Genomic DNA, 144179 nt, shown 5'->3' on the forward strand with positions numbered 1-144179 from the left:
GGAGTGTTATCTTTGCCACTAAGCTCGGCTTTCAACCGGCTTAGTAGCAAAGAGGGGCATTTGTGAACACCCCAAATTTTTCAAAGTTTTGTAAAAATGACCCTTTTGTCCCTAACTCCATTTTCTGAGAAAATCAAAGCAATTTCAAAGCTAAATTTCAGTCATTCTTCAGATTTTCGAGATTTGATTTCCATATTGATATACTCAAATTCAATTCTGAATCTGAACCCAGTGTTTTAAATCCAAATCTGAGCCTCGTCGTCCAATTTCTGAATTAAAATTACAAAAATACCAAAAAATGGTTTTGAATAGCTCGGACAGTCCATCCAGCATCCATTTGGATTCATTACCCTATATTTCTCAAATACGAGGTCAAAAACTCGAAAATCTTCTCAAGTTTTGAATCCAAACTCATTTTCTGAAGAAATTAAACTCAAATTTTTAGAAAACCTCTTCTTATAAAATATTTCTCAAAATACCAAAAATCCTTTCGTTTTCGCCCAGATCTTTAAAATTTTATAAAAAAAAATAGAAACAAAAAAATGGTTTTTGAAAAAAAAAACTTCTTTTTTGAAAAATAAAGCCTTTTTACTAAAACCAGTTTTTCGCAAAAGCTTTTGGAAAAGGATCAGCTTTTTAAAAAAATCTTTTTATAAAAAGCTTTTTAACAAAAAACCGAGGGCACCAGGGGTTCAGTGAAAGAGTGACTGAGGCGGTTCTCACTTTTCTCCTCTCCTCTCCCTGGCTAGAGTTTTTGTCATGCCTCTCTCACTCATCCCTCCATCGGCAACAAACTTTCCTCCTCTGTCCATCCATCTTCAACAACTCATTTCCCTTCCCGAACCTTCATCCCCCTCCTTAAGAGGGGCACGATGAAAAAACCCCATACCATCGCTTTCATCCCTCCATCCTCCTGTGTATACGACTCTTCTTCATTCCCTCTTCTCCTCTCTCTTATTTCCCCTTCTTGCTTTATTTTCTCCACCATGTATTTGTTCAGCCGCAGCAATACAGGTTAGTCCTGCAATGAAGGGCCAAGGTAAGTGTCGTCTCCTTCATTTTTTTTTTATGTTTCCTTCACCTTAACGCAACCATCGTGGTGTCGTTTTGTTTATTGCAAAACTGACCTACGTATATGCAAGATTAACAGGAACGAATGTGTTTCAACAAATTTTTCTTTCTTTCTTCTTTCTTTTTTCATTTCAATTTCTGTTGGTGTTACGATCTGTTCTTTTTTTTTTTTACCTTGATTCCTGTTTTATTTCCAGTTGCTCTGATTCTTGCTTGATTTCTCGATTTTAATTTCGTTTTGATTCCCTGTTTTAACCCCCCCCCCCCCCCCCATTGCTACAACAAAAGGAATACTTACGTTCCCACAGTTTTATGTTTTATTCGTTTCATTGATCTACATTTTTATTCAGTTTCTGCTTACGTTGTCAAATTCGATCACCTTATGTGTTTTATTTTATCCCATCTTATTCCTTTGTTGATTCATGATTATTGCTTTCATTTCAGTTTTTTTCTCAAGATTTTTTTTAGTTCCCTGATTCATGTTATTATCCTTGCTCTCAGAATTTGATTTCCCATTTTTTTTCGTTTTCTTTCTAATGTTGTGATTTTCTATTTCATAGCATTTGGGTGTTTTTATTCCATCACATGACATTGATCATGTTTTAGATTAGTTCTGATCTATCAGAACATTGTTAAAGTTTGATCTGATTGTTTATTTGGGTATCGAGTGATTACAATTGGGTTTCGGGCGAGCGTTGGTTGGATAATCTGATCGTCAGGTCTATCTTGAACACTGGACTATCCACCCTAGGACCATTTGCATTGATCACCTTGCCATTGAGTTTCTGCAACTTCAACGAATTTTCGGTGGTTAAGAGTTATCTAAAGTTGACAGGTAGGAATACGTTTTAGTTGGTCTTTGAGATATCTTATCGCAGGAAGCGCTTATCAATGATGGATATCTCTTTCCTCAAGAGATTTCATCAAAAGAATCCAGCAACCAAAAGCCTCCAATATGTTCAATGGGCTGTCTGGGAGTGATCTATCGGAAGTCTGGATTGATTTCGATCTTATGATTCCTGTTTTGCATAGATCGAAATCTGGTAAGCAATTCTTTGTTTCCTGATCGGATGAATTCAGAACAATTAATTGTTTGGATTCCAAAACCATGGTCGAAATTAGACTTATATAACCATTTTGTTCCTGTTTTGCAATGTTGATTCAACGTTTCCTTTTCTTTTTTTTTCTCTTTCTTTCCTGCCTTTCAGCATAGCTTCACTGTCACGATTCACTACTGCCATTGCTCATTCTACTTATACTGCACAAATCATGAATTCCATTATGAATAGGCTCAAAATCATTTTGTTTTTTTTTTTCCGTTACGTACATTAGTCTTCCAATTCTTATGCTTTGTATCTACCATTCCTCTATTTGTCTGGAATATCACAATTTTTATTTGGTTTACAAGATTTTAGATGACAATTGGGGATTTAAGTTGATTGTTTTGTTTTACAGAAAAAATTGGGTAAGAGTCCATTTAATGGTGAGGGCTTTAGTTACATTATCTTGATGATAAACAAAAGAACTTTGAGCATTGACGTTAGAACTGGATTTGGATTTGATTGGGAATGAATCAGCTTGAAAATATAACTTCCTGGAGACCTGGTAATATTCAGTTCAGAAAACCGTGATCTCATATACAATTGTCCCTGATGTGGGTTTTGTTTCCTGTTTCATTCCTCATTTGTATCTTTAGCTCTTAGTTTGTATCTGCTATATCTGTAATGTACCTCCATCATGTGACATAAACAGTTACTACAAGTTCAAGAAACTACAAACGTTTGGACAATTGTTAGAAGAAACAATGACGAGGCAGTTGGTACCTCGTGAGGTGGTTTATGGAGCCCTGATCAAACGACCACCGAAAATCAAGCAATATATGCTATACCTATATTGAAGCATTTGTCTTTCTGTTAGACCTCCTGGGTGGTCACACTGCTGTTTTACAATTTTGGTTTGTAGCTTGCATACCATTTTCACACACACAGGCATGGAGACACAAGCACATATTGTTGTTTTACAAAATGCATTTGATCTGCTTTCTTTTTGTTGTCTATGAGGAAGCCTACCAAATTTGACTGAGATCATCTGTTGTTTGTTCTTTGATGGGCTTTGTAGCCTAGCATGTCTAAATTTTGTGAATGTTCTTAAAATGATTTGTTGGATTTATACATAGTGATATGCAAGTGAGAAATAAGATTCTAGTACTGCTTGGGTCATGACAAGAAGCATTTGGTTCTTCTCAAGGAAAATATCCTCAATATTACTGGGCATGTGATGAACGAAGGGTATGTACACAAAACTTGGGCAAATGTTTGGTAATTTCAACTTTCTTTTATTTCTGACGGTTTAAGTGCATCTTGTTTGTTTTTGGAATGGACCTGTTTCATGTAAGAAATTAAGTCGTGATCTTTCCTCATTTAGATCACATGCTCGACAGTGGAAAAAATTAAGTACATTATGTATATGAGTTGCTGAACTCTTGGTGTCTGCAATTGAGGGGCTAGAGTGCATCCGTACAAATTAATATCTTAGTCCCTTGTGTGCACATTCAGAAATCCATTTGACATATTACCTGGTCTAGTTTGGAAATGACAATAAATCTATGGGTTTGCATTTGTGTAAATTCGTTCGCTTAGAGAAAGGTAGGGGAAGAAAAATTTTGGTTCTTAACCGCAGGATACAGAGGATTATGTTGTATATAAGTGCATATTGCAGGAATTAACCTATTGCCAGCAACTCACCTGCATATCCCCTATCACTCACATTTGTCTCCCTCTTGACTCATATTTCAGGTCCTTCATACTTTATAAATTATTGACTGAGGTTGGTAGCTGGAAGAAACAAAGGTACGTGAATATGTTGCATGCTAGCAAAGAAAATGAAAAATTGGGTTTCAGAGACTGATAGACATAGGCTCGTGACTCAGATTACTGGCTATCATGAGTCCTTGTAAATTTATTTCTTTTAACACTTCTCTTGTCATGGCTTATTTTCCTTAACCTTATTGCTCCATTTACTGCAACTTTTTAACATTGTTTTGTTTATAAACTCTGATTTCAACAATTATCACATTTCATATCACTATTGCACTGGCGCTGCACCTTTGCATCCATACCCAGCAGTATCTATGCATTTTTTTTACATATTGTGCAATGCCTGTTACCTCTATGCGTTACTTGTATCTACATGTCAGCATCCATCTCTGCATACACCCACAGCCTGTCACCCATTTGCATAAATGGGTATCATCTATATATATCATTTCTGAGCAGCACCTTGACATCATGTGCACATTCACTACAATGTATCATTAGCCACATCCTACATTTTGCATTCACATACATTATGCTACACCTGCACTCAGTTACATTTACACTCCACTGCAATTTTCATTTTCAATATTTTGCATGCCCTTGCCTCTGTACATAAGTCTCCTCCTGCTGACCATTGTGGAAGTAACAACCCTTCGATTGGTTATGCTCCTATGCTATTCAACATATTGATGGCAATCTGTGAGATGTTTTTGGACCCTGCATGCCAAACATCACACGAAAACTTCCAAACTGGGTAAGGGATTTCTGTATATTTGGTGTTTTCAACAGTGTTTATTCTTCTTGTGAGGCTTTGGAGATTCAACTGTCCACCTCTTGAACATTGTGTTGGAAAAGGTGTTCTCTGTTAGTTCCTGACTAACTCCTGAGTATCTTCTGTGGCTTAGAAATTCACAAGTAGCATCCTCTGACAGCAAGCATAGAGATAAAAAAACTAGCTCGTATAAGGATCCAAACCTCGAAAGTGTCTCAACGTCGTCTCTATGGAAACATTCACAAGGCTTTCAAAACTGATATCGACAGCATGAAGTTTGTCTAGCATTTCCTTTTTCAGGTGTAGTGCGTGATATACCTATTCACCAGATTGTAGATGGGTTTTTGAGCATGATGTTTAAGAAGCTGAACAAAGGAGGAGGTCAATCCTTGACACCTAGAATATCTACTAGTTGTAGCCTCTGCAATTCTTCTGGTAATGTAAGTAATGATAACTCTCAAAGACCCATGCTACCAGCCCGAGAAATTATGGAATTTGTCCCCTTTTGATGTTGTTCATATTGCATGTTCACATATGAGGCTGTACCCTCGTGAGCTGGCTACAGGGTAAATCCATATTGTCAGTCCCAGACAGCATTTCACAAACCTCTATTTGAACTCATTTCTAAGTTACTTCCCCTACCTGTACACATTCAGTAGATAGCTCCATCCACGTTATGTTCCATTCCCAGCCATATGGCACCCACTGTGCATCAACTCTACATACTTCCAACAACAACCCTTTGTAGTAGTTGCTGCCACATTAGTTGCACCCCTGCATTGACACCTTCTATCTGTGTGCACAGTTGTAACACTCATACCAACCCCAATTCTCATCTTTCTTATTTCCCAAGGCATTATATATGTACATGCTTATATATATAATATATATGTGCATATATACATAGGCATGTATATAAGTATATATATCATTTTTTTTGTCTTTTCCATCATTTATATCTTTGACATATGAGCAAATTTTCCATTGACATCCATATGATATGTGCAAATCTCTTCTATTTTTCATACTAACCAAGTGTTTTTGCATGGAACATATGGAAAATATCATTACTTGGAATTGTAAATTCAATTTTATATGTTGTAATAAGTTAGGACTTAATGAGAATTTACATTTCCCGCTTTTAGATAGAATGAATGAGCATTATAAATATCATGAATTACTTGTTCTCATATTTTCTCCTTTATTTTAAAAAAAAATCACAATGGTAAAACATGAATGGTACGTGCACCATTTCGTAAGAGGTAATTAATCCTAAGTTGACGATTTACATCAATGGCCATAGTTAGGATGTAAACAAAATTTAGGATTTTTATCTTTTATAAAATAACACTGGATTCACACTGGATCATTTTCAAAATTCATCATATTTTCTCTAAATATTTTCCTATTTTATCAAGAGTTTTATTTAAAATTAATTCAATATATATACCAATGGCCATAGTTAAGGTATATTGAGAGTTAATTTCATTTTAAACTCTATAAAAGCACCAAAATATGTTTTATTCTTCACTTGAATTTAAATTTAGATTATTATATAATACGTTTAATGACCATAGTCAAGCATGTATTATATTTTTAATGTTATTTTAATTCATTTAAAGAATAAGATATGCTTTTTCCAATTTCAAGATTCTTTAAATTCATTCATCATTTAGGATAGAATTGCATCATATTTTAAAAATTCTTTTTTAAACAACCTAAGTAATCTGGATTTGCTATTTCAAATCATCAGCTCTATCTCACTTTCAAAGTCCAATTTGACTTTGAACTTTCAAATTCGTTTTATATTTCAACACTCCAATCAAAATTCAAAGTTCAATTTAACTTTGAAATTTCTGATTCATCTTCTGATTCCCAATTCAAATTTTAAATTCAAAGTCCAATTTGACTTTGAAATTCATTTGTATATAAAAAAAATTCAAATTCTAAATCAAACTTCAAAGTTCAAATTAACTTTGAAGTCATCTTCTGTTTCAAAATCAAGTTTAATTTTATCATCTTCAAAATTCAAAATCGAAGTTTGAGATTGATTCTGAATATCAAAACTTGATCCTTCTTCTGATTTAAATTCAATCTGGGTTTTCAAAACCCAGATCCATCTTTTGGACTTTCAGAACCCAAATCCAAAGTTAGATCCAGATCATATCTTGGATACCAGATTTTGGATCCAATTCCCATTTAGGATTCTAGATCCAGAATCCAACTTCACCTTGGATCTCAGACTTCAGATCCAAATCTATTTTAGGATCCAGAACCCAATTTTACTTTGGATCTCAGACTTCAGATCTAAATCCATTTTAGGATCCGGAATCCAATTTCATCTTGGATCTCAAACTTCAGATCCACTCCATTTTTAGGATCTAGATTCCAATTCTACATTGGATCTCAGACTTCAAGATCCAAATCCATTTTAGGTTCCAGAACCCAATTCCACTTTTGGATCTCAGACTTCAGATCCAAAATCCATATTAGGATCCAGAGTCCAGCTCTATTTTGGATCTCAGATTTCTGATCCTAAATCCATTTTAAGATCCAGAACCCATTTTAGGATTCAGAATTCAAAATCCATCTTGGACTCCAGATCTTGGATTCAATTCTATTCAGGATCCAAAATCCAATTATAGATTTCAAATCCAATTCCATTTTCAGATCTCATATGAACTTCCTAAATCTATTTCTATTTTTTATACCATTTGGATTTCTCAAATCCATCCTGATTTCAAATTTTAAATTCAATTCCATTTCAAATTTTATCTCTTCTCCTAAATCTAAGTTCAAAGTCCATCTTCTCACATTGAAATTTCCTTCCTTTTCCCTTTTATCTCAGCTTCCAAACATTCTTTCCAAGTTTAAAGATTTATTTTTTTCCCAACTCTGACCATTTCAAAAACTTAGAATTTCTCTGATATATCTCGAATTCTAAGTTAGATTTTACCATTCAAAAACCGTTTCTTCACTCCATCATCAAGTTCATCTCAGAATACTTGGAAATTTTCAAAACATTTTCTTCAAAGAAAAGAGCATACATCCTTGCATTGCACAAGCATGATTCTTTGTGCATTTAGATCTTAGGATAAATTCTTAGATAATATTTAGGCAAATCAAAAGGCATAAATTTGATTCTTGGTTTGATTACCCCTGGTAAAGGCATCAGGAACGGTCGAACCTCGTACCGACGAGCGAATCCCGTCTCTCCATTTTCCCGTAAATTTTCAAAATGAAGGCGAGTTAAATTTCTAAATATTTTCAAATTAAGGTCAAGTGAGACCCCACAAAAGGATTCTTCTCTCTTCTCTTTCTTTCTTTTCTCTTCTCTCTTCTTTTCTCTCTTTTATTTTTCTCCCTTCAAAAAAGAGGAAAATAAAAGTTAGAAAGGAAAAGAGAAGGAAGAGAGAGAAACCACAAGAGGAAAAATTTTGCGATGATCACAAGTGGATCCAAACAGACACCGGATGGACTATCTGAGCCTTTCTGAAATTATTTTGGTATTTTTGTAATTTTAATTTGAATTTGGACAACAAGGCTCAGATTTGGGTTTTGATATTGGATCCGGATCCAAAATCGAGTCAGATATAGAAAGTTGATTTGATTCCAGTAATTTTGAGAAATAAACTAGAATTTTGCCTGAGAACGACTTGATTTACTCAAAAAATGGGGGCCAAGGAAAAAAGAGGGAATATTTACAAGATTTTGAAAAATTTGGGGTGTTCACAGATGCCCGTCTTTACTACTAAGTCAGTTGAAGGCCGAGCTTAGTAGCAAAGAAAACACTCCAAATTTTGAAAAATGCCCCAGTTAGCAGGTCTGTACTGGGTGTGAAAGATTTTGCTTTTGAAAAGACATAGTTTGTTAGGCTTAATACCTTATCCTGAATGGTTTTGGGGAGACGAAATCCTCGAAAATGATATGACTGAATAACAAAAGTGAGGAAATTGTGATGGGACTTTGGGTAAAGGTCCCAAAATAGTGGAAAATCAGAATTTTGATCCAGTCTTATGGGTGAGACAAGATCAACTTTTTGGAACGAGTCAGGTTTAGCCCTTAACCTGGATGGGACGAAGATATATCAAGATGAATTTCAGGTTCTACGCTTACCTGAATGGGAAAGGAATATACGAAGACCTTGATGGGACATTTTTGAGAAAAATGCCTCGTGAGATGAATGCTTAAGTATGATCCTTTCCTAGATGGATGAATGAAGCATGGATTCCTTTGTGGGGAAAACCATGATGGGCCTGGGATGATTGCCTTGTCAAAATGAGGCCCAGGTTTAACCCAAACCTGAACGGAAGATATCTCGTGGAGCGAGGTTCAGGCTCAAACCTTAACCTGAAAGGGGCGACCATATGGAATCCTTGAACGAAGAAACTGTGATGGGACAAAAAGAAATACATTGCCAAAACGAGATTCAGGTTTAACCCTTGACCTGAGTGGGGGGACCGTACGGAATCCTCGGATGAAGAAACCGTGATGGGACTAGAAAGGATATCCAGTCGAAACGAGATTCAAGTTTAACCCTAACCTGAATGGAGAAAATACCTCATGGGGCGAGGTTCAGGCTTAACCCTTAACCTGAAAGGGGCAACCATACGGATTCCTCGGATGAAGAAACCATAATGGGACCTTCGGAGTCTAGACGAATAAATCCGAAAGGGGTTTGCGAGAAGAGAAAAATGGGGTTCCCTAAAGGTTGGAAAATGGATGATCTTGGGTGCCTCATTGCTGAGACTAAAATCAGCTTTTAAAAATAGATGACCTCTCGCATAAGGTTTGGGTGATACCTCGAGGAGCGAGATAACAGGTTTAATCCTTAGCCTGAATGGATACAAAATCCTTGAAGAGCGAGAAAACTGTGATGGGACCTCTAGACTTTGCACAACAAATCCAAGAGGGGTTTGCAAAATGATGAAAATGGGGGTCCCTAAAGCTTAAAAAGGGGTTGATCTTGGGCGCCTCATTGCTGAGACTAAAATAGCTTTTGACGATAACAGACCTTTTTGCAGAAAGTTCAGGTTTAACCCTTATCCTAAGCGGGAACTGTCTATGGCGGGACAGTGGGGAACACAGGGAAGCATGCGAATCTGAGAGCACTCAGATCAGACGGAAGGAAATGACTTTTCAGTCCTAAGAAGGGACGACGTCAGGATACGTCAAAGATAAACATCAAGTTCTTACTTCATGTTGGGATAATGAGAAAATATTGCCAATAAGATGCCAAAAATTGTAATTGATTCAGAATGATTGAATTGTGCATATATATGTGAGAATATCACCTCTTTCTACCTAGAGTATTAACTCCAAAGGGGCTAACTCTGTAGAATCAAGAATCAAATTCAAATTTGTTGTTGTTGAGTTTCTTCAAGGAAGATATCAATTTCCTTGATATGAAAAGAGAGGAATTTATTCTCAGTATCATAAAAGCAACTGAGTGAAAAGATATTGGTAAAAGAATTTCACATAGATAAAGATGATTCCTGGCAGTTTCGTGCAGTTTGATATCCTGGGCTTTTCCCATGATGATCTTTTTGCACTCTTTTGAGTCATGGAGCTTTCTTGGGATTTTACATCATCCTTCATTTTGGAGATGTCCTGACTTTTCTCTCTCTCTTTTTTTTCTTTGGGGGAAGGATACGTCATAAACTCCTTCATCTTAAAGATGCTTCGCTCCTTCTTTTTCTCAGGCATTATACTGATGATATTGGCTCATTGGTCAAAATTTTCTAGATGATAGCAGAAATCAAATATCTTTTAGGGTTTGTTGGGAGGTTTGTCGCAGTCGCCTTCATTTTGGCGGTGATCTGAACGTTCCTTGAATAGATCCATCACAAACTCCTTCATCTCGGAGATGATCCAAATTTTCTTTGGCCCTAGGGTTCTAGCTTGCATATTCATCTTCATCTTGACGATAATTGAGAGATCCCTTTTGCAGATATTCGATTGCAGCTCAGATGACTGAGGATATACGGATTGGGTAGGTTCTTTTTACTGCCCAGGATATTTCCACTGTCTTACTGCTAAAAGAATGATCTTTTAGAATGTGCCATAGCTATGATCAATATCAGTTCACTTATGGCTTTTCAACATCATTGAATTCTTCCTTTGCTGGTCATATCAAAGATTTTTCTTCATCCTCTTGGTTGACTAACAGAAAAAGCTTGAATTCAGTTCTTATTTTGCAAAAGTCTTGCTCTTTTGGAGATAATACTGAAGGTAGTTTGAGGAAATTCTTTATGTGATGAAAGCTTTGAGAAATGACTTTTGATAGCAAATTGGCAAAGTTTTCTAGAAATCTTTGATAAAAGGAATCGCTTGACATCGAGTCGACACATCCATGACAAAATTCTCCTCTCTTTTTCCCCAAAAAGAGAGACTCAGGCTTAGCCCTTACCTGAATGGGAAGTTGGAAATACTCCTCTCTTCCCCGAAGAGGAGGTGTTTGCAAAATGGAACTTTTGAAGAGAAATTAAGTTTTCGTTAAAACTCTCTATCTCTAGGCTTCTCTTATGGAAAGGCGGCCAAAAACAAAGTTTGAGAAAGTATCACAGAGGAACGAACCCATCACACTCTCCCTAGAAGAGGGTCTTCTGTGAGAGGATTGGCCAAAGATGAGAAAAATAGGGGCCACAAAAAGAAACGAGCTTCCGTCGAAGCTCTCTCTGAAAAAAAATGGTTCTTTTGTGCAAAGTTGGTTGTTGTTTTGCAAACTGTTCGCGAAAAAAATGAGTCCCTTCAAACTCTCCCTGGAAAAGGGTTCTTGCGAACGAAAGATGGTTGCATGCGAAAGGAACGAGCTCCCTCAAACTCTCCCTGAAGAGGGTCCTTCGCAAGAGAAAAAGATTGATTTTTGATAGATTGGTAACCCGAAGGTTGAGATTGAGAATTTAGAGCTTGAACTGTTGATGATTGGTTAGTACAAAGACTAAACCTGGAGGGCTAACTGATCAGTCAGCCAGACACTAGCACGAGCGCTAGATGAACCAGTGTGAGTATGGATTTTGAAGATGTACCAGTACGAGCACTGGGTTTTGAAAAACACACCACTACGAGCACTGAATTTTGAAAATGCCCCAGTACGAGCATCGGGTTCTTGAAAATGCACACCAGTATGGGCACTAGATTTTGGAAAAGCAACAGTACGAGCACTGGATTTTGAAAATGCCCCAGTACGAGCATCGGGTTCTTGAAAATGCACACCAGTATGAGCACTGGTTTTTGAAAAACACACCAGTATGAGCACTGGTTTTTGAAAAACACACCAGTACGAGCATTGGGTTTTGAAAAATGCACCAGTACAAGCACTGGATTTTGAAGAAGAGACCGACATTCCTAAGATATTTGGAAATTGAAGCGGGAATGATTGCTGGTGTTTCAGGATTATCCCTTATCCTGAAGGGAAAGTTCATGTTTGTCCCTTAACCTGAAAGGGAATGAAAACCCAAGTCAGAACCCGTATTTTTCAAAATAAAAGATAAAAGAGAAAATCGAGTTTTTGAAAACTCAATTTTTTCAAAGGAATGATTGGTTCCAACATGAGTGTTGAATCCGATAGGAAGTCCGAGTCGGAACTCGTAACTTTGGAAAAAAGAATATATACAAAAGGGAAAACCCGAGTCGGAACCCAGTTTTTCAAAATAAAAGACAAAAGAGAAAATCAAATTTTTGAAAACTCAAATTTTCAAAGGAACGATCGGCTCCAACACGAGCGTTGAATCCGATAGGAAGTTCGAGTCGAAACTCGTAACTTCAGAAATAAGAATATATAAAAAAGGGAAAACCCAAGTCGGAACCCGTTTTTTCAAAATAAAAGGACAAAAGAGAAAATCGAGTTTTTTGAAAACTCGAATTTTCAAAGGAACGATCGGTTCCAACACGAGTGTTGAATCTGATAGGAAGTCTGAGTCAGAACTCGTAACTCCGAAAATAAGAATATATACAAAAGGAAAAACCCGAGTCGGAACCCGATTTTTCAAAATAAAAGACAAAAGAGAAAATCGAGTTTTTGAAAACTCAAATTTTCAAAGGAACGATCGGCTCCAACACGAGCGTTGAATCCGATAGGAAGTCCAAGTCGGAACTCGTAACTCCAAAAATAAGAATATATACAAAAGGGAAAAACCCGAGTCGGAACCCGTTTTTTCAAAATAAAAGAATGAATGAGAAAATCGAGTTTGAGAACTCGAATTCTCGACATAACAATTGGTCCAATGCGAACATAGGATCCAAAAGGAAACCCGAGTCAGAACTCGCAACTCTGAAAATAAGAATATATACAAAAGGGAAAACCCGAGTCGGAACCCAGTTTTTCAAAATAAAAGAATGAATGAGAAAATCGAGTTTGAGAACTCGAATTCTTGACGTAACAATTGGTCCAATGCGTACATAGGATCCAAAAGGAAGCCCGAGTCGGAACTCGGAACTCGGAACTCCGAAAATAAGAATATATACAAAAGGGAAAACCCGAGTCGAAACCCGTTTTTTCAAAATAAAAGAATGAATGAGAAAATTGAGTTTGAGAACTCGAATTCTCGACGTAACAATTGGTCCAATGCAAACATCGGATCCAAAAGAAAGCCCGAGTCAGAACTCGCAACTCCGGAAATAAGAATATATATGAGACCCGAGTCAGAACTCAGACCTTTAAAAAGAAAAATAAAAAGAAAATAAAAACCTGAGTCGGAACTCAGATGGAAAGGAAATAACTCCAACCCGGGAGTCAGATTCTGGAAGAATTGACAAAAGGCATGAATAGATTTCGACAATTATGATGAAGATGAGAAAGTGATTCAAGATCCTTGACCCAAGATGGCCTAAGATTTGAATTTTATTTATGATGGTTTCGAGGACTATCCCTTATCTTGAAGAGAATTTGACAAAATAAAAAAAAATGATAGAGATTGGTAAAGGATAAAAAGAATTGGTAAAAGGAAAGAATCAATAAAGTTGGTGAAATGGACAATAAAATTAAAAAGGATTGGTAGAAATTTGAAAAAAATTTGATGATAAAGACTTCAGGATTATCCCCTGTCCTGAAAAGAAAAAGGACCTCACGGGACGAGGTTCAGGTTTATCCCTTAACCTGAAAGGGGAAAAGGACAAAAGAGTACCTCATTGAGAAGAGGCATCAGGTTTATCCCTTAACCTGAAAGGGCTAGAGAATAAGGATTGGATAAAAAATAAAATTTGATGAAAAATTGATAAAATTTGATAAAATTGAATAAAATTTGATAAAAATAATGACTGATAAAAAATTTAATGAAAATTTGACAAAGTTAAAGCAAAGAGTTTGTCTGATCCTGCTTGCACATGACGAAGGAAGACGAGTATAGATCAAAATAAAATGCCCCAGTATCATGGAGAAAAAAAATATGAGAATTGATGGAAGATCATTATTTTATTAAAAGGCTCTTTGAAGAGTACAAAAGGCTAGAACAAGCTTTTTAAGTATAAAATATCTTCAAGTGCAGAGCATTGATAGGATTTGGTAGTTCCACCCCATCTGCGTTGATCAGACAGTATGAATTGCGAGGCAGTGCTTCCTTAACCACATAAGGGCCTTCCCAATTGGGTGACTACTTGCCCCGTGGTCGATGCTTGAGGTGAGCTGTCAATCTAAGCACCAAATCATTAACTCGGAACCTTCTCTCAATGACGGATTTGGAATAGTGCCTAGCTATTATCTGCCGATAAGCTTGAGCATGTTCTGCTGCCTTGAGCCTTCTCTCGTCTAGCAGATCTAGTTGTACCAAACTTTGCTAGTGATACTGATCAAGTGGGAGTTCAATGAGTGATGCAAACTTGAGTGCGGGTTTTTGAACATGAAGAGGTAGTACTACTTCAGTTCCATAAACAAGCTCCAAAGGAGTAGCATTGGTTGGAGTCCGAATGGTGGTTCGGTACGCCCAAAGTGCATCGTACATCTTCTCGTGCCAATCACGACCTGTTTCCACAATTCTTTCCAGAATGCGGATCAAAATCTTGTTGGTGGCCTCTGCCTGGCCATTCCCTTGAGGATAATAAGGAGCTGAGAAGTGGTGATGAATCCTAAACTTCGAACAGAAGGTCTTCATCCTTTCATTCTTGAAGTGGCTGCCATTATCCGACACAATATCGTGCGGGACGCCGAAGCGGCAAAGAAGATTCTTATGAATAAAAGAAACCACATGTCGACCTTCTATTGTTCGCAGAGTTACAACCTCGACCCATTTGGTGAAGTATTCTGTAGTGATTGGACCCACCACGTCGAAGGCCCACATCGAAAAAAGCCAAGGAGACACAACGAACTGCAAATATGCGGCTGGCACATGAATGGAAGGTGCGTGCATCTGACATATCGATGGCAATCCTGCTGCATGGTTTTCCAGTAATACCCTGCCCGGATAATCTGCTTGACGAGTGTTTGGTAGCCAACGTGACCACTACAAATTCCCTGTGTGCCTCTTGGACAACTTCCATGGTTTCGTCTTTGTCTAAGCACCTGGCGTACTCAGAACTAAACCCGCGACGGTAGAGAGTGTCAGCAAGGATGAAATAATGGGTTGACATGCGTTGGATCGCACGTTGCTCCTTTCTTGGCATTTCCAATGGGAAATTACCAGTTTCAATAAAGTTTTTGATGTCTTGGTACCAAGGTTTCTCTTTCTGAGTGGCTTGCTTTACTTGCTCAGCTGGAATGAAGGCAGGTTGATCAAGTCTGCCGATCTCGAAGGAACGACAGGATTCACTGTCTTTGAACGACAAAATGGAGCCCAGACAGGCCTAACCATTGGCTATATGGTTCTATTCCCTCTTGACATAATTGAGTTGAAATTCTTCAAAGTTGCCTATGAGAGCTAAAGCAATCTTCTGATAGAGAATCAATTTTGAATCCTTGACTTGCCATTCCGCATTAACTTGGCTAACAACAAGCAAGGAATCGCCAAAGGCATGTACTCTTCTGACATTGAAATCTTGCAAAATTTTGAGGCTTTGTATTAGAGCTTCATACTCGGCCATGTTGTGAGTACATTAAAAGTTGAGTTTGAGGAAATAAGGGATCATCTCCTTTTCGGAAGTGATCAACAAGATCACAATCCCTATGCCGGACATATTTATGGCTCCATCAAAGAACAAGGTCCACACTGGAGATCCTTGAATACTACAGATGCGATCATCAGGAAAATCGTCTTCTGCCTTAATCTCTTCTGTCAACGGGAAATCTGCCAACTGATCTGCGATGGACTGGCCTTTGACTGACTTCTGAGATATGTACTCCAAGTCGTATTGCATCAGGAGGACTTGCCATTTCGCAATCCATCTAGTAAGGAAAGGCTGCTCAAGGATGTACTTGAGAGGATTGAGCCTTGACAGAATCTTGATTTCTGAGGCCAATAGATAATGTCTCAGCTTCTGACACATCCATACTAAGGCTAGACATGTCTTTTCCATCTAAGAATATTTTTTCTCATAGTCGATGAAAGTCTTGCTTACATAGTAGATGGCATACTCTATCCGGCTGCCTTCCTCATACTGTGCAAGAAATCCGCCACAAGCATTCTGGTTGACAAAAATATACAAGAGAAGTGGCTTTCCAAGTTTTGGTGGCTTCAAGACAGGCGGATTGAGGAGATACTGCTTGATGCGCTCAAATGAAAGCTGACATTCTGGTCCACACTCAAATTTCATTTTTTTTCTCAACAAGTGATTGAAGGGCTCGCATCTCATGGCCAAATTGGAGATGAAGCGCTGAATCGACTGAATGCGCCGTTGAAGGCTTCGCAGATCTCTGAGATTGGTGGGAGGCGGCATATCAATGATTGCTTTCGCCTTAGCCGGATCCACCTCTATGCCTTTCTTGTTGATCATAAAGCCAAGCAGTTTGCCCGACTCTACTCCGAAGACGCGTTTTTATGGATTGAGTCTTAATTTGTAGAGGATAAGTCTTTCGAAGACTTGGCCGAGAGCATCAAGATGATCCTCTCCTTCTTTCGATTTGACCAGGATGTCATCTATATAGTCATCCATGTTCTTGTGCATCTGGTCATGAAAATTAATTGTCATCGCTTTCTGATAGGTTGCCCCAGCGTTCTTGAGCCCAAACGGCATGACTGTGTAGCAAAAAGTATCCCATGGCATGGTAAAAGAAGTTTTTGACTGGTCACGAGCGGCTAGTTTAATTTGATTGTAGCCTGAGTATCCATCCATAAAGGAAAATATGGCATGGCCTGCCATGCTATCGATCAAAAGATCGATGTTGAGAAGTAGATAATCATCATTTGGGGTATCCTTGTTCAGATCCCTGAAATCGATGCAGATTCGGACTTTGTCATTCTTTTTGGGAACTGCTACGATGTTCGCCAACCAATCTGAATAGTCAATAGTCTGGATGAATCCTGCCTTTAGCAACTCCTCAAGTCCTTCTTTAACTTGATGTGCTATGCGGGGATCCATTTTCCTTAATTTCTGCTTGATTGGCTTGACATCTGGTTTTAGCACAAGACGATGCTCGACCAGCTTGGGATCTAAACCTGGCATATCTTCATAAGCCCAAGCAAAAACTTCTTGATGCTGTTTGAGAAAATGGATGAGCCTTTCCTTCTCATCTGAACTTAAGCTGGAACCAATTTTGAGGATTTTCGGATCATCTTTTGAACCAATATTGATATCCTCTGTCGGATCTTGAACCAACGGCGACGGTTCATCTTGCTTTTGAATACTGGTAAATTTTGGCAATTCTTGAATCGCTGAGTCGAACTCTACTAATTCTTCGATCTGCCATGTTACTTTGCTGACCTCTGCTTTGCCTTTGCCTTGCAGATTCTGGCCAGTTTGGATTTATTTTGAGAAAAATTGGGATTGATAACGAGCTTTTTGAGCAATTTAGGAGTCATGATTTTGGTGATCCTGAAAAAGCACAAAGAAGGTTTTTTTGAGAGAAATGAAAATTTGAAATAGCCTTTTGTAGAGAAGCAGAGAATGATCCCATAGATAAAGATATAAGCAAAGAATCATGTATGCCAAGATGTGAAGAGGAAATCAAAATTTCATTGATTGAGCAACTTTGACATTTACAGATGATTTTTTGATGAAGAAAGAGAAAACTGGGGCAGACTTGCCCCTACAAGATGACATAAAGAAAGAAAGCAGAAAAAACACTAGCATTATCCTCTTTACTTGGCTCCCTTGACAAAGGTAGTGCGCTTGCCGGATGACTGACCCGTGAAACCCAATCCCGCGCCAGTGACATGCTGACTGGAGGCGATTGGATCCAGGATGCCATCCTCATTTTTACTGAGGCCTCTGAAGGGCTGGTAGCCATGTTTTATCAAAAGATCAAACCCCTTCTTGGCTTTAGAGAACTGAGGAAAAAGAGGGTGATCTTTAAGAGAAGCGCAATTGAGATTCCCTCCGATCTTGTAGAAGTGATGTCCTTGCCACCGAACTACTGCTGTGACGTTCTCTGTTGGCTGGACTTCCTTCAACTTCAACATATTCAAACTGTCACTCAAATTAATCTCAACGACCTCCTGAATGCTTGGGATCTAGATCTTCTCCCAATACTGTGGTAATCATGCCTCCCTTCGACCATTTGATGCATTGGTGAAGGGTTGAAGGAACATCGTTGGCATTATGAATCCAGGTGCACCCTAGCAGAAGATTGTATGTGGGCGGCGTTAACCACATGGAATAACACAGTGTTCACCGAGTAGTTAATGAAGATTTCAAGGAAGACTTTCCCCTTGACTGTCTGCTCATGATTGTCGAATCCATAAATCGTTATCGGATCTGGGGTATATTCTTCTTCTTTCAGTCCCAAGGCCCTGGCTGTCATTTCTGGACAGATGTTGAGGCTGCTGCCTCCGTCTACAAGCACATGAGAGACAGTCATGCCCCTGTTCCGCACCACTATATACAAGGCATTGTTGTGGAATGAATGAGTCTTTGGCAAATCCTCATCTAAAAATGTTATTGGTGCATTCTTATTTGCTTGATTGACGATCAGAGCCATGTCTTGCAGAGTTGTGCTTGGTTTGACCTTGATTTTTTGCGGCAGATTATCTAGTACTTGTTGATGTTCTGGTGAAGCATGGGTCAAATCCAAAATGGAGATGTTTGATAGAGCAGTGATTGACTTCTGAACTGATTCTGATGCCTTACCCTTCTTTGAAGCTGCTTTGATGAAGCGCTTCGGGATCCTAGGAGTTTGCTTGGCAACCTCTGCTGTCACCTTTGCTGGCTCATTTACTAATTTTTTGTTGCTAAAAAATTAAGTAATATCCACCCTCTTGGCGGAAGACTGTGCCTGACGTAGGACTAGGACCTGATGTTGATCCTGAATGTCCTGGTTAGAACATGGTTGGATGTTGTTCTGGAGGAAGACTGTCTGCTCTAAAATCACTGAAGCTGAATGTTTGGGAAAAGGTTTGGACAAATTCTCGGGATGTTGTTATCCTCACAAAAATTTCTTTGTCTTCCCTTCCCTACGGGAGAGATGGGAAAATGATTTTTGCGAGTCAAACTTGACCAGAGTTTTGAAAATTGTTTTTTGAAATACTCGCATCTGTTTTTTAAAAATAGCGGGAAAATCCATAGGATGGGGCTCGACCTGTCGGTACGAGGTTTGATCGTTCCTGGAGCCTTTAACATGGGTAATCAAACTAATGGCCAAAAATGTGCTTGACTTAGTTAAATTATCAAAATCGTGTTCTATCCTAAATGCATAGAGAGTTCAGGCATGTGCTATGAAATTTTGTAAAAGGTGAGTTGGAAAAACGTGATGTATGCTTAGAAAATGCTTTGGAGTTGGAAAATATTTCTCAGAAAAAAGATGGAAATCAATCTCTCAGGAAAACTCCGATAAAAGGACTTGAAATCTCAAGAAAATTTATAAGGATTTGGGAAAATTATGAAGGGATGAAAATCCTGGGAAAATGGAAAGGATTCTTGAGAAAAGATGAACATTTGAAAGGGAAGATATGTGCCAGGAAAATTCCAGCTTTTTGAAAACTTCCTTTGGAAAATGATTGAAATTCATTGAAAAACTCTTTGGAGAAATCAAATCTTAGGAACTTGAAATTCAAAAAATCTTAGCCTTGAGAAATTGGAAATCGATTTTGACTCTGGAAAATGATGGAAAGTTTCCTTTGACAATTTGGAAATGAATTCTAAGATAAGAAATATTTTCTGGAAAAATCAGGGAAAACTTAGCTTGGGAAAATCACATCCTTGAAAACCTTTTCAGAGCATCTTGAGAAATCAAATTCCTTGAAATGAAATTTTTACAGAAATGCACATGATTTCATGATGTGAACTATCCTGAATGAATGAATGTCTTTTTATAAAAGCTTCTTTTCAGGAAAATATGTAATTTTAGAATTAAACTAAGGTAAGATTACCACATATTCCGACTATGGCTGTGAATATGTTTGTAATTTACTTAGTTAATTCTAAAAGATTTTGTAAACATTGAAAATATGCAGTGAATTTTGGAAGATAGCCTAAGAGTGTAGGCTCGGTATGACAGGTAGAAAGATGATGAATCTGGATCTCGTCCATATTCCGACTAGGGCCGTAAATATGGACTCCACCGAGTTCATCAACTCCCTAAGAGTTGGTGCACGTGCCATTCGTGTACATCCATAGTGCTTTTGAAATAAAATGCATGAATCACATAATCAGGATATTGCATGAATTCAATCTATATGATATGCATCCTAGTCTAAGCAGAAAATTAAACCTCTTATTCCAAAATTTACATTATTACATCACTAAATAAAAAGAAATAAAGATAATTGCAGACTTCAGCTCCTTCCTTTGAATATCCCTGCCAAACTTGAAATGGGGTTAGCTCAAATATGTGGGGTTTTCCAAGATTTTTCAATAATATTCTGAAATTATTGGACTTAGTTGGATATAAACCCTATTTTCACACTTTCTTGATATTTGAAATGATGTAAATGCAAGAAAATTCAGTGATAAAGAATTTAAAATTCGGAATTAGTGTCAAAATAACCAAAATACCCCTAATATTGAAGTTATACCTTAAAAATCAGGGTTATTTGAAGGAATTTTGGTAAAATTTGAAATTTTGAAATTTGAATTGAACCAAATGATGATGAAATACATGATGAGACATGATGACAAGCTTCTAAACACATTAAGACTGTAAAATCAGAATTTTACATTTTGCAATTTGGCCAAAATAATGAATTTCGCTTATTTTTCGCCCAGATTAGGGTCCCGCGGGGCCCTGTTTTGGTGATATGGCTAAACCGATCATCAAACGAATTCCAAATCATGCCAAATTCGGTAGAAAGCACCCCTCTATTCTTATGAACAGCTTAGAATTCTAAATTTCATGAAATGATATGGTTTAGATGTGAAAATTTAAAGAAAATCCTAAAATGGGCGAATTTCGCATACGGGCCCGAACCAACTATAGCATTTAATGCCATAATACAAAAATTCTACCATAAAAACATATGATATTTTGAAGACTGCTAAATGACATGAAAATGAACAATTTTGGATTTTACAGTCCTGGGATTTGAACTACGGTGAGCTCGGTAACGGGAATTTGGTTCTGACAGAGGTAAAATCAACCTGTTCTGATATAAAATTAAATAAAAATAGCAGCCTACCATAAAAACTCCTGATATTTAAATAGGGAACTAATGACATATTCCGAAACAACTTTCATTTTTACGGCTTTGGCATTTGGTCAACAGGAACAGGGATAAAAATGCGACATCATGTACATAAATCCAAAGAACAGATAAACATGCCAAAACAGAAGACTGAAAAGAAAAATCCGAAACTGATTTTAAGACTGTTCTAAAAATCATAAAATTTCAGAGTCAAACAGAGGACATTAGGAACATGACATTCACTTTTTGCATATCTGGATTTGGAGCTATATCCAGAGAGAACCTATCGACTTAAGTCAATCTAGAGTCTCAGAGACTCAAATCAATCTTTGACACGTGTCCCAAACTCTCAGATTTTTGTCAGACATAAAAAAATTCATAAAACTCTGAGAAACTCATGTAAAATACTAGACATCATCCTGAGTTCTGGTCATTTTTTGGATCGAAAATTGGATCTCATATGAGGGAGATCGCGATTTTATAAGTTGGAAATAAATCTTCAGAACGTTTCCCGGGTTACAAAACCCGACTGAGCATTTCGAACTTTAAATGCACTAAACAAATTCAAATCACTCCGATTTTCTTGCAGATTGTTAAGGACACCTAAGGGCGTATGCTGTGATTTTTTTAGCATTTGTAAAGAAAAATAAATACATGAATAATGAGTGGACTGACTGACAAAAACAGGGAATTACAGAAATGAAGCAGAATGCATGAAACATCAAATAAATTCATAGAACATGCTATTTTAATGAAACAAAATATAAATCTACCTTATTTTAATGCATGAACATGATGGAATGCGAAAAATTGAATCAAGGAAGCGTAAGAAAATTCTTTTGATATACGTCATTTTATGAGAATAGCTCGATCCATCCTTCGGATGAGCTCTTTTCTCAAAACGACAATACACATCAAGGAAATGGTATTGTTACGATAAAATTGATTGGAATAGAAGTGCACTTTGCGTTCTTCTGCAGTTTTGGAATTCCCAAAATGAGTGGATACGAACGACTTCTCTCGTCCTTCGACCCGGGTTTCTGAAGATTCATGAAAATCGACCCACGCTCCTAGGTCGAACTTGAAGTGATGTGAGCAAGGTTGGTGCTTCAATGCACTCTCTCAAATGAGCCCAGGGGGGGCGTGAATTCAGAAGAATGAAAGTAGAGTTCTAGAGAAAATTTTGGTTGAAATTCAAAATCCAAAGAAGCCCCCCCCCCCCTCAGCTGGGCGTGGGCTATGGTATTTGTAGAAATTTTGGAATTTTTTGAAATTCAAACAGAGTCAATCTGAGCCTTCCATGTGGCGCCATCTCAGGGCATGCCATTTGTATTTTTGGAAGAAATAAAATGTGAATTTTGTGGGTGAGACACCTCAGCAAGGGAGTTTGAAAATTTTCAAAAACTTTGCTTGATTTCTCTACAGAAATTCCCCCTATGTCGCCACCTTAGAGGGTGCTACCTGAGAGTTTGAAATTCAAACTTTGCTTTTTGCAGGGGCTCCTCATATGGCACCACCTCATGGTGGGCCACCTTTATTTTGAATAAAATAAAATAAAAAATAAAGACAAATGGGGGCTTTGGAATGGCGTCACCTCAAAAGAGGTTTGAGATTCAAAGCTGGAAGAAGGGGAGAGTGCCATGTGGAGCCACCTCAGAGTGGCTCCACACTGACATGTGTCAGAAGAACAGAGCAGTGGACTCAGATGGCGCCACCTCTGAGGAATTTGAATTTTTGAATTTCTGCTTTTTTCTGGAGGAAGCAGGGGCTGATATGTGGTGCCACCTCAGGGTGGCTCCACACTGCCATGTGGCAAGAGGACAGGAGCAGAGGAAGCAGAAGGCACCACCTCAGAGGAGAGTTGTTTCCACTTTTTCTGATGAAAGAATATTTGGACATGTTGCAGTTCAGGAAGGTTCTGCCTCTGACAAGTGTCAGCTAGCTGGAGGAGTCTCTTCAAATGGCGCCACCTCAGGGAAGAATTTGAAATTCAAATGAGGTTGGCTCTGAAAGAATGGAGGGTGGCCATGTGGCGTCACCTCAGAGAGATCTTGCAGTGACACGTGGCGGGAGGGTAGAGAAGGAGGACAGGGGCCATGTGGCGCCACCTCAATTTAAATAAAAAATGAATTTATGGAGAAAAAATCATAATTTGTGCCACCTAAGCCTGGGTTTGAACTTTTGAATTGTTGTTTTTTCTGAAGGAGGCAAAGAGTGACATGTGTCCTTTGCTTTTTCTGAGAAAAGCTAAGAATGACATGTGTCACTTACTTTTCTGAGAAAAGTAGGGAGAGACATGTGTCAGTCTGCTTTTTTTGAGGAAAGGAGAGAGTGACATGTGTCACTTGCAGAAGGAATACCTCAAGTGGCGCCACCTCAGGGGAGACAAAATCTACTTTTTCTAGACAAGGCAACATGACACGTGGCGTCTCAGGGTGGCATTGGAATGACACATGGCAAGGGATGAAGGTGGTAGACATTGACACGTGGCATAGAATAAAGAGGTAGCTAATGACATGTGGCACCATCTTAAAGTGGCCCCACAACTGACACATGTCAGAGGATGGCAGAAGAGAGAAGGTGACACATGGCGCCACCTCTGGGTGAACCCCACGTTGACACATGGCAGGAAAATGGGAGGAGAGAGAAAATGGTCCAGTAGCGTCATTCCAGGGACAGGGCTCCTACATTTTTGGGTTTTTTGAAATTCAGATTTTTTAAAAGGAAAGCCTATGTGGTACCACCTCGGGGTGGGCCCCACATTGCTTCTTTATTGAAATAAAGCAAGAAAGTAAAAACAACTTTTTGGAATTTTCATAAAAAATTAGACTAACTGGCAAATGAGAAATACTTGGCCTAATTGCAGAAATTTTGAAAAGAGGTGGCCCTATAGGGCGATTTTGTAAAAGAATGATATTTGAAATTGCTGACAAAAGGGTAAAATCTAGGACAGGATTTGCTACATTCAAAGCTTCGTCCCCTTCTTCAGGCAGAGCTGATCTAGTGGATAAAATTGGAAAATCCAAATTGAAAACTATCCAGATTGTTTTCCTGAGAAAATATTTCAAAATTCAGAGTCCTGGGGGTAAAATGGGAAGACTAGGCAATTTTGAAGACCCAGGGTTTTGAAATTCGAATCTGGATTGAAAATTTTGAAATCGAGAGTTCTGGACCTCGAAATGACATGCTGTGCAGTGCAGTGATATGAAATGCTCATACAATGCTATGCAATGACATGTCTTATGAAATGTAATCTTGAACCAGGATTTGGAGATTTCTGTCTCCTATCAGGGATAAAACTTTGAACATCTGAGCTAAAATAGGGAAATTTTGAGAGTTGTAGATGAAATTTGGGCTTTTGCAAGTTTCAGGCTCAGAAAAATGACCATTTTGCCCTCTAGTGATCTCAGAGGATGGATGATGATGCTTGGTAGAAATGTCGGGGAGGTGAGTAAAAATTTGGGGTGTTTACAGATGCCCTCTTTGCTACTAAGCTGGCTTGTGGCCGAGCTTAGTGGCAAAGAAAAACACACCAAATTTGGGCTATATAAAAAAAATGCCTCAGTTAGAAGGATCTGACTAGATATGGAGAAATTAGCCCGAGGAAGATGGTAGATATGAAATGGGGGATGAAGAGGAAAGATTCACTCTATGAGAGCGAAGTTCAGGTTTTTGCCCTTAACCTGGATGGGACAGAAAGTACCTCGTATGGAACGAAGCTCGGGTTTGGCCCTTAACCTGATTCGGGAAATGAATATCTCATAGAAATGAGACTCAGGTTTGTACCCTTAACCTGCTTGGGCAGAAAATGAAATACCTCTTCGAAATGAGGCTCAGGTTTGTATCCTTAACCTGATCGGGCGGAAAATGAAATACCTCTTTGAATGAGGCTCAGGTTTATACCCTTATCCTGATCGAGCGGAAAATGAAATACCTCTTTGAATGAGACTCATGTTTATACCCTTATCCTGATCTGGCGGAAAATGAAATACCTCTTTGAATGAGGCTCAGGTTTATACCCTTATCCTGATCGGGCGGAAAATGAAATACCTCTTTGAATGAGGCTCGGATTTATACCCTTATCCTGATCGGGCGGAAAATGAAATACCTCTTTCAATGAGGCTCAGGTTTATACCCTTATCCTGATCGGGCGGAAAATGAAATACCTCTTTGAATGAGGCTCAGGTTTATACCCTTATCCTGATCGGGCAGAAAATGAATGGAATCCTCGAAGGAAGAGACCATGATGGAACCTTCGGATTTTGCGCAATAAATCTGACAGAGGTTTTGTAAAAGGAAGGAAAGTGGGGTCCCGAAAGCTTGAAAATGGATTGATCTTGGGCGTCTCATTGCTGAGACTAAATTATCTTTTGAATTAGCCTTTTGCGAGAAAATGATTGGTGGTTCGATCTCGAACCGAAATGGGACTGTCTGTGGTTGGACAGTGGGGACACAGGGAAGTGTGCGAATTTGAGAGATCACGCTCTCAAAGAAGGGAAGGAATCAAGTCCTTAAAAGGGATTTAAAATTGGTGTCAGGATGTATCAAAGACGGACATCAAGCTCTCACTTCACGCCAGGATAGCTAGAAAATATTGCCAAAATGTTGAGAATTCTATTGTTGATTCAAAGTATTTGAAAATGATGCACAATGTTGCAAAATTATCCCGCCTTTTCTACCTGCAGCATTACCTCCAAATGAGATTCACTTCGTAGAATCAAGATTGGGAATCCAAATTACTTGTGATTGACCTTCTTCAAGGAAGCTATCAAGATCCTTGATATGAACAGGAAAGAGAATTTGATATTATGAAAGCAATTGATGAAAGGATATTGATAATAGAATTTCACAAGTTTAAAGAAGATTCTTGATAGATTTGACAGTTTGATATCCTGGGAGCTTCTCTCATGATAATCTTTCTGCACTCTTTTGGCTTTCTTGGGCTTCAGGAGAGTTTATTACATCATCCTTTATTTTGGATAGATGTCCTGACTTTTTCTCTCTTTCTTTTTCTTCTCTCTCTTTTTTTTGGAAGGGTACGTCACAAACTCCTTCAACTTGGAGATGTTTCGATCCTTCTTTGACGATATTGGCTCATGGGTTTAGAGATCTTTGGATGATAGCTGAAATTAAATATCTTTCAGGGATTGTCGGGAGGTTCATCGCATCTGCCTTCATCTCGACAGTGCTTTGGACTTTCCCTGGAAGGATCCGTCACAAACTCCGTCATCTTGGAGATGATTCAGATCTTCTTTGGCCCCGGGGGTCTACTCGCTTAATTCGCCTTCATCTTGACGACAATTGAGAGATCCCTTTTGCAGATATTTAATTGCAGCTTAGGTGATTTTAAGGAGACAGGGTTTAGGTAAATACTCTCTTTTTCTAGCGCTCGGGATATTTCCACTGCCTCATTTTCATAAGAATGATCTTTAAAGATGTGCCACTGACTGTGATCAATATCAATCGTCTATGGCTTTGCAATAACATTGAATTTTCTTTGTTGGTGTTATCATCGCAAAAATTTTTCCCCTCCCTTGCGAGAGAGAAACGAATTTCGCGAGTCAAACTCGACCAAAGTTTTGAAATTGCTTTTAAAAATTACTCGCCTCCGTTTTGAAAATTTGCGGGAAAATTCCGTAGAATGGGATCCGCCTGTCGGTACGAGGTTCAACCGTTCCTGGCGCCTTTACCAGGGGTAATTGAACCAAGGACCAATTACGTGCTTTAGTTTGACTCAAATAGCTAAATTATGCTCTATTTTTCCTAGAATGCACAAAGAATCAGGCTTGTGCTATGAAATTTTTTAAAAAATGCAAGTTTGAGAAACTATGATGTTTGCTTTGGAAAATTGAAATGCATTTGGAAAATGATAAGAAAAGTGCTTGAAATTGGAGTTTTTGGGAAAATCATTGAATTTCATGGGAAATCAGAAATTTGCATTGAAAAGTGATTTCTCAGGAAAACTTGAAAATCTGAGAAAATTGGTTTTGAGATTGGAAACTTGGAATTGCTTTTATGAGAAAATGGATTTGAGAATCTTGAGAAAATCTAAGAAATTTATTGGAAAATGACTTTTGAAATGGAAAATGAATTCTCAGGAAAACTGGAAAATATGAGAAAATCGATTTCTGAAAACTTGGGATTTTGAAATTTGAGAATTTGAAAACATAGGAAAATCTTGATTTGAACTTGGGAAATGCTTTGAAATTTCATTTGAAAACTTAGGATTTTGAGAAAATCAGATCATGAGAAAGACTTGGAAATTCTTGAGAAAACTGATTTTTTTTTTTAAATTGAAATTGGAAAATGAATTTGAAAACAATGCAATTTGAATAATATGAATGAATGAATATGAATTTGAAAAGGGAATTTCATTGAGGAATTGAGAATTTTTTTTGAAACTTTGAGAAATGCAGTGCATTTTTGAAGTTAGCCTAAGTGTGTAGGCTGAATGTGGCTAATATGAAGATCATAAATCTTGATTTTCTTCGTATTCTGACTATGGCCATAAATACAAATCCCACCAAGTTTATAAACTCCATAAGAGCTTGTGCACGTGCCATTCGTGTAAACCATAGTGAATTTGAAATAATGTGCATGAATCATACATCACATATTGAAATTTGCATAAATTAAACTATATGCAATGCAGCCCTATTCTAAGCAGAAATGTAACTCTTATTCCAAATTATTACATTTAATGTTACATTGAATTGAAATAAAATAAGAAAATAAAATCTTCTTCTTGAATATTCCTGCAAAACTAGAAAACAGTGTTAGCACAAAAATGTAGGTTTTTTCTGAATTTATCCAAAAATATGGGAAATTATCGGATATTATTCAGATATAAACCCAAAATCATACCCCCTTTTATATAAACATGATAAATAATGAATAAATTTCAAAAATAAACTTGAAAATTCGAAATTGGGTTCAAAATGACCAAAATACCCCTGATGACCTTGAAATCAGGGTTTTATGAAAGATTGTTTTTTTGTAAATTTTGGAAATTTGAAAATCAAATGAAATAAATCAAACATAATATGATAAAATATGATGATATGCATGAAATTTTGTAGAATTAGAAATTGAAATTTCGAAATTTAGGTCAAAATGACCAAAATACCCCCGATAACAAGACTATGGCCATGAAACCAGGGTTTTCTGAAATAAATTTTGCAAAATGGAAAAATATGAAATGCAAAGGAGATTGAAATTAACCCTAATATGATTATACATGCTTATGTGCATGAAAAACCCTAAAATGACGAAAATATCATAAAAAATCAAATTTAACCTGATTTTCGCCTGATTTTCGCTTTTGAATTTAAAGATAAACTAACACATGGAGAAAATGAACTTGGAATTAAGCCAAATTTGGAATGGACACCTAAAATAACCCTATAAACATGATGTAGCTCGAAAATCTATTTTTTTGTATTTTTAAATATGTAAATTCAAATAAAAACCTTAAATTTTGTGATTTTTGCCTAAAATGTTGATTCTAAAGGGGATTTAGGATATCCAACTTCCATAACAATTTCCCAAATTTTATGGGGTGATAGAGGACAGTAAGGAAAGGATTTTTTTCTTTTACACTTTCTGGTTTTGACCTATGGTCGGAGCTGTACGACTCCGGCAAGTCGGATCGGAATCCGGCGACTCTAGTAAATGAAGGAAACAGACAGGTTTCGGTAGAAAATGTGGGGAAAATGTCAGACAGATTGGAAAATGGCTTAAATTGTGGGAAAATGTCCCTGACAAACAGGGTAAGATTTGATCGTTTGACACTATTGGGATTAGGGTTACGGTTTGGAAAAGGCCACACTGTTATCAGAGACCTAAATCTCTGGAATTTCTGGACATTGGAATCTGTTAGACAGAAAGAGAAAATCCGGGAAAAATAATGAAACAGATCCAAAAATTCCCACATTTTGGGAAATGATAGAACATTATGTTAGGAACAACTTTTATGTTGAAAGTTTTTGCAGACAGGTTATAGATTTGGCGTACTTGATGCATTAGAGCCTGTCTATACCCTGACAAAGGAAAATCGAGATTTTCTCAAGGGTCTGGGAAATCCGATTTTTGTAAGAGAGCAAAACTGCTTGGAAAAACATAAAAATTTCCAGATCACAAGTAGATTCAATTATAAATCCACTGTGATTTTTGGAGGACGATTCGGATCTCCCACAAGGGTGGTGTCGGAGGTTCTTGTCTGCTAAAGCAGGAATTGAAATTTCTGGATGACAGAAAACCCGATTTAGGGTTTGATTTGTTTGATAGAGTTCCAAAACCCGAATTGAATCAAATTTTCGGCAGTAGAACAAAAACATATGACTAAGACTACTATGCATTTTTTTGGATTTTTTAATAGGAAATTACACATAAGATCATAATTGGACATGCTGCATAAATCAAACCTAAATTAAATATCAATAAAACTACATTAAATGCTTATGAAATTGAATTTTTTTCCTAAATACAACATAAAAACTACATGATAACAAAAATAAAAAGATAAATGACAGGGGTATGATCAATTTTGTTGTTGGCTCTCAAAGGAAAGATCCAATTCATGTAATGGATGGATCTCACCCTTCACATAGCCTACACATGTGATATGTGTTTTTTTTTTATTCACGACCATGGAAGAAACTCTTTATATACTCTTGGATCCGATCGAGCTTAACTGCACATCACCCTCATGAAGATAAATCTTGGAGTGCTCATGTCAAGATGCGACAAAAGGGAAAAATCGCATAGAAAGAAGCATGGCAAAATAATGCAAATATTAAAAATCTACCAAGCAAAGGGGTCTTACCTTAGGATTTGGCTGAGTTTTATTTGAAGGAGTGTTAATAGGCACCAACCGGAGAGGCTTCAAAGTTGCAGAGGCTGGGGGCCACAACTGGTGGTGTATGACTGCATCCACTGGAGGGATTACACCAAGGAGGGGCCTTCTGGTCATACGTTGAAGGAAATAGTGTTGTGGCTTGGGGACCAAAAGGTAGCCGTGGAGATGGCGTGATGGAGGAGGTTGCCGCCACAAGTTTGAAGGTGGGCTTCAGTTGTGCTGGAGTAGCTGCTGAAAGTGGATGGTGAAGGTTGGTACAACTTCAAAGTGGCTGTAGCTGTGTAGGTAGTGATGACTACTAAGGGAGATGGAGAGAGAATAGCCCAAAAACAAAGAGAGGGCTGCTGTCTAAGGGAAGATGGAGCTGCTATTGGGTGGCTGCCAATGGTGGGCCTTGGTTGGAGATGGCTGAAGGAGATGCTGAACCCGATTTGAAGGAGTTTGTTGCAGCTGTAATGGCTGCTGTAGTTGCTACCAAGGTGTGGTTGAACCGATGGTGATTGGTGCTGAAGTTAAAGGGGCTGGTACGGCTGAACTGGGCGTCCAAGGAGGTGGCAGCTGGTTGAAGCTGCCAAGGAGGTGGATATGGTCACCCTGAAGGAGGGCTCCTGCTGTTGGTGGCTGCAAAGCTTGAAGATGGCTGGGTGTTCTTGCTGCTGGCTGGAGGTTGCTGGTTGCTGTGGTGGCTGAAGCAAAAGCTGCAGATGAGGTGCTCTTGCTGGCACCAAAAAAAGCTATGATGGAGGCCCAGCTGGTGGCTGTGTAAGGGATGCAAGGATGGGGTTTCAATGGCTGAAAGTTGCAGCCAAGGGATGAGAAAGAGAGAGTTCAAGGGAGAGCGAGAGAGAGAGAGAGGCGTGAGATGATCAGGATATGCGTTGATTGAGGTGGGAGGAATAGCCACCGTATGCCTCTTTTCCTTTTTTTTTTTTAAGACAACTTAGGTTTTGATAACACCTAAGTTTCTAATAATAGCTAATGCCTTTAATGAACAGCATACGTGAATGGCTGTAGGCTCTTGTGCCATTGAAAAAGATGGGAAGCAGGTAAAGAAGAAAGGGGAAAGAAGGAAGGGAAGGAAAAGGAAAGAAAAAGGGGAGAAGGAAAAGGAAAGGAAAGGAGGGAAAGGAAGAGAAGGGGGCTGGAAGAACCATACGTGAGTGGAGAGAGAGGAAAGAAAGGAGGATATAAAGAAAGAAAGAAAGAAAAGAAAAAGGAAGAAGAAAGAAAGAAAAGAAAGAAAGAAGGAAAGAAAGGAAGGAGGAAAGGGAAAGGAGAGGAGGAGAGAAAGGAAATAGAGAAATAGAGGGGCTGGAGGTTTGGGCGACCACCTTGTGGGTCCCACCTCTCTAAAATAAAAATAAATAAAAATCAATAAAAACAAAAATAAACAAATAAAAAGAAGCATCTTTTTTTTTTTTAATAAAATAGAAGCGCAAATGAATGGGTCATCTCAGAGCGGGTCCAAATTTCAATTTTGAAATTCATTTTGAAGATTAGAGGGGTAAAATAGTCTTTTCAGAAAGTTTCTAGACGAAACGAGCTATTTTTGGCAGTTTTTTAAATGAGCTCGGATTTTGAAGTTCAATACCCCGTTGCGAAGCAAATTCAGAGTAGAATTTAAAAATGTAATTTTGAAAGAAATCCAGATTGTTTTTCTCGAGAAAATGCTTCCAGCCGAAACGAGCTATTTTTGGCAGTTTTTGAAACGAGCTCAGATTTTGAAGTTCATAGCTCATTGCGAAGCAAATCCAATGTAGAATTTAAAAATATAATTTTGAAAGAAATCCAAATTGTTTTTGTTGAGAAAATGCTTCCAAATCTATTTTCAGACAAAATGAGCTATTTTTGGCAGTTTTTGAAACGAGCTCAGATTTTGAAGTTCAATAGCTCATTGCGAAGCAAATCTAGTGTAAAACTTGAAAATTTGATTTTGAAAGAAATCCAGATTATTTTTCTTGAGAAAATATTTCCAAATTTAGACTCCCGGGGTGAAAATGTCAATTTTGGAAACCCGAGGTTTGAAATTGATTTTTGAAAACTTTTAAAACTCAATCTGGATTGAAATTTATAAAGTTGGAGTTCTGGACTTCGAAAATGAAATGAAATGTGATGAAATGTTATGAAATGCTGAGAAATGATATGAAATGACATGAAATGCTATGCGAAATGCTAACCCTGAATGAAGAATTTTGGATGTTAGACCCCGATTGACACTTGTACCAGTTCAAAAAGTGTTAAAATTGACAAAATTTGCAAAAATGGTTGAAGAAATGATTTTCGAGCTCTGCCAAGCTAGAGTAACACTGAAAATTAGGGTTTGAGCTGGATTCTACTGAAATGAACTGGATTGAGCTGGGTTTTAGAGTTTTAGAACTCAAATGAACTCAACGGACACTGACTCAACTGACCTTTCCAACTGAATTTTCAAGAAAAGCTGCCATTTTTAGAGAAATGGTATGGAATGGTCATTGGAATGAAGTGGATTACGAACCTGAACTGGGTTTGAGCTAAAACAAAGGTCAGTAATACTGAGATGAACTAAAATCAAGTCTCAAACACTAACTCAACTGACTGAACTCGGCTCAATTTCAGCTGAAAGAGCTGAAATGGACTAAAATGAGCTCCTGAACACTTAGAAATGGTTTTGAACTGAAATTGGAGCACTTGAACTCCTGGTGAGCTCAAGTTAGACTCTGAGGAATATGACTGACTATGAATGACTGACTAAGAGGCAATTTGCTTGGATTTGAGTGAGAAATAAGCTCATTCCCGAAGAAATGATCCCATTTTGGCAAGAATGGTTAGAAATGAAAATGGTCTTCTCACTGTGAGCTCAGATGAGCTTGGAATGATTGATATTCTAAATGTTCTGAACTGGCCAGTGAGCTTGGTTGACTCCGACTGACTAGGGTTCGGGATGACCTAAGGGTAAAATGGTAATTTTCCTAATGAAAATGGGTAAAATGGTGATTTTCTAAAACTGACTCAGGGTTTGACTCCTACATTGTCCTAACAGGGTTGGCACTGCACAAGGAGGGTTGTTTGAGAATGGATGAGGAAAATTTGGGGTGTTTAGAGATGCCCCTCTTTGCTACTAAGCCGGCTTGAAGACGAGCTTAGTGGCAAAGAAAAACACACCAAATTTGGGCTATAAAAATGCCCCAGTTAGAAGGATCTGACTGGATATGAAAATATTAGCCCTGATGAAAATGGTAGATATGCAATGGAGAATAAAGAAGAAAATTTTTACCTCAAAAGAAGTGAGATTCAGGTTTTGCCCTTAACCTGGATGGGACGGAAAATTCCTCGTGTAGAAACGAAGCTCAGGTTTGACCCTTAACCCGACCGGGGAATGAAATACCTCATCAGAATGAGGCTCAGGTTTGTACCCTTAACCTGACAGGGAAATGAAATACCTCATCAGAATGAGGCTCAGGTTTGTACCCTTAACCTGACCGGGAAATGAAATACCTCATTAAAATGAGGCTCAGGTTTGTACCCTTAACCTGACCGGGAAATGAAATACCTCATCAAAGGAGGCTCAGGTTTGTACCCTTATCCTGATTGGGCGGAAAATGAAATACCTCATCAAAGGAAGCTCAGGTTTGTACCCTTATCCTGATTGGGCGGAAAATGAAATACCTCATCAAAGGAGGCTCAGATTTGTACCCTTATCCTGATTGGGCGAAAAATGAAATACCTCATCAAAGAAGGCTCAGGTTTGTACCCTTATCCTGATTGGGCAGAAAATGAAATACCTCATCAAAGGAGGCTCAGGTTTTTACCCTTATCCTGATTGGGCGGAAAATGAAATACCTCATCAAAGGAGGCTCAGGTTTATACCCTTATCCTGATTGGGCGGAAAATGAAATACCTCATCAAAGGAGGATCAGGTTTGTACCCTTATCCTGATTGGGCGAAAAATGAAATACCTCATCAAAGGAGGCTCAGGTTTGTACCCTTATCCTGATTGGGCAGAAAATGAAATACCTCATCAAAGGAGGCTCAGGTTTTTACCCTTATCCTGATTGGGCGGAAAATGAAATACCTCATCAAAGGAGGCTCAGGTTTATACCCTTATCCTGATTGGGCGGAAAATGAAATACCTCATCAAAGGAGGATCAGGTTTGTACCCTTATCCTGATTGGGCGAAAAATGAAATACCTCATCAAAGGAGGCTCAGGTTTGTACCCTTATCCTGATTGGGCAGAAAATGAAATACCTCATCAAAGGAGACTCAGGTTTGTACCCTTATCCTGATTGGGCGAAAAATGAAATACCTCATCAAAGGAGGCTCAGGTTTGTACCCTTATCCTGATTGGGCAGAAAATGAATGAAATCCTCGAAGGAAGAAACCATGATGGAACCTTCGGATCTCCGCACAATGAGTCCGATAGGGGTTTTGCAAAAGGATGAAATTGGGGTCCCTAAAGCTTGAAAAGGGGTTTGATTTTGGGCGCCTCATTGTTGAGACTAAATAACTTTTGAAATTGATGACCTTTTGCGAGAAAATTATTGGTGGCTTAACCTCAAGCCGAAATTGGACTGTCTATGGTGGGACAGTGGGGACACAGGGAAGTGTGCGAATCTGAGAGCCCATGCGCTCAGATTATACCAACAGAAGGGAAGGAATCTTGAAAACTCCCGTTATCAAGTCCTTAAAAGGGATAACAACTGATGTCAGGATGCGCCAAAGATGAACCTCAAGCTCTCGCTTCATGCCAGGATAGCTAGAAAATATTGTCAAAATGTTTGAAAATTATTGTTGATTCAAAATAATTTAAAATGATGCACATTGTTTTGAAAATAATCCCTCTTTTCTACCTGAAGTATTACCTTCGACTGGGCCTAACTCCGTAGAATCAAGATTCAAATTCAGATTTCTTGCAATTGACTTTCTTTCAAGGAAGCTATCAATTTCCTTGATATGAGCAGAAAAGAGAGTATTCTTGACATTGTGAAAGCAATTGGTGAAAGAATATTGATAATAGAATTTCACAAAATTTAAAGAGGATTCTTTGACAAATTTGGCGGTCTGATATCCTGGGATTCTTTCCTCATGATTATCTTTCTGTCCACTTTTTTCTTTTTTGGCAGAATTGAAGCTCTCTTGGATTTTTTTTTTTGGGGATTTTATTACATCATCCTTCATTTTGGAGATGTCCTGACTTTTCTCTCTCTCTTTTTTTTTTAGAAGGGTACGTCACAAACTCCTTCATCTCAGAGATGCTCCGATCCTTCTTTTCTCTCAGGGATTATATTGACGGTTATTGGCTCTTTGGTTGGAAATCTCTTGATGATAGCAGAAATTAAATATCCTTTAGGGTTTGTCGAGAGGCCCATCGCAGTCGCCTTCATCTTGACGGTGCTCTGAACTTTCCCTGGAAGGATCCGTCACAAACTCCGTCATCTTGGAGATGATTCGAATCTTCTTTGGCCCCGGGGGTCTACTCGCCTAATTCGCCTTCATCTTGACGACAGTTGAGAGATCCCTTTTGCATATATTTAATTGCAGCTTTAGGTGATTGAGGAGATGTAGGGATTGAATGGATTTTTCTGTATCACCCAGGATATTTCGACTGCTTTATTTTCCAAGAATGATCTTTAAAAATGTGCCATTGACTGCGATCAATACCGATCACTTATGGCTTTGCAACAATATTGAATTTCCTTTGCTGGCCATATCGGGGATTTATTCTTCATCCTTTTGGTTGGCCAATAGAAAAATTTTGAATTTTGAATCCTTCTTCGCGAAAGCTTTGTCCTTTCGAAAGTAATACTGAAGGTATTCTGAAGTAATGTTTTTGTATAATAAAAATTTTAAAATCAACAAATATTTAATGACAAATTGGCAAAATGTTCTTGAAATCCTTGGTGAGAGCAAGCATCTGAAGCACAACGCAACACACCCATGACAAAAATTTTCTTCTCCTTTCCCCAAAGGAGAAGATTCAGAAATTGGAAATAGGAATTACTCCTCTCTTCCCTGAAGAGGAGGTGTTTGCAAAACGAACTTTCGAAGAGAAATTAAGCTTTCGTCAAAACTTCCTAACATTAGGCTTCTCTTATGGAAAGGGGGCCGGTAATGATGAGGTCGGTGAATCGGTCATGAAGGAACGAGTCCATCACACTCTCCCTGAAAAGAGGGTCCTTCACGATGAAATGGCCTAGTACGAAATTATGGTCACAAGGAAAGCGAACTTCCGTCGAAGCTCTTCCTGAACTAAGGGTTCCTTGTGTGAAATTGGAATTTTGTTTTGCAAACGGTTCACAAAGACACGAGTCCCTTCAAACTCTCCCTGAAAAGGGGCTAAGTGAACGAATTGGATAGCATGCGAAAAGAACGAGCTCCCTCGAACTCTCCCTATAAAAAGGGTCTCTCGCAAGAGAAATTTATTGGAATTGGTATTGGATGACCAAAAGGGTCAAATTTTGGAAATTGGAATTTTGAAACTTGATATTTGAAATTGGAAATTGGAAATTGGAAATTGGAAATTGATAATTGGAAATTGGAAATTAGAAATTGGAAATTGGAAATTGATTGGCTAAAAAGGTCAAAATTGTGAATTGGTTTACTGAGAATGACATGGGTTCTATAGGGATTCCTCCTAAGAACGACATTGGTTCAATTGAGAACGACATTGCTTCACTAGGAACAACATGAGTTCGATAGGTATTCAGCCTACAAACAACATTGGTTCAATTGAGAACGACATTGGTTCACTAGGAACGACATGGGTTCGATAGGTATTCAGCCTACGAACGACATTGGTTCAATTAAGAACGACATTGGTTCACTACGAACGACATGGGTTCGATAGGTATTCAGCCTACGAACGACATTGGTTCAATTGAGAACGACATTGGTTCACTAGGAACGACATGGGTTCGATAGGTATTCAGCCTACGAACAACATTGGTTCAATTGAGAACGACATTGGTTCACTAGGAACGACATGGGTTCGATAGGTATTCAGCCTACGAACGACATTGGTTCAATTAAGAACGACATTGGTTCACTACGAACGACATGGGTTCGATAGGTATTCAGCCTACGAACGACATTGGTTCAATTGAGAACGACATTGGTTCACTAGGAACGACATGGGTTCGATAGGTATTCAGCCTACGAACAACATTGGTTCAATTGAGAATAACATTGGTTCACTAGGAACGACATGGGTTCGATAGGTATTCAGCCTACGAACAACATTGGTTCAATTGAGAACGACATTGGTTCACTAGGAACGACATGGGTTCGATAGGTATTCAGCCTACGAACGACATTGGTTCAATTAAGAACGACATTGGTTCACTAGGAACGACATGGGTTCGATAGGTATTCAGCCTACGAACGACATTGGTTCAATTAAGAACAACATTGGTTCACTAGGAACGACATGGGTTCGATAGGTATTTAGCCTACGAACAACATTGGTTCAATTGAGAACGACATTGGTTCACTAGGAACGACATGGGTTCGATAGGTATTCAGCCTACGAACGACATTGGTTCAATTAAGAACGACATTGGTTCACTAGGAACGACATGGGTTCGATAGGTATTCAGCCTACGAACGACATTGGTTCAATTAAGAACGACATTGGTTCACTGGGAACAATATCAATTCAATTAAGAATGACCATCGCTGGGAATAATATTAGTTTAATGAAGAACGACCATCGGTTCATTTGGAACACTATCAGTTCAATGAAGAACGACTATTAGTTCACTGGGAACACTATCATTTCGAGGAAGAACGACTATCAATTCGCTTGGAATATTATCAGTTCAATGAAGAACGACTATCAGTTCGCTTGGAACACTATCAGTTCGATGAAGAACGACTATAAGTTCACTTGGAACACTATCAATTCAATGAAAAACGACTATCAGTTCGCTTGGAACACTATCAGTTCAATGAAGAACGACTATCAGTTCGCTTGGAACACTATCAGTTCAATGAAGAACGACTATCAGTTCGCTTGGAACACTATCAGTTCAATGAAGAACGACTATTAGTTCGCTTGGAACACTATCAGTTCGATGAAGAACGATTCTCAGTGGGAATAATATCAGTTCAATGAAGAATGACCATCGGTTCACTTAGAACACTATCAGTTCGATGAAGAACGAATATCAGTTCACTTGGGAACACTATTAGTTCGATGAAGAACGACTATCAGTTCACATGGAACACTATCAGTTCAATGAAGAACGACTATCAGTTCACATGGAACACTATCAGTTCAATGAAGAACGAGGACTATTATATAGAGTTGGATTGCTTCTATGAACGGTTTCAGGATTATCCCCTTATCCTGAACGGGGATAGAAATTGGATGACCCGAAGGTCGAAATTGACATAATTAATATTGAACTTGAATTCTGATGAAAGGTCAGCGTGAAGACTGCACCTAAGAGATCGAATAACGCGACCAATGGGCAAGACACCAACACGAGTGTTAGATTTTTAAAGGGTACCAGTACGAGCACTGGATTTTGAAAACGTACCAGTACAAGCATTATGTTTTGAAAGATTACCAGTACGAATACTGGGTTTTGGAAGATTACCAGTACGAGCGCTGGATTTTGGGAGATTACCAATACGAGCACTGGATTTTGAGAGATTACCAATACGAGCACTGGATTTAGAAGAATTTACCAGCACAAACCTTGGATTTTGAAAATCTTACCAGCACGAACACTGGATTTTTGAAAATTTACCAGCACGAACACTGGATTTAGAAAATTTTTATCAGCACAAACCTTGGATTTTGAAAATCTTACCAGCATGAACACTAGATTTTTGAAAATTTACCAGCACGAACACTAGATTTAGAAAATTTTTACCAGCACGAACCCTGGATTTTGAAAATCTTTCTAGCACGAACACTGGATTTTTGAGAATTTACTAATTGATTTTGATAGAAGATTTCCAGTCTTCACCCTCACGACGACTTGGACAACTGTCGGGGTCTCAGGATTTATCCCTTAACCTGAAGGGGAAGTTCAGGTTTATCCCTTAACCTGAAGGGGAAATGAATTTGATGCAAATGAATGTAAATGGATGCAAATGAATGCATGTAAATGTAAATGAATGCAAATGTATGCAAAATGATGTAAATGAATGCACATGTATGCAAAATGAGAGATTTGTTTGATCCTGCCTGCATACATAATGTTTTGAAGACAAATTTTAAAATAATGCCCCAGTGTAACTGGGAAAGAAGGATTTGACCATTATTGAGGAAAATATATTGAGGAATTACAAAGGATGGAATAGAGGATTTAAGTATAGAAAATTTTCAAATGTTAATCATTGATGGGGTCTAATAATTCCACACCATCGGCATTGATGAGCAGATATGAATTGCAGAGTAATGCTTTCTCAACAACATAGGGACCTTCCCAATTCGGCGACCATTTGCCACCCAGACGGTGCTTGAGATAGGCCGTTGATCTGAGCACTAGATCATTGACTCAAGATTTTCTTTGAATGACAAATTTTGCATATTGTTTGTCTATCCTCTGACGATATGATTGAGCGTGCTCTGTTGCTCTGAGTCTTCTTTCATTGAGCAAATCAAGTTGTACCAGTCGCTGCTGCTAATACTGATCAAGCGATAACTCCAGCAGTGATGCGAACTTCACGGCAGGTTTCTGAACATGTAGAGGCAGTACTACTTCAGTTCCGTAGACAAGTTCTGACGGAGTAGCATTAGTTGGAGTACAAATGGTGGTTCTGTATGCCCATAATGCATCATGGATCTTCTCATGCCAATTATGGCCTGTTTCCAAGGTTCGCTCCAGGATTCGAATCAGAATCTTATTGGTGGCCTCTGCCTGACCATTCCTTTGAGGATAATAAGGAGCGGAGAAACGATGCTGAATTCTGAACTTCAAGCAAAATGTCCTCATTCTCTCATTCTTGAAATGACTGCCATTGTCTGACACGATATTGTGCAGTATACCAAAGCAGCAAAGGATGTTCTTGTGGATGAATGAGACCATGTGTCAACTTTCTACTGTACGCAAACTGATAGCTTTGACCCATTTAGTAAAATATTCTGTTGCGGCAATAAAATATTTGTAGTCGTTTGAAGCAGGGAGTGATGGGGCCCACAACATCAAAGATCCACATAGAAAATGGCCATGGAGAGATAACAGATTGCAAATATGTTGCTGACGCATGAACGAAAGGTGCATGTATCTGGCCTAGAGCACACTTCTTCACAAAATGGTAGCAACCTTGCTGCATAGTCTTCCAATAAGATCATGCCCAGATGATTTGCTTGATAAGAGTTTGGTAGCCGATGAGTCTACTGCAAATGCCTTCGTGTACCTCCTGGACAACTTCTTTGGCTTCATCTTCGTCTAGGCATCTGAAATATTTAGAATTGAATCCACGATGATAGAGGACATCGACAATAATAAAATATCGGGCAGACACATGCCAAATCGCTCGTTACTCTTACCAGTGATATTCTAAGAGAAGGAGACAGATGTCTTCTTTTTGATGGGAGCCTTTCTGAAACAGTCCTTAGCTTGCTCAGACATCATCCTAATCATCATTTTCTTGAACATCTGATATGTAGTAGGATCAATGCCATCCCTATCATTCAAACTCTGTCTTCTGGCAGATCTTGGAGAATCCATTTCTTCTTGCCTGCTTCTAAAATCACTGATGCCCTGATACAGTGGTGTCTTCTTGCTTGATTTGATCTGAACCACTTGGGAATACTGATGCTCTCTACAGAATGGATGATTAAATTTCGATGATGAAGATTCAAGATAGAAATGAATATAGAAAAAATATTTGATGAGAATTTGGTAGACAATTGAAAGAACATCCCATTACTAGGGATTGGGTCGCCGCTGGGATCACGACAATTATGTTGTCATTCTTTGCAAGGAGAACGAACAACTGCAAATATGCCTTGTCACCTAGGCGAGGTTATCAAACCATGATAGAATGAAAATTGAAGGTTTTTTTTTTCTTTATTGAAGGAAAAATATGATTGCATCAATAGTGGACTTGAGAAAGAGGGAGTATATAGACAGTCTGTCACCACTCTTAACGATCAACAGAGACACGAGGACCAAGGAAAAGAGTGAGAATGATGAAAGAATCCCAGCCATATATGGCAGAATGGTATGTTTCAGACCATTGTGCTGATGTAAGGTCAAACTTTGGCATAACCTTTGATAGTAGCCGAGCTTCTACGCGCTTTTGTCTCTGAGAGAATTGTCTGATGCATCACTCTGGATAGTAGTAGGTACAGGAAAATGGGCCAAGTAGCTTGAATCTCTTGCCATATGCATAGGTGTATCTGGGAGGTGATAATTCTCGATCAAAGTAGTCCCACACCACTTCTTCTTCCTACAGATAATCGATCATGAATCGGTACCGCGCAACTGGAAGAAGTTCCTTGCCATTGTATCTGAACGAACTAGCTCTAGTCGGCACATGCTGAAGGAACCAAGACTGAAGAGCATAGGTACATCCCTCGACTAGGATGGACTCTCCAAGTGTGAAGTGGGTCAATCCTCTGTATAGAAAAGCAAGCGCGGCCATGGCTATCGAGAGACGGCTCGTCCGTCAACTTCCTCATCTTCTCAAAAGCTGAACTATTTTGACATCCACTTAATTTTGTCCATCTGGAAAGAAAGCAAGTCCCACAGTACATAGAACCATCGCATGTTGAATTCTCTCTTGAGCTGTTCTGGACAGCGAGTTGACTTCTGCAAATTTTCCATGCTGTCGGTAGATCTCGATCAGGCTCACGTACTCATTCTCGTTTTCCTCAATCAGTGGCAAAGACTTGCCCCCTGTCATGCGAGCTACGACATCTTTGGGGTCCAGACCCTTGACATTGATCAGAAATTGCTGCTCTAATGGATCTCCAGGCTGACCGACTGGCTCGGGCAGTCCCATAATCTCTGAAAATTCATCCATCAATAGTGTTATCTCGCCCCACAGGAACCAGAACGTGCAAGTGCGCGGATTCCACCGCTCTGCCAGTGCATGAATCAGATTGCCGTTGACTATCAACTTTCCCACTGCAGATGCCAATTCCAACCTGCAATCGCTCAAGTGGTCCGGAAACATACGAGAGAAGTTTTTGAACCAGACATAGTACCACCGGAGGAAGAAGGGTCCGGTGCTAAGAGATCGATGCTCAGGAAGACTTTGTCGCACCTCGTAGGAGATGTGACCCTCGGGAAAAATAGAATCGAGCTGACTAGATGCCATTGGACTTAGGGACAAGAAGACTGGAATTAGACTTTGGAAAAATACAAGAATTTTGAAAATTGCAGGCAGGATAAAATGAAAGCTGGAAATTCGAAGTCCAGAGGAACGAAAGAATGGAAAATCTCCTGGAGTTTTGAAGAAAAGGTGGATAATTTAGAAAAATCATCCAGGGTTTTTGAGAAAAAGGAGATATTTCACAAAAGATGGAAAATGAGGTATTTTGGAAAATTGTTCGGTATTTTGGAAAAATTGAAAAAAAAAATGAAAAAATAAGGCAAAAGTGACTATCATACATTCAATTACAAACAATTATGCACATACAGCATTCCCTAAGAAGCTGACTCTAAATGCATCAATTTTGAAAGAGCTTTAGGACCCTAATCCTGACTCTAGGCTCAGATCAACTGTGTCCAATCATGCTATGCCGATATACTCGAACCGAGGCTCGATGTACGTGGCATAAAAATTCATCTCCGGGACTAGGCTTGTGTTTTCCCAACATCCTTGAGCGCCTGCCGATATACGTTGGACTATGGCCCTTGGTACGTGGCAGGGGGGCGTTAGCCCAAATAAGTGGCCCAGTTGTGAGGCTCTGTCCCGAACTATGGTTCTGGAAGAGAGCCCAGCAACGTGAAGACCGGGTAGACATAGGTGGGGTGGTTTTTGAAATATGATCACATGCAGGCAAACAGAGGGCTCTAAGTCCTAAAGAGATAGAATTTTGAAATTTTTTGAAGAAGCAAACATTGTTTTCATACAAGTCCTAAATTGAGGAGTATTGTATTTCAGACCTAAGTCTAAGTGAGCATGCATAATTCTCCTCAATATGGTCCTATCAAACCATGCCTAGTCTACATGCAATCCATGTCAGCTGGGTTCAAGTCTAGGCTCCTAGGTTCACATGATATCAGAAATTAAAAGCTGACAGTTCAAAGAGCATGATTTTGATAATTGAGCTAAGTCAAAGCACATAATTGATCAGACGAAGACAGGTCCCATCACGGTCGCCAAACCTGTTATCATCGCAAAAATTTTTCCCCTCCCTTGCGAGAGAGAAACGAATTTCGCGAGTCAAACTCGACCAAAGTTTTGAAATTGGTTTTAAAAATTACTCGCCTCCGTTTTGAAAATTTGCGGGAAAATTCCGTAGAATGGGATCCGCCTGTCGGTACGAGGTTCAACCGTTCCTGGCGCCTTTACCAGGGGTAATTGAACCAAGGACCAATTACGTGCTTTAGTTTGACTCAAATAGCTAAATTATGCTCTATTTTTCCTAGAATGCACAAAGAATCAGGCTTGTGCTATGAAATTTTTTAAAAAATGCAAGTTTGAGAAACTATGATGTTTGCTTTGGAAAATTGAAATGCATTTGGAAAATGATAAGAAAAGTGCTTGAAATTGGAGTTTTTGGGAAAATCATTGAATTTCATGGGAAATCAGAAATTTGCATTGAAAAGTGATTTCTCAGGAAAACTTGAAAATCTGAGAAAATTGGTTTTGAGATTGGAAACTTGGAATTGCTTTTATGAGAAAATGGATTTGAGAATCTTGAGAAAATCTAAGAAATTTATTGGAAAATGACTTTTGAAATGGAAAATGAATTCTCAGGAAAACTGGAAAATATGAGAAAATCGATTTCTGAAAACTTGGGATTTTGAAATTTGAGAATTTGAAAACATAGGAAAATCTTGATTTGAACTTGGGAAATGCTTTGAAATTTCATTTGAAAACTTAGGATTTTGAGAAAATCAGATCATGAGAAAGACTTGGAAATTCTTGAGAAAACTGATTTTTTTTTTTAAATTGAAATTGGAAAATGAATTTGAAAACAATGCAATTTGAATAATATGAATGAATGAATATGAATTTGAAAAGGGAATTTCATTGAGGAATTGAGAATTTTTTTTGAAACTTTGAGAAATGCAGTGCATTTTTGAAGTTAGCCTAAGTGTGTAGGCTGAATGTGGCTAATATGAAGATCATAAATCTTGATTTTCTTCGTATTCTGACTATGGCCATAAATACAAATCCCACCAAGTTTATAAACTCCATAAGAGCTTGTGCACGTGCCATTCGTGTAAACCATAGTGAATTTGAAATAATGTGCATGAATCATACATCACATATTGAAATTTGCATAAATTAAACTATATGCAATGCAGCCCTATTCTAAGCAGAAATGTAACTCTTATTCCAAATTATTACATTTAATGTTACATTGAATTGAAATAAAATAAGAAAATAAAATCTTCTTCTTGAATATTCCTGCAAAACTAGAAAACAGTGTTAGCACAAAAATGTAGGTTTTTTTCTGAATTTATCCAAAAATATGGGAAATTATCGGATATTATTCAGATATAAACCCAAAATCATACCCCCTTTTATATAAACATGATAAATAATGAATAAATTTCAAAAATAAACTTGAAAATTCGAAATTGGGTTCAAAATGACCAAAATACCCCTGATGACCTTGAAATCAGGGTTTTATGAAAGATTGTTTTTTTGTAAATTTTGGAAATTTGAAAATCAAATGAAATAAATCAAACATAATATGATAAAATATGATGATATGCATGAAATTTTGTAGAATTAGAAATTGAAATTTCGAAATTTAGGTCAAAATGACCAAAATACCCCCGATAACAAGACTATGGCCATGAAACCAGGGTTTTCTGAAATAAATTTTGCAAAATGGAAAAATATGAAATGCAAAGGAGATTGAAATTAACCCTAATATGATTATACATGCTTATGTGCATGAAAAACCCTAAAATGACGAAAATATCATAAAAAATCAAATTTAACCTGATTTTCGCCTGATTTTCGCTTTTGAATTTAAAGATAAACTAACACATGGAGAAAATGAACTTGGAATTAAGCCAAATTTGGAATGGACACCTAAAATAACCCTATAAACATGATGTAGCTCGAAAATCTATTTTTTTGTATTTTTAAATATGTAAATTCAAATAAAAACCTTAAATTTTGTGATTTTTGCCTAAAATGTTGATTCTAAAGGGGATTTAGGATATCCAACTTCCATAACAATTTCCCAAATTTTATGGGGTGATAGAGGACAGTAAGGAAAGGATTTTTTTCTTTTACACTTTCTGGTTTTGACCTATGGTCGGAGCTGTACGACTCCGGCAAGTCGGATCGGAATCCGGCGACTCTAGTAAATGAAGGAAACAGACAGGTTTCGGTAGAAAATGTGGGGAAAATGTCAGACAGATTGGAAAATGGCTTAAATTGTGGGAAAATGTCCCTGACAAACAGGGTAAGATTTGATCGTTTGACACTATTGGGATTAGGGTTACGGTTTGGAAAAGGCCACACTGTTATCAGAGACCTAAATCTCTGGAATTTCTGGACATTGGAATCTGTTAGACAGAAAGAGAAAATCCGGGAAAAATAATGAAACAGATCCAAAAATTCCCACATTTTGGGAAATGATAGAACATTATGTTAGGAACAACTTTTATGTTGAAAGTTTTTGCAGACAGGTTATAGATTTGGCGTACTTGATGCATTAGAGCCTGTCTATACCCTGACAAAGGAAAATCGAGATTTTCTCAAGGGTCTGGGAAATCCGATTTTTGTAAGAGAGCAAAACTGCTTGGAAAAACATAAAAATTTCCAGATCACAAGTAGATTCAATTATAAATCCACTGTGATTTTTGGAGGACGATTCGGATCTCCCACAAGGGTGGTGTCGGAGGTTCTTGTCTGCTAAAGCAGGAATTGAAATTTCTGGATGACAGAAAACCCGATTTAGGGTTTGATTTGTTTGATAGAGTTCCAAAACCCGAATTGAATCAAATTTTCGGCAGTAGAACAAAAACATATGACTAAGACTACTATGCATTTTTTTGGATTTTTTAATAGGAAATTACACATAAGATCATAATTGGACATGCTGCATAAATCAAACCTAAATTAAATATCAATAAAACTACATTAAATGCTTATGAAATTGAATTTTTTTCCTAAATACAACATAAAAACTACATGATAACAAAAATAAAAAGATAAATGACAGGGGTATGATCAATTTTGTTGTTGGCTCTCAAAGGAAAGATCCAATTCATGTAATGGATGGATCTCACCCTTCACATAGCCTACACATGTGATATGTGTTTTTTTTTTATTCACGACCATGGAAGAAACTCTTTATATACTCTTGGATCCGATCGAGCTTAACTGCACATCACCCTCATGAAGATAAATCTTGGAGTGCTCATGTCAAGATGCGACAAAAGGGAAAAATCGCATAGAAAGAAGCATGGCAAAATAATGCAAATATTAAAAATCTACCAAGCAAAGGGGTCTTACCTTAGGATTTGGCTGAGTTTTATTTGAAGGAGTGTTAATAGGCACCAACCGGAGAGGCTTCAAAGTTGCAGAGGCTGGGGGCCACAACTGGTGGTGTATGACTGCATCCACTGGAGGGATTACACCAAGGAGGGGCCTTCTGGTCATACGTTGAAGGAAATAGTGTTGTGGCTTGGGGACCAAAAGGTAGCCGTGGAGATGGCGTGATGGAGGAGGTTGCCGCCACAAGTTTGAAGGTGGGCTTCAGTTGTGCTGGAGTAGCTGCTGAAAGTGGATGGTGAAGGTTGGTACAACTTCAAAGTGGCTGTAGCTGTGTAGGTAGTGATGACTGCTAAGGGAGATGGAGAGAGAATAGCCCAAAAACAAAGAGAGGGCTGCTGTCTAAGGGAAGATGGAGCTGCTATTGGGTGGCTGCCAATGGTGGGCCTTGGTTGGAGATGGCTGAAGGAGATGCTGAACCCGATTTGAAGGAGTTTGTTGCAGCTGTAATGGCTGCTGTAGTTGCTACCAAGGTGTGGTTGAACCGATGGTGATTGGTGCTGAAGTTAAAGGGGCTGGTACGGCTGAACTGGGCGTCCAAGGAGGTGGCAGCTGGTTGAAGCTGCCAAGGAGGTGGATATGGTCACCCTGAAGGAGGGCTCCTGCTGTTGGTGGCTGCAAAGCTTGAAGATGGCTGGGTGTTCTTGCTGCTGGCTGGAGGTTGCTGGTTGCTGTGGTGGCTGAAGCAAAAGCTGCAGATGAGGTGCTCTTGCTGGCACCAAAAAAAGCTATGATGGAGGCCCAGCTGGTGGCTGTGTAAGGGATGCAAGGATGGGGTTTCAATGGCTGAAAGTTGCAGCCAAGGGATGAGAAAGAGAGAGTTCAAGGGAGAGCGAGAGAGAGAGAGAGGCGTGAGATGATCAGGATATGCGTTGATTGAGGTGGGAGGAATAGCCACCGTATGCCTCTTTTCCTTTTTTTTTTTTAAGACAACTTAGGTTTTGATAACACCTAAGTTTCTAATAATAGCTAATGCCTTTAATGAACAGCATACGTGAATGGCTGTAGGCTCTTGTGCCATTGAAAAAGATGGGAAGCAGGTAAAGAAGAAAGGGGAAAGAAGGAAGGGAAGGAAAAGGAAAGAAAAAGGGGAGAAGGAAAAGGAAAGGAAAGGAGGGAAAGGAAGAGAAGGGGGCTGGAAGAACCATACGTGAGTGGAGAGAGAGGAAAGAAAGGAGGATATAAAGAAAGAAAGAAAGAAAAGAAAAAGGAAGAAGAAAGAAAGAAAAGAAAGAAAGAAGGAAAGAAAGGAAGGAGGAAAGGGAAAGGAGAGGAGGAGAGAAAGGAAATAGAGAAATAGAGGGGCTGGAGGTTTGGGCGACCACCTTGTGGGTCCCACCTCTCTAAAATAAAAATAAATAAAAATCAATAAAAACAAAAATAAACAAATAAAAAGAAGCATCTTTTTTTTTTTTAATAAAATAGAAGCGCAAATGAATGGGTCATCTCAGAGCGGGTCCAAATTTCAATTTTGAAATTCATTTTGAAGATTAGAGGGGTAAAATAGTCTTTTCAGAAAGTTTCTAGACGAAACGAGCTATTTTTGGCAGTTTTTTAAATGAGCTCGGATTTTGAAGTTCAATACCCCGTTGCGAAGCAAATTCAGAGTAGAATTTAAAAATGTAATTTTGAAAGAAATCCAGATTGTTTTTCTCGAGAAAATGCTTCCAGCCGAAACGAGCTATTTTTGGCAGTTTTTGAAACGAGCTCAGATTTTGAAGTTCATAGCTCATTGCGAAGCAAATCCAATGTAGAATTTAAAAATATAATTTTGAAAGAAATCCAAATTGTTTTTGTTGAGAAAATGCTTCCAAATCTATTTTCAGACAAAATGAGCTATTTTTGGCAGTTTTTGAAACGAGCTCAGATTTTGAAGTTCAATAGCTCATTGCGAAGCAAATCTAGTGTAAAACTTGAAAATTTGATTTTGAAAGAAATCCAGATTATTTTTCTTGAGAAAATATTTCCAAATTTAGACTCCCGGGGTGAAAATGTCAATTTTGGAAACCCGAGGTTTGAAATTGATTTTTGAAAACTTTTAAAACTCAATCTGGATTGAAATTTATAAAGTTGGAGTTCTGGACTTCGAAAATGAAATGAAATGTGATGAAATGTTATGAAATGCTGAGAAATGATATGAAATGACATGAAATGCTATGCGAAATGCTAACCCTGAATGAAGAATTTTGGATGTTAGACCCCGATTGACACTTGTACCAGTTCAAAAAGTGTTAAAATTGACAAAATTTGCAAAAATGGTTGAAGAAATGATTTTCGAGCTCTGCCAAGCTAGAGTAACACTGAAAATTAGGGTTTGAGCTGGATTCTACTGAAATGAACTGGATTGAGCTGGGTTTTAGAGTTTTAGAACTCAAATGAACTCAACGGACACTGACTCAACTGACCTTTCCAACTGAATTTTCAAGAAAAGCTGCCATTTTTAGAGAAATGGTATGGAATGGTCATTGGAATGAAGTGGATTACGAACCTGAACTGGGTTTGAGCTAAAACAAAGGTCAGTAATACTGAGATGAACTAAAATCAAGTCTCAAACACTAACTCAACTGACTGAACTCGGCTCAATTTCAGCTGAAAGAGCTGAAATGGACTAAAATGAGCTCCTGAACACTTAGAAATGGTTTTGAACTGAAATTGGAGCACTTGAACTCCTGGTGAGCTCAAGTTAGACTCTGAGGAATATGACTGACTATGAATGACTGACTAAGAGGCAATTTGCTTGGATTTGAGTGAGAAATAAGCTCATTCCCGAAGAAATGATCCCATTTTGGCAAGAATGGTTAGAAATGAAAATGGTCTTCTCACTGTGAGCTCAGATGAGCTTGGAATGATTGATATTCTAAATGTTCTGAACTGGCCAGTGAGCTTGGTTGACTCCGACTGACTAGGGTTCGGGATGACCTAAGGGTAAAATGGTAATTTTCCTAATGAAAATGGGTAAAATGGTGATTTTCTAAAACTGACTCAGGGTTTGACTCCTACATTGTCCTAACAGGGTTGGCACTGCACAAGGAGGGTTGTTTGAGAATGGATGAGGAAAATTTGGGGTGTTTAGAGATGCCCCTCTTTGCTACTAAGCCGGCTTGAAGACGAGCTTAGTGGCAAAGAAAAACACACCAAATTTGGGCTATAAAAATGCCCCAGTTAGAAGGATCTGACTGGATATGAAAATATTAGCCCTGATGAAAATGGTAGATATGCAATGGAGAATAAAGAAGAAAATTTTTACCTCAAAAGAAGTGAGATTCAGGTTTTGCCCTTAACCTGGATGGGACGGAAAATTCCTCGTGTAGAAACGAAGCTCAGGTTTGACCCTTAACCCGACCGGGGAATGAAATACCTCATCAGAATGAGGCTCAGGTTTGTACCCTTAACCTGACAGGGAAATGAAATACCTCATCAGAATGAGGCTCAGGTTTGTACCCTTAACCTGACCGGGAAATGAAATACCTCATTAAAATGAGGCTCAGGTTTGTACCCTTAACCTGACCGGGAAATGAAATACCTCATCAAAGGAGGCTCAGGTTTGTACCCTTATCCTGATTGGGCGGAAAATGAAATACCTCATCAAAGGAAGCTCAGGTTTGTACCCTTATCCTGATTGGGCGGAAAATGAAATACCTCATCAAAGGAGGCTCAGATTTGTACCCTTATCCTGATTGGGCGAAAAATGAAATACCTCATCAAAGAAGGCTCAGGTTTGTACCCTTATCCTGATTGGGCAGAAAATGAAATACCTCATCAAAGGAGGCTCAGGTTTTTACCCTTATCCTGATTGGGCGGAAAATGAAATACCTCATCAAAGGAGGCTCAGGTTTATACCCTTATCCTGATTGGGCGGAAAATGAAATACCTCATCAAAGGAGGATCAGGTTTGTACCCTTATCCTGATTGGGCGAAAAATGAAATACCTCATCAAAGGAGGCTCAGGTTTGTACCCTTATCCTGATTGGGCAGAAAATGAAATACCTCATCAAAGGAGGCTCAGGTTTTTACCCTTATCCTGATTGGGCGGAAAATGAAATACCTCATCAAAGGAGGCTCAGGTTTATACCCTTATCCTGATTGGGCGGAAAATGAAATACCTCATCAAAGGAGGATCAGGTTTGTACCCTTATCCTGATTGGGCGAAAAATGAAATACCTCATCAAAGGAGGCTCAGGTTTGTACCCTTATCCTGATTGGGCAGAAAATGAAATACCTCATCAAAGGAGGCTCAGGTTTGTACCCTTATCCTGATTGGGCGAAAAATGAAATACCTCATCAAAGGAGGCTCAGGTTTGTACCCTTATCCTGATTGGGCAGAAAATGAATGAAATCCTCGAAGGAAGAAACCATGATGGAACCTTCGGATCTCCGCACAATGAGTCCGATAGGGGTTTTGCAAAAGGATGAAATTGGGGTCCCTAAAGCTTGAAAAGGGGTTTGATTTTGGGCGCCTCATTGTTGAGACTAAATAACTTTTGAAATTGATGACCTTTTGCGAGAAAATTATTGGTGGCTTAACCTCAAGCCGAAATTGGACTGTCTATGGTGGGACAGTGGGGACACAGGGAAGTGTGCGAATCTGAGAGCCCATGCGCTCAGATTATACCAACAGAAGGGAAGGAATCTTGAAAACTCCCGTTATCAAGTCCTTAAAAGGGATAACAACTGATGTCAGGATGCGCCAAAGATGAACCTCAAGCTCTCGCTTCACGCCAGGATAGCTAGAAAATATTGTCAAAATGTTTGAAAATTATTGTTGATTCAAAATAATTTAAAATGATGCACATTGTTTTGAAAATAATCCCTCTTTTCTACCTGAAGTATTACCTTCGACTGGGCCTAACTCCGTAGAATCAAGATTCAAATTCAGATTTCTTGCAATTGACTTTCTTTCAAGGAAGCTATCAATTTCCTTGATATGAGCAGAAAAGAGAGTATTCTTGACATTGTGAAAGCAATTGGTGAAAGAATATTGATAATAGAATTTCACAAAATTTAAAGAGGATTCTTTGACAAATTTGGCGGTCTGATATCCTGGGATTCTTTCCTCATGATTATCTTTCTGTCCACTTTTTTCTTTTTTGGCAGAATTGAAGCTCTCTTGGATTTTTTTTTTTGGGGATTTTATTACATCATCCTTCATTTTGGAGATGTCCTGACTTTTCTCTCTCTCTTTTTTTTTTAGAAGGGTACGTCACAAACTCCTTCATCTCAGAGATGCTCCGATCCTTCTTTTCTCTCAGAGATTATATTGACGGTTATTGGCTCTTTGGTTGGAAATCTCTTGATGATAGCAGAAATTAAATATCCTTTAGGGTTTGTCGAGAGGCCCATCGCAGTCGCCTTCATCTTGACGGTGCTCTGAACTTTCCCTGGAAGGATCCGTCACAAACTCCGTCATCTTGGAGATGATTCGAATCTTCTTTGGCCCCGGGGGTCTACTCGCCTAATTCGCCTTCATCTTGACGACAGTTGAGAGATCCCTTTTGCATATATTTAATTGCAGCTTTAGGTGATTGAGGAGATGTAGGGATTGAATGGATTTTTCTGTATCACCCAGGATATTTCGACTGCTTTATTTTCCAAGAATGATCTTTAAAAATGTGCCATTGACTGCGATCAATACCGATCACTTATGGCTTTGCAACAATATTGAATTTCCTTTGCTGGCCATATCGGGGATTTATTCTTCATCCTTTTGGTTGGCCAATAGAAAAATTTTGAATTTTGAATCCTTCTTCGCGAAAGCTTTGTCCTTTCGAAAGTAATACTGAAGGTATTCTGAAGTAATGTTTTTGTATAATAAAAATTTTAAAATCAACAAATATTTAATGACAAATTGGCAAAATGTTCTTGAAATCCTTGGTGAGAGCAAGCATCTGAAGCACAACGCAACACACCCATGACAAAAATTTTCTTCTCCTTTCCCCAAAGGAGAAGATTCAGAAATTGGAAATAGGAATTACTCCTCTCTTCCCTGAAGAGGAGGTGTTTGCAAAACGAACTTTCGAAGAGAAATTAAGCTTTCGTCAAAACTTCCTAACATTAGGCTTCTCTTATGGAAAGGGGGCCGATAATGATGAGGTCGGTGAATCGGTCATGAAGGAACGAGTCCATCACACTCTCCCTGAAAAGAGGGTCCTTCACGATGAAATGGCCTAGTACGAAATTATGGTCACAAGGAAAGCGAACTTCCGTCGAAGCTCTTCCTGAACTAAGGGTTCCTTGTGTGAAATTGGAATTTTGTTTTGCAAACGGTTCACAAAGACACGAGTCCCTTCAAACTCTCCCTGAAAAGGGGCTAAGTGAACGAATTGGATAGCATGCGAAAAGAACGAGCTCCCTCGAACTCTCCCTATAAAAAGGGTCTCTCGCAAGAGAAATTTATTGGAATTGGTATTGGATGACCAAAAGGGTCAAATTTTGGAAATTGGAATTTTGAAACTTGATATTTGAAATTGGAAATTGGAAATTGGAAATTGGAAATTGATAATTGGAAATTGGAAATTAGAAATTGGAAATTGGAAATTGATTGGCTAAAAAGGTCAAAATTGTGAATTGGTTTACTGAGAATGACATGGGTTCTATAGGGATTCCTCCTAAGAACGACATTGGTTCAATTGAGAACGACATTGCTTCACTAGGAACAACATGAGTTCGATAGGTATTCAGCCTACAAACAACATTGGTTCAATTGAGAACGACATTGGTTCACTAGGAACGACATGGGTTCGATAGGTATTCAGCCTACGAACGACATTGGTTCAATTAAGAACGACATTGGTTCACTACGAACGACATGGGTTCGATAGGTATTCAGCCTACGAACGACATTGGTTCAATTGAGAACGACATTGGTTCACTAGGAACGACATGGGTTCGATAGGTATTCAGCCTACGAACAACATTGGTTCAATTGAGAACGACATTGGTTCACTAGGAACGACATGGGTTCGATAGGTATTCAGCCTACGAACGACATTGGTTCAATTAAGAACGACATTGGTTCACTACGAACGACATGGGTTCGATAGGTATTCAGCCTACGAACGACATTGGTTCAATTGAGAACGACATTGGTTCACTAGGAACGACATGGGTTCGATAGGTATTCAGCCTACGAACAACATTGGTTCAATTGAGAATAACATTGGTTCACTAGGAACGACATGGGTTCGATAGGTATTCAGCCTACGAACAACATTGGTTCAATTGAGAACGACATTGGTTCACTAGGAACGACATGGGTTCGATAGGTATTCAGCCTACGAACGACATTGGTTCAATTAAGAACGACATTGGTTCACTAGGAACGACATGGGTTCGATAGGTATTCAGCCTACGAACGACATTGGTTCAATTAAGAACAACATTGGTTCACTAGGAACGACATGGGTTCGATAGGTATTTAGCCTACGAACAACATTGGTTCAATTGAGAACGACATTGGTTCACTAGGAACGACATGGGTTCGATAGGTATTCAGCCTACGAACGACATTGGTTCAATTAAGAACGACATTGGTTCACTAGGAACGACATGGGTTCGATAGGTATTCAGCCTACGAACGACATTGGTTCAATTAAGAACGACATTGGTTCACTGGGAACAATATCAATTCAATTAAGAATGACCATCGCTGGGAATAATATTAGTTTAATGAAGAACGACCATCGGTTCATTTGGAACACTATCAGTTCAATGAAGAACGACTATTAGTTCACTGGGAACACTATCATTTCGAGGAAGAACGACTATCAATTCGCTTGGAATATTATCAGTTCAATGAAGAACGACTATCAGTTCGCTTGGAACACTATCAGTTCGATGAAGAACGACTATAAGTTCACTTGGAACACTATCAATTCAATGAAAAACGACTATCAGTTCGCTTGGAACACTATCAGTTCAATGAAGAACGACTATCAGTTCGCTTGGAACACTATCAGTTCAATGAAGAACGACTATCAGTTCGCTTGGAACACTATCAGTTCAATGAAGAACGACTATTAGTTCGCTTGGAACACTATCAGTTCGATGAAGAACGATTCTCAGTGGGAATAATATCAGTTCAATGAAGAATGACCATCGGTTCACTTAGAACACTATCAGTTCGATGAAGAACGAATATCAGTTCACTTGGGAACACTATTAGTTCGATGAAGAACGACTATCAGTTCACATGGAACACTATCAGTTCAATGAAGAACGACTATCAGTTCACATGGAACACTATCAGTTCAATGAAGAACGAGGACTATTATATAGAGTTGGATTGCTTCTATGAACGGTTTCAGGATTATCCCCTTATCCTGAACGGGGATAGAAATTGGATGACCCGAAGGTCGAAATTGACATAATTAATATTGAACTTGAATTCTGATGAAAGGTCAGCGTGAAGACTGCACCTAAGAGATCGAATAACGCGACCAATGGGCAAGACACCAACACGAGTGTTAGATTTTTAAAGGGTACCAGTACGAGCACTGGATTTTGAAAACGTACCAATACAAGCATTATGTTTTGAAAGATTACCAGTACGAATACTGGGTTTTGGAAGATTACCAGTACGAGCGCTGGATTTTGGGAGATTACCAATACGAGCACTGGATTTTGAGAGATTACCAATACGAGCACTGGATTTAGAAGAATTTACCAGCACAAACCTTGGATTTTGAAAATCTTACCAGCACGAACACTGGATTTTTGAAAATTTACCAGCACGAACACTGGATTTAGAAAATTTTTATCAGCACAAACCTTGGATTTTGAAAATCTTACCAGCATGAACACTAGATTTTTGAAAATTTACCAGCACGAACACTAGATTTAGAAAATTTTTACCAGCACGAACCCTGGATTTTGAAAATCTTTCTAGCACGAACACTGGATTTTTGAGAATTTACTAATTGATTTTGATAGAAGATTTCCAGTCTTCACCCTCACGACGACTTGGACAACTGTCGGGGTCTCAGGATTTATCCCTTAACCTGAAGGGGAAGTTCAGGTTTATCCCTTAACCTGAAGGGGAAATGAATTTGATGCAAATGAATGTAAATGGATGCAAATGAATGCATGTAAATGTAAATGAATGCAAATGTATGCAAAATGATGTAAATGAATGCACATGTATGCAAAATGAGAGATTTGTTTGATCCTGCCTGCATACATAATGTTTTGAAGACAAATTTTAAAATAATGCCCCAGTGTAACTGGGAAAGAAGGATTTGACCATTATTGAGGAAAATATATTGAGGAATTACAAAGGATGGAATAGAGGATTTAAGTATAGAAAATTTTCAAATGTTAATCATTGATGGGGTCTAATAATTCCACACCATCGGCATTGATGAGCAGATATGAATTGCAGAGTAATGCTTTCTCAACAACATAGGGACCTTCCCAATTCGGCGACCATTTGCCACCCAGACGGTGCTTGAGATAGGCCGTTGATCTGAGCACTAGATCATTGACTCAAGATTTTCTTTGAATGACAAATTTTGCATATTGTTTGTCTATCCTCTGACGATATGATTGAGCGTGCTCTGTTGCTCTGAGTCTTCTTTCATTGAGCAAATCAAGTTGTACCAGTCGCTGCTGCTAATACTGATCAAGCGATAACTCCAGCAGTGATGCGAACTTCACGGCAGGTTTCTGAACATGTAGAGGCAGTACTACTTCAGTTCCGTAGACAAGTTCTGACGGAGTAGCATTAGTTGGAGTACAAATGGTGGTTCTGTATGCCCATAATGCATCATGGATCTTCTCATGCCAATTATGGCCTGTTTCCAAGGTTCGCTCCAGGATTCGAATCAGAATCTTATTGGTGGCCTCTGCCTGACCATTCCTTTGAGGATAATAAGGAGCGGAGAAACGATGCTGAATTCTGAACTTCAAGCAAAATGTCCTCATTCTCTCATTCTTGAAATGACTGCCATTGTCTGACACGATATTGTGCAGTATACCAAAGCAGCAAAGGATGTTCTTGTGGATGAATGAGACCATGTGTCAACTTTCTACTGTACGCAAACTGATAGCTTTGACCCATTTAGTAAAATATTCTGTTGCGGCAATAAAATATTTGTAGTCGTTTGAAGCAGGGAGTGATGGGGCCCACAACATCAAAGATCCACATAGAAAATGGCCATGGAGAGATAACAGATTGCAAATATGTTGCTGACGCATGAACGAAAGGTGCATGTATCTGGCCTAGAGCACACTTCTTCACAAAATGGTAGCAACCTTGCTGCATAGTCTTCCAATAAGATCATGCCCAGATGATTTGCTTGATAAGAGTTTGGTAGCCGATGAGTCTACTGCAAATGCCTTCGTGTACCTCCTGGACAACTTCTTTGGCTTCATCTTCGTCTAGGCATCTGAAATATTTAGAATTGAATCCACGATGATAGAGGACATCGACAATAATAAAATATCGGGCAGACACATGCCAAATCGCTCGTTACTCTTACCAGTGATATTCTAAGAGAAGGAGACAGATGTCTTCTTTTTGATGGGAGCCTTTCTGAAACAGTCCTTAGCTTGCTCAGACATCATCCTAATCATCATTTTCTTGAACATCTGATATGTAGTAGGATCAATGCCATCCCTATCATTCAAACTCTGTCTTCTGGCAGATCTTGGAGAATCCATTTCTTCTTGCCTGCTTCTAAAATCACTGATGCCCTGATACAGTGGTGTCTTCTTGCTTGATTTGATCTGAACCACTTGGGAATACTGATGCTCTCTACAGAATGGATGATTAAATTTCGATGATGAAGATTCAAGATAGAAATGAATATAGAAAAAATATTTGATGAGAATTTGGTAGACAATTGAAAGAACATCCCATTACTAGGGATTGGGTCGCCGCTGGGATCACGACAATTATGTTGTCATTCTTTGCAAGGAGAACGAACAACTGCAAATATGCCTTGTCACCTAGGCGAGGTTATCAAACCATGATAGAATGAAAATTGAAGGTTTTTTTTTTCTTTATTGAAGGAAAAATATGATTGCATCAATAGTGGACTTGAGAAAGAGGGAGTATATAGACAGTCTGTCACCACTCTTAACGATCAACAGAGACACGAGGACCAAGGAAAAGAGTGAGAATGATGAAAGAATCCCAGCCATATATGGCAGAATGGTATGTTTCAGACCATTGTGCTGATGTAAGGTCAAACTTTGGCATAACCCCTGATAGTAGCCGAGCTTCTACGCGCTTTTGTCTCTGAGAGAATTGTCTGATGCATCACTCTGGATAGTAGTAGGTACAGGAAAATGGGCCAAGTAGCTTGAATCTCTTGCCATATGCATAGGTGTATCTGGGAGGTGATAATTCTCGATCAAAGTAGTCCCACACCACTTCTTCTTCCTACAGATAATCGATCATGAATCGGTACCGCGCAACTGGAAGAAGTTCCTTGCCATTGTATCTGAACGAACTAGCTCTAGTCGGCACATGCTGAAGGAACCAAGACTGAAGAGCATAGGTACATCCCTCGACTAGGATGGACTCTCCAAGTGTGAAGTGGGTCAATCCTCTGTATAGAAAAGCAAGCGCGGCCATGGCTATCGAGAGACGGCTCGTCCGTCAACTTCCTCATCTTCTCAAAAGCTGAACTATTTTGACATCCACTTAATTTTGTCCATCTGGAAAGAAAGCAAGTCCCACAGTACATAGAACCATCGCATGTTGAATTCTCTCTTGAGCTGTTCTGGACAGCGAGTTGACTTCTGCAAATTTTCCATGCTGTCGGTAGATCTCGATCAGGCTCACGTACTCATTCTCGTTTTCCTCAATCAGTGGCAAAGACTTGCCCCCTGTCATGCGAGCTACGACATCTTTGGGGTCCAGACCCTTGACATTGATCAGAAATTGCTGCTCTAATGGATCTCCAGGCTGACCGACTGGCTCGGGCAGTCCCATAATCTCTGAAAATTCATCCATCAATAGTGTTATCTCGCCCCACAGGAACCAGAACGTGCAAGTGCGCGGATTCCACCGCTCTGCCAGTGCATGAATCAGATTGCCGTTGACTATCAACTTTCCCACTGCAGATGCCAATTCCAACCTGCAATCGCTCAAGTGGTCCGGAAACATACGAGAGAAGTTTTTGAACCAGACATAGTACCACCGGAGGAAGAAGGGTCCGGTGCTAAGAGATCGATGCTCAGGAAGACTTTGTCGCACCTCGTAGGAGATGTGACCCTCGGGAAAAATAGAATCGAGCTGACTAGATGCCATTGGACTTAGGGACAAGAAGACTGGAATTAGACTTTGGAAAAATACAAGAATTTTGAAAATTGCAGGCAGGATAAAATGAAAGCTGGAAATTCGAAGTCCAGAGGAACGAAAGAATGGAAAATCTCCTGGAGTTTTGAAGAAAAGGTGGATAATTTAGAAAAATCATCCAGGGTTTTTGAGAAAAAGGAGATATTTCACAAAAGATGGAAAATGAGGTATTTTGGAAAATTGTTCGGTATTTTGGAAAAATTGAAAAAAAAAATGAAAAAATAAGGCAAAAGTGACTATCATACATTCAATTACAAACAATTATGCACATACAGCATTCCCTAAGAAGCTGACTCTAAATGCATCAATTTTGAAAGAGCTTTAGGACCCTAATCCTGACTCTAGGCTCAGATCAACTGTGTCCAATCATGCTATGCCGATATACTCGAACCGAGGCTCGATGTACGTGGCATAAAAATTCATCTCCGGGACTAGGCTTGTGTTTTCCCAACATCCTTGAGCGCCTGCCGATATACGTTGGACTATGGCCCTTGGTACGTGGCAGGGGGGCGTTAGCCCAAATAAGTGGCCCAGTTGTGAGGCTCTGTCCCGAACTATGGTTCTGGAAGAGAGCCCAGCAACGTGAAGACCGGGTAGACATAGGTGGGGTGGTTTTTGAAATATGATCACATGCAGGCAAACAGAGGGCTCTAAGTCCTAAAGAGATAGAATTTTGAAATTTTTTGAAGAAGCAAACATTGTTTTCATACAAGTCCTAAATTGAGGAGTATTGTATTTCAGACCTAAGTCTAAGTGAGCATGCATAATTCTCCTCAATATGGTCCTATCAAACCATGCCTAGTCTACATGCAATCCATGTCAGCTGGGTTCAAGTCTAGGCTCCTAGGTTCACATGATATCAGAAATTAAAAGCTGACAGTTCAAAGAGCATGATTTTGATAATTGAGCTAAGTCAAAGCACATAATTGATCAGACGAAGACAGGTCCCATCACGGTCGCCAAACCTGTTATCATCGCAAAAATTTTTCCCCTCCCTTGCGAGAGAGAAACGAATTTCGCGAGTCAAACTCGACCAAAGTTTTGAAATTGGTTTTAAAAATTACTCGCCTCCGTTTTGAAAATTTGCGGGAAAATTCCGTAGAATGGGATCCGCCTGTCGGTACGAGGTTCAACCGTTCCTGGCGCCTTTACCAGGGGTAATTGAACCAAGGACCAATTACGTGCTTTAGTTTGACTCAAATAGCTAAATTATGCTCTATTTTTCCTAGAATGCACAAAGAATCAGGCTTGTGCTATGAAATTTTTTAAAAAATGCAAGTTTGAGAAACTATGATGTTTGCTTTGGAAAATTGAAATGCATTTGGAAAATGATAAGAAAAGTGCTTGAAATTGGAGTTTTTGGGAAAATCATTGAATTTCATGGGAAATCAGAAATTTGCATTGAAAAGTGATTTCTCAGGAAAACTTGAAAATCTGAGAAAATTGGTTTTGAGATTGGAAACTTGGAATTGCTTTTATGAGAAAATGGATTTGAGAATCTTGAGAAAATCTAAGAAATTTATTGGAAAATGACTTTTGAAATGGAAAATGAATTCTCAGGAAAACTGGAAAATATGAGAAAATCGATTTCTGAAAACTTGGGATTTTGAAATTTGAGAATTTGAAAACATAGGAAAATCTTGATTTGAACTTGGGAAATGCTTTGAAATTTCATTTGAAAACTTAGGATTTTGAGAAAATCAGATCATGAGAAAGACTTGGAAATTCTTGAGAAAACTGATTTTTTTTTTAAATTGAAATTGGAAAATGAATTTGAAAACAATGCAATTTGAATAATATGAATGAATGAATATGAATTTGAAAAGGGAATTTCATTGAGGAATTGAGAAATTTTTTTTGAAACTTTGAGAAATGCAGTGCATTTTTGAAGTTAGCCTAAGTGTGTAGGCTGAATGTGGCTAATATGAAGATCATAAATCTTGATTTTCTTCGTATTCTGACTATGGCCATAAATACAAATCCCACCAAGTTTATAAACTCCATAAGAGCTTGTGCACGTGCCATTCGTGTAAACCATAGTGAATTTGAAATAATGTGCATGAATCATACATCACATATTGAAATTTGCATAAATTAAACTATATGCAATCCAGCCCTATTCTAAGCAGAAATGTAACTTTTATTCCAAATTATTACATTTAATGTTACATTGAATTGAAATAAAATAAGAAAATAAAATCTTCTTCTTGAATATTCCTGCAAAACTAGAAAACAGTGTTAGCACAAAAATGTAGGTTTTTTCTGAATTTATCCAAAAATATGGGAAATTATCGGATATTATTCAGATATAAACCCAAAATCATACCCCCTTTTATATAAACATGATAAATAATGAATAAATTTCAAAAATAAACTTGAAAATTCGAAATTGGGTTCAAAATGACCAAAATACCCCTGATGACCTTGAAATCAGGGTTTTATGAAAGATTGTTTTTTTGTAAATTTGAAAATCAAATGAAATAAATCAAACATAATATGATAAAATATGATGATATGCATGAAATTTTGGAGAATTAGAAATTGAAATTTCAAAATTTAGGTCAAAATGACCAAAATACCCCCGATAACAAGACTATGGCCATGAAACCAGGGTTTTCTGAAATAAATTTTGCAAAATGGAAAAATATGAAATGAAAAGGAGATTGAAATTAACCCTAATATGATTATACATGCTTATGTGCATGAAAAACCCTAAAATGACGAAAATATCATAAAAAATCAAATTTAACCTGATTTTCGCCTGATTTTCGCTTTTGAATTTAAAGATAAACTAACACATGGAGAAAATGAACTTGGAATTAAGCCAAATTTGGAATGGACACCTAAAATAACCCTATAAACATGATGTAGCTCGAAAATCTATTTTTTTGTATTTTTAAATATGTAAATTCAAATAAAAACCTTAAATTTTGTGATTTTTGCCTAAAATGTTGATTCTAAAGGGGATTTAGGATATCCAACTTCCATAACAATTTCCCAAATTTTATGGGGTGACAGAGGACACTAAGGAAAGGATTTTTTCCTTTTACACTTTCTAGTTTTGACCTATGGTCGGAGCTGTACGACTCCGGCAAGTCGGATCGGAATCCGGCGACTCTAGTAAATGAAGGAAACAGACAGGTTTCGGTAGAAAATGTGGGGAAAATGTCAGACAGATTGGAAAATGGCTTAAATTGTGGGAAAATGTCCCTGACAAACAGAGTAAGATTTGATCTTTTGACACTATTGGGATTAAGGTTACGGTTTGGAAAAGGCCACACTGTTATCAGAGACCTAAATCTCTGGAATTTCTGGACATTGGAATCTGTTAGACAGAAAGAGAAAATCCGGGAAAAATAATGAAACAGATCCAAAAATTTCCAAATTTTTGGAAATGATAGAACATTATGTTAGGAACAACTTTTATGTTGAAAGTTTTTGCAGACAGGTTACAGATTTGGCGTACTTGATGCATTAGAGCCTGTCTATACCCTGACAAAGGAAAATCGAGATTTTCTCAGGGGTCTGGGAAATCCGATTTTTGTAAGAGAGCAAAACTGCTTGGAAAAACATAAAAATTTCCAGATCACAAGTAGATTCAATTATGAATCCACTGTGATTTTTGGAGGACGATTCGGATCTCCCACAAGGGTGGTGTTGGAGGTTCTTGTCTGCTAAAGCAGGAATTGAAATTTCTGGATGACAGAAAACCCGATTTAGGGTTTGATTTGTTTGATAGAGTTCCAAAACCCGAATTGAATCAAATTTTTGGCAGTAGAACAAAAACATACGACTAAGACTACTATGCATTTTTTTGGATTTTTTAATAGGAAATTACACATAAGATCATAATTGGACATGCTGCATAAATCAAACCTAAATTAAATATCAATAAAACTACATTAAATGCTTATGAAATTGAATTTTTTTCCTAAATACAACATAAAAACTACATGATAACAAAAATAAAAAGATAAATGACAGAGGTATGATCAATTTTGTTGTTGGCTCTCAAAGGAAAGATCCAATTCATGTAATGGATGGATCTCACCCTTCACATAGCCTACACATGTGATATGTGTTTTTTTTTTATTCACGACCATGGAAGAAACTCTTTATATACTCTTGGATCCGATCGAGCTTAACTGCACATCACCCTCATGAAGATAAATCTTGGAGTGCTCATGTCAAGATGCGACAAAAGGGAAAAATCGCATAGAAAGAAGCATGGCAAAATAATGCAAATATTAAAAATCTACCAAGCAAAGGGGTCTTACCTTAGGATTTGGCTGAGTTTTATTTGAAGGAGTGTTAATAGGCACCAACCGGAGAGGCTTCAAAGTTGCAGAGGCTGGGGGCCACAACTGGTGGTGTATGACTGCATCCACTGGAGGGATTACACCAAGGAGGGGCCTTCTGGTCATACGTTGAAGGAAATAGTGTTGTGGCTTGGGGACCAAAAGGTAGCCGTGGAGATGGCGTGATGGAGGAGGTTGCCGCCACAAGTTTGAAGGTGGGCTTCAGTTGTGCTGGAGTAGCTGCTGAAAGTGGATGGTGAAGGTTGGTACAACTTCAAAGTGGCTGTAGCTGTGTAGGTAGTGATGACTGCTAAGGGAGATGGAGAGAGAATAGCCCAAAAACAAAGAGAGGGCTGCTGTCTAAGGGAAGATGGAGCTGCTATTGGGTGGCTGCCAATGGTGGGCCTTGGTTGGAGATGGCTGAAGGAGATGCTGAACCCGATTTGAAGGAGTTTGTTGCAGCTGTAATGGCTGCTGTAGTTGCTACCATGGTGTGGTTGAACCGATGGTGATTGGTGCTGAAGTTAAAGGGGCTGGTACGGCTGAACTGGGCGTCCAAGGAGGTGGCAGCCGGTTGAAGCTGCCAAGGAGGTGGATATGGTCACCCTGAAGGAGGGCTCCTGCTGTTGGTGGCTGCAAAGCTTGAAGATGGCTGGGTGTTCTTGCTGCTGGCTGGAGGTTGCTGGTTGCTGTGGTGGCTGAAGCAAAAGCTGCAGATGAGGTGCTCTTGCTGGCACCAAAAAAAGCTATGATGGAGGCCCAGCTGGTGGCTGTGTAAGGGATGCAAGGATGGGGTTTCAATGGCTGAAAGTTGCAGCCAAGGGATGAGAAAGAGAGAGTTCAAGGGAGAGCGAGAGAGAGAGAGAGGCGTGAGATGATCAGGATATGCGTTGAATGAGGTGGGAGGAATAGCCACCGTATGCCTCTTTTCCTTTTTTTTTTTTTTTTTTAAGACAACTTAGGTTTTGATAACACCTAAGTTTCTAATAATAGCTAATGCCTTTAATGAACAGCATACGTGAATGGCTGTAGGCTCTTGTGCCATTGAAAAAGATGGGAAGCAGGTAAAGAAGAAAGGGGAAAGAAGGAAGGGAAGGAAAAGGAAAGAAAAAGGGGAGAAGGAAAAGGAAAGGAAAGGAGGGAAAGGAAGAGAAGGGGGCTGGAAGAACCATACGTGAGTGGAGAGAGAGGAAAGAAAGGAGGAAATAAAGAAAGAAAGAAAGAAAAGAAAAAGGAAGAAGAAAGAAAGAAAAGAAAGAAAGAAGGAAAGAAAGGAAGGAGGAAAGGGAAAGGAGAGGAGGAGAGAAAGGAAATAGAGAAATAGAGGGGCTGGAGGTTTGGGCGACCACCTTGTGGGTCCCACCTCTCTAAAATAAAAATAAATAAAAATCAATAAAAACAAAAATAAACAAATAAAAAGAAGCATCTTTTTTTTTTTTAATAAAATAGAAGCGCAAATGAATGGGTCATCTCAGAGCGGGTCCAAATTTCAATTTTGAAATTCATTTTGAAGATTAGAGGGGTAAAATAGTCTTTTCAGAAAGTTTCTAGACGAAACGAGCTATTTTTGGCAGTTTTTTAAATGAGCTCGGATTTTGAAGTTCAATACCCCGTTGCGAAGCAAATCCAGAGTAGAATTTAAAAATGTAATTTTGAAAGAAATCCAGATTGTTTTTCTCGAGAAAATGCTTCCAGCCGAAACGAGCTATTTTTGGCAGTTTTTGAAACGAGCTCAGATTTTGAAGTTCAATAGCTCATTGCGAAGCAAATCCAATGTAGAATTTAAAAATGTAATTTTGAAAGAAATCCAAATTGTTTTTGTTGAGAAAATGCTTCCAAATCTATTTTCAGACAAAATGAGCTATTTTTGGCAGTTTTTGAAACGAGCTCAGATTTTGAAGTTCAATAGCTCATTGCGAAGCAAATCCAGTGTAAAACTTGAAAATTTGATTTTGAAAGAAATCCAGATTATTTTTCTTGAGAAAATATTTCCAAATTTAGACTCCCGGGGTGAAAATGTCAATTTTGGAAACCCGAGGTTTGAAATTGATTTTTGAAAACTTTTAAAACTCAATCTGGATTGAAATTTATAAAGCTGGAGTTCTGGACTTCGAAAATGAAATGAAATGTGATGAAATGTTATGAAATGCTGAGAAATGATATGAAATGATGAGAAATGACATGAAATGCTATGCGAAATGCTAACCCTGAATGAAGAATTTTGGATGTTAGACCCCGATTGACACTTGTACCAGTTCAAAAAGTGTTAAAATTGACAAAATTTGCAAAAATGGTTGAAGAAATGATTTTCGAGCTCTGCCAAGCTAGAGTAACACTGAAAATTAGGGTTTGAGCTGGATTCTACTGAAATGAACTGGATTGAGCTGGGTTTTAGAGTTTCAGAACTCAAATGAACTCAACGGACACTGACTCAACTGACCTTTCCAACTGAATTTTCAAGAAAAGCTGCCATTTTTAGAGAAATGGTATGGAATGGTCATTGGAATGAAGTGGATTACGAACCTGAACTGGGTTTGAGCTAAAACAAAGGTCAGTAATACTGAGATGAACTAAAATCAAGTCTCAAACACTAACTCAACTGACTGAACTCGGCTCAATTTCAGCTGAAAGAGCTGAAATGGACTAAAATGGGCTCCTGAACACTTAGAAATGGTTTTGAACTGAAATTGGAGCACTTGAACTCCTGGTGAGCTCAAGTTAGACTCTGAGGAATATGACTGACTATGAATGACTGACTCAGAGGCAATTTGCTTGGATTTGAGTGAGAAATAAGCTCATTCCCGAAGAAATGATCCCATTTTGGCAAGAATGGTTAGAAATGAAAATGGTCTTCTCACTGTGAGCTCAGATGAGCTTGGAATGATTGATATTCTAAATGTTCTGAACTGGCCAGTGAGCTTGGTTGACTCCGACTGACTAGGGTTCGGGATGACCTAAGGGTAAAATGGTAATTTTCCTAATGAAAATGGGTAAAATGGTGATTTTCTAAAACTGACTCGGGGTTTGACTCCTACATTGTCCTAACAGGGTTGGCACTGCACAAGGAGGGTTGTTTGAGAATGGATGAGGAAAATTTGGGGTGTTTAGAGTTGGCCATATCAAGGACTTATCCTTCATCCTTTTGGTTGGCCTATAGAAAGAATTTGAATTTTGAAATTTCTCTTCGCAAAAGCTTCACTCTTTTGGAAGTAATGCTGGAGGTAAACTGAGGTACAAATTTATGCAATAAAGATTCTGAAATCAACAAATGATTTGATTGACAATTTGACAAAATTTTCTTGAAGTCCTTGGTGAGAGAGAGCATTTGAGGTCCGACTCAACACATCCGTGACGAAAATTCTCCTCTCTTTTTCCCCAAAAAGAGAGACTCAGGCTTAGCCCTTACCTGAATGGGAAATGGGAAATACTCTTCTCTTCTCTGAAGAGGAGGTGTTTGCAAAACAAACTTTCGAAGAGAAATTTAAGCTTTCGTCAAAGCTCCCTAATATTAGGCTTCTCTTATAGAAAGGGGCCCGATAGTAGTGAGGTCAAAAAATTGGGGCATGAAGGAACGAGTCCATCACACTCTCCTTGAAAAGAGGGTCCTTCATGACGAAAATGGCCTAGTAGGAAAATTGGGGTGGCCACAAGAAAAGCGAGTCTCCGTGGAGCCTCTCCCTTTAAAAGGGTTCCTTGTGTGAAATTGGAAAATGTTTTGCAAACGGTTCACAAAGACACGAGTCCCTTCAAACTCTTCCTGAAAATGGGCTAAGTGAACGAATTGGATAGCATGCGAAAAGAACGAGCTCCCTCGAACTCTCCCTATAAATTGGAAATTGTTTGTTGGAAATTGGATGACTCGGAGGTCGAAATTGGATGACCTGATGGTCGAAATTGAGAATTGATTGACCCAAAAGGTCAAAATTGTGTGACCCGAAGGTCAAAATTGAGAATTGAAAATTAAGAGTATGCAAATTGGGCGACCAGGAGGTTGAAATTGAGAATTGAGTGACCCAAAGGTCGAAATTTGGAAATTTAATGGCCTGGAGGTCAAAATTGGAAATTGAGTGACCTGAAGGTCAAAATTGAGAATTTGGTGATTGGAATTGAGAATTGGAAGTTGGGTGACCCGGAGGTCCAAATTGGGAATTGACTGATTCAAAGATTTAAATTAGAAATTGGTGGGCAAAATGTCAAATTTGAGACATTGACTGACCCTGCGGAATAACTTGGATCAATGCAAGAGAATAAATGGCTCGAGTCAGAGCTCGAATAAGGTAAAGAGATCACGAGTCAGAACCTGGATCGACAAAGGAGAATGAAGAGCTTGAGCCAGAGCTCGAATAAAGTAAGGAGATCTCGAGTCTGAACTCGGATTAACAAAGGAAAATGAAGAGCTTGAGCCAGAGCTTGAATAAAGTAGAGAGATCTCGAGTTGGAGCTCGGATCAACAAAAGAGAAATAATTTTGAAGGAAAACTCGAGTCGGAACTCAGATTTTCAAAAGAAAGATAATTCAAAAGGAAAACCTGAGTCGAAACTCAGATCCTCAAAGGAAAAATGATTTAAAGGAAAACCTGAGTCGGAACTCAAATCTTCAAAGAAAAAGAATAATTTGAAGGAGAACCCGAGTCGGAACTCGGTTTTTCAAAGGAAAAATAATTTGAGGGAAAACCCGAGTCGGAACTCGGTTTTTCAAAGGAAATGACTTAAAGAAAAACCCGAGTCGGAGCCCGGATCTTCAAAGGAAAGAACGGTTTAAAGGAAAACCTGAGTCGGAACTCATATTTTCAAAGGAAAAATAATTTAAAGGAAAACCTGAGTCGAAACTCAGATCTTCAAAGAATAATTTGAAGGAAAACTCGAGTCGAAACTCGGTTTTTCAAAGGAAAAATAATTCAGAAGAAAACCTGAGTCGGAACTCGATTTTTCAAAGAAAATAATTTGAAAGAAAACCTGAGTCGGAACTCGGATCTTCAAAGAAAAAGAATCTGAAAGAGAACCTGAGTCGGAGCTCGGTTTTCCAAAGGAAAAATATATAGACCGACTTAAAAGTTGGATTTTGAAAATGTACCAGTTTGATTACTAGATTTTGAAATAATACCATTTCGAGCGCTGGATTTTGGTTCAGTACTGGTGATAATCTTTCAATTTTTAATCATTAGGAATTGTGATGGGACTGTTTGTTGGAATCCCAATACTGACCAGATTGTTATTAATGCAGTTGAATGCAAATTGATGCACATGAATGCACAAGTGTGTCAAATGAGAGATTTGTTTATCATGCCTGCACACAGAACAAAAATATTTTAAAATGCCCCAGTGTAACTGGGAAAAGAAAATTTGATCATCATTGAATGGAATAAGAAGATTACAAAGGAAGAATAATTGCTTCACGTATAGAACTTTTTCAAGTGTCGAGCATTAATGGGATCTGGTAATTCTACCCCATCGGCGTTAATGAGCCAATATGAGTTGCGGGGTAATGCTTCTTTGACGACATAGGGACCTTCCCAATTTGGCAACCATTTGCCGCCAGGATGATGCTTGAGATAGAATGTGTCTCGAAGTACTAAATCATTGACTTTGAATCTCCTTTCGATGACAGACTTCGCGTATTGCCTGGCTTTTCTCTGGTAGTAGGATTGAGCATGCTCTGCTGCTTTTAGCCTTCTCTCGTCGAGCAAGTCTATATGTACCAGTCGTTGCTATTGATATTGATCAAGAGGTAATTCTAGAAGTGATGCAAATTTCAAAGCGGGCTTCTGAATATGTAGCGGCAATACTACTTCTGTTCCATAGACCAACTCTGATAGAGTAGAATTTGTTGGAGTGTGAATGGTGGTTCGGTAGGCCCATAGTGCATTGTGGATCTTCTTATGCCAGTCACGGCATGTTTCTACAGTTCGCTCCAAGATACGGATTAAAATTTTGTTGGTAGCTTCTGCCTGACCATTCCCTTGAGGATAGTAGGGAGCAGAAAAATGATGATAGATCTTGAATTTTGAGCAGAATGTCTTCATCTTTTCATTTTTGAAATGACTGCCATTATCTGACATGATGTCATGTGGGATGCCGAAACGGCAAAGGATACTATTGTGGATGAAAGAGACTGCGTGTCGTCCTTCTATTGTGCGAAGGGTGATGGCTTCTACCCACTTGGTGAAATATTTTGTTGCGGCAAGAAAGTATTTGTGGTCATTCGAAGCAGAGGGAGTGATGGGACCTACAACATCGAAGGCCCATATAGAAAACGGCCATAAAGAAACAACAGATTGCAAATATGTTGTCGGCGCATGAATAGAGGGTGCATGTATCTGACATTGGATACATTTCTTCACAAAATGGTAACAGTCTTGCTGCATAGTTTTCCAATAGTAACCTGCTCGGATGATTTGCTTAACAAGGGTTTGGTAGCCGATGTGGCCACCACAAATGCCTTCGTGTGCTTCTCGCACGACTTCTTTAGCTTCATCTTCGTCTAAGCATCTGGAATACTCTGAATTGAATCCACGACGATAGATGACATTGGCCAGAATGAAATATCGGGTAGACATGCGCTGAATTGCTCGTTGCTCTTTCTTTGAGACTTCCGGAGGAAATTCATCGGTTTCTATGAAGTTCTTGATGTTGTAATACCAAGGCTTCTTCTTTTGCTCAGCTTGATGTACTTGTTCTGTTGGGAGGAAGGAAGGTTGGTCAAGTCTGTCAATTTCGAATGAGCGACAAGATTCTTCATTTTTGAATGCCATAATGGAGCCTAGGTTGGCTAGGCTATCAGCCACTTGATTGAAATCTCTCTTAATATGGAAAAGCTGAAATTCTTCTAACTTGTTGACAAGAGCTGAAACGATTTTCTGATACAGGGATAACTTTTGATCTTTCACTTGCCATTCGGTTCGAAGTTGATTGACAACGAGTAACGAGTCGTCGTAGGCATGCACTCTTTTAACATTGAAGTCTAGTAAAATCTTCAGACCTTGGATTAGAGCTTCGTACTCAGCCATATTGTGGGTGCATTGAAAATCTAATTTGAGAGAAAATGGAACCATCTCCTTCTCAAGAGTGATTAATAATATCCCAATGCCTATTCCAGCCATATTCTTGGAACCATCGAAAAATAAATTCCAGATTGGAGATTGCTGGATGTTGCAGATTTGCTCGTCTGTGAAATCATCTTCAGCTTTCACTTCTTCTGCCAGAGGAAAGTCTGCCAATTGATCTGCAATTGCTTGACCTTTGATTGATTGTTGTGAGACATATTCTAAGTCATACTGCATCAGTAAGACTTGTCATTTGGCGACTCGTTGTTTTCATCGCGAAATTTTTCCCCCGTCTTCCCTTCCTTGCGGAAGAGAGAAAGAGGAAACGCTTTCGCGATTCAAACTTTGACCGGATTTTGGAAATGTTTTGAAATACTCGCCTCCGTTTTGAAAATTGCGGGAAAATCCATGGGATGGGGCTCGACCTGTCGGTACGAGGTTCAACCGTTCCTGCCGCCTTTAACAGGGGTAATCGAACCAAGGACCAAAATCGTGCTTGACTTAGTTAAATTATCAAAGTTATGTTCTATCCTAAATGCACAGAGAATTCAGGCATGCGCTATGAGATTTTGGAAAATGCAGCTTGGGAAAACATGATGTATGCTTGGAAAATATTTGGAGTTGAAAAGATTCTCTCAGGAAAAAGCTGAAAGTCAATTTCTCAGGAAACTCAGATGGAAAAGATTTGAAATCTCAGGAAAGTTCATAGACTTGGGAAAATTATGAATGGTTGAAAATCCTGGGAAAATGGAAGTGATTCTTGAGAAAAGATGAACCTTTTGAAAAGGGAAACACTTCTTAGGAAAACTTGGACTTTGAGAGTTTTCTTAGGAAAATGATGGAAGATTTATAGGAAAACTCATTGGAGAAGGAAATTCAAAACTTGGGGAATCGAAATCCTGGGAATTTTACCTTTTGAAATACTTGAAAATCGATTTTGGATCTTGGAGAAAGATTGGAAAACTCTTTTGAATCTCTTAAGAAAATATCATTTTCCAGGGAAAACTGTGGAAAAACTTGTCTTTGGAAAACCGATTTTGAAAAATCCTTAGAGTTTCTTGAGAAATCGATTTCTTGAGAATGAAGTTTTCTTGAGAAAATCTTGAGAAAATCAATGATTTCATGATGCAAATGACATGAGTAAATGAATGCACTTTGAAAAGATTTTCTGAGAAATTGGTTGGAAAATGTGCATTAAGTCCAAATAAATCCTTCACATATTCTGACTGTGGCCATGAATATGTTCAGAACTTAGTTGATTTGATGCACATGATTTTGAAAACTTTGGAAATATGATGTGCATTTTAAGATAGCCTAAGAGTGTAGGCTCAATGTGACTAATAGAAAGATGATGGATCTGGGTCTCGTCCATATTCCGACTAGGGCCGTAAATATGGATTCCACCGAGTTCATCAACTCCCTAAGAGTTGGTGCACGTGCCATTCGTGAACATCCATAGTGCTTTTGAAATAAAATGCATGAATCATAGAAACAAGATATTGCATAAATTCAAACTATATGATATGCATCCTAGTCTAAGCAGGAAATTAAATCTCTTATTCCAAAATTTACATTATTACATCACTAAATAAATGAAATAAAAGAAAATTGCAGACTTCAACTTCTTTTTTTGAATGTCCCTGCCAAGCTTGAAATAAAGTTAGCTCAAATATGTGGGTTTTTCCAAGGTTTTCCAATAATATTATGAAATTATTGGATTTAATTGGATATAAACCCTATGATCATGCTTCCTTGATATTTGAAATGATGTAAATGCAGGGAATTCAGTGAAAAACAGTTTGAAATTCGGAATTGGGGTTAAAATGACCAAAATACCCCTAAAATTAAAGTTATACCTTTAAAATCAGGGTTTTTTGAAGGAAAACTTGGTAAAATTGAGTTTTCGAAATTCGAATTGACTCAAATGATGATGAGATGCAGTAAGGGACATGATGACATGCTGCTAAACGCATTGGGACTGTAAAATCAGAATTTGGTATTTTGCAATTTATCAAAAATAACGATTTTCGCTTGTTTTTCGCTTGGATCCGGGTCCTGCGGGACCCTGTTTTGGTATTATGGATGATCTAAACCTCAAATGGATTTCAAATTGCACCAAATTCGGTATGAAGCATATAAACACTTTGATAAACAACCTAGAATGCTAAAAATCACGAAATGATATGATTTAAATGCTAAAATTCAAGGAAAGTCCTAAAAATGGTGGATTTTGCCTATGGATCCGAACCAAATGCAATGCCTAATATGATAATGCAATATTTATACCATGGAAACTTATGATATTTTGCAGACTGATAAAAGACCCGAAATGGAACATTTTTGGTTTTTATAGCCTCGGGATTTGAGCCATGGTGAGTTCAATAACAGGGATTTAACTCTGACAGAGGTAAAAATCACACTAATCTGATGTAAAATGCTAAAAAAATACAAAACGGCCATGGAAATTTATGAAATTAATCAAAGTTATGCACGACACCTACATGAACAACTTTCATGTTTATGACTTCGGCATTTGATCAACGGAATCACATATAAAAATATAACTATTTCTGCCTAAACTAACGGGACGGACAAATGTAGCAAAACAGGGGGCTGACAATAAAAATCCGAAGCAGGGGTCAACACTGTTCTAAAAATTACAGGCTTTCAGATTCAAACAGAGGACATCTCGGAAACCACTTTCACTTTTTACAGTTTCGGATTTGGAGTAACACACAAAGAGAAACCATAGCCCTAAGTCGATCCAAGATCTCAGAGGCCCAAATTAGGCTCTAACACGTGTCCCAAACTCTTGGATTTTTGTCAGACATAAAAAAAATCAGAAAAATCTAACAAAATCATATTAAAAACTAGACATTATCCTTATTTAATAACATTTTTCGGATCGAAAATCGGATCTTCCATGATGGATATCTCGATTTTACAAGTCGGCAAATGATTTTCAAAACGTATCTCGGGTAACAAAACCCGACTTGCCATTTTGAATGTTTACTGCAGTAAACAAATTCAAATGGCTCCGAATTTTTGGCAAAATTTTAGGGACACCTAAGGGAGCATTCCGTGATTTTTTTGGGATTTTTAATAAAACATAAATGCATGAAATGACGTGTGGACTGACTGACAAAAACAGAGACCTACTGAAAATAAGCAGAATTGAAATAAATGCTAAATTAATCCTAATTAATTCATGAAATGTACTAAATGAATGAAATAAAATGCAAATTAAATCTAGCTAACTACATGCATGTTAAAAATCATCAAGGAAGCATAATTAAACATTTGATATATGTCGTTTTATGAGAATAGCTCAATCCATCTCTCGGATGAGTTCTTTCTTCAAACGACTCCCGATTCGAATTATAGAATCAAATCAATGGAAAAAGAAGTGCACCTTGCTTCGTTACGCAGCGTAGAAGCTCTTGAAAGGGGCAGCTATCACGAGCTTCCTTCGTCCTTCGCTCCAAGCTTCGGATGATTCACAAAAATCGACCTCTGTTGGAATCGAATTCGCCACAGCATGAGCTCTACTCCACCTTCTTCAATGAGCCAAAGGGGGCACGATTTCCAAGGTTCAAAATCAGATGTTAGGAAGGCTAGGTCGGATTTTCCAAGTTCACAAGAGCTAAAAAAAATGATCTCCTCTAGGTTGGGCGTGAACCCTTGTTTTTATAAATTTTCTGAAAATTTTTGAAATTCAAACAGGCTGGATCTGAGCCCTCCATGTGGCGCCATCTCAGGGGGTGCCATCTGAGGGGTTTGAAATTCGAATTTGTCTTCTGCAGGGAGCCCTCAGATGGCGCCACCTCAAAAGGCTATTTTGATTTTTTTGAGAAAAATAAAAAATGGAAATTTTGTGGGTGAGACACCTCAGCAGGGGGAATTTGGAATTTTTCAAAAGTTTGCTTGATTCTCTCTGCAGGGAGCTCCCAGAAGGCGCCACCTCAGAGGGTGCTCTCTTGGAATTTGAAATTCAAACTCACCTTTTGTAGGGAGTCCTCAGGTGGCGCCACCTCATGGTGGGCTACCTTTATTAAAAATAAAATAAAAAATGAAAATGGAGCCAAGTGGAGTCCTGGAATGGTGCCACCTCAAAGGGTGTTTGACACATGTCAGAAGGACAGAGCAATGGGCTCAGAAGGCGCCACCTCAGAGGAATTTGAATTTTGCTTTTTCTGGTGAAAGGAGATCTGGACATGTGGTAGTCCAGGATGGTTCCAAGTGTCAGCCTGCTGGAGAGGCTTTCTCAAATGGCGCCACCTCAGGGGGGAGTTTGAAATTCAAATGGAGGTTGGCCCTGGAGGAATGGAGGGTGGACATGTGGCGCCACCTCAGGGTGGCTCCTACAATGCCATGTGGCAAGAGGGAGGAAAAAGAGGGCAGTGACACGTGTCTCCTACTTTTCTGAAAAAAGTAGGGAGAGGACATGTGTCCTCTACTTTTTCTGAAGGAATGAGAAGGAGACATGTGTCACCTTCTTTTCCTGAAAGAAGTAGAAGATGACACGTGGCAGAGGGATGAGAAGGAGGGAAGGGACATGTGGCGCCCTCATAGGCCATCTGGAAAAATCAGAGCTCTGGATTTTTGCCACCTAATGCCTTGTTTGAATTTTAAATGGTTTGCTTTTTCTGAAGAAGGTCAGGAGTGGCATGTGTCTCCTACTTTTCTGAAAGAGGTAGGGAGAAGACATGTGTCCTCTACTTTTTCTGAAAGAAGCAGAGAATGACATGTGGCAGAGGGGAGAGAAGGTGGGCCAAGCCATGTGGCGCCATCTCGGACAGGATGAAAAAGGTAGGAGTTCTTGATTTTCGCCACCTATGGGGATTTTTGAATATTTGAATTCTAGCTTTTCTGAAGAAAGCAGAAAATGACACATGGCACTTGCCTTTTTCTGAGGAAATGAGGGCTTGCCATGTGTCCTCTGCAGGAGACACTCCAGATGGCGCCACCTCAGAGGAGACAAGCCTACCTTTTCTGTAGGAATTTAGGAGTGACACATGTCTCCTACTTTTCTGAGAAAAGTAGGAAGAGACATGTGTCAGGCTACTTTTCTAGAAGGAAGGAGGGGTTGACACGTGTCCCCTGCAGGAGACACACTTCAAGTGGCGCCACCTCAGAGGAGACAAACTCCACTTTTTCTAGACAGGACAACCTATGACACTTGGCATCTCCTGGTAGTCTTTGAAATGACACATGGCGCAGGATGGATAGGGTGACATATGGCAGATAATTGGAATGACATGTGGCGGGTTCTGAAGGCAGCCCCACACTGACACGTGGCAGAAGAGGGAAGGTGACATGTGGCACCAACTTTAGGTGAACCCTATGCTGACACATGGCATGTAAATGGGAGGAGAGAGAAAGGACAAGTGGCACCAATCCAGGGGACAAGGCACCTATATTTTTGGGTTTTTTCAAAATTCAAATTTTTCAAAAGAAAAGCTTGTGTGACACCACCTCAATGTGGGTCCCACATTGCTTCTTTATTGACATAAGGACAAGACAGTAAAACCTCTTTTTGGAATTTTCATAAAATCTGGACTAATGGGCAAAACAGGAATTTTGGAAAGAGTTGGCCCTTGTAGGGCGATTTTGTAAAAGAAATATATTTGAAATTGTCAAAAAGGGCCAAATCTGAGGTGAAGTGACTGAAATCCATATTAAAAACTATCCAGATGGTTTTTCTGAGGAAATATTTTGAAATTCAGAGTCCTGGGGGTAAAATGGGAAAAAATGATAATTTTGAAGACCCAGGGTTTTGAAATCAATTTTGAAAAGAGTTGAAATTCTAATCTGGATTGAAAATTTTGAAATCAAGAGTTCTGGACCTCGAAATGACATGCTGTGCAGTGCAGTGATTTGAAATGCTCATGCAATGATATGCAATGTCATGTCTTATGAAATGCAATCTTGAACCAAGACTTGAGGATTCCTGTCTTCTGTCAGGAGTAAGATTTTGACTATCTGAGACAAAATAGAGAAATTTTGAGAGTTGCAGATGAAATTTGGACTTTTGCAAGGTCCGGGCTCAAAAAATGACCATTTTGCCCTCCAGCGATTTCAGAGGCTGGATGTTGATGCTTGGTGGAACTGTCGGGGAGGTGAGTGAAAATTTGGGGTGTTTACAGATGCCCCTCTTTGCTACTAAGCCGGCTCATGGCCGAGCTTAGTGGCAAAGAAAAACACACCAAATTTGGGCTATACATAAAAAAATGCCCCAGTTAGAAGGATCTGACTGAGTGTGAAGAAATTAGCCCGAGGAAGATGGTAGATATGGAATGAAGAATGAAGAGGAAAGATTTGCTTTGTGAGAGCAAAGTTCAGGTTTATGCCCTTGACCTGGATGGGACAAAAATACCTCGCATGGAACGAAACTCAGGTTTGACCCTTATCCTGATTGGGGAATGGAATATCTCATTGAAATGAGACTCAGGTTTGTACCCTTAGCCTGATCGGGCGGAAGATGAAATACCTCTTTGATTGAGGCTCAGGTTTATACCCTTATCCTGATCGGGCAGAAAATGAAATACCTCTTTGATTGAGGCTCAGGTTTATACCCTTATCCTGATCGGGCAGAAAATGAAATACCTCTTTGAATGAGGCTCAGGTTTATACCCTTATCCTGATCGGGCAGAAAATGAAATACCTCTTCAAAGGAGGCTCAGGTTTATACTCTTATCCTGATCGGGCAGAAAATGAAATACCTCTTTGAATGAGGCTCAGGTTTATACCCTTATCCTGATCGGGCAGAAAATGAAATACCTCTTCAAAGGAGGCTCAGGTTTATACCCTTATCCTGATCGGGCAGAAAATGAAATACCTCTTTGAATGAGGCTCAGGTTTATACCCTTATCCTGATCGGGCAGAAAATGAAATACCTCTTCGATGGAGGCTCAGGTTTGTACCCTTATCCTGATCGGGCGGAAAATGAAATACCTCTTTGATTGAGGCTCAGGTTTGTACCCTTATCCTGATCGGGTGGAAAATGAAATACCTCTTCGATGGAGGCTCAGGTTTGTACCCTTATCCTGATCGGGCGGAAAATGAAATACCTCTTCGATGGAGGCTCAGGTTTATACCCTTATCCTGATCGGGCAGAAAATGAAATGGAATCCTCGAAGGAAGAGACCATGATGGAACCTTCGGATTTTGTACAGTAAATCCGACAAGGGTTTTGCAAAAGGAAGGAAAATGGGGTCCCTAAAGCTTGAAAAGGGATCGATTTTGGGCGTCTCATTGCTGAGACTAAAATCAGCTTTTGAAATTGCCTTTCGCGAGAAAAGATTGTTGGTTCGACCTTGAACCGAAATGGGACTGTCTATGGTGGGACAGTGGGGACACAGGGAAGTGTGCAAATCTGAGAGTTCATGCTCTCAAAGAAGGGAAGGAATTAAGTCCTTAGGAGGGATTTAAAATTGGTGTCAGGATGTATCAAAAAGGGACATCAAGCTCTCACTTCACGTCAAGATAGCTAGAGAATATTGTCAAAATATTGAGAATTTTGTTGTTGATTCCAAGTTTTTGAAAATGTTGCACATGGCTGCAAAGATATTCTTTCTTTTCTACCCAAAGCATTACCTCCAAATAAGGTTCACTTCGTAGAATCAAGATTTGAAATCCAAATTGCTCGCAATTGACCTTCAAGGAAGTTATCAATTTCCTTGATATGAGCAGGAAAGAGAGTTTGATATTATGAAAGCAATTGACGAAAGAGTATTGATAATAGAATTTCACAAGATTAAAGAGGATTCTTGATAGATCTGGCAGTTTGATATCCTGAGAGCTCCTCTCATGATAGTCTTTCTGCACTCTTTTGGCTCTTTTGGGTTTTTGCTATAGTCTCCTTCATTTTGGAGATGCTCTTACTTTTTCTCTCTTTCTTTTTCCTCTCTTTCTCTCTTTTGGGAAGGGTACGTCACAAACTCCTTCAACTTGGAGATGTTTCGATCCTTCTTGGATGATGGGTTCGGAGATCTTTGGGTGATAGCTGAAATTAAATATCTTTTAGGGATTGTCGAGAGGTTCATTGCATCTGCCTTCATCTCGACAGTGCTTTGGACTTTCCCTGGAAGGATCCGTCACAAACTCCGTCACCTTGGAGATGTTTCGAATCTTCTTTGGCCCCGGGGGTCTACTCGCCTAATTCGCCTTCATCTTGACGACAGGTGAGAGATCCCTTTTGCGGATATTTAATTGCGGCTTAGGTGATTTTGAGGAAACGGGGCTTGGGTAAATGCTCTCTTTTCTAGCGCTCAGGATATTTTCATTGCCTCGTCTTTGCAAGAATAGTCTTTAAAGATGTGCCATTGACTGTGATCAATATCAATCATTTATGGCTTTTTACTATCATTAAATCTTCTTTTCTGGCCATATCGAGGATTTATCCTTCATCCTTTTGGTTGGCCAATAGAAAGAATTTGAAGTTTGAATCCCTTTTCGCAAAAGCTTTGCTCTTTTGGAAGTAATGCTGAGGGTAAACTGACTAGTGCAATAAAGATTCTGAAATCAGCAAATAATTTGACAAATTGACAAAATTTTCTTGAAATCCTTAGTGAAAGTGAGTATTTGAAATCCGGCTCAATGCATCCGTGACGAAAATTCTCCTCTCTTTTTCCCCAAAAAGAGAGACTCAGGCTTAGCCCTTACCTGAATGGGAAATGGGAAATACTCCTCTCTTCCCTGAAGAGGAGGTGTTTGCAAAACAAACTTTCGAAGAGAAATTGAGCTTTCGTCAAAGTTCCCTAATGTTAGGCTTCTCTTATGGAAAGGGGGCCGATAATAGTGAGGTCTGAAAATTGGGCCATGAAAGAAACGAGTCCATCACACTCTCCCTGCAAAGAGGGTCTTTCATGAAGAAAATGGCCTAGTATGAAATTGGGGGGGGGGGGGGGGGGGGTCACAAGAAAAGCGAGTCTCTGTCGGGCCTCTCCCTTAAAAAGGGTTTCTTGTGTGAAATTGGAAATTGTTTTGCAAACGGTTCACAAAGACGCGAGTCCCTTCAAACTCTCCCTGAAAAGGGGCTAAGTGAATGAATTGGATAGCATGCGAAAAGAACGAGCTCCCTCGAACTCTCCCTAAAAGGGTCTCTCGCAAGAGAAAATGATTGAAATTGGATATTGAGATTGATTGACCCAAAGGTCGAAATGGGAAATTGGAAAATTGGTTGTTGAGAGTTGAATGACCCGAAGGTCGAAATTGGATGACCTGACGGTCGAAATTGAGAATTGATTTGACCAAAAAGGTCGAAATTGTGTGACTCGAAAGTCGAATTTGAGAATTGAGTGACCTAAAGGTCGAAATTGGGGAATTGATTGACCCGAAGGTCGAAATTGGAAATTGGAATTGAGAATTGGAAATTGATTGACCCGAAGGTCGAGAATTGAAAATTGATCAAAAATTGGAAATTGAAATTGAGAATTGGAAATTGATCGAAAATTGGAAATTGAAATTGAGAATTGGAAATTGATTGACCCGAAGGTCGAGAATTGAAAATTGATCAAAAATTGGAAATTGAAATTGAGAATTGGAAATTGATTGACCCGAAGGTCGAGAATTGAAAATTGATCGAAAATTGGAAATTGAAATTGAGAATTGGAAATTGATTGACCCGAAGGTCGAGAATTAAAAATTGATCGAAAATTGGAAATTGAAATTGAGAATTGGAAAATGGGTGACCCGAAGGTCGAAATTGGAGAATTGCCTGATTTGAAGATTTAAATTGGAATTTGGAGAGCAAAATATCAAATTTGAGCAATTGACAGACTTTGATGACTGAAATGACTTGGATTAATCAAAGGAGAATGATGAGTTCGAGTCAGAGCTCGAATAAAATATAGAGATCACGAGTCGGAAACCCGGATCAACAAATGAAGAGCTCGAATCTGAGCTTGAATGAATAGAGAGATCTCGAGTCGAAACCCGGATCAACAAAAGAAAATGAAGAGCTCGAATCTGAGCTTGAATGATGTAATGAGATCACGAGTCAGAACCCGAATCAACAGAGAAAATGATTTGTTCGAGTCAAGGCTCAAATAAAGTAGAGAGATCACGAGTCGGAACCCGGATCAACAAAGGAAAATGAGGAGTTCGAGTCGAGGCTCGAATAAAGTAGAGAGATCACGAGTTGGAACCCGGATCAACAAAGGAAAATGATTTGAATAAAAACCCGAGTCGGAACTCGGTTTTCCAAAAAGTTGAAAATGTACCAGCTTGAATACTGGATTTTGAAATAATACCAGTTTGAGTGCTGGGTTTTGGTTCAGTATTGGCGATGATCTTTGGATCATTAGGAATTGTGATGGGACTATTTGTTGAAATCCCAATACCGACCAGATTGTTATTAATGCAATTGAATGCAAATGAATATGAGTTGATGCATATGAATGCACAAGTGCATGAAATGAGGAATTTGTTTATCCTGCCTGCATATAGAACAAAATTTAAAAATGCCCCAGTGTAACTGGGAAAGAAAGTTGGATCATTATTTGAAAGAAACAGAAAGGATTACAAGAGGAGAATAAATGTTTCAAGTATAAAATTTTTTCAAGTGTTGAGCATTAATAGGATCTGGCAATTCTACCCCATCGGCATTGATGACCCGATATGAGTTGCGGGGTAATGCTTCTTTGACAACATAGGGACCTTCCCAATTTGGCGACCATTTGCCGCCGGGACGATGCTTGAGATAAGGTGTGGATCGAAGTACTAAATCATTGACTTTGAATCTTCTTTCGATGATAGATTTCGCATATTGCCTGGCTACTCTCTGACGATAGGATTGAGCATGCTCTGCTGCTTTTAGCCTTCTCTCGTCGAGTAAGTCTAGTTGCACTAGTCGCTGCTGCTGGTATTGATCAAGAGGTAATTGCAGAAGTGAAGCAAATTTCAAAGCGGGCTTCTGAACATGTAGCGGCAATACTACTTCTGTTCCATAGACCAATTCTGATGGGGTAGCATTCGTTGGTGTACGAATGGTGGTCCGATAGGCCCACAGTGCATCGTGGATCTTCTCATGCCAGTCACGGCCTGTTTCCACAGTTCGCTCCAAAATACGAATTAAAATCTTGTTGGTGGCCTCTGCCTGACCATTCCCTTGAGGATAATATGGAGCGGAAAAACGGTGATAGATCTTGAATTTTGAGCAGAATGTTTTCATCTTTTCATTCTTGAAATGACTGCCATTGTCTGACACAATGTCATGCGGGATGCCGAAACGGCAAAGGATGTTCTTGTGAATAAAAGAGACCACATGTCGGCCTTCTACTGTGCGAAGAGTGATGGCTTCTACCCACTTGGTGAAGTATTCTGTTGCGGCAAGGAAATATTTGTGGCCATTTGAAGCTGAAGGAGTGATGGGACCTACGACATCGAAGGCCCACATGGAGAACGGCCATGGAGAAACAACGGATTGTAAATAAGTTGCCGGAGCATGAATAGAAGGTGCGTGTATCTGGCATTGCACACACTTCTTCACATAATGATAACAGTCTTGTTGCATAGTTTTTCAGTAGTACCCTGCTCTGATGATTTGCTTGACAAGGGTTTGGTAGCCAACGTGACCACCACAGATGCCTTCGTGTGCTTCTCGCACGACTTCTCTGGCTTCGTCTTCATCTAAACATCTGGAATACTCTGAACTGAATCCACGACGATAGAGGACATTGGCCAAAATGAAGTATCGAGTAGACATACGCTGGATTGCTCGTTGCTCTTTCTTTGAGAGTTCTGGAGGAAACTCGCCAGTTTCTATGAAAGTTTTGATGTTGTAATACCAAGGCTTCTTCTTTTGCGCAGCCTGGTTTACCTGTTCCGCTAGAATGAAAGCAGGTTGGTCAAGTCTGTCAATTTCAAAAGAGCGACAAGATTCTCCATTTCTGAATGCCATAATGGAGCCTAAACTGGCTAGGCTATCGGCCACTTGATTGAAATCTCTCTTGATGTGGAATAACTGAAATTCTTCAAACTTGCTGACGAGAGCTGAAACAATTTTCTGATAGGGAAATAACTTCTGATCTTTGATTTGCCATTCGGCTCGAACTTGATTGACAATAAGTAATGAGTCGCCGTAGGCATGCACTCTCTTAACATTAAAGTCTAGTAGAATCCTTAGACCTTGAATCAGGGCTTCGTATTCAGCCATATTGTGAGTGCATTGAAAGTCGAGCTTGATAGAAAATGGAATCATTTCTTTCTCAGGAGTGATTAATAAAATTCCGATGCCTATTCCGGCCATGTTCTTAGAACCATCGAAAAACAAATTCCAGACTGGAAATTGCTGGATATTGCAAATTTGCTCATCAGGGAAGTCATCTTCGGCTCTCTCCTCTTCAGCCAAAGGAAAATCCGCCAATTGATCTGCAATTGCTTGGCCTTTGATTGATTGCTGCGAGACATATTCTAGGTCGTACTGCATCAGTAAGACTTGCCATTTTGCGACTCGTCCGCTGAGAAAAGGTTGCTCTAAGATATACTTGAAAGGATTGAGTTTAGACAGGATTTTGACCTCTGATGCCAACAGGTAGTGTCTTAGCTTCTGACACATCCATACCAGAGCTAGGCAGGTCTTCTCTATTTGAGAGTATCTCTTTTCATAATCTATGAAAGTCTTGCTCACGTAATAAATGGCATGCTCTATCAAGCTGCCTTCTTTGTATTGCGCCAAGAATCCGCCGCATGCGACTTGATTGACTGAGATGTATAACAGAAGAGGTTTTCCCAATTCTGGCGGCTTCAGGATTAGAGGATTGAGAAGATACTTCTTGATTCGATCGAACGATTGCTGGCACTCTGGTCCCCATTCGAACTTAACTCCTTTTCTGAGTAAGTGGTTGAAGGGCTCATATCTCATCGCCAAATTGGAAATGAACCGCCGGATTGACTGCATACGTCCTTGAAGGCTACGCAGTTCTTTGAGATTCTTCGGGGGAGGCATATCAATGATAGCCTTTGCTTTGGCTGGGTCAATTTCAATTCCCTTTTTGCTTACCAGAAAACCCAACAGTTTGCCTGATTCGACTCCAAAGACACACTTTTGCGGGTTAAGCCTTAACTTGTAAAGAATAAGTCTTTTAAAGACTTGATCAAGTGCTTCGAGGTGATCTTCTTCCTCTTTATATTTCACGAGAATATCATCAACATACGCATCCATGATTTTGCGCATCTAATCATGAAAGATGACAGTCATTGCCCGTTGATACGTTGCTTCAGCATTCTTGAGCCCAAAAGGCATAATCGTATAGCAGAAAGTGCCCCAAGGCGTAGTAAAAGAAGTTTTTGATTGGTCGCGGGTAGCCAACTTAATCTGATTGTAGCCGAAATATCCGTCCATGAAAGAGAACATGGCATGTCCTGCCGTGCTATCGACTAGAAGATCGATGCTTGGAAGTGGATAGTCATCCTTCGGAGTTGCCTTATTGAGGTCTCTGAAGTCTATGCAAATCCTCACTTTGCCGCTTTTCTTTGGGATGACGACGATATTGGCTAACCAATCCGGGTAGTCAATAGCTCGGATAAATCCTGCTTTGAGCAGATCTTCAAGTCCTTCCTTGACTTGCTGTTCTATTCTGGGATCCATTTTCCTCAGCTTCTGCTTGACTGGCTTAGCATCCGGCTTTAAGACAAGACGGTGCTCGACTAATTTGGGGTCTAAGCCTGGCATGTCTTCATACGTCCATGCGAACACTTCTTCATGCCGCTTGAGAAAATCTGTAAGCCTTTTCTTTTCTTTCGGACTCAGACTAGTTCCGATCTGGAGAATTTTTGGATCTTTCTCTGAACCGATATTGACACCTTCAGTTGAATCTTGTACTAGAGGAGATGGTTCGTCCTGCTTCTGAACTGCGGCGAACTCCGGTAATTCCTGAAGAGACTGATCATATTCTGCACAATCATCTGACTGCTTTGCAATCTTATCATTTCCGGTGCTTGCTTTGATTCTGTGAATTGCTGTCGACTTCTGAAAGGCCTTGGGATTGAGAACGAACTTCTTGATTGTCCGAGAAGTCATTCTGAAATTTTGGAGAAGAAATTTGGTTCAGACAAATTGGCCTATAGTAAGGCAAGCAATCATTTGAAGAGAACCATACATAAAATGGCATTGAATTATAAAATGATGACACAGACAAAAAGGGAGTAGATGGCATCCGGATAGATAAAGAAACTTGGAATTTTATTGATTGAATTGATCAATGACATTGGTAAAATGAGACACTTATTTGGAAAAGAATAGAAAGGAGATAACAAATGATCTTCATTGTGCCCCTTTGACGAAAACAGTCTTCCTTGATGAGCTTCCTCTGGAGAACCCCAATCCTGCCCTGTGGGGACGATGTTTCTAGATCATTGGCTCGATGCGGCCATCTTCATTCTTGCCGAGTCCCTTGAAGGGTTGATAGCCATGCTTCAGGAGTAAATCAAATCCCTTTCTTGACTTCATGAATTGAGAAAACAAGGGATGATCCTTAATGGTGCTGTAGTCGATTCGACCTCCAACCTTGAAGAATTGAGGACCTTTCCATCGTGTCGTGGCTACTGTGTGCAGAGATGGCTCTGATGGTGCCCGAAGTATTTCTCGATTCTCCCCGAGATTGATCTCTTCACTTTCCCTGATGCTGGGAATATCTGCATTGAATGATGGCCGGGGAATCATGGGCTGCGGGAGCCTTTCTTCTGGGTCTTCTCCCAGTATTGTGGTAATCATTCCACCTTTTGACCACTTCACGCATTGATGGAGGGTAGAAGGCACTGCATTAGCGTTATGAATCCATGTCCTTCCGAGCAGCAAGTTGTAGGTTGGTGGTACGTTAACCACATGAAAAAGTACTGAATGCACTGAATAATTAATGAACACCTCCAGGAATATCCTGCTCTTGGCCGTTTGACCATGATTGTCAAACCCATAGATAGTGATGGGATCCAGAATATATTCTTCATCCTTGATCCCTAATGCTTTTGCGGTCATTTCGGGACATATGTTGAGGCTACTACCTCCATCGACCAGCACATGGGGAACCGTCATTCCTCTGACTCGAACGACAATGTACAAGGCATTATTATGAAAGGAATGAGGCTTTAGAAGGTCCTCATCTGAGAAGGTGATTGGTGCATTGGTCATGGCAGAGTTCACAATCTGTGCCATGTCTTCAGGAGTGGTACTGGGCTTAACTTTGATTTTCCTGAGCAGATCATCCAGTACTTGTCGGTGCTTGCTGGAATTCTTGGCCAAGTCAAGGATGGAGACATTGGATAAAGCAGTCAGAGGCTTCTGACTTGAATTCTCCATCCTGGGTCTAACGATTTGCTTGAAGAAGTCAGGAGTTCTTTTTGATTTGGGAACTGACTTCACAGGTGCTTCCGCAACTTTCATTTTATCGAATGCTGAAATTAAGTCCATCTTCTTAGAATCTGGAGCTGCTTGTCGTAGCACCGTCACCTGATGCTGAACTTGAAGATCTTGCGCAGAACATGGCTTGATATGCTCATGCGGCAGAAATGGTTGTGCAGACACTACCGCTGTGGTGTGCGAGGGGAAGGGGTGATTGAGAATGTCCATCTTCTCTTTTTCTTCTCCTTCTACCAATAGATTCTTTTCAATAAGATCTTGCACGATGTTTTTGAGAACAAAGCAGTTCTCGGTGTTGTGTCCCACTGTCCTGTGGAACTTGCAGAACTGATCTTTCCATTTCCCCATGGGCACAGGGGGATCGGCCAATCTGGGCAACTTAACCATCTCTTTTGATAGCATGTACTCGAGCACATCCTCGAGTGATTGGTCAAGAGGAGTAAACTTTCTGTCATAACTCCATCCTTCATGTTTGGTCTTCTCACGCAGTTTCGACCCTTGATCCTGCTGAGGAGGCTTGTTGTACTGAGGAGCAGGCTTTGCTTTCTGATCCTTGTTGTTCGAACTGCCGGTGCTGTAGCAGTAATCTTTCTTCTGCCCTTTGTGCTGATTTCGGCCTTTGTTGTTGTTGCTGGCAGAATAAGTGAAGTGAGCTTTCTTCTTCTGCTCACCTTGGGAGTTGTTCTTGGAAAAGGTGAAGCCTTCATAGACTCCATTTTCCACACTTAGCTCGAGCCATTCAGCTCGTTCAGTCAACTCAATGAAGGTCCTAGACGGTGCTGTGGAGATCAATCCTCTTAACGGCTGCGAGAAATTGTTGAGGATTAAGGACAATGCATGCCTTTCCGAGATAGGATCTCTCATCTTATTACAGGCTGATCTCCATCTGTGAATGAAGTCCCGTGCTTTTTCATTCTCATTCTGCCTTAAATTGCAGAGATGACTCAGTGTAGGCAGCGCTTCTGTGTTGAACAAGAAGCGTTCAATAAAGAGATTTACAACTTTATCGAACTCCTTGAGCTCGATGGGGTTGATATGCTCAGCATACCACTTGGCGGCAACTCCTTCCAAGCTGCAGGGGAAGCATAGAAACAATGCTCGGTTATCCCTATTAAACCGAGAGCATTCAGCAAAGAAAGTGACAAGGTGCGCTTTTGGGTCGCCGGAACCATCGAATTTGATGAATTTTTGGGGGAGATTCTCCAGATCATCATCCCCTTCTAAGCCGTCATAGAAGTCCTCACTGGTGAAGACTTTCTTGCCCTTGTCGCGGGCTTGCAGATCCTTGACAACTCGGGCCATTTCCTTGAATTGCGCTTGCAAAGGCTCTTCTTTATCTCTGCTCTTTGATCTGCGGCTTTTACTTTGGCCACGCTTCTGAAATGCCGGAGGCACCTCATGTTCTTCATCTGTGCTTTCAGTTGAATCTGATTCATCTGAAATCTCTTCTGGTTGGATCTGTTTCTTGGGAGCCTTCTTACCCCTGCGACCATGGAACTTTTCTCTGAATGGATTCCATTCTGAGCTGGTCCCGGGCTGCTCATTCATCATTTTGTTCATCATTTTTCTGAACATGGCGTACATTTGAGGGTCTATGCCATCGTCTTCTTGTTGCTGCTCTCGACTCTTCTCAGATCGAGGGGAACTCATCTCTTCTTCCGAGGCTGACGAGTACTGGGATGCCGTGGTTCTTTTGCCTGATCTTGTCTCAACCATCAAATGGTATGGATGCTCTCTGCAGGGCAAAGACTGGATTAGATTATGAGGGAATTAGCTTTTGGAAAAAATATTTGCTGAAAATATGGTAGACAATTTGGAAAAGATGTCCCATTACTAGGGACTGAGTCGTCATGGGAATCACGACAATTGTGTTGTCATTCCTTCTGCAAAAGAAATATACAACAAAAATATGCCTTGTTACCTAGGCGAGGTCGTCAAACCACAATAGAAGGAAAGAGAATTTTATTAAAATGAGAAAAATAAGATTTTATTGATCCTGACAAAGAGGGGGGGGGGACAAACAATTTGCCACCATTCACGATAGTCGGCAGACACTCTAGGACCTGGAAAGATTTTAAGAGAGACAAAGGAATCCCAGCCGTAGCGGGCAGAATGATATGCCCTGGACCATTGTGCGGAGGTGAGATCGAACTCTGCCATAACTCCTGATAACAGTCGGGCTTCGACATACTGCTGCCTCTGGGAGAACTGCCGAACACATCTCTCTGGTTGGTAGTAAGTGCAGAAGAATGGTCCCAGCAACTTGAACCGCTTGCCATAAGCGTAGGTATATCTGGGAGGAGATATTTGCCGATCAAAATAGTCCCAAACAACGTCATCCTCTTGAATGTTGTTGATCATAGATCGGTACTGCGCCACTGGAAGGAGTTCTTGACCATTGTATCTGAAAGAGCTTGCTCGGGCTGGAACGTGTTGGAAAAACCAGGACTGAAGTGCGTAGATGCATCCTTCAACTAAAATGGACTCTCCAAGTGAGAATCGAGTCAGACCTCGATAAAGGAAGGCGAGCGCTGCCATGGCTATAGAGAGGCGATTGGTTTGCCGACTTCCCCATCTTCTCATAAGTTGGATTATCCTGATGTCCATGTAGTTCTGTCCATCTGGGAAAAGGGACAGTCCTACAGTGCATAGAACCATTGCATTCTGAATCTTTTCTTTGGCTGTTCTTGAAAGCGAGCTGACTTCGACGAAGGTCCCGTACTGGCGGTACAACTCAAGTAGGTCAACATATTCATTTCCTTCTAACTGGATCAGAGGCCAAGATCGGCGGCCTGTCATACGAGCTAAGGAGTCTCGGGGGTCCAAACCCTTGACATTGATAAGGAATTGATGCTCTAATGGGTCGCTTGGTCGACCAGCTGGTTCTGGCAACCCCATGATTTCTGAAAATTCATCCATTAAAACAGTCATCTCTCCCCACGGGAACCAGAAGGTACACGTTCGAGGATTCCATCGCTCTGCCATTGCATGGATCAGGTTTCCATTGATGGTCTGCTTTCCGACTGCTGATGCCAGCTCTAATCCACACTCGCTCAAATTGTCCGGGAACATTCGGGAAAAGCTCTTTAGCCAGGAATAATACCACCGGGGAATGAAAGTTCCGGTGCTAAGGGCTCGATGTTCAGGACGACCTTGTCGCACCTCGAAGGAGATGTGACCTTCAGGAAAGATAGGATCAACTTGACTGGATGCCATCGAACTGAAAACAGAGAAATACTCAGAATGAGACTTAGGAAAATGTGAGAAATTTTGAAAAATTTTGCAGGCAGGATAAAAATGCAGCTAGAAATTCGAGATCCAGTAGAAAGGTAGAATGTAAAATCACCTGGAGTTTTGAAAGAAATGGGATATTTGAGAAAATCATCCAGGGTTTGAGAAAAGATCTCGTGGAAAATAAGGATATTTGGAAAAAGACCTAATGAGTTGAAAAACATTGGGAAACATAAAGAATTGAGGAAATCATACATACAATCTCATCCTGCACAAACATTTATGCACATTCAGCACTCCCTAAAAGGCTGACTCTAGATGCATCAATTTGAAAACAGCTGTAGGACCCTAATCCTAACTCTAGGTTCAGATCATCTTTGTCCAATCCAGTTATGCCGATATACCCGAATCGAAATCCGAGGTACGTGGCATAGAATTTCAACTCCGGTTCTAAGGTAAGGTTTTCCAACATCCTTGAGCGCCTACCGATATACTTCGGACTGTGGCCCGCGGTACGTGGTAGGGGGGTGTTAACCCAAATAGTTGGCCCAGTTGTGGGGCTCTGTCCCGAACTATGGTTCTGGAAGAGAGCCCAGCAACGTGAAGACCGGGTAATGATAGGTAATGGAGATTTGAAAAAATGATCACATGCAAGAAATAGAGGGCTCTAAGTCCTAGAGAGATAGACTTTTGAAAATCTTTGAAGAAGCATACATTGTTTGCATTCAGATCCTAAATTGAGGAGAGTTGTGTTTAGACCTAAGTCTATATGAGCATGAAAATTTCTCCTCAATCTGGTCCTACCAAACCATGCCTAAGCTATATGCATTCAATGTCAGCTGGGTCAGAATCTAGGCTCCTAGGCTCACATGATATTAAAAGTAAAGAGCTGACATTTTGTGAACACAATTTTAATAATTGAACTAAGTCAAGCACTTTTTTTTTTTGGTCAGACAAGGACAGGTCCCATCACGGTCGCCAAACTTGTTTTCGTCGCGAAATTTTTCCCCCGTCTTCCCTTCCTTGCGGAAGAGAGAAAGAGGAAACGCTTTCGCGATTCAAACTTTGACCGGATTTTGGAAATGTTTTGAAATACTCGCCTCCGTTTTGAAAATTGCGGGAAAATCCATGGGATGGGGCTCGACCTGTCGGTACGAGGTTCAACCGTTCCTGCCGCCTTTAACAGGGGTAATCGAACCAAGGACCAAAATCGTGCTTGACTTAGTTAAATTATCAAAGTTATGTTCTATCCTAAATGCACAGAGAATTCAGGCATGTGCTATGAGATTTTGGAAAATGCAGCTTGGGAAAACATGATGTATGCTTGGAAAATATTTGGAGTTGAAAAGATTCTCTCATGAAAAAGCTGAAAGTCAATTTCTCAGGAAACTCAGATGGAAAAGATTTGAAATCTCAGGAAAGTTCATAAAGACTTGGGAAAATTATGAATGGTTGAAAATCCTGGGAAAATGGAAGTGATTCTTGAGAAAAGATGAACCTTTTGAAAAGGGAAACACTTCTTAGGAAAACTTGGACTTTGAGAGTTTTCTTAGGAAAATGATGGAAGATTTATAGGAAAACTCATTGGAGAAGGAAATTCAAAACTTGGGGAATCGAAATCCTGGGAATTTTACCTTTTGAAATACTTGAAAATCGATTTTGGATCTTGGAGAAAGATTAGAAAACTCTTTTGAATCTCTTAAGAAAATATCATTTTCCAGGGAAAACTGTGGAAAAACTTGTCTTTAGAAAACCGATTTTGAAAAATCCTTAGAGTTTCTTGAGAAATCGATTTCTTGAGAATGAAGTTTTCTTGAGAAAATCTTGAGAAAATCAATGATTTCATGATGCAAATGACATGAGTAAATGAATGCACTTTGAAAAGATTTTCTGAGGAATTGGTTGGAAAATGTGCATTAAGTCCAAATAAATCCTTCACATATTCTGACTGTGGCCATGAATATGTTCAGAACTTAGTTGATTTGATGCACATGATTTTGAAAACTTTGGAAATATGATGTGCATTTTAAGATAGCCTAAGCGTGTAGGCTCAATGTGACTAATAGAAAGATGATGGATCTGGGTCTCGTCCATATTCCGACTAGGGCCGTAAATATGGATTCCACCGAGTTCATCAACTCCCTAAGAGTTGGTGCACGTGCCATTCGTGAACATCCATAGTGCTTTTGAAATAAAATGCATGAATCATAGAAACAGGATATTGCATAAATTCAAACTATATGATATGCATCCTAGTCTAAGCAGGAAATTAAATCTCTTATTCCAAAATTTACATTATTACATCACTAAATAAATGAAATAAAAGAAAATTGCAGACTTCAACTCCTTCTTTTGAATGTCCCTGCCAAGCTTGAAATAAAGTTAGCTCAAATATGTGGGTTTTTCCAAGGTTTTCCAATAATATTATGAAATTATTGGATTTAATTGGATATAAACCCTATGATCATGCTTCTTTGATATTTGAAATGATGTAAATGCAGGGAATTCAGTGGAAAACAGTTTGAAATTCGGAATTGGGGTCAAAATGACCAAAATACCCCTAAAATTAAAGTTATACCTTTAAAATCAGGGTTTTTTGAAGGAAAACTTGGTAAAATTGAGATTTCGAAATTCGAATTGACTCAAATGATGATGAGATGCAGTAAGGGACATGATGACATGCTGCTAAACACATTGGGACTGTAAAATCAGAATTTGGTATTTTGCAATTTATCAAAAATAACGATTTTCGCTTGTTTTTCGCTTGGATCCGGGTCCTGCGGGACCCTGTTTTGGTATTATGGATGATCCAAACCTCAAATGGATTTCAAATTACACCAAATTCGGTATGAAGCATATAAACACTCTGATAAACAACCTAGAATGCTAAAAATCACGAAATGATATGATTTAAATGCTAAAATTCAAGGAAAGTCCTAAAAATGGTGGATTTTGCCTATGGATCCGAACCAAATGCAATGCCTAATATGATAATGCAAGATTTACACCATGGAAACTTATGATATTTTGCAGACTGATAAAAGACCCGAAATGGAACATTTTTGGTTTTTATAGCCTCGGGATTTGAGCCATGGTGAGTTCAATAACAGGGATTTAACTCTGACAGAGGTAAAAATCACACTAATCTGATGTAAAATGCTAAAAAAATACAAAACGGCATGGAAATTTATGAAATTAATCAAAGTTATGCACGACACCTACATGAACAACTTTCATGTTTATGACTTTGGTATTTGATCAACGGAATCACATATAAAAATATAACTATTTCTGCCTAAACTAACGGGATGGACAAATGTAGCAAAACAGGGGGCTGACAATAAAAATCCGAAGCAGGGGTCAACACTGTTCTAAAAATTACAGGCTTTCAGATTCAAACAGAGGACATCTCGTAAACCACTTTCACTTTTTACAGTTTCGGATTTGGAGCAACACACAAAGAGAAACCATAGCCCTAAGTCGATCCAAGATCTCAGAGGCCCAAATTAGGCTCTGACACGTGTCCCGAACTCTTGGATTTTTGTCAGACATAAAAAAAATCAGAAAAATCTAACAAAATCATATTAAAAACTAGACATTCTCCCTATTTCATAACATTTTTCTGATCGAAAATCAGATCTCCCATGAGGGATATCTCGATTTTACAAGTAGGCAAATGATTTTCAAAACGTATCCCGGGTAACAAAACCCGACTTGCCATTTTGAATGTTTACCACAGTAAACAAATTCAAATGGCTTCGAATTTTTGGAAAAATTTTAGGGACACCTAAGGGCGCATTCCGTGATTTTTTTGGGATTTTTAATAAAACATAAATGCATGAAATGATGTGTGGACTGACTGACAAAAACAGAGACCTACTGAAAATAAGCAGAATTGAAATAAATGCCAAATTAATCCTAATTAATTCATGAAATGTACTAAATGAATGAAATAAAATGCAAATTAAATCTAGCTAACTACATGCATGTTAAAAATCATCAAGGAAGCATAATTAAACATTTGATATATGTCGTTTTATGAGAATAGCTCAATCCATCTCTCGGATGAGTTCTTTCTTCAAACGACTCCCGATTCGAATTATAGAATCAAATCAATGGAAAAAGAAGTGCACCTTGCTTCGTTACGCAGCGTAGGAGCTCTTGAAAGGGGCAGCTATCACGAGCTTCCTTCGTCCTTCGCTCCAAGCTTCGGATGATTCACAAAAATCGACCTCTGTTGGAATCGAATTCGCCACAGCATGAGCTCTACTCCACCTTCTTCAATGAGCCAAAGGGGGCACAATTTCCAAGGTTCAAAATCAGATGTTAGGAAGGCTAGGTCGGATTTTCCAAGTTCACAAGAGCTAAAAAAAATGATCTCCTCTAGGCTGGGCGTGAACCCTTGTTTTTATAAATTTTCTGAAAATTTTTGAAATTCAAACAGGCTAGATCTAAGCCCTCCATGTGGCGCCATCTCAGGGGGTGCCATCTGAGGGGTTTGAAATTCGAATTTGTCTTCTGCAGGGAGCCCTCAGATGGCGTCACCTCAAAAGGCTATTTTGATTTTTTTGAGAAAAATAAAAATGGAAATTTTGTGGGTGAGACACCTCAGCAGGGGGAATTTGGAATTTTTCAAAAGTTTGCTTGATTCTCTCTGCAAGGAGCTCCCAGAAGTCGCCACCTCAGAGGGTGCTCTCTTGGAATTTGAAATTCAAACTCACCTTTTGTAGGGAGTCCTCAGGTGGCGCCACCTCATGGTGGGCTACCTTTATTAAAAATAAAATAAAAAATGAAAATGGAGCCAAGTGGAGTCCTGGAATGGTGCCACCTCAAAGGGTGTTTGACACATGTCAGAAGGACAGAGCAATGGGCTCAGAAGGCGCCACCTCAGAGGAATTTGAATTTTGCTTTTTCTGGTGAAAGGAGATCTGGACATGTGGCAGTCCAGGATGGTTCCAAGTGTCAGCCTGCTGGAGAGGCTTTCTAAAATGGCGCCACCTCAGGGGGGAGTTTGAAATTCAAATGGAGGTTGGCCCTAGAGGAATGGAGGGTGGACATGTGGAGCCACCTCAGGGTGGCTCCTACAATGCCATGTGGCAAGAGGGAGGAAAAAGAGGGCAGTGACACGTGTCTCCTACTTTTCTGAAAAAAGTAGGGAGAGGACATGTGTCCTCTACTTTTTCTGAAGGAATGAGAAGGAGACATGTGTCACCTTCTTTTCCTGAAAGAAGTAGAAGATGACACGTGGCAGAGGGATGAGAAGGAGGGAAGGGACATGTGGCGCCCTCATAGGCCATCTGGAAAAATCAGAGCTCCGGATTTTCGCCACCTAATGCCTTGTTTGAATTTTAAATGGTTTGCTTTTTCTGAAGAAGGTCAGGAGTGACATGTGTCTCCTACTTTTCTGAAAGAGGTAGGGAGAAGACATGTGTCCTCTACTTTTTCTGAAAAAAACAGAGAATGACACGTGGCAGAGGGGAGAGAAGATGGGCCAAGCCATGTGGCGCCATCTCGGACAGGATGAAAAAGGTAGGAGTTCTTGATTTTCGCCACCTATGGGGATTTTTGAATATTTGAATTCTAGCTTTTCTGAAGAAAGCAGAAAATGACACATGGCACTTGCCTTTTTCTGAGGAAATGAGGGCTTGCCATGTGTCCTCTGCAGGAGACACTCCAGATGGCGCCACCTCAGAGGAGACAAGCCTACCTTTTCTGTAGGAATTTAGGAGTGACACATGTCTCCTACTTTTCTGAGAAAAGTAGGAAGAGACATGTGTCAGGCTACTTTTCTAGAAGGAAGGAGGGGTTGACACGTGTCCCCTGCAGGAGACACACTTCAAGTGGCGCCACCTCAGAGGAGACAAACTCCACTTTTTCTAGACAGGACAACCTATGACACTTTGGCATCTCCTGGTAGTCTTTGAAATGACACATGGCGCAGGATGGATAGGGTGACATATGGCAGATAATTGGGATGACATGTGGCGGGTTCTGAAGGCAGCCCCACACTGACACGTGGCAGAAGAGGGAAGGTGACATGTGGCACCAACTTTAGGTGAACCCTATGCTGACACATGGCATGTAAATGAGAGGAGAGAGAAAGGACAAGTGGCACCAATCCAGGGGACAAGGCTCCTATATTTTTGGGTTTTTTCAAAATTCAAATTTTTCAAAAGAAAAGCTTGTGTGACACCACCTCAATGTGGGTCCCACATTGCTTCTTTATTGACATAAGGACAAGACAGTAAAACCTCTTTTTGGAATTTTCATAAAATCTGGACTAATGGGCAAAACAGGAATTTTGGAAAGAGTTGGCCCTTGTAGGGCGATTTTGTAAAAGAAAGATATTTGAAATTGTCAAAAAGGGCCAAATCTGAGATGAAGTGACTGAAATCCATATTAAAAACTATCCAGATGATTTTTCTGAGGAAATATTTTGAAATTCAGAGTCCTGGGGGTAAAATGGGAAAAAATGATAATTTTGAAGACCCAGGGTTTTGAAATCAATTTTGAAAAGAGTTGAAATTCTAATCTGGATTGAAAATTTTGAAATCAAGAGTTCTGGACCTCGAAATGACATGCTGTGCAGTGCAGTGATTTGAAATGCTCATGCAATGATATGCAATGTCATGTCTTATGAAATGCAATCTTGAACCAAGACTTGAGGATTCCTGTCTTCTGTCAGGAGTAAGATTTTGACTATCTGAGACAAAATAGAGAAATTTTGAGAGTTGCAGATGAAATTTGGACTTTTGCAAGGTCCGGGCTAAAAAAATGACCATTTTGCCCTCCAGCGATTTCAGAGGCTGGATGTTGATGCTTGGTGGAACTGTCGGGGAGGTGAGTGAAAATTTGGGGTGTTTACACTCGTCCACTGAGGAAAGGTTGCTCTAGGATGTACTTAAGAGGATTGAGTTTGAACAAGATTTTGACTTCAGATGCCAGCAGGTATTGTCTTAGCTTCTGACACATCCATACCAGAGCTAGGCAGGTCTTTTCTATTTGAGAGTATTTCTTTTCATAGTCTATGAAAGTCTTACTCACATAATAAATGGCGTTCTCTATCAAGTTGCCTTCTTTATATTGCGCCAAGAATCCGCCGCATGCGACCTGATTGACTGAGATGTATAATAAGAGGGGTTTTCCCAATTCTGGCGGCTTCAGGATGAGAGGATTAAGAATATACTTCTTGATACGATCGAAAGATTGCTGACATTCTGGTCTGTGAACACCCCAAATTTTTGAAAATGTTGTAAATATCCCCTTTCTTTGCCCCTGACCGCATTTTCTGGGTAATTGAGTTAGTTTTAAATCTAAATTCCATTTTATTTCTCAAGTTTTGTTGAAATTAAATTCATTTTACATATCTGACTCAATTTCGGATCCGGATCCAGATAAAAGATCAAAATTTGAGCTTCGTTGTCCAATGTTTAAAATCAATTTTTTTTAAAATAACTCTTTGAAAAAGCTCAGACACTTCGTCCGGTGTCCGTTTGGATCCATCATGTTATATTTCTCGATTCGAGTTTCAAAACTCGGACATTTTCTCAAAACTTGGGTCCAAACCCATTTTTTTTTAAAAAAAAAAAAAATTCCTCAAAATAGCATTGAAAACCTTCTTTTGTAAATATTTCCCAAAAATACAAAAAAATTTAGTTTTAATCCTTGTTTTCTCGTAAATTTTGAGGTTTTATTCCAAAAATACCAAAAAAATGGAAAAATGTAAAAGAAAAATATATATCTAACAAAAATCGGTTTTTGAGAAAACCTCTTTCTAAAAATATCTTTCTTTAGGAAAACCCTTTTTTTTTAGTGAAAAAACCTGGTAAACAAGCCTTCCTCTTGAAAATTTATGAATTTGAAGGACCCCTTTTAAACTTCTTTTTAGGGTTTTATTTTTTTTTAAAAAGGTCGAATAGGGTTACGGCTTCTCCACTCTCGTCTCTCTTTTCCTCCATGGCCGACCCCCCCACCCCCCCCATGTGCGATCTTCCCATCTCTGACCCGTCAGCCGCACTCCCCTCATCGCAAGCTCCATAGAGATGGCCCCAACACCGTCGATGGCCAACGGCCTCACAGGCCTTCCCTTCCCTTCCCTCCAGACCCTCCATCTCTAACGAAATCCCTTCTGGAGCTTTCTCCTTAGTCTTTAAAAGGGGAGGCCATTCCACACATTCGGCATCGCTTACTCTCATCATCCATTGTCGACACCCATTACACTCATTTTCCTCTGGCGTCCACCATCTGTCGACCCCATTTGATATCAATCTTCACTAAAGACTTCCTCCCCCAATCCGTTTGCATGCATCAAACTCTCCTTCAAACACCTCTTCTAAGGCATTTTCCTTTGCAAGAAGCCGAAGGTCGACTCTACAATAAGAACTCCATAGAACATCAGCGTCATTCTGGGCATCATCGACTCCCTTTCTGAATGATTCATCATCTGCTGACTGCCGCCATCAATTGAAGCCCCATTTAGTTGCCTTCAAAATCCAGAGCTTTGGACAATTTTTTTTACAAATCGGGTCTTCATCATCAGAACTTCCAACGATCAGTCTTTTTCCCCATCAACGGAAAACGTATATTTCGCCACAAGAGCTTCAAGCAAAATCGGTCTTAGTCTGAAACACCAGTCAGTGCAGAATCCTCTTGAGGTATTGAATACTAGAATTCAATCTGTTATATCAAGCTCTGATCACAGGTATGTCAAACACTTCGTTATGGATATTGAATATTGTTTGATGCTTTTGTCCTGTTTGAAGTATTGCTAAGCTACCATCAGGAGACCTTCCAAATAAAGAAACATTGGTGTGTTTTCCCCCATATCAATGCTGGTAGCACCCACTTTCTTCACCACTCCTCGCCCCTCTAACACTACAAGAAAATTGTTAATTAGCGACGAAAATTAGCGACGGAAAAAATCCGTCGCTAATTAGAGACAGATTAGCTAGAGATAGAATCTGTCGCTAATTCGCGACGGATTAGCGAGGAAACAAATTTTATCGCTAATCTGTCGCTACTTAGCGACGGATTAGCGACTAAATTTTTTGTCGCTACTTTTTATTACAAGAACACCATTTTAGCGATGGATTTAGAGAGGGAACTCTGTCGTCGCTAATTAGCGACGGCGTAGCGACAGAATATAGTCCGTCGCGTTTTTTGTATTTTGATTTAGCGACGGAATGTTTCCGTCGCTAAATGTCGCGTAAATCCCTAATCCCATCCCTCTTTCTCTTTTTCCTGTTTCGCTGTATTGCTCCCGCCCGCCGCCCTCTCCCTCCCGCCGCCCATCGGCTCTCGCCACCGTCCGGCCGCCGCCGCCTTGCCGACGATCCTCGCTGCCGACCTCCCTGCTTGGCTAGCGGCTGCGCCAGGGACCCCGAGCACCGGCGACCCGCCGCCGACCTCTTCCTCCAACCAGTTGTTCCTCCCTGTGGCTGCTGCCGGGAGGTGTTGTCTCCCCTTCGCCGGCGACTCGCAACCGGCGTCCTCAGCCGCCGACGACCGACGATCCTCCCTGCAGCCACCTCTTCGCCTCCGCTTTGAGTTCCGGCGACCCAGTGGCCCCCGAGCTTCGCTCCAGGTCTCCCCCTCTCTGCTGTCGACTGCGCCGGCCACCGGCGACCTCGCCAGCCGCCGCTCCCCGTGCTTTCCGGCATGGGGGGTCGACCCCCTACGTTTCCGGCAGGGGGGTCGACCCCCTGCCGGAAAGGCATGGGGGGTCGACCCCCTGCCGAAAACGCAGGGGGTCGACCCCCTGCCGAAAACGCAGGGGGTCGACCCCCTGCCGGAAATGTAGGGGGTCGACCCCCCCTGCCGTAAAGGCACGGCAGGGGGTCAACCCCCATGCCGGAACTGCCTTTCCGGCAGGGGGTTTAACCCCCTTCCCTGCCGGAAAGGCAGGGGGTTTAACCCCCTGCCGTGCTTTCAAACTAACAAATTGAAAACAAACTAACAAATTGAAAACAAATTGTTGTATTTGAAAATCATGTTGATTTGAATAAAAAAAATTAATACTTTTATGTTGTGCTAAAATCAGATCGTAATTATTAGAAATAATTACTGCTGTTGAAATAAAAAGAATAACAATGGTACTACAATTCAAGCTGCTGAAATTTGAAACGACTGTAGTTATGAAGAACCACACTGCTAAAATATAATAGACTATTGTGATTGAACCCAACAGTTGTAAAATTAATAAAATCGTAGCAAAAGATTTATTGTTTTGAGTTTAATCAACAACTATAATGACTAAATTCTAAAAAAAAAATTCAAATCGAAATCAACTGGCTAGGTTGAGATTTAATCAACTGTGGTTAGTTAGAGTATTTCATAAATATTTATCAATTTGTTAGTTATATCTAGTTAGAGTAGTTCATAAATTTTTATCAATTTGTTAGTTTGTTAATGTCTACTGGTAGTTAGTTTTACTTCAATTTGTTTTCTTGAAATCTGGTTAGTTAGAGTATTTCAATCTATTAGTCTTTTATAATTATATTTTTCTTAGATAGATTGGTATTTAATGTTCTCACAATCAGTTAGTTAGATTAGGGCTATTTGAATTCTTTATGATAGTGGTGGTTAAACGGAGTTCACATCTTTTCTAGTAAACTAATTGATTGATTTACTATTCCTTTGCTAAGTTGTTCAGATTAGAAATTGTCTATGACTTTATGTTAGTCGACTGGTTCAACATGTTATAGCTGGTTTGTTAAATTAGCATCTTCTAGTTAGATTTGACTTAACATATATACTATTTTTCTTTTCTCTTCTTTCAATTAGTTAGAGTTGTTTTAATTTGTTTTAATTTTTTTAGTTAGTGTTTCATCTTGTTTCATGATTAGTTAGTTTGTTACTTAATTTGTTTTGTTTTTGTGCAGATTTTTCAACAGAACCAACTCGTGCTCGGCCACCTGTGGTAAGTAAATGACAAAAACAATGCAAATCGGGTAAATACCCGTGGTGAGTTAGTGATGCAAACGTATCACATGTTATTTAATTTATTGAATGCAGCACTTTATTGTTCACACACTCACTTAGTTGTTGATATCTAGGACTGCTTTGTTGGAGTTCGGAGATCATGCTGAGCATGATTTTAATGTAGAAATATGGAAGTGTTCTTATTTTTGGAGTACGAAGTCCATGCTAAGCATGGTAGTAGTTAGTGAGATATTGAAGTGTGTTTGCTGCAGGTACATGTTTGCCATTTATTTGATATGAATGATTATGATGTATTGCAATGTTTGATGTAATTGTATCCATGCTTGCATGTAGTTAATTTCAATTTGATTTTGACTTCCATGTGAAATTTTATAATAAAAGCATGCTTCAAATGATTGTATCGTGTCATTAATAGTTTGCACATGAAAATATTAAGTTATCAATGCATGCATCAAAATTCTTGTTATTGTTTGACATAGTATATTGCATGATAAATTTGATATTTTCTTCATCGTAGCATTCTGATTGTTTTTTTCTTAATTCGTTAGGATACTATTCGTAACATCATACGACAGAATGACTGCAAACCGTGAATGGATGTACCGTAGGATAGTGGACAATGAGTTATCGCATGAATATATGAATGGTGTCGATAGTTTTATTGAATTTGCAACGGCGAGTGTCAGTACGGTAGATCCCACAGGTCAGATTAGGTGTCCCTGCAAGATTTGTAAGAATAATCGATTTGTAGAACCTCATGGCATTAGACATCACCTATACAGGAAGGGTTTTGTGAGTGATTATCAGAACTAGACGTTTCATGGAGAAGAATTTAGAAACGATTTTGATGCACGGGTGAATATGGTGCACGATAATCCATATACGAATTTGATATTTGATGCTGCAGGAACAGAACTGGGTTCTGCTATGAGTTCTAGTGATGTAAGAACTGCCGTAGATGAAGAATCACCAAACGATGCAGCTAGTAGATTTTATGATTTACTTAAAGATGCTGATGAGCCACTTTGGAACGGTTGTGAGAGTCACACTATCTTGTCTGCAGTTCTTCAACTAATGAATTTGAAGTCCGAGTATAATTTGAGTCAATCATGTTTTGACCGTTTGTGCATGATTGTGAAGAGTATGTTGCCTAAAGATGAGAAATTGCCACAAAATTTCTATCGTGCGAAAGTTATGGTCAACGCTCTAGGTATGGGTTACAAAAAGATTGATGCTTGTCCAAATCACTGCATGTATTTCAAGGAGCAGGAAAACGACATATCATGCCCGTCATGTGGGCATCCTCGATTCAAGCCAAAGACAAGAGGCAATGGTAGCACGAGATCAAAGGAAGTTTCATACAAGTCGCTCCGCTACTTTCCTATCACTCCTAGATTGCAGCGATTGTATATGTCTTCAAAGACAGCTAAACACATGAGATGGCATGCAAATAAAGTTCGACACGATGAAAACAAGATCACGCATCCTGTTGACGCTGAAGCTTGGAAGCACTTTGATCGTACTCATCAGAACTTCGCAATGAAAGTGCGAAATGTTAGACTCGGTCTATGTACAGATGGATTTAATCCATTTGGAGGTAGATCAACTCCATACTCATGCTGGCCAGTATTTGTAACTCCATACAACCTTCCACCAAGCTTGTGTATGAAACATCCAAATCTTTTCTTGTCTCTGTTGATCCCTGGTCCGACCTCACCTGGCCAAAATCTTGATGTATATCTAAGGCCATTGATTGATGAATTAAAAGTACTGTGGGATGACGGTGTTACCACGTATGATGCCCACAAAAAACAAAATTTCAACATGAAAGTCGCTGTTCTATGGACAATCAGTGACTTCCCTGCATATGGTATGTTATCTGGTTGGAGCACACATGGGAGGTTGGCTTGTCCGTACTGCATGGAGGACTCCAAAGCTTTTAGATTGAGGCATGGAAGGAAGCCTTGCTGGTTTAATTGCCATCGTCGATTTCTACCCAGCGATTATCCGTTCCGAAGTCAAAAGAATGCATTTACAGCAGGCACAACTGAAACGGAAGGTCCATCCTCAAGATTGTCTGGCATAGAGATTTTAAGAAGATTGCGATACTTTCCAGATGTATTAACAGATGCCCGCAGTCCTACACCCTTCCGTGGATTTGGGAAGGAACACAATTGGACGAAAAAATCTATTTTTTGGGAACTACCGTATTGGCCGACCCTATTGATACGACATAATTTGGATGTGATGCATGTAGAGAAAAATGTGTTTGATAATGTGTTCAATACAGTAATGAATATTAAAGGAAAAACGAAGGATAATCCAAAGGCCCGTATGGATTTAAAATTAATATGTAAAAGACCAGAATTGGAACTCAAAGAGTATAATGGCAAAGTACTGAAACCAAAGGCGAAGTACGTGCTCGGACCTGATCAAATAAAACATGTATGTCAATGGTTGAGACAACTGAGATTTCCAGATGGATATGTCTCTAACATTGCTCGGGCTGTGAAGATTGACGATGGACAGTTATATGGGTTGAAGAGCCATGATTGTCATATCTTTATGCAACGATTGATACCCCTAGCATTCCATGATATATTAGACAAACCTATATGGGGGGTATTGTCTGAGTTGAGCGGATTTTTCAGAACATTGTGCGCATCGAAGGTCATTGTATCAGATGTAAAGAATCTCGAGGACTCTGTCATCACCATTGTTTGTCTGTTAGAAAAGATATTTCCGCCAGCATTTTTCGATGTTATGGAACATTTGATCATACATCTGCCATATGAACTAAGGGTTGGTGGCCCTGTGCAATATCGATGGATGTACCCATTTGAAAGGTATATGTTTTTTTATATTTGTCTCTTTAATGACAGATATTTAAAATTTGAAATGTATATTCTTATCAGATGCATGTTCGACCTAAAAAAAAAGGTTCGTAATAAAGCAAGAGTAGAAGGCTCTATTTGTGAGGCGTACACTTTAGAAGAGATTTCAAATTTCTCATCTATGTACTTCGAACCTCATATTCCAACACGTTACACATGCCCGCCCCATAACGATGATGGAGAACAAGTAACTGTAGCTGACAAGCTGTCGATATTTCAACCACTTGGGCATGCATTTGGTAGTTGTCGATCAAGGCTATTGACAGATCGAGAGCAAGATTCTGCACACATCTATATTCTTTTTAATTGCTCAGCGATCGACCCATACATCGAGTAAGTATATGTATATGCAACTCAATTATAAATCCTTTTATGTTCTATATGTGGATACATGACTCGGTAATATAAGTATTTGTGGTTTGCAGACGATTTGATCTGTAGTTGTGAAACGAAGTTTCACATCTCACTGATGCAGAAGTACAAAAAGAACGTGAAACTAAGTTTGTGGAGTGGTTGAAACAGTTGGTAAAGAAGCTAACATAAATTTTGTACTTATAAACAACACTAAGTTACTTAATTGATCGTGATCACAATCATTGTTTGTGTTTGTGCGTAGGTTCGCAATGGTGATGTTAAAGATCAAGGAATATGTGATTTAGAAAATGGTCCGACCAAAGTTGTGCAATGCTACAACGGGTATATCGTAAATGGTTATCGATTCCATACAAAAGACTACGATATAAACAAATCAACGATAAATAGTGGCGTGTGTGTCAAGGGTAGCAGCTACGGTGAAAATGAACATGATTACTACGGTGTTATAGAGGAAATAATGGAGTTGACTTACTTAGGCATGAATAACAGGGTTACGGTATTCAAGTGTCATTGGTTTGATCCAACTGCAACAAGACTCGACAAAGCTTCAGGCATTGTGGAGGTGAATCATAAATCCAGGTTTGGAACATATAAACCATTCATATTAGCCTCGCAAGCTCAACAAGTTTATTATACTTCATATCCGAGTATAAAAAAGTCAGATAGAAATGAATGGTGGGCAGTTTGCAAGGTGAAATCCAAACTATACCCCGAGTATGATCAGTTACAGGAAGATGAGTTAGCTGAAGACAGTGATTACTATCAATCAGATGATGTCTGTGACTTCGCTTATGGTCACGATGTTGCGCATGATATGCATGTCATATCTCCATTGGCTGATGAAACATTCATAGAGGAATGTGATCCAAATGATGTACCAAGTGGATGGGCAAACAATGAAGAAGAAGAAGAAGAAGAAGAAGAAGAAGAAAGTCAAACTTGTGACGAGGAAGAATTCTCAAGCTAGTGAGCAAAATCTTATACTACAAACCTCTATTTAAATGCATTGTAATACTTGATGTGAGTTGTATTGCAATACTTGGTGTGAATGATTAAAAATTTTATTTGAATGTATTGTAATACTTGATACGAATGATTCGAATGCATTGTAATACTTGATGTGAATGATTTCAATTATCTGAATGTATTATAATTTATGCAATTAACGAATGATTTGAATTAGTGCAATACTTGATGTCAATGATTTGAATTATTTGAATGCATTGCAATGCTTGATGTGAATGACTTGAATGCATTATAATACTTGATGTGAATTATTTGAATGTATTGTATGACATATGTTATTTGTTAGAATATGGTTCGTGGAGGTTATAGTGGTCGCTCATCCAGTAGTAGCCAGGCTCAACCTTCATCTTCACGGGCTCCTGTGATAGGTATATCATATAACTAATTAGATGTTTGATTAGTTCAAATGCACATTCTGAGAATTTCTAATGTATTTTTTTACAGATGATGTTGCGCCTGTATACGACCCACCTACACCAGTTGATCGCACAAGTCAACAGCCAACACAGGAAACAGGGTCTTCTCAGGCTGGCACAAGAAGACTCATTCGAATAGTGTATATCGATAATCGACCGTAAGTATTTTGTTTTCAATTATTGCATATCTTTTAAATATTTTATATTGATATTTACTGTGTAACAATTCATGTGCAACACGAAGTTTGAGCCACAAGAAGTAGTACGGGAGATTAGGAATTCACTTCTTCAACATCTACCAGGACCAGTTGCTCAATGGAAAGAGTACCCAAAGGAGGTGTTAGACAGATTGTGGTCCTCATTCATGGTATACAGTTGTTCCTCATAGTTAATGTGTTTCATATTTAATTTATTTAAGCAATGTCTACTAACTTTCTGAAAATATTTGTAGGCTTCGAATCGCTTTGCAACTACGGTGGAAGAAAATGATGCAAGGAAGGTGTGGCAGAAGGTGGCTGCCAATCGATTTGCAGACATGCTGCACACTATGAAGACTGCAGCAAAAAAAGCATCTGGCGTAGTAGATGATCCATTACTGTGGAAGGGCCATGGTCCTATTACTATCAGGAGAGATTACTGGGATGAAATGTGCGATATGTGGGCGGGAGATGCATTTAAAAATCGCTCTGCGAAGGCTTCACAAAATCGATCGAAGATGCCCGAAGCCCATCTACACACAGGTGGATCTAAGACATTTGGGAGCCACCTAAAGAAAATGGTAACTCATCAATATATAATATTAATTTTATAAGTATTGTTGCAATTTTTTGTACTAAATCTTTTGTCATTTAACTTCGCAGGAAGCAGAAAAATGAGGCAGTGTACCATATAAGAATGTGTTTGTAGAAACACATAAACGGAAGACCACGGGAGTCTTCGTATCAGAGAAGGCGAGAACGACAACGGTATGTATTAATTCTATTAATAATCATTGCAATATATATGCAAGTTATCATAATGTTATCATTAATTATTAATGAATACTTTAAACATTATTTTGTAGGAGGCATATGAGCAACAGATGGTAGAGCGATATGGCGAAGACGCTACTCAGCATCCATCATTTGATCCTACAGCATGGGTGACTGCAGCAGGTGAACCCAAAAAAGGTCGCGTGTTCGGGTTTGGGAGTAATATGAACACTTCACCAGTTATTGGTTCTTCCAGTTACGGCTCACCGACTTCTTGCGCCGACATAAGCTCCAAGCAGTCGACTATTCTTTCCGGTGATGATGTACGCGAGATCATTAATAAATCACTGAATAACTACTTTCAATACACCGTCGCCCCCTTTCTCCGAAATGAGATCAAGGCCGCTGTTCAGGATAGGGGATCTTCGATTCCAGGTCCCTCTCAGGTATAATCACATATATAGTTTTTTTGACTGTCTTAAAGCACATCTGAGCATGGTAGAATCACATATAGAGTTTTTCTAGATGCCTTAGAACACATATGAACATGCTATAATCACATATTCAATTTTTTTACTGCCTTAGCACACATATGAGCATGATAGAATCACATATAAAGTTGCTTTGCCTGCCTTAGAGCACATATGAGCATGCTATATTCACATATTCATTTTTTTTACTGCCTTAGCACACATACGAGCATGATCGAATCACATATATAGTTTTTTGCCTGCCTTAAAGCACATCTGAGCATGGTAGAATCACATATAGAGTTTTTTTATATGCCTTAGAACACATATGAACATGCTATAATCACATATTTAATTTTTTGACTGCCTTAACACACATATGAGCATGATAGAATCACATATATATATTTAACTTTTTGTCTGCCTTAGAGCACATATGAGCATGATAGAATCACATATAAAGTTTTTTTGATTGCATTAGAACACATATGAGCATGCTATAATCACATATTCAGTTTTTTGACTGCCTAAGAACACATATGAGCATATTATAATCACATATTCTGTTTTTTGACTGCCTTAGCACACATATGAGCATGCTATAATAACATATAGAGTTTTTTAACTACCTTAGAACACATATGAACATGTTATATATCATTTATGATAGAATCACATATAAAATTTTTGGTTTTGCCTGCCTTAGAGCACATATGAGCATGCTATATTCACATATTCAATTTTTTTACTGCCTTAGCACACATACGAGCATGATCGAATCACATATATAGTTTTTTGCCTGCCTTAAAGCACATCTGAGCATGGTAGAATCACATATAGAGTTTTTTTAGATGCCTTAGAACACATATGAACATGCTATAATCACATATTCAATTTTTTGACTGCCTTAGCACACATATGAGCATGATAGAATCACATATAGAGTTTTTTTATTGCCTTAGATCACACATGAGCACATGATAGAATCACATATAGTGTGTAATTTATTTCATTATATTTTGTTTATCAATACTGACTGTTCTTTTCTTGTGTAGGCTGCTAGCGATAATCAGGGTAGTGGAGCTGAAGGGACAGATAAAGACAATGAACAAGAAGACGCACAAAATCTTGGCGATGATTAGAGGACTGTGTTGAAGAAGTTCTATTTTTTTTATTTTTCCTAATTGTAATTGTTGAATTGTAAATAATTAAACTTCTTAATTTTAAGGTGGAACGATTAATTATTATAGATACTTGTTATATGAATTTTTTTGTGTGGTTTGTTTTTTATTTACAGGAAATATAAATTGTACAGGAAATAGAAATTGTACAGTTCTCGGTAATTAATTTTTAAATAATTTTTTTTTGATTTTTTTTTTGTGTTTGCGACGGATTAGCGATGGATGATTCTGTCGCTATTCATATTAATCTAGCGACGGCTTAGCGATGGAACCATCCGTCGCTATTCATATTAATCTAGCGACGGCATAGCGACGGAATTAAATCTGTCACCAAGCCGTGGTCGTCGTTTAGTACCGGCGGATTGGCGACGAAATATAGCGCTCGTTATTCCGTCGCAATTAGCGACGGACCTGGCGACGGAATTATTCCGTCGCCAGTTAGCGTCGAAATATTCGCGACGTAAGCATACTGTCGCCGCGTTGTCGCTAATCCGTCGCTAACATGGTTAGCGACGGATTCGCGATGGAATGTGATCGTCACTAATCTACTGCTTTGTTGTAGTGTAATACACGCCACTACCTTCTTATCACAACCATCTGTTTTGTTATAGCCATCTTGTTAATACTTCTCTTAATGTTTACTAAAAGTTTCTGTAAGTAGGTGTCATGCAGTATATGCTCCATAATTGTATTTTATGTATATTTCATTAGCATTTCACCGTATCTGTTATGAACCATCTTTTTTTTTCGTTACACAGCATTCTCTGCAAATCGTGGTAGGGTCACTCAGGATGCTCTTTGCCAGCCTTTCATAGCATGGTATTAAGTCATTATGGTTTTATCAGATGCATACACTACTGATATACCATGCATCATTTTCTTTATTTTTCTTATTTTACTGTCATCATCCCTGTTGTTCGCCACTTACAGCAGTAACACTCGTCTCATCCCTAACTTGGGAAGTCTTGTAATATTGTCCCACCGCCCATTACCCCAATGGAACATGCATTGTTTGTCACATTTTACCTTGGTTATATCCATGATACACCCGTATCAACATCTCCATCACGCTTTTTTTTTTTCTCTTCTCGCAGTGGTTCCCAAAGAACCGCTATATTTTTGGTTGTTTTTTTTTTTTGTTTTGTTATGATAGTCTATTCAGAAACTGTCATGATTGCCATTTTTTTTTTCAGTGATCCCCAGGGAATCACTGTGTTTTTTTTTTAGTCATGACAGTTTATCCAAAACTATTCTAACTGTTTTGTCTTTTACAGTGATCCTCAAGGAATCACTGTGGCTTCGTCTCAGTTATGATAATTCATCCAAAATTAGTATAACTGTCATTCTTTTAATGGTTCACAAGAAATCATTATGATGAATCTTTGTAGTAGTAGCTTCTCAAGAACCACCACAGCTACATTTCCTTTTTTTTTTTATATGCAGTGGTTCATCACGAACTACCATGACCATTATATTTCATGATGGTTCGCCCTGAATCATCCTTGTCCTCATTTATGGCAGGTAGGCTTTCATTTAATTATGGCATTGTAAATGTAGATACCTATATGCATGTATACCCATGTACGAGTATACTTTTAACCAACGAAGGGCAGGCCATAAGCCTTTCTCATTCAAACGTGAGTAAAATATCTTGTGTAAGACTTTGATTAGTCATTTAAACTCACATTTTTTTTATTTATTTTTTTATCTCCTTTTATGCAAATGCTATCTTGCAGGAATGTGAGAAAAATTTGAAAGTAGAAATGTTCTGATACTTTCGGTTCCAACATTGTAATAAGCTAGACATTAATGAAAACTTTATATTTCCAGCTTTTAGATAGAATGAATGAGCATCATAAACATCATGAATTATTTGTTCTCATATTTTCTCCTTTATTCTCAAAAATTCACGAATGGTGAAACACGAATGGCACGTGCACCATTTCGTAAGAGGTAATTAAATCCTAAGTTGAGGATTTACATCAATGGCCATAGTCAGGATGTAAACAAGACTTAGGATTTTTATCTTTTACGAAATAGCACTGGATCCACACTGGATCCGTTTTCAAAATTCATCATATTTTTCCTTAAATATTTTCTTCTTTTATCAGAATTTAAACTTAAAATTAATTCAAAATATATACCAATGGCCATAGTCAGGGTATATTGAGAGTTAATTTCATTTTAAATTCTATAAAAGCACCAAATGTGTTTCATTCTTCACCTGAGTTTAAATATAGATTCTTATATAATACATTCAATGACCATAGTCAAGGATGTATTATATCTTCAATCTTATTTTAACTCATTTAAAGAATGGAATAGCTTTTCAAAAACCAATTTCAAAATTCTTCAAATTCATCATTTAGGGTAGAACTGCATCATATTTTCAAAATTCCTTTTCCAAAAACTCCAAGTAATGTAAATATCTTCCTCAATCTTTCTTCAATCCTTATCAAATCCAATTAATCCTTTCATTTTTCAAATTCTATTTCATTTTCAATCTCAAAGTTCAATTTAACTTTGAGATTTCAAATTCATTTTATTATATCCAAATCCAAATCAGATTTCAAAATTCAAATTTGACTTTGAAAATGCATTCAAAACTCCAATCAAATTCAAAAGTTCAATCTTACTTTGAGATTCTTGATTCCAAATTCAAAGCTCCAAAATCAAAGTCCAATTTGACTTTGAAATTCATTTATTCTCAAATCAAGCCTGGAACTCAAAACTCCAAAGTTAGATCCAAATTACATCTCAGATTTCAGATTTTGGATCCAATTTCCATTTAGAATTCTAGAATCCGTAATCCAACTTCACATTGGATCTTAGACTTCAGATCCAAAATCCATCTTAGGATCCAAAACCCGATTCTACATTTGGATCTCAGACTTCAGATCCATTCCATCTTTAGGATCCAGAACCCAATTCTACATTTGGATCTCAGACTTCAGATCCAAATCCATTCTAGGATCTAGAACCCAATTCTACATTTGGATCTCAGACTTCAGATCCAAATCCATTCTAGGATCCAGAACCCAATTCTACTTTGGATCTTAGACTTCAGATCCAAATCCATTCTAGGATCCAGAACCCAATTCCATATTTGGATCTCAGACTTCAGATCCACTCCATTTTAGGATCTAGAACCCAAGTCTCGGATCCCATTCTATTTAGGATCCGGAATCCAATTCCAATTCTAGATTTCAGTTCCATTTTCGGATCTAACCTGAATCCCTTAAATCCATTTCTATTCTTAAATACCATTTGATTTTCTCAGTCCATTCCAATTTTAAACTTCAAAATCTAAATTCAATTTCATCTCAAGTATTCATTTCCTTTCCTAAATTCAAGTTCAAAATTCAAAGTCCATTTCCGACTTTGAAACTTCATTTCCTTTTATTTCAAAACTTCAAATCATTCTTTCTCAAAATCAAGATTTATTCTTCCAATCCTGATTTACTTCAAAGACTTAGAACTTCTTTGATCTATCTCAAGTTCTAAAGGTAGATTCAAACATTTCTTCACTCCCTTACCAAGTTCATCTCAGAATACTTGGAAATTTCCAAATCAAATTTTCAAAAGAAGCATACATCCTTGCATTGCACAAGTATGATTCTTTGTGCATCTAGAGTTAGAATAAATTCTTAGATTATATTTAGGCGAAGCAAAAGGCATAGATTCGATCATTGGTTCGATTACCCCTGGTAAAGGCGCCGGGAATGGTCGAACCTCGTACCGATGAGCGAATCCCGTCTCTCCATTTTTTCCCGCAAATTTTCAAAACGGAGGCGAGTTAAATTTCTAAATATTTTCAAATCAAGGTCAAGTAAGACCGCCCAAAAGAGTTCCTCTCTCTCTCTCTCTTTCTTTCTTTTCTCTTCTCTCTTTCTTTTCTTTCTTTTACTTTTCTCCCTTCAAAAAGGAGGAAAATAGAAGTTAGAAAAGGAAAAGAGAAGGAAAAGAGAGAAACCCCCAAGAGAATAGGAAAAATTTTGCGATGATCACAGGTTTGGCGACCGTGATGGGACCCGTCTTCGTCCGGTTGGATCTATGCCTTTGCTTTGCTTTTATATATAATCTAAGTCTTTATTCTAACATATGTCAGCTTCATTTCCATACAAACCTTAGGAGCCTAGACTCTGTCCTAAAGCTGACATCTTTGCATATAGGATCTAAGTATGGTTTGATAGGACCATATTGAGGGGATTATTCCATGTTCACATTAGACTTAGGTCTTAAATACAACTCTCCTCAATTTTAGGGATTGAATGCAAAACAATGTATGCAAGTGTATGCTTCTCTTTATTTAAATCTATCTCTTTAGGACTTGCATTAGAGCCTTCTGATTTTATTGCATGTTGATCATATTTTGAAAACATCCCTTACATATATTGTCCCGGTCTTCACGTTGCTAGGCTGTCTCACTGAACCATAGTTCGGGAGAGAGCCTCACAACTGGACCACTTATTTGGGTTCGCGCCCCCCTACCACGTACCTAAGGGCCATAGTCTGAGGTATATCGATAGGTGCTCAAGGATGTTGGGAAGCCCATACCTTAGAACCGGAGAAATATCTTATATGCCACGTACTTTGAGCTTCGGCTTGAGTATATCGGCATACCTTGATTGGAATCAGATGATCTGAACCATAGAGTTAGGATTAAGGTCCTACAAGCTATTTCAAATATTGCATTTAGAGTCAGCCTTTAGGGAGTGCTGTGTGTGCATCCTTGTTTGTGCTGCTCCGATTGTACGATGTTTTCCTTGTGTTCTCCTATATATATCGAACCTTTTCCAAAACCCTGGGTGTACTATTCAAAATTTTCCTCTATTTTCAAAAACCCCAAGTGCATATTTTATTCTCCTCTTTCATCAAAAGTCTATCCGTAAGTCCTGCGGTCTATCTAATCCTTTTTCTCTTTTGCCTCAGTATCATTCCGATGGCATCCGAATCTCCCGATGCTATCTTTCCCAGGGATCATGTCTTCTATCAAATAAGGGATGGAACCCCAGATTATCGGGTCATCCAATCTCGTACCTTCTTCCCTTGGTGGTACTATTCTTGGTTCGGCGCCTTCTCGCGTATGTTCCCAGACCACTTGGATGATTGTGGGTTGGAGATGGCATCGGCAGTTGGCAAGCGAATCATCAACGACAGTCTAATTCAAGCTATGGCAGAACGGTGGAATCCACGTACCTGCACATTTTGGTTTCCATGGGGAGAGATGACTTTGCTAATGGATGAGTTCAGTGACATCATGGGATTGCCAGAACCAGCTGGTCAGCCAGACGACCCGGTCGAACAGCAGTTCTTGATCAATGTCAAAGGGATAGATGTTCGAGAAGCATTGGTCAGAGCTATAGGGAGCAGATCCTGGCCTCTCACGGAGATCAACGGAAGACAGTTCATCGATCTGTTTGAACTCTATCACAAATATGGAGCCTATGAAGAAGTCGATACCTTGTCTCGAGCAGCGAAAGAAAGAATTCAGCACGCCATGGTCCTATGCACAGTGGGATTGGCGTTCTTTCAGGATGGTCAAAAATTCATCGATGTTAGAGTCGCCCAACTCTTTCGAAGATGGGGAAGCAAGCAGACCCGTCAGCTTTCGGTGTCCATGGTAGCTCTAGCTTTTCTCTACAGAGGCTTAGCTCGTTTCGCCCTCGGAGAAACCATTTTAGTGGAAGGATGCACGTATGCCTTGCAGTCATGTTTCCTGCGACATGTGCCGTCAAATGCCAGTTCTTTCAGATTCAGCAATAAGCAGCCAAAGTCAGCCATTCAGTGCCGAGCTTTGATCGAGAAACTGCATCAGAAGGAGATCGTTTGGGACTTCTTCGATAGAAGAGAGACCATTCCTCGATACACTTATGCTCGTGACAAGCGCTACAAATTGCTCGGCCCTTTCTTCTGTGTCGACTATCAGCCAGAGAGATGTCTCTGACAGTTCTCACAGCAGCAGATTCGTGTCAACACCCGCTTCCCGACGGGCCGCATGCCAGAGTTCGATCTACGATCGGATCAGTGGTCTCGAGCATACCACATCGCCAAATACACTTGGGACTCTTTCATTCCTTTTTCTATATTTCCTGGTCCTAATTTATCATCAGAGTATCGAGAATGGTGGCAAATTGTCTGCCCACCTTCTCTTTATATTTAAATTTTGTCATCAATGAAAATGCAAACTTTTGTTCTGATAAAGAGCTTTTTATGGCCAAATTTTATTTTGTTTTATATGGTTACGATCCTCGGGATAACCTCATCCCTAGTGATGAGGCTTCTCCCTTATATTCTTCTTCAATTATCTCTCGTCATGTCAGACGACCTCGCCTAGGTTATAAGGTGCATTTTGTTGCCGCAAAAGGGTGACACAATCACTGCAAAATTTGTGATGACTCAATCCCTGGCGATGAGATAACTTGTCTAAACTATCTATCAATTCCTTCCTTCATGTCTTTTTTTCAAAAAAGTCGCATTTTCAAAAATTCCTCCAGGCTCTAACCACTCTTCTACCTATACAGAAATCATTTGGCATTGTCGAAAATGGTGCAAACCAGAGCTGGAAAAAAAACTGCCCCTCAGCACAACGACAGCGAAGTTGAGGCAGTCAGCTCCCCTAAGTCAGCCAGAGGGCAGAATCAGAATCAGGCCGATGATATAGACCCCGCGATGTACAACCTGTTCAAAAGAATGATGAACAGAATGATGTCAGAACAGGCAGAATCCAGTCAGAAAAAGGCTGCTCCAAAAAGCAAGCCAAAGAAGAAAGCTGTGAAAGGCCAATCAGAATCATCAAAAAGAAAGTCCAGCCCGACACCACTTCTGAAGAAACAGAGTCAGTAGAAGAAGAATCAGAAGAGGAAGAGCAATTTGTTTATCATCAGAATCCTCCGCCGCAATTTGTAAAGACCGCTGCAGAGCCTGAATCAATCAACAAGCCCATTCCGGTTAATGACTCGATGCAAGAGCAGATGAAAGAAATGAATCGGGCTATCAAGGATATTCAGGCCAAAAGCAAAGGCAAGCAAACCTACTCCGGTGAAGATTTTTACCATGGCCTGGACGGGGATGACAATCTAGAAAATCTCCCTCGCAAGTTCCTTAAATTTGATGGAACAAGCAACCCTAAGGCTCATTTGGCCACTTTCTATGCCGAATGTGGCCGTTTCAGGAAAGATAACCGGGCATTGTTCATTTGCTTTCCTCGCAGCCTAGAAGGGGTAGCGGCCAGGTGGTATGCAGACCATATTAATCCTATCGAACTACGAGAGTTCGATAAAGTCGTGAATTTGTTCATTGAGCGCTTCATGTTCAATGTCGAAGCCTCACCAACCCTCAATCATCTGTACAATTTAAAACAGATGGAGAATGAGAAAGCCAGCGAATTCATCCACAGGTGGAGAAGCACCTGTAACAGAATGAAGGTTCCCATCCCAGAGGAGCACTCCCTACAGATTATTCTGAATAATTTTTCTCAACCTCTGAGGAACCTCATTTCTACTTCGCCCGCCAAATCATTCATCAAGCTAATTGAGAGAGCTGAATGGCTCGAGACTGGCCTAGACAATGGTCTTTACGAAGGATATCCTTTTGTCAGAGAGAATCTTGATCAGAAGAAAAAGGCACACGTCGCCTATGCTACAGAATTCTCAGATCAAGGCAACGGTAGTTCTAACAGCAAGAAGAGCAAGAAAAATTGTGGCAAGAACTCAGGACACTCCAGGGCCGAAAGGACAAACTCTGCAGCCCAGAAGGGGAAGTTTGTCAAGACACAGCCTGTTCAGTCAGCACCTCAACCAGAAGCAAATCAGTTAGAAAAGCCGAAACACGAGGGTTGGAGTTATGACCGAGAGTTCACAGCTCTGGAACAATCCCGCGAAGACATCTTAGAATATATGATGTCTAAGAGAATGATCAAACTCCCCAAGGTAGCAGATCCTCCGGTCACTATGGGAAAATGGACTGATAAGTTCTGCAAGTTCCACCGAACTGTCGGACATGACACAGAGCACTATTTTGTCCTAAAGAACATCATCCAGGATTGCATCGATAAGAACCTGTTAATCGAGGATGAAGAAGAACAACCGAAAATTTTATCCAAACCATTTCCCAAGCACTCAGCTTCAGTCATCACAGAACAAACATTTTCTCTGCAAGGTAGCATTCAACCATGTTCCAGCCAGGACATCCAGGATCAGCATCAGGTCCTCGTCCTCCGCCAAGCACAGTCTTCCGCCAAGAGGGCGGATGTCACTGTATTTTCCAGCAAAACAACAAAGGCAACGACAGAAATTGCCAAGATAGTCCCCAGAATCCCGAAGCGCTTTATCAAGGCGGCTTCGAAGGAAGGAAAAGCTTCAGGGTCAGTTCAGAAGCCAATCACCGCTCTGTCCAATATTTCTATTTTGGACCTGACCCACGCTTCACCTGAGCATCAACAAGTGCTAGAAGATCTTCTCAGAAAAATCAAAGTCAAGCCTAGCACTACGCCGCAGGACATGGCTCAGATCGTCAATCAAGCAATGACGAATGCACCGATCACATTCTCGGATGAGGATTTGCCAAAACCTCATTCATTTCATAACAACGCCCTCTATATAGTGGTGCGGACCAGGGGCATGACAGTCCCCCATGTGCTCGTTGATGGAGGCAGCAACCTCAATATCTGTCCTGAGATGACGGCCAAGGCATTGGGACTGAAAGAAGAGGAATATACCCCAGATCCGATCACGATCTATGGTTTTGACAACCACGGGCAGACAGCCAAGGGGAAGATATTTCTTGAAATCTTCATCAACTATTCAATGCATACTGTCCTTTTCCACGTAGTGAATGTGCCACCTACGTACAACCTATTGCTTGGACGCACTTGGATTCACAACGCCAATGTTGTTCCATCAACCTTGCACCAATGCATCAAGTGGTCGAAGGGAGGCATGATCACTACGGTCCTAGGAGAGGACCCAGAAGAGCAACTCCCGCAGCCGATGATTCCCCGTCCTACTTTCACTGCCGACATCCCGAGCATCCGGGAAGTCGATGAAATCAATTTGAGTGAAAGCTTGGACATGATGAAGCTGAAAGAAGTCCAACCGACAGAAGATGTGACAGCAGTAATCCAGTGGCAGGGGCCTCGCTTCTTCAAGTTGGGTGGGCGCCTTGATTGCACTTCCCTCAAAGATCACCCTCTTTTCCCTCAGTTCTCGAAAGCTAAGAGGGGGTTTGATCTTCTGATGAAGCACAGTTATCAACCCTTCAGGGGCCTGGGCAAGAATGAAGACGACATTCTGGAACCGATCGTCCCCACTCAGCATATCGAAGGTACAGGCCTGGGTTTCACAGGTCAATCATCTGGCAAGAAGACCGTTTTCATCAAAGCAGCATAATGAAGACAATGCCAGTGTTTTCTGTTTTTCTTTCTCGTTTGAGTCATCTTGTAAGGGGCAAAAGATCCACCCCAGTTTTCTTTCTTTTCTTCCATCGTCTGTAAATATCAGAGTTACTTAAATCAATGAAATTTTGATTCCTATTTCTCACCTTGGTGTGCACAAATTCTTGCTTATATCTCTGTGAACACCCCAAATTTTTCAAAGTTTTGTAAAAATGACCCTTTTGCCCTTAACTCCATTTTCTGAGAAATCAAAGCAAATTCTTCAGACTTTCTGAATTAAAAACCATATTGATCCATTCAAAATCGTTTTCATGTTCAAATCCGGTGCTTTAAATCCATATTTTCGCAAAACCCGGATCCTAACTCATTTCTGAAGAAGTTTTCTCAAAATGGCTTTAAAATTCTCAGAAAATTTCTCTTTTGTAAATATTATTGCAAAAACACCAAAAAAATTAGTTTTAACCTTTGTTTTCTCACAAACTTTAGGATTTTATTCTAAAAATACAAAAAAAATAAAAAAAAAATTGGAAAAATTACAAGAAAAGCAAATGATTCTCAAGGTTTTAAGAAGTTTCTTGCTGAAAACCTCAATTTTCAATTGTTTTACAAAAAATTCTTTTTAAGGGGAGCCACTTTTAGGAAATATCACAAAAATTCCAACGGAATCCTCCCGCGCGTTTTCCCCTCCTCTTTCCACCCTCCATCTGCAAACCGCATGCTCTCTTTTCCACCATCAATCCTAAACGGATTGCCCTTCTCGAGTATTCCATTTCACCTTTAAGAAGAGGCCTCCAAGCCTCTTCTGAGGATCCCTTATTTTCTTTCTGGAGATCAATTTTTTTGCAAGAGCACCTCCTTTTTACCCATTATTGATCGAGCTTCATCCCTCAAAAGTCCCCTCCTTCTCTCTTGCCTCAGTTTTCCTCTGAAGAAGACTCCCGCGCCATCAAACTCCTGTATCTTCTTCTTCATTTTTCTGGTAATCGGCTTTGGTCTCCTTGCAGAGCAAAAGTAGAGAAGGATTCCCCAAGAACACCTCCTCTGCAGTCGTCTGAAGGAAGGTAAGCCACTCACTCTTTTCCCCTCTCATTTCTTTCTTAATTTCCCTCTGTTTTCATTACTTTGGTTCTCATAGAAGTTGGGTGTCCTCATATTTTCGGTCCTACATTTTTTTTTGGCATTAGAGCAGGGCTCGATCTGTGCATGGCAGATTCGACCCCCTCATTGCAACATTAACGGAATCATCACATTCCGACATCTGATTTTCCCCATTCTCATTGTGATTTCCATCTCCATCTTGATTTCGATACTTGTTGATTCAGAAATTGAATCACAACTTGTGGTTCATTGATACGTTGCCTAGTCGATCTGTTAGCCCCCCTTTTTTTTTAATTGATTTTGTTTTATTTCTCTTTTAGCGTCGTAATCTTCAGGATTGAATCAATTTGAGAATCAAATAAATGATCCTCTATGTTCATCTATGTGCTAATCGGATTCGCAGGGGATCCCAGGTTTGTTTTTTTAATATCTTCATATATGATTCTAGTTTAATTCCTTTTTTTATTTTTTATTTATTTTTTTTTATGCCCAACATCTGTTGTTTTTCTCAGATCTTCGCTGTTGTTATCTGCACTTCAGCTATGTCGGTATTTGCTTCCAACATTATCCGATGTGGTTGAAACCTTCTAAAACGGTCATCAACATTAAGCTTATCTTCAATATGTTCAGCATGTTAAAACTCTAGGCTCAGCATTGGGTGACCATTAACATCATTACCATGCGTGAGTTTTGGCTGAAGGTCTTCAGTGAAATCCTAAGAGCTCTGAAAATATTCATCATCCCCTGTAGTGATCCAGCAGGCCTTGATCTACCATGATTGGGCGATTCATGACCTAATGAGAGTGAATCAATTAAAATTACCTCTGAACTCACCTGATTTGCAATCTCATCATGTATTTTTAGTCATCCTTTCCATCCTGGCACATTATCTTGATTAGTATTTATATCCCTTCTATATCATCGGATTCGTGAGTTTCGTTCATTAAGCAAAAGCCTGTTGCTGAGATTGACCAGCCATAAGAGAATGGTTGCATATTCGAGATCGAACCGATCCATCGGTCGTGTGGAGGTATGATCCATGCCGAATCCTATTCTCTCCATGACAGACCCATCTGCTAAGACTGCTCAATTGATCACAGCAAGGAAACCTGAAGCATCGATTTACCAGGTGGCATGTTCACAGATTCATTTATGTGACCCAACTCGATAGGATCAAACCATCAACATGTTTAGTTCGTTTGATTATTTTTCTGAGTATCTCTCTTGATGATTTGTTTGTCTTAACATAGAATATGGGTTGTTTGATTACTAAATGTTGGTCATATTGAATAGTATCTATAATGTTAAGCCCATGATTCTCGTTTTATCATTCAGGAACCTTCTGCTATTAGTTCCTCTTTCTCACAGGATAGGTGTAACAAACTTTTAGAACATTAGTTAAAATTTCTGATGCAAGTCACATTGTTCATTAGCCTTTACATTAATGATAAGCAAGGTGATCTTGATGACTGCTGGGAGATACTAAACATTGAGGAATACACCAGTTTTGGGGAGATATGTGCTCAGTATTACTACAGCTAAAGGGATTACCTCACACAGAATCATACTGTGAGGTGAGAAGGCGTTGGTTGATGCCCGAATTCAGATGACCTGGGGCAGTGTGTATCTACAACATCCATACTTCAGTTTTGCATATTTGGAACAAGTGTGAATGCATGTATAGTCATATGCTTTTTTTGTTTGCAGCCATTGCATCTTATAGTTTCATTTTTTTTTAGTTCTTGTACCTCACAGCTACAGCTCTAACACACAAGAGTAAACATCATGTCTTCCCCATTTGACTGTTGCTTTGATCAGTATATTTGATCAATTTGACAAATACTCATGCTCGAAAATATAGTGTAAGTAAAATATACCCATCATTTCGGTAGGATATTCCAACTTCTACACAGCCTCTACTCAGCACCAGCAGCCTTCCCTATACAACATATCACAAGACTACCACCAATTTTCAGTTTCCCAACATTTTCTACCCTATTATAACCCGCAGCATTTATACCCCCATTCTCCCATTTTCAGTGTATCATGTACAGTCATCTCCACACGTCTACAACAGTGTTGGGGCATTACAATAACCTCTCATCTGCTTATAGTAGTGCCCCTGCATTATGGTGTTTTCACCAATCGATACTCACAGCAGTGTTTAAGCATTGTTGTGATCCTGTCTTAGGCACCTGTAGAGGTGCTAATCGCCTCCAATGTTTAGGCTGAAGCCTTCATCCAGCTCAACTGTGCACTATTTTACATTTGCTGGAGCTTCACTACCTGTCTACACCCTCCACTGTTGCACACCACCACACTTGTTGTTTATTTTCTGCAACATCCCTTCATCCATGACCCACCTGCCACTTCCTTGTTGGCTACCCATTGGCATCTCAACTTGTTATTCAATCATTGTTGTGAATGTCAAATTTCAGAAAGTTGATCTATCACCTACAATCTGTGGGAATATCCTACATTTAGGGATCAAGGTAGCTGGGCCTCCATACATTTAGAAATCATGTATTGCATTTCATGACAATTAGACCATAGGCAGTTAAGTAAACAAGCATCATTCATTGGTGAACCCACTTATATAGATTAGTTGTAAAATAGCTTTTTCATTATATGCATCTATCATTTCCCATTAATACTAGCTTTGTCCATACATTTGATATAATTTTACTCTTGCTTAGGTACCCCATCTAATTTCACATCCCTATATTATCTTGTATATACCCTATCTAACTATAAACATTTGGACTCTTGATATTTTCCATTATCTTCATCTTGGCCTCATACTAACTCTGTTTTGCAGGAAATATGTACATAAAATCACTGCTTGAAATTGTAAATTTGATTTTATGAATTGTAATAGCTAGATTTGAATGAGAATTTATATTTCCTGTCATAGATAGAATGAATGAGCATTGTAAATATCATTGAATTACTTGTTTTTCATGCATTTTGCCTTTATTTTTCAAATTCTCACAAATGGGAACACGAATGGCACGTGCACCATTTCGTAAGAGATAATAAATACTAAGTTGATGATCCACATCAATGGCCATAGTCAGGGTGTGGACAAAACTTAGCATTTCTATCTTTTACAAAATAACACTGGATCCACACTGAGTCCATTTTTCAAAATTCATCATATTTTTCCTAAAATATTTTATTCTTTTATCAGAATTTAACTTAAAATTAACTCAAAATATATACCAATGGCCATAGTCAGGGTATATTGAGAGTTAATTTCATTTTAAATTCTATAAAAGCACTAAAAATGTATTTTATTCTTCTTTTGAATTTAAATATAGATTATCATATAATACATTCAATGACCATAGTCAAGGATGTATTATATTTTCAATCTTATTTTAATTCATTTAAAGAATGAAATAGCTTTTCAAAGTCCAATTTCAAACTTATTCAAATTCATTCATCATATAGGGTAGAATTGCATCATATTTTCAAAATTCTCTTTCAAAAATCCAAGTGATCTCAAATATCTTTCTCCAATCTATAGTTTAATTCATTCTTCTATCTTATTTCAAATATTTAAAATTCTAAGTTCAAAGTCCAATTTGACTTTGAAATTTCAAAATTCAATCTTTATATTCTTGATTCATTCCAAATTCAAAGCTTCAAATTCAAAGTCCAAATTTGACTTTGAAATTCATTTATAGTTCAAATTCTCAAATCAATTTTGAAATTTCAAAAATCCAATTTAATTCAAAAACTCAATTTCAAAGTTCCATTTAAACTTTGAAATTCTTAACTCATTCTCAAAAGTTCATCTTCTTATCTATTCAAAAATCGTAGTTTGAGATTGATTCTCAAAAATTTGACCTTTCTTAAACCTTAAATTCAATCTGGGTTTTCAAAACCCAGATCCATAATTCAAAAGTCCCAGTTGGACTTTCAAAAGGCCAAATCCAAAGTTAAATCTCAACTTGGATCCAGATTTCCAAATATGAATTCAATTCCACTTCGGATCTTAGACTTCAGATCCACATTTCATCTTGGATTCTAAATCTTGAATCCGATCCATTCTAGGGTCCAAAACCCAACTCTACTTTGGATCTTAGATTACAGATCCAAATTTCTCCTTAGGATCCAGAACCCAACTCTACTTTGGATCTCAGACTTCAGATCTAGTTCCATTCTAGGGTCCAGAACCCAACTCTACTTTGGATCTCAGATTACAGATCCAAATTCCTCCTTAGGATCCAGAACCCAACTCTACTTTGGATCTTAGACTTCAGATCCAGTTCCATTCTAGGATCCAGAACCCAATTCACTTTGGATCTCAGACTTTAGATCCAAATCCATTTTAGGATTCAGAATCCAATCATACCTTGGATCTCAGATTACAGATCCAAATTCCATTTAGGATCCATAATCCAATTCACCTTGGATTTCAGATTCAGATCCAAAACCCATTTAGGATCCAGAATCCCATTCTACTTTGGATCTCAGACTTCAGATCCAAATCCGTCCTAGGATCCAGAACCCAAACTCTACTTTAGATCTCAGACTTCAGATCCAATTCCATTTAGGATCCAGAACCAAATTTCAAACTTCAGATCCCAATTCCATCTTGGATTCAAAATCTTGAATCCGATTCCATTCAAAATTCCAAATCCAAATTCCACTTTAATTACAATTCTTAAAGTCAATTCCATTTCATTCCAGATTTCAAATCAAGTTCTAATTTCAGATCCTAAATCCAAAATTCAACTTTGAACTCTATTCAGAATCCAGATCTTGGATTCAGATTTCATCTTGAAAATCCAAATCAATTCCATTTCTCAATTTTACTCAGATTTCCCAATTCCATCTTTCCTTCTGATTCAACTCTATCCTGATTCAAAGTCCATTTATGACTTTGAAAATTTTTTTCTTCTTCTTTTATCTCAAAACTTCAAAATCATTTTTCAAAATCCAGATTTATTTTCCCAAGCTCTTGATTATTCTAAAAACTTAGAACTTTAATCTTAAGTTCTAAGTTAGAAATCATTTCTTCACTTTATCAGATTCACCTCAGAAACACTTGGGAATTCTTCAAAAATATTTCAAAAAGAGCATACATCTTTGCATTTGCACAAGCATGATTCTTTGTGCATCTAGACTTAGAATGATTTCTTAGATAAATTCTTAGCAAAGCAAAAGACATTAATTCGACCCTTGGTTCGATTACCCCTGGTAAAGGCGCCAGGAACGGTCAAACCTCGTACCGACGAGCAGATCCCGTCTCCCAGTTTTCCCGCAAATATTTTAAAAACGGAGGCGAGTTATTTCAAATATTTTCAAAATTAAGGTCAAGTGAGACCCGCAAAAGAATTTCTCTTCTCTTCTTTCTTTTCTCTTCTCTCTCCTTTTCTCTCTTTTATTTTTCTCCCTTCAAAGAGGAGGAAAATAGATGTTAGAAAGGAAAAGAGAAGAAAGAGAGAGAAACCACAAGAGAGGAAAAATTTTACGATGATCACAATCTCTTTTCCATAATTGTCATTCTTTGTTTTCTTACAAAAGGCTATTTTTCAAAAAACCTTTTATCCTTTTCTCAAAAACCTTCGTTACGCTTTCAGGATTGCCGGGATCATGGCTCCTAAATCGCTCAGAAAACTCGTCATCAATACCAATTTTTTTCAAAAAAAAATCCCGACCGGCCAGAATCTGTAAGGCAAAGGCAGGAGCAGAACTCAGCAGAATGACAGGGCAGATCGAAGAAATAGCAGAGTTCGATCCAACGATTCAAGAATTGCCAGAATTTGCCAGTGTTCAGAAGCAAGATGAACCATCACCATTAGTTCAAGACCCGACAGAGGATGTCAACATAGGTTCAGAAGATGACCCGAAAATCCTCAAGATTGGTTCCAGCTTGAGTTTAGATGAGAAGGAAAGGCTCATCTACTTCCTCAAGCAGCATCAGGAAGTCTTCGCTTGGACTTATGAGGATATGCCAGGCTTAGACTCCAAGTTAGTTGAGCATCGGCTTGTATTGAATCCAGATTGCAAACCAATCAAGCAGAAATTGAGAAAGATGGATCCTCGAGTGGCACCGCAAGTTAAAAAAGGACTTGAAGAATTGTTAAAAGCAAGATTCATCCGGATCATTGAATATCCAGACTGGTTGGCGAACATCGTGACGGTTCCCAAGAAGAACGGCAAAGTCCGGATTTGTATTGACTTCAGAGATCTGAACAAAGCCACCCCAAAAGATGATTATCCACTCCCCAACATCGATCTTCTGATCGATAGCACGACAGGTCATGCCATGTTTTCCTTTATGGATGGATACTCAGGCTATAATCAGGTCAAATTGGCTACTCGTGACCAATCCAAAACTTCCTTCACCACGCCTTGGGGTACATTTTGCTATACGGTCATGTCGTTCGGGCTCAAGAATGCTAGGGCAACCTATCAGAGAGCAATGGTAGTTATCTTTCATGACCAGATGCACAAGAACATGGACGCCTATGTAGATGACATCCTGGTCAAGTCCAAAGAAGGAGAGGATCATCTTGATGCTCTCGGCCAAGTCTTTGAAAGACTTATTCTCTACAAGCTGAGACTCAATCCACATAAATGCGTCTTCGGAGTGGAGTCAGGCAAGCTGCTTGGCTACATGATCAGCAAGAAAGGCATAGAGGTAGATCCTGCCAAGGCAAAGGCAATCATTGATATGCCGCCTCCCACCAATCTTAAAGAACTGGGAAGCCTTCAAGGCCGTATTCAGTCAATTCGGCGTTTTATCTCTAATTTGGCCATGAGATGCGAGCCCTTCAATCACTTGCTGAAAAAAGAAGTGAAGTTTGAGTGGGGACCAGAATGTCAGCTCTCATTTGAGCGCATCAAGCAGTATCTTCTCAATCCACCAGTTCTGAAGCCACCAGAACTGGGAAAGCCGCTCCTTTTATATATTTCCGTCAACCATAATGCTTGCGGCAGATTTCTTGCACAATACAAGGAAGGCAGCTGGATAGAGCATGCCATCTACTACATCAGCAAGACCTTCATCGATTATGAGAAAAGATACTCTCAGATGGAGAAGACATGCCTAGCCTTAGTATGGATGTGTCAGAAGTTAAGACATTATCTGATGGCTTCAGAGATCAAAATTCTGTCAAGACTTAACCCTCTCAAGTACATCCATGATCAACCTTTCCTTATTGGACGGATTGCAAAATGGCAAGTCCTTCTAATGCAGTACGATTTGGAATATGTTTCTCAGAAGTCAGTCAAGGGTCAGTCCATCGCAAATCAGTTGGCAAATTTCCCGTTGACAGAAGAGATCAAAGCCGAAGATGATTTCTCTGACGACCGCATCTACAGTGTTCAGGAATCCCCAGTTTGGACTCTATTCTTTGACGAAGCCCGAAATATGTCCGGTATGGGGATTGGAATTTTGCTAATCACTCCTGAAAAGGAGATGCTCCCTTATTCCCTCAAACTCGACTTCCAATGTACTCATAACATGGCCGAGTATGAAGCTCTAATACAAAGCCTCAAAATTTTGCAAGACTTTGATGTCAAGAGAGTACATGCCTTTGGCGACTCATTCCTTGTTATAAGCCAAGTTAATGCTGAATGGCAAGTCAAGGATTCAAAGTTGATCCCTTATCAAAAGATTGACGTGGCTCTCATAGGCAACTTTGAAGAATTTTAGCTTAATCATGTCAAGAGGGAATACAATCACATAGCTGATGGCCTAGCTTGTTTAGGCTCTATTCTGTCTTTTAAAGACAGTGAATCCTGTCGTTCATTCAAAATTGGCAGACTTGATCAACCTGCCTACATTCTAGCTGAACAAGTGAACCAAGCCACTCAGAAAGAGAAGCCTTGGTACCAAGACATCAAAAATTTCATTGAAACTGGTGAATTCTCAGCGGAAATGCCAAAAAAGGAGCAACACGCGATTCAGCGCATGTCATCCCGTTATTTTATCCTGGCCAATGTTCTTTACCACCGTGGATTCAGTTCTGAGTATGCCAGATGCTTAGATAAAGATGAAGCCATGGAAATTGTCCGAGAGGCACACGAGGGAATTTGTGGTGGTCACGTCAGCTACCAAACACTCGTCAAACAGATTATTCGGGCAGGATATTACTGGAAAACTATGCAGTAGGATTGCCATCAATTTGTAAGGAAGTGCGTCAAGTGTCAAATGCACGCACCTTCCATTAATGTGCCAGCCGCATACTTGCAACCTGTGGTCTCTCCTTGGCCCTTTTCGATGTGGGCCTTCGACGTAGTTGGTCCGATCACTCCTTCGGCTTCTAACGGCCACCGATATTTCCTCGCGGCTACAGAATACTTCACCAAATGGGTCGAAGTCATAACTCTGCGAACAATAGAAGGCTGACATGTAGTTTTGTTTATCCATAAGAATCTTCTTTGCCGCTTCGGCATCCCGCATGATATTGTGTCAGACAATGGCAGCCACTTCAAGAATGAGAAGATGAAAACCTTCTGCTGAAAGTTCAGGATTCATCACCACTTCTCAGCTCCCTATTATCCTCAAGGAAATGGCCAGGCAGAGGCAACTAACAAAATTTTGATCCGCATTCTGGAAAGAACAGTGGAAACAGGCCGCGATTGGCACGAGAAGATGCACGATGCACTTTGGGCATACCGAACCACCATTCGGACTCCAACCAATGCCACTCCTTCAGAGCTCGTCTATGGGACCAAGGTGGTGTTACCTCTCCACGTTCAGAAGCCTGCACTCAAGTTTGCATCGCTCATCGAGCTTCCGCTGGATCAATATCAGCAGCAGAGGTTGGTACAACTTGATCTATTAGATGAGAAAAGGCTCAAGGCAGCGGAGCACGCTCAGGCCTATCGTCAGAGGATAGCTCGGCACTACGCCAAATCAGTTATTGAGAGAAGATTTTGAGTCAATGATCTTGTGCTCAGATCGACGACTCATCTCAAGCATCGGCCAAAGGGCAAGTGGTCACCCAATTGGGAAGGCCCTTATGCGGTTAAAGAGGCGTTGCCCCGCAATTCCTATCGTTTGATCAACGCAGATGGAGTGGAGCTGCCAGATCCTATTAATGCTTTACATTTGAAAAGATTTTACACTTGAATTGTTCATCATGGCCTTTTGTACTCTTTAAAAATCTTTCAATAAAGCAATAATCTTCTTCCCCCTGATACTGGGGCATTTTATTTTGATCTATACTTGTCTTCCTTCATCATATGCAGGCAGGATCAGACGAATCCTTTTCTAAAAATCTTACCAACTCTTCGTTAATTTGGTTATCTTCATTAAATTGCGTTCATTTCATTTTTCTTTTTATCTAATCAAGTTTTATCAATTTATTGTCAATTTTATCAATTTTTCAAATTTCATTAAGTTTTATTTTTACTAAATTTTATTCCTTTATCTTTAAAAACCCCTTCAGGTTAAGGGATAAACCTGATGCCTCTTTCCCATGAGGTATTCTTTTATTTATATTTTTCCCTCAGGTTAAGGGAAAAACCTGACCCTCGTTGTCCGAGGTGTTCCCATTCAGGATAAGGGATAATCCTGATACCCCTCATAGAAGCATCGCTGCTACCCGGGAGAATTCTTTTTCAAAGTAAATTTTCAATAAATCTTTTTAAATTCTTCTCCATTTTATAAATTTTATTCTTCTTCAGGTTAAGGGATAAACCTGAATTATTTCCCATAAATTCTTCAATTCACCTTAAATTTTTGTTCTATGTTCCCTCAGAATAGGGGAAAATCCTGAAGCCATCATAAATAAATTCGGATCTTGGGCCACCTTGGGTCAAGAATCTCGAATGAATCTCTCATCTTCATCGTCAAAAATCTATTCATGCTTTTGTCAATCCTTCGAGTTCCGACTTCCGGGTTGGAATCATTTCCTTCCCATCTGAGTTCCGACTCAGGATTTCATCATTTTTTTTCTCAAAAAAACCGGGTTTTGACTCGGATTTTCCTTTTTGTATATCCTTTTTTGTTTGAAGTCGCAAGTTCCGACTTGAACTTCCTTTTGAATCCAATGCTCGTGTTGGACAAATCGTTGTTTTAAGAATTCGAGTTTTCAAGCTCAATTCTCATTTCATTTCCTTATAGTTAAAAAAACCGGGTTCCGACTCGGATTTTCCTTTTTGTATATCCTTATTTTTTTGAAGTCTCAAGTTCCGACTTGAACTTCCTTTTGAATCCAATGCTCGTGTTGGACAAATCGTTGTTTTGAGAACTCGAGTTTTCAAACTAAATTCTAATTTCATTTCCTTATATTTAAAAAAAAAACCGGGTTCCGACTCGGATTTTCCTTTTTGTATATCCTTATTTTTGGAAGTCTCAAGTTCCGACTTGAACTTCCTTTTGAATCCAATGCTCGTGTTGGACAAATCGTTGTTTTGAGAACTCGAGTTTTCAAGCTCAATTCTCATTTCTCATTTCATTTCCTTATATTTAAAAAAAACAGGTTCCGACTCGGATTTTCCTTTTGTATATTCTTATTTTTTTGAAGTCTCAAGTTCCGACTTGAACTTCCTTTTGAATCCAATGCTCGTGTTGGACAAATCGTTGTTTTGAGAACTCAAGTTTTCAAACTCAATTCTCATTTCATTTCCTTATATTTAAAAAAAAAAAGGGTTCCGACTCGGATTTTCCTTTTTGTATATCCTTATTTTTTGAAGTCTCAAGTTCCGACTTGAACTTCCTTTTGAATCCAATGCTCGTGTTGGACAAATCGTTGTTTTGAGAACTCGAGTTTTCAAGCTCAATTCTCATTTCATTTCCTTATATTTAAAAAAACCGGGTTCCGACTCGGATTTTCCTTTTGTATATTCTTATTTTTGAAGTCTCAAGTTCCGACTTGAACTTCCTTTTGAATCCAATGCTCGTGTTGGACAAATCGTTGTTTTGAGAACTCGAGTTTTCAAACTCAATTCTCATTTCATTCCCTTATATTTAAAAAAAAAAAATGGGTTCCGACTCGAATTTTCCTTTTGTATATTCTTATTTTTGAAGTCTCAAGTTTCGACTTGAACTTCCTTTTGAATCCAATGTTCGTGTTGGACAAATCGTTGCTTTGAGAATTCAAGTTTCCAAACTTGATTCTTACTCATTTTCTTGTGTTTGAAAAAACCGAGTCCCGACTTGGATTTTTCGCTTTTGTATATCCTTATTTTCTCTTGTCAATCTAATATTCATATTTTGGACCGAAATCTCCTTGAACCTCCCCTTCAGGATAAGGGATAAATCCTGAAACACCGACAATCATTCTCGCTTAAATTCTCAAGTATCTTTGAATGTCGGTCTCATTTTTTTTCTCCTTTTTGAAAAACCCAGTACTCGTGCTGGTGTGCATTTTCAAAAAACTAGCACTCGTGCTGGGGCATTTTTTTGAAATCCAGTGCTCGTGCTGGTACATCTAGCACTCGTGCTAGTGTTTGGCTGACTGATCAAGTTAGCTCTCCAAGTTCAGTCTTTGTACTAACCAATCATCAACAATTCAAGCTCTAAATTCTCAATTTCGACCTTCGGGTCATCATTTTATCAAAAAAATCAATCTTTTTCTCTTGCGAAGGACCCTCTTCAGGGAGAGTTCGAGGGAGCTCGTTCCTTTCACATGCAACCATCTTTCGTTCGCAAGAACCCTCTTTCAGGGAGAGTTGAAGGGACTCGTTTTCTTCGCAAACAGTTTGCAAAACAACAACCAACTTTACACAAAAGAACCCTTTTTCCAGGGAGAGCTTCGACGGAAGCTCGTTTCTTTTTGTGGCCCTTTGTTTTTCTCATCTTTGGCCAACCCCTTCACAGAGGACCCTCTTCTAGGGAGAGTGTAATAGACTCGTTCCTCTGTGATGCTTTCTCAACTTTGTTTTTTGGCCGCCTTTCCATGAGAGAAGCCTAGAGATAGGGAGTTTTGACGAAAACTTAATTTTTCTTCGAAAGTTCTGTTTTGCAAACACCTCCTCTTTGGGGAAGAGAGGAGTATTTTCAACTTCCCATTCAGGTAAGGACTAAGCCTGAGTCTCTCTTTTTGGGGAAAAAGAGAGGAGAATTTTGTCATGGACGTGTCGATTCAATATCAAGAGACCTCTTTTCATCAAGGATTTTAAGAATACTTTGCCAATTTGCTATCAAGTCATTGTTGATCTCAAAATTTTCATCATATAAAGAATTATCTCAAAACTACCTTTAGTATTATTTCCAAAGGAGCAAGACTTTTGCGAAATAAGAACTGAATTCAAGCTTTTTCTGTTGGTCAACCAAGAGGATGAAGAAAAAATCTTCGATATGACCGGCAAAGGAAAATTCGATGATGTTGAAAAGCCTTGAGCAAATTGATATTGATCATAGCTATGCCACATTCTTAAAGATCATTCTTTTGGCAGTAAGACAGTGGAAATATCCTGGGCAGTCAGAAAAGAACCTACCCAATCCATATCTCCTCAGTCATTTGAGCCGTAATCAAATATTCGCAAAAGGGATCTCTCAATTTTCGTCAAGGTGAAGACGAATTATGCGAGCAGACCCCCGGGGCCAAAGAAGATTTGAAACATCTCCAAGATGACAGAGTTTGTGACAGATCCTTCTAGGGAAAGTTCGGATCACCGTCGAGATGAAGGCGGATGCAATGAACCTACCGACAAACCCTAAAAGATATTTGATTTCTACTATCATCTAGAGAATTTTGACCAATGAACCTATACCATCAATGTCATAATTCCTGAGAAAGAAAAGAAGGATCGGAACATCTCCAAGATGAAGGAGTTTGTGACGTACCTTTCCCTGAAAAGAGAGAAAAGTCAGGACATCTCTAAAATGAAGGATGATGTAAAACGAACCCAAGAAAGCTCCATGGTTCAAAAGAGTGCAAAAAGATCATCATGGGAAATGCCTAGGATATCAAACTGCCCAAAAATGTCAGGAATCATCTTTATCTATGTGAAATTCTTTTATCAATATATTTTCACTCAATCGCTTTTATGAAGCTAAGAATATTTCCTCTCTTTTCATATCAAGGAAATTGACATCTTCCTTAAAGAAACTCAACAGCAACAAATTTGAATTTGATTCTTGATTCTACAGAGTTAGCCCAATTGGAGCTAATACTCTAGGTAGAAAGAGGTGATACTTTCATGCACAATTCAATCATTTTTAGATCAACTACAATTTTGACATCTTATTGGCGATATTTTCTCATTAACCCAAAATGAAGTGTGAACTTGATATTCGTTTTGACGTATCCTGACGTCATCCCTCCTTAGGACTGAAAAGTCCTTTCCTTCCGTCTAATCTGAGCGCTCTCAGATTCGCACACTTCCCTATGTTCCCCATTGTCCCACCATGGACAGTTCCCGCTCATGATAAGGGTTAAACCTGAACTTTTTGCAAAAGGTCTGTTATTGTCAAAAGCTATTTTCAGTCTCAGCAATGAGGCGCCCAAGAACAACCCCTTTTCAAGCTTTAGGGACCCCCATTTTCATCCTTTTGCAAAACCCCTCTCGGACTTGTTGTGCAAAGTCTAGAGGTCCCATCACAGTTTTCTCGCTCCTCGAGGATTCTGTATCCATTCAGGCTAAGGACTAAACCTGTTACCTCGCTCCTCGAGGTATAGCCCAAAAACCTTCTGCGAGAGGTCGTCTGTTTTTAGAAAGCTGATTTAGTCTCAGCAATGAGACGCCCCAGATCATCCATTTTCCAAGCTTTAGGGAATCCCTTGTTTTTCTCTTCTCGCAAACCCCTTTTGGATTTGTTCGTCCAAAATTCTAAGGGTCCCATCATGGTTCTTCATCCAAGGATCCCGTATGGTCGTCCCTTTCAGGTTAAGGGTTAAGCCTGAACCTCGCTCCATGAGGTATCTTTCCGTTCAGGTTAGGGTTAAACCTGAGTCCCGTTTTGACTAGATATCCTTTCTAGTCCCATCACGGTTTCTTCATCCAAAGATTCTGTATCATCCCCCACTCAGGTCAAGGATTAAATCTTAAATCTTCTTCTGATGATATACTCCTTCCTGTCCCATCACAGTTTCTTCATTTGAGGATTCCGTATGGTCGTCCCTTTCAGGTTAAGGGTTAAGCCTGAACCTCGCTCCGCGAGGTACCTTCCTTTCAAGTTTGGGTTAAACTTGAGCCTCGTTTCGACGAGGTAATCCTCCCATTCCCATCATGATTTTCCCCACGAAGGAATCCATGCTTTGAACATCCATCCAGGAAAAGGATCATGCTTAAGTTTCATCTCGTGAGGCATTTCTCTCAAAAATGCCCCATCGAGGTCTGCTAATATTCCTTTTCCCATCCAAATTATCTTGATCTATCTTCGCCACATCCAGGTTAAGGGCTAAAACCTGAGTCATTCCAAAAGGTTGGTCATGTCTCACTCATAAGACTTGATCAAAATCCTGATCTTTCACCATCTTGGGATCTTTGTCTCAAAGTCCCATCACAATTTCCTCATTTCTATCTATTCAGTCATATCATTTTTGAGGATTTCGCCCCCCTCAAGCCATTCAGGATAAGGTTCTAAGCCTGAAAAGCGGTACTTTCAAAATAAATTCTTCCACACCCAGCTCAGGCCTGCTGACTGGGGCATTTTTCAAAATTTGGAGTGTTTCTTTGCCACTAAGCTCGGCTTTCAACCGGCTTAGTAGCAAAGAGGGGCATCTGTGAACACCCCAAATTTTTCAAAATGTTGTAAATATCCCCTTTCTTTGCCCCTGACCGCATTTTCTGGGTAATTGAGTTAGTTTTAAATCTAAATTCCATTTTATTTCTCAAGTTTTGTTGAAATTAAATTCATTTTACATATCTGACTCAATTTCAGATCCAGATTTAGATAAAAGATCAAAATTTGAGCTTCGTTGTCCAATGTTTAAAATCAATTTTTTTAAAAATAACTCTTTGAAAAAGCTCAGACACTTCGTCCGGTGTCCGTTTGGATCCATCATGTTATATTTCTCGATTCAAGTTTCAAAACTCGGACATTTTCTCAAAACTTGGGTCCAAACCCATTTTTTTTTAAAAAAAAAAAAAATTCCCCAAAATAGCATTGAAAACCTTCTTTTGTAAATATTTCCCAAAAATACAAAAAAAATAGTTTTAATCCTCGTTTTCTCGTAAATTTTGAGGTTTTATTCCAAAAATACCAAAAAAATGGAAAAATGTAAAAGAAAAATATATATCTAACAAAAATCGGTTTTTGAGAAAACCACTTTCTAAAAATATCTTTCTTTAGGAAAACCCTTTTTTTTTTAGAAAAAAAACCTGGTAAACAAGCCTTCCTCTTGAAAATTTATGAATTTGAAGGACCCCTTTTAAACTTCTTTTTAGGGTTTTATTTTTTTTTTAAAAAGGTCGAATAGGGTTACGGCTTCTCCACTCTCGTCTCTCTTTCCGTCCATGGCCGACCCCCCCCCCCCCCTCCCATGTGCGATCTTCCCATCTCTGACCCTTCAGCCGCACTCCCCTCATCGCAAGCTCCATTGAGATGGCCCCATCACCGTCGATGGCCAACGGCCTCACAGGCCTTCCCTTCCCTCCAGACCCTCCATCTCTAACGAAAGCCCTTCTGGAGCTTTCTCCTTCGTCTTTAAAAGGGGAGGCCATTCCACACATTCGGCATCGCTTACTCTCATCATCCATTGTCGACACCCATTACACTCATTTTCCTCTGGCGTCCACCATCTATCGACCCCATTTGATATCAATCTTCACTAAAGACTTCCTCCCCCAATCCGTTTGCATGCAGCAAACTCTCCTTCAAACACCTCTTCTAAGGCATTTTCCTTTGCAAGAAGTCGAAGGTCGACTCTACAATAAGAACTCCGTAGAACATCAGTGTCATTCTGGGCATCATCGACTCCCTTCTTGAATGATCCATCATCTGCTGACTGCCGCCATCAATTGAAGCCCCATTTAGTTGCCTTCAAACTCCAGAGCTTCGGACAATTTTTTTTACAAATCGGGTCTTCATCATCAGAACTTCCAGCGATCAGTCTTTTTCCCCATCAACGGAAAACGTATATTTCGCCACAAGAGCTTCAAGCAAAATCGGTCTTAGTCTGAAACGCCAGTCAGTGCAGAATCCTCTTGAGGTATTGAATAACAGAATTCAATCTGTTATATCAAGCTCTGATCACAGGTATGTCAAACACTTCGTGATGGATATTGAATATTGCTTGATGCTTTTGTCCTGTTTGAAGTATTGCTAAGCTGCCATCAGGAGACCTTCCAAATAAAGAAACGTTGGTGTGTTTTCCCCCATATCAATGCTGGTAGCACCCACTTTCTTCACAACTCCTCGCCCCTCTAATACACGCCACTACCTGCTTATCACAGCCATCTGTTTTGTTGTAGCCATCTTGTTAATACTTCTCTTAATGTTTACTAAAAGTTTCTGTAAGTAGGTGTCATGCAGTATATGCTCCATAAATGTATTTTATGTATATTTCATTAGCATTTCACCGTATCTGTTATGAACCATCTTTTTTTTTCCGTTACACAACATTCTCTGTCAAATCCTGGTAGGGTCACTCAAGATGCTCTTTGCCAGCCTTTCACAGCACGGTATTAAGTCATTATGGTTTTATCAGATGCATGCACTACTGATATACCATGCATCATTTTCTTTATTTTTCTTATTTTACTGTCATCATCCCTGTTGTTCGCCACTTACAGTAGTAACACTCGTCTCATCCCTAACTTGGGAAGTCTTATAATATTGTCCCACCGCCCATTACCCCAATGGAACATGCATTGTTTGTCGCATTTTACCATGGTTATATCCATGATACACCCGTATCAACATCTCCATCACGTTTTTTTTTCTCTTCTCGCAGTGGTTCCCAAAGAACCGCTATATTTTTGGTTTTTTTTTTTTTGTGTTATGATAGTCTATTCAGAAACTGTCATGACTGCCATTTTTTTTTTCAGTGATCCCCAGGGAATCACTGTGTTTTTTTTTTTTAGTCATGACAGCTTATCCAAAACTATCCTAACTGTTTTGTCTTTTACAGTGATCCCCAAGGAATCACTGTGGCTTCGTCTCGGTTATGATAATTCATCCAAAATTAGTATAACTGTCATTCTTTTAATGGTTCACAAGAAATCATTATGATGAATCTTTGTAGTAGTAGCTTCTCAAGAACCACCACAGCTACATTTCCTTTTTTTTTATATGCAGTGGTTCATCACGAACTACCATGACCATTATATTTCACGATGGTTCGCCCTGAATCATCCTTGTCCTCATTTATGGCAGGTAGGCTTTCATTTAATTATGACATTGTAAATGTAGATACCTATATGCATGTATACCCATGTACGGGTATACTTTTAACCAACGAAGGGCAGGCCATAAGCCTTTCTCATTCAAACGTGAGTAAAATATCTTGTGTAAGACTTTGATTAGTCATTTAAACTAACATTTTTTTTATTTATTTTTTTATCTCCTTTTATGCAAATGCTATCTTGCAGGAATGTGAGAAAAAATTGAAAGTAGAAATGTTCTGATACTTTCGGTTCCAACATTGTAATAAGCTAGACATTAATGAAAACTTTATATTTCCAGCTTTTAGATAGAATGAATGAGCATCATAAACATCATGAATTATTTGTTCTCATATTTTCTCCTTTATTCTAAAAAATTCACGAATGGTGAAACACGAATGGCACGTGCACCATTTTGTAAGAGGTAATTAAATCCTAAGTTGAGGATTTACATCAATGGCCATAGTCAGGATGTAAACAAGACTTAGGATTTTTATCTTTTACGAAATAGCACTGGATCCACACTGGATCCGTTTTTAAAATTCATCATATTTTTCCTTAAATATTTTCTTCTTTTATCAGAATTTAAACTTAAAATTAATTCAAAATATATACCAATGGCCATAGTCAAGGTATATTGAGAGTTAATTTCATTTTAAATTCTATAAAAGCACCAAATGTGTTTCATTCTTCACCTGAGTTTAAATATAGATTCTTATATAATACATTCAATGACCATAGCTATGGATGTATTATATCTTCAATCTTATTTTAACTCATTTAAAGAATGAAATAGCTTTTTAAAAACCAATTTCAAAATTCTTCAAATTCATCATTTAGGGTAGAACTGCATCATATTTTCAAAATTCCTTTTCCAAAAACTCCAAGTAATGTAAATATCTTCCTCAATCTTTCTTCAATCCTTATCAAATCCAATTCATTCTTTCATTTTTCAAATTCTATTTCATTTTCAATCTCAAAGTTCAATTTAACTTTGAGATTTCAAATTCATTTTATTATATCCAAATCCAAATCAGATTTCAAAATTCAAATTTGACTTTGAAAATGCATTCAAAACTCCAATCAAATTCAAAAGTTCAATCTAACTTTGAGATTCTTGATTCCAAATTCAAAGCTCCAAAATCAAAGTCCAATTTGACTTTGAAATTCATTTATTCTCAAATCAAGCCTGGAACTCCAAACTCCAAAGTTAGATCCAAATTACATCTCGGATTTCAGATTTTGGATCCAATTTCCATTTAGGATTCTAGAATCCGTAATCCAACTTCACATTGGATCTTAGACTTCAGATCCAAAATCCATCTTAGGATCCAAAACCCGATTCTACATTTGGATCTCAGACTTCAGATCCATTCCATCTTTAGGATCCAGAACCCAATTCTATATTTGGATCTCAGACTTCATATCCAAATCCATTCTAGGATCCAGAACCCAATTCTACATTTGGATCTCAGACTTCAGATCCAAATCCATTCTAGGATCCAGAACCCAATTCTACTTTGGATCTTAGACTTTAGATCCAAATCCATTCTAGGATCCAGAACTCAATTCTACTTTGGAACTTAGACTTCAGATCCAAATCCAATCTAGAATCCAGAACCCAATTCCATATTTGGATCTCAGACTTCAGATCCACTCCATTTTAGGATCTAGAACCCAAGTCTCGGATCCCATTCTGTTTAGGATCCGGAATCCAATTCCAATTCTAGATTTCAGTTCCATTTTCGGATCTAACCTGAATCCCTTAAATCCATTTCTATTCTTAAATACCATTTGATTTTCTCAGTCCATTCCAATTTCAAACTTCAAAATCTAAATTCAATTCCATCTCAAGTATTCATTTCCTTTCCTAAATTCAAGTTCAAAATTCAAAGTCCATTTCCGACTTTGAAACTTCATTTCCTTTTATTTCAAAACTTCAAATCATTCTTTCTCAAAATCAAGATTTATTCTTCCAATCCTGATTTACTTCAAAGACTTAGAACTTCTCTGATCTATCTCAAGTTCTAAAGGTAGATTCAAACATTTCTTCACTCCTTTACCAAGTTCATCTCAGAATACTTGGAAATTTCCAAATCAAATTTTCAAAAGGAGCATACATCCTTGCATTGCACAAGTATAATTCTTTGTGCATCTAGAGTTAAAATAAATTCTTAGATTATATTTAGGCAAAGAAAAAGGCATAGATTCGATCCTTAGTTCGATTACCCTTGGTAAAGGCGCCAGGAACGGTCGAACCTCGTACCGACGAGCGAATCCCGTCTCTCTATTTTTTCCCGCAAATTTTCAAAACGGAGGCAAGTTAAATTTCTAAATATTTTCAAATCAAGGTCAAGTGAGACCGCGCAAAAGAGTTCCTCTCTCTCTCTCTCTCTTTCTTTCTTTTCTCTTCTCTCTTTCTTTTCTTTCTTTTACTTTTCTCCCTTCAAAAAGGAGGAAAATAGAAGTTAGAAAAGGAAAAGAGAGAAACCCCCAAGAGAATAGGAAAAATTTTGCGATGATCACATGGTCCCCATTCGAAATTCACTCCTTTTCTGAGTAAGTGGTTAAAAGGCTCGCATCTCATTGCCAAGTTGGAAATAAATTGCCGGATTGATTGCATGCGTCCTTGAAGGCTACGCAATTCCTTGAGATTTGTTGGGGGTGTCATATCAATGATGGCCTTTGCTTTGACTGGGTCAACTTCAATTCCCTTTTTGCTGACCAGAAAACCCAACAGTTTGCCTGATTCGACTCCAAAAACACACTTTTGAGGGTTAAGCCTTAATTTATAAAGAATGAGTCGCTTGAAAACTTGATCAAGGGCTTCAATATGAACTTCTTCCTCTTTGGATTTTACGAGGATATCATCAACGTATGCGTCCATGAATTTGTGTATTTGATCATGAAAGATGACGGCCATTGTCCGTTGATACGTTGCTCCAGCATTCTTGAGCCCAAAAGGCATAATTGTATAGCAGAAAGTGCCCCAAGGCATAGTAAAGGAAGTTTTTGATTGATCGCGGGCGGTGTGATCATCGCAATTTTTTTTCTCTCTTGTGGTTTCTCTTTCTTCCTTCTCTTTTCCTTTTCTGACCTCTATTTTCCTCCTTTTTGAAGGGAGAAAAGTAAAAGAAATAATAGAAAGAGAGAAGAGAAAAGAAAGAAAGAAAGAGAGAAGAGGAACTCTTTTGCGTGATTTCACTTGACCTTAATTTGAAAATATTTAGCAAATAACTCACCTTCGTTTTGAAAATATTTTGCGGAAAAATGGAGAGACAAGATTCGCTCGTCGGTACGAGGTTCGACCGTTCCTGGTGCCTTTACCAGGGGTAATCGAACCAAGGATCAAATTTATGCCTTTTGCTTTGCCTAAATGCTATCTAAGAATTTATCCTAAAGATCTAAATGCACAAAGAATCCTGCTTGTGCAATGCAAGGATGTATGCTCTTTTTGAAAGATATTTTGAAAATTTCCAAGTATTCTGAGATGAACTTGATAAGGGAGTGAAGAAATGATTGAATCTAACTTTAGAACTTGAGATAGATCAGAGAAGTTCTAAGTCTTTGAAGTAAATCAGAGTTGGCATCATAAATCTTGATTTTGAGAAAGAATGATTTGAAGCTTTGAAATGAAGTTTTCAAAGTCAGAAATGGACTTTGAATTTAATCATGGATTTAGGAGAAGATGAAATTTTGAGGTGATATTGAATTCGAATCTTAGAATGGATATGAGAAAATCAAATGGTATTAAAAAATAGAAATGGATTTAGGAAGTTCAAATGAAATCTAAAAAAAATGGATTTAGATTTGAAATCTGGAAATGAAGTGGATTTGGATTTGAAAGTTGGAATTGAAAATAAAATTTGATTTGAAATTTGGAATTGAAAATAGAATTTGATTTGAAATTTGGAACTTAAATCCGAAGTCTGGATCTTAAGATGGATTTGGATATGAAATCTGAGATTCAAAGTAGAATTGGATTCTGGATCCTAAAATAGAATTGGATCTGGAGTTTGAGATCCAAAAGTGGAACTGGGTTCTTGATCCTAGAATGGAGTGGATCTGAAGTCTGAGATCCGAAGTAGAATTGGGTTCTGGATCCTAAAATAGATTTGGATCTGAAGTCTGAGATCCAAAATGATATTGGATTTTGGATCCTAAAATGGGTTTTGGATCTTAAAACGGATTTAGGATCTAAAATCTGAGATCCAAGATAGAGTTGGACTCGGGACCCTAAGATGGAATTTGGATCTGAAGTCTGAGATCCAAATTAGAGTTGGATTCTGGATCCTAAAAGGGATTTGGATCTGAAGTCTGAGATCCAATGTAGAATTGGGTTCTGGATCCTAAAATGGAGTGGATCTGAAGTCTGAGATCCAATGTAGAATCGGGTTCTGGATCCTAGAATGGATTTTGGATCTATAATCTAAGATCCAAATAATGGAGATTTATACTTGAAAATCTGGATCCAAGTTGAGATTAGGATCTATCTTTGGACTTGGAATTTTGATTTGAGATTTTGAACTCTGAATATATAAATGAATTTCAAAGTCAAATTGGACTTTGAATTTGAAAACTTGAATTTTGGAATTTAGAAGATGAATCAAGAATCTCAAAGTAAAATTGAACTTTGAATTTGATTGGAGTTTTGAATATAAAATGATTCTGAAAATTTCAAAGTCAAATTGGACCTTGAAATAGATTTTAAATCTTGAAAATGAGATAGAATTGAATTTGAATCCATAAATAAGATTTGATCTGAAAAATGAAGAAAAGAATCACTCAGAATTTTGAAAAGGGAATTTTTGAAAATATGATGCAATTCTATCCTAAATGATGAATGAATTTAAAGAGTTTAAAATTGAATTTTGAAAAGCATATCTCATTCTTTAAATGAATTTAAATAAGATTGAAAATATAATACATCCTTGACTATGGTCATTGAATGTATTATATAATAACCTGTATTTAAATTCAGGTGAAGAATAAAACATATTTTTGTGCTTTTATAGAGTTTAAAATGAAATTAACTCTCAATATACCCTGACTATGGCCATTGATATATATTTTGAGTCAATTTTAAGTTAAATTCTAATAAAAGAAGGAAATATTTGAAGAAAATATGATGGATTTTGAAAAGGATCCAGTGTGGATCCAGTGTTATTTCATAAAAGATAAAAATACTAAGTCTTGTTTACATCCTGACTATGGCCATTGATGTAAATCATCAACTTAGGATTGATTACCTCTTACGAAATGGTGCACGTGCCATTCGTGAGAATTTTGAGAAATAAAGGCGAAAAATGCATGGAAAATAAGCAATTTATGATATTCACAATGCTCATTCATTCTATTTAAGATAGGAAATATAAATTCTCATTGATATCTATCTTATTACATTATTTGAATTGAATCTAAAAAAAAATGTCGAGGTTTCTAAGCCAAAGAAGAAATTTTGCAAAACAGGAATTAACTTAAACAAGAGACAAGCATATCGCAAGAGATATCATAATAGAAGCTTAATACAGCATGATGGAATGTATATACCTAAACGACATGCATGCAATTACACACATTGGACTGATATGCAAAGGAAAAATGACATTGTGCATATATAGCAGGTATCATGTTGATGGAGGAAATGTGGATGTTTGTGTAATATGTGGTGGTAATGTGATGAAAGCAATGCCAAATGAGGTGCAATGATAAGAGCACTAGAAGCTACAGGTAAATGGAAATATATCAGATGCTGTAAAGAAGTAGCTGGAAGTGATTGGGTGTATGTGAGGTGAAAGTGAAGATGCCATGAGAGGCAACAAGGTGCTGCTATCGATGGAAATGATATACAGGTAGGTATAATTTATTAATAACACACCAAGTGCTATGAGGCATTAGATGTTATAAGTAGGAATTCACATGTGGTAACATGCTAATAGTGAAAGCCATTGACAGGGAGTGTCATGGAGGTTAGTTCAGCAAATGTGGGGTGTGACAAATGAATACAAAGATACAGACAGTGAATGTAGCAATGTGAAGTTTGTGGCAATAGGTGCAAGTGGGATATGTTACCAGCATAACAACAATAATTACTACCAAAGCATCAAGCGGGGTAAGATCTAAGCTCAAGATGACTAGAGACAGAGAAACCTGAATTGGCGCCATCCAAAAGTCATGCATATACCAATTACATTCCTTAACACACTCAGCATCAATGCTTATGAGATTGATAACCTCCCCAGTAGTGTGATGATGTCGAGCTTGGCTAGAAAGCGATATACCCTTTTCATGAATCATGGCAGATAATACTGCCCCGCTCCTAACACCAACCATGCTGCAACCCTTCAGAGGCATACCTCCTGTGCCCATTAAGGTACTGAAAAAAATGAGTCGATCAAGTAAGAGGTAACATAAGAGGCATAACTATGAGCCACAGCCAAGGATGCTGTCAACATGACATCTTTCCACATAATTTAAGAACGATTTGCACCCCACATCTCAAAATCCTAGAAGCTATACTGCAAACCAAGCTCAGTCCAAACAAGAATTTGGAAGGTCTCGCTGAAGGGGTATTCACTATTAAGACCAGCTGTGATGTGAATGTAAGAGGGGATTCACAAGGCATTGGCCTTGCTGTAGGTATACAGGAAGGTGCTACTAACACAGATGGTACGACTATGTAATGCCATGAAGAAGGTGCTGAGATGGTGATGTGGTTTCAACAACCAGATATGTAAACTTTCCAGCTTTTTATCAGTCTTGTCTTTGAACTTCTTTGTATAGACTTTACCAACTCCATGAGGGCCACGGATATAGGAGTTGACCTCAATACGATCACCACCATCTTCCTCTGTCCATGTTCTATCTGGAATATGTTGTCGAGTAGCTTGATTCTTGCTTTCATGATCGTAACCAGTGATGGGGATCCAATTCTAACTCTTACCTGACTATCATTCCTCTCCAATGTTTTCCCAAGAATTTTGTACTCTTTGGGCTCAAAGATCAGCTCCTTGAAAATGGTATAGCCAACAGTTTCCTGCTATGCCAAATCCAGCAAGTATTACAAGGTTGTATGAGGCACCTTCCGTGAATGCCACTGGTATATGTTGGAGCATCAAAGGGGTCCTCCGCAATAGATATGTCTTTCCTTTTCCAAATTTTGGTTTAAACAACAGTCGAGAGACTTGAGACATGCATTTCAACAAAGAATAGAAAAGCATGAATAGATTGTCGTAAAGACAACCTGTCGCCTTAACATGAATGACCACTTTTAACACAAGCAATGGACAATTAGTTCTTTCTATTTTCTTTTCTTCCCCTACCAGAAAAAAAAAATCTGGCGGACATATTTATACCAGATATGTAAGGATGTAGCTGGACATATATCTTGCTTTTAAAGCATGCTTAGACAAACAACATTCATGTAATCGAGTTTGTACTAATGATTTAAAAACTACATTCATGTTTCAAACCAAGGTAAGCATCATATTGGTTTAAATCCCCGAAACATGTTGTCATGCCTTGCTCCCAGGAGCACACTCTCTGCTAGACCAGCAGCCTAACATTAAATCGTGCACCTTGCAACATTGTGGTTGATTAAGATAATATTGTAAAAGCAATGATTGAGGAGATGTAACAGGTGCAAAAGAATGAGAGCTAGAATAGATCACCTTCCTCTGCAAGCAAACTTCAACTGATCCAAGGAGTTTATAATTGTAAATTAATCCTGGAAAATGGGTTGTCAGCTATATATAACAAAAAAAAAATGGCAAAACATATGCACATTACACAGAGGAAAGAAAACCTATTCTGACCAAGTCTGAACTGGATCAATTTTTGCTGCAATGAGAATTAAAGACCATCATATTAACAGGAGAGAACCAGGACAACCTTTTTCACAGCAAAAAAAAAAAAAAAATTGCTAACATAAAGAATATCGGCACATGAAATTCCAAACAATCCAACACAGATTAAATGGCAAATGGCAAGTTAGAGACCTGAAAATATCTCTAGAGTTTGTACATTATGAAAGGGGTTATTACACATATCTGACCAATTCACCACTCTTGAAATCATGAGGAACGTGGGCGTTCATACTGTAAAGATTTGTAAATTCTATAATGTTGAACCAATGAACCACATATACACTTCTAAACACATATAAAACAATGTTTGAATTGAGGATTGCGCTGGACTGACATGAGATGGTATGACATGCTGAACAAGAACTAGAGATGTAGGTAGCATGATGTAACAAGCATGAAACATTATAGCTAAATGATGTAACACAGACGAGTAGCAGAACATCCCAAAGAAAGAATTGGCAAACAGGAATCCAGATATAAAACAAATAAATGAGTAAAATAATGGCCATGGCTATCGCCAACGAGCCTCTTTACCTGTTCCAGCAACAGGAGAACGTATGCATGTGATGAGCTGAGCCTTGTGGGATACCCGATAAATGACTCAAATGAGTTTAAAATAGTAAAGACATTAAATGCAGGTGATTGGCGTCACACAAATGTTGAACAAAAAAAAAAAAAAACATTGCAAATAACATCTTCAGCCCACCAACCAGATGCAAAGGAATCCCTCACAATGGATCAATTTCATGGTTCTGATTAATTTCATAAGGTGATTCCCGCCATCGAATTAGTTTCAGCAACCAATCGTTGCAGGATGAGATAACTCAGTATTGTTACGAATCATGCTGTGAAGGATGCTCTACCATACTTCAATTGATCGATGTTGGAGCTTATTTAAGGCACATTGTAATGACGTTCATGGTCATTAGTTGCTAACTGTTGTCTATACGCATGTTATAAAATGCAGAGGGGGGGGGGGGGGGTAAACCCAGGAAATGTAAGATGAAATACAGAAATGGGTAAAATAAGAATGATGAGGGAAACAAGATGGATGATCAGATGGCCAAACCACAGTAACTTTGTGAGATATTCACCTGAGCATAAAGCATCTTTTTAAAACATAGCTGAATGTAAAAAAAAAAAATCACGTCAATGTATCCTCACCGAGAATGGCAATGTAAATACTATAAACATTTAAGACAGAGATCGGATCATATGACGCATCATATTCTCAATCTTTAGAAGGCATAGAGACAAAAACATTGGAGGTGCTCATTTAAACTCT

The sequence above is a fragment of the Nuphar pumila genome, chromosome 3, assembly GCF_984573655.1.
Source record: "Nuphar pumila chromosome 3, dmNupPumi1.hap1.1, whole genome shotgun sequence".
NCBI classification, from domain to species: Eukaryota; Viridiplantae; Streptophyta; class Magnoliopsida; order Nymphaeales; family Nymphaeaceae; genus Nuphar; species Nuphar pumila.